Here is a 144,179-nt window from a genome sequence, read left to right on the forward strand (position 1 = left end):
GGTTTTGGGGGTTCAAAAATAGCAAACAATTAAAGTAAGTTTACTGAAAGATGCATAGGAGCCTATTCACAAACGGCACTTTGTAGAATGTAAAGTACACAAAAAGACTGCTCGTATACTACCAAATGCTATTTACAAATGTATGTGTTAGACCTCCGCCATGCCTATCTTTCTGGGCAGAGTTCTCTGCAACATATGCAGATATTTCTGCATACATCGGTCTAGGATTTAGTAGTAAGTATGGGAGGGATGGAGGCAAGAGGCTGGAAAATGGGACTACTTACCCCAAAGTGGGAGGGATTTAGGAAGTGGTAAGGATGGATTAAGGGAATGGCACATAAATACAAAACACTCACCCAAATAGATAAAGCACATTGCTATTAACAAACTACACTTCTAAAGTTACTACAACCCAACAGGTCCAAATCATTTTACAAATGTACCCCATTTCAACCTTAGAGTACATCAAATACTACAAGTGGGCAACCACAGGTACTGCAATGCACACCCTCATAGGAATAATTTTTAGTAAACAAACTTATTTTGACTTGAAAAATATATCCATATTTTAATATTTAAATGTATGTATAATTAACACATGATTATAATATTATAACATTTAGTATGTTTAATTTAAAATGAAAATTAGATGAAACTTTTCTTAAAAAATCAAAAATCATAATTTTTTTATACATAACTTGTATAAAATGGTAACACATATTGGATACTAATGTACAGTTTGCCATACATGGCATTTCAATAATATTTTTTTTTAAAGTTATTTATGAAGTAAATAAATATTTTTTCATAATTAATGCACTGTTAAATTAATGTGCTGTAACATTTTATTTTGTTCTAGCTATAACATACTTAACATGATTTGACATTAATATTGTATATCATTTATTTTATTTTAATAAACGTTTTTAATTTTATCTATATTTTCCCAAAGGGATACCTCCACGATGTTGGTGGAGGTCCCCACCTACATATGAAAAGTTATGAGTGGGAAATTTACACTTGGTAATTCTAATGTAGAAGACTCCATCAGGGGGTGGAAACATATGAGTCTTCAACTTTAGTGAACTTCATTCTCAGAAATGGTGTATAGCAAAACAATGAAAATGTTGTACTAGAAGCAGTGGTTGATTTACACATGAGTAAATATACCTGTGTAAATGTATCTTTGTAAATCAGGCCCAATGATTTTACAATTTGGGCCATATTAATATATGTGTGTTATTATACATTTTATTAAATATTAGTAGATATGTACAACAGATACCTTTTATTTTTGGTGAACTAGATCTCAGATTCATTCATAATAAAATACCCCTGCTGTCGTGTTCCTCAAACTCACCTTCCCTTCAAGATAACTTTATTTTAGCATAAGCCATAAGACTGAGCAATAGATAAATACAATTCTTACACACAGCACAGTGATACTATCAAAATAATCACATTCGGAGACATATCCACATCTACATAGTCAATGTACTATTACATTAAAATTCGCTAAAACAAAAGTCAAACTATAAATGCAGTTATACAACATTAAAAAAATATACACTACATATCAAAAGAGAAAGCCTTAAAATAATTTAGCAGCAGTAACGGCCCTTTTTTTTGCTCACATTAAGCCCCATAAGTTTGCAACTGCACAAATATACAGAGGAAGTGGATCCATACGTAATATTATTAATGCTAAATGACTTGAGATGCCCAGCACCCTGCACACTAGCACGATCCAGAAGGAGCGAGACCTGGTATACGCAGACATGCAAATAGCACATGCGGGATGGCCTTATTTTGTCTTTCGCAAAATGCACAATCCTCACTAGATGCACCATTCCATTCTGGAGTGAACGCCTAAACAGGGAGGTTGCCCACTCTAAACCTATGGTACAGCCTTCTATCAGATGAAACAGTGACCAAAACCCAATACTGCTCCAACGCATATGCAATCTTAACGTTAAAAAATTTGCCAGTCAGCATTGCATCTCCAGCCCTGTGCTCTTCGTACTGTGAGCCCTGTAGTGTTTTTCCAGCACACCCTTTGAAGAAATTCTCACAGTCTGGGGATGAAGGCCCAGGTCACCAAAGCCAATCGCCTTCAATAGCTGCCTTACTGAGGTGAGCCATGGAGCTTTGTTTGCTATATCCAACTTTATTACCTCCACAAGGCTGCTGCATAATGCGCCAGCTCCGGAGTGAAGCAACTCCAATGCCAATTTAAGAGGTAGCTGCAAGTGGACTTTCAGAGTTACTTTTTTATGCCCAGATCCATAAATAAAGGATGCAAAGGGGTGCTAGTTGGAAGTGATACCAGTTCTCTTACAAATTTGTTCTCTGATTTTGCTAGGCCCCTAATGTCACCATAACTCTAGGGCTCTGAGCCATACAAGGCAGCTCATAGAGCTTTAGCTTCATAAATGTTCAGATCAGGCACAGCAGGCCTAGTATGCAAAGCACGTTGTTCTTTTAACATTACACCAGTTCTCTGTCAATGTTCTATGGTCACAACTTGAATATGTTGGCCCCAAGATACGTTTGGTGAGAGTTTAATAATGCACATATATGAAAATGAATCTACCTGCTCCAGTAATTCACTCTCCAGGGATAGCTTTTCCTTAAACGTCTTACAATGGTTAAATGCCATAAATGTAGTTTTCTCTGCATTTATCGCCAGGCCACCCTCCAAACAAATATCCCTAAAGCTGGCTAAAAGTTTTTGCAGATCACTAGGTGTTTTAGAAATTCACACAGTGTCGCCCGCAAACAACAATAATGGTATCTTCCCCTTTGCCAACAATGGGGCATCAGCCTCAACTTTTAAGAGATAGTGTGCCAGTCCATTAGATGTAAAAAAAATAAAGAAGGAGCCAGTACACATCCCTGCCAAACACCCTTTAACACTGGAATATTTTCAGTTAGTTGTCCCTGCTAGCCCCACCATACCTGGGCCAAGTTACTATCATGTAATCCAACCAGTAAACATAATATGTCAAGGGGCATCCTCATTTCCTCCAGGACTGACCATAACCTTTCACAGTAGAACGCGCGCGCTGTAAGTGATAGCTGCACTTCTGTATTCTTAGCTCTTTTAACCTTGACTCACGACGCATGGCTTTTAAGCTTGTCTTTTAAAATAAGCAAAATTGTATGCACTGTGTTTTACTTAGGGCACTGTAACGCTTACATGTACACCTCGAACACCCTGTACCACATACTCCCCGGTCCACCACGTTTTTTTTTACCGATTGTTGTGGAGGGAGGCGCAGCATATTTTGATACTTCCGGGCTTGAGGTGAGGGGAGGCGGATTGTCACTCGCAACCGATCACCTGATCAGCAGCATAAATTGAAATGCCACAGGGTTCGCACAGCAGACGTTTACTGTAAGAGAAAGCTGCATTTCTGTATTCATAGGTCTTTTAACCTCACTCACGATGCATGGCTTTTAAGCTTGTCTTTTAAAATAAACAAAATTGTATGCACTATGTTTTACTTAGGGCACTGTAACGCTTACCTGTACACCTCATACACCCTGTACCGCATACTCCCCGGTCCACCACGTTTTATTTTTTCCGATTGTTGTGGAGGGAGGCGCGGCATATTTTAGATACTTCCGGGCTTGGGGTGAGGGGAGGCGGAGTTTCGCTCGCTACCGATCACCTGATCAGCAGCATACGTTGAAATACCACACGCTTTGCGCAGCGGACGTGCGCAGCAGGTGCCCCGGCGGCGCGCCAAAAATAAGCCCGTCTGCGCCCGTCCGTGCCTGACTGGGCCAAGGGGCCACGACCCCTCCCTCTTTTAGTAAATCCTTGAAGACTTATTCCCGGAAATCATTACTTGACTTGCACCCTAGGTCTAAATTGAAATGTAGATCCATAACTCCGGATAATCAGTCCTCCAACTGTCACTGCTTTGACTTCTCCTTTGCTACCCAAGTCGAGAAGGCATACTCAGATGTTGCTTCTCACCCCCTGAAATTCAATCATCGGCGACATCCTCCCACCAAAACTCAAATAGCTCCGCCAAAAGACATTACTTTCTTCAGCCTTCACTGCAGATCACTTCCCAAACACAAGGAAGATATATATGACCTGCTATCTAACACTCACCCCGACGCCATTTTCCTAATGGAAACATGGCTAAATGACAGTTCAGGCCCGGATGTGGCAATCGCCCTACACCCTAACTATACTATTCTCAGGAAGGACCGTACTAACAAAATTGGAGGAGGAATCGCAATTATTTTTTAAAATACCTGTAAATGGAAGGATCTATCCTACACAGACTGCGAAGCCAGCTTATTCAAACTCTTTCTCACTTCCCAATTCACCTTCTCTGGGATCCTGATTCCTCCCAAAGCTGGTTTCAGAAATTGGAAAAATGTAAACATTGATCAATTTAACCAACATCTTCTTAATAATATCCCTGCCACTCCCCCAAACAAAGTTGCGGAGGCGGACAGTATCCAATCTTGGTTGCTTGCCTCTATGAACGCATGTCTACCTATGTCCAACTAAAGAATGAGTAATCACCGTCCTCTTGCCCCATGGTTCTCGGACAAATTAAAAATATTTAAAACTTCATGCACAGCTCTAGAAAGATGCTGGAGAAAGGAATATGCACCAGAATCTAAACTTGCTTATAAACGGGCAAAAAAGGACTACCATGATCTATGTCAAACTGCTTGTGCGTGGCATGCAAACCACACCATCACCTTCGTGCACAATCATCCTAAAGTCCTATTCAAAGTTGTTAAAGAGCTATCAGGCACAACCTGCCAACCTACACCTCCGGAGCTAAATACAGCCCAGTACGAAAATCTGGCAGAGTACTTTATTGATAAAATTGAAAAAATGTATACTGAGTTTAACAATATGTCTACTAATTCGAATACGCTTTTAAAAACCATAACACCCACTTCGGGCAGTTCCGTCTCCTCTATGACACAGTCCACCACGGCTGCTATTGGGGTGACGCTTGAAAGCTGGCAACCTTTCAACACAGCATCATTTAGTTGCATCCTCTCCGGCCTTAGATCAGGTTCCCCTGAAGATCCACTTCCAATTCCCGTTCTTCAAAAATTGGAACCTCCATTACTTAATGATATCATGGAACTGCTTAACTCATCGCTATGGGAAGCAACAGTACCTGTGGCGTGGAAACACACCATGGTTCTACCCCTGCTGAAAAAAGTGAATTCTGATGCAGCGGAATCTTCTGATTTCCGCCCTATTTCCCTTCTCCCAGCCTTTTCTAAAATCCTGGAGAAACATGTCAATCTGCGGCTGTCTCAGTTTGGTAATTCCCCAAAAATTCTCCATGCTTCTCAATCAGGTTTTAGAACTGGCTACTCTACGAAATCCACACTCTTGGGCGTCACTGAAACCCTCCGCAAGCGCCTGGACATGGGAGACACGATGGCACTCATACTGCTTGATTTGAGTGCTGCTTTCGACACTGTATCTCATACCACCCTTCTACAAACTTTACATTCTTGGGATATTGTTGGAACAGCACTCAAATGGGTGGTTAGATTCCTATTGGATAGGACTTTCCAAGTCTTCCCTCCTTCAGCTAGTTCCAAGGTCCATGCCTCCCCGTATGGAGTACCACAGGGATCCATCCTGAGCCCGCTACTCTTTAACATCTATGTTAGCCCTCTGGCCGCAATTGCTGATGGAAGCAAGGCTAATAATTTTCTCCTATGCAGATGACACCCAGCTTATCTTCTCCTTGTCCTCCAAGGAGACATCTAATGTATCATCGCTCCATGTAGGGCTACAAAAGATAGCTGGCTGGATGCTCTCCAATCGGTTGAAAGTCAACGGTGGAAAATTTGAGGTCCTCATCCTCGGCCAAAATAAAGATCTTTGGGGCCCTCATCATTGGCCGCTTCACATGGGTGATCTTCCCAAACCCTCGCTATCAGTTCGCAACCTAGGAATTATCATAGATGACAAACTTTCTATGAGGCAGCAAGCAGTCAAGATCGCCTCGACCTGCTTTACCATTCTTAAATAGCTGAAAAAAATACTATGGATGCTGCCCTTGACCACACAAAGAACGGTCATCCAGGCCCTAATTGTATCCCGACTGGACTACGGCAACGTACTTTACCTGGGTGCTAACAAAGACGTAGTGCGTAAGATGCAGGTCGTCCAGAAAGGTTACTGTGCCAGTTACCTAGAATGGCACCCATTTCAGGAACCCTTCGTGACCTACACTGGCTCAGAGTAGAAAATCGCACAAAATGTAAAAGCCTTTGCTATATGCAAAGGATTAAATCTGGGACAGAGCCTCAGTACCTCAGGGGCCTGGTCCACCCTTACCTTCCTACTCGCCTCCTTCGCTTCTCGTCCGAGGCTAAGTTCAATGTCCCCGGCTCAAACAAGCTTGCATGGGTGGTAAATCCTTTGCGTGTCTTGCTCCCTTACTGTGGAACTCCCTCCCCCTCCAACTCTGGCACATAACTATCTACTGCAAATTTCGTAGGGATCTTAAAACTTGGCTATTCAACCAATAGAGCAGCTCCTACTTACACGTATGTCCGTTTTGGCGCCGGGAGACCACCGGGTAGCTGTGCGCCCTATAAATTCAAGAAATAAATAATAGTAATAATAGATAGAAAAAACTCTCCGAATAAGTATGCCTTTCATCTTTACTCTCTAATTTTGTCCTTGAGCAAGTCATTTTGCAAAACATATACCAGTGAATAATGTAGTTACATATAGAAATACATTTGGAAAATGTGAGATACACAAAATGTACATCCAATTTTAAAATATCGTGTAATGACGGTCTGCATAGGAAGTTACATATTGTCCATATCTTCAATATTAAATCATTTTACTGCGCTAACACAGCGTCCCACTGACATGCATGACTAATTGGCATCTGGTTAAATTTAAAACAACAGAAAAATAATCCTGTAATCCACGCCAAACTTTCTGCTCAGTTTTGTTACTATGTTTCCATTCACGGTGTTATTTTGGTTTCGTTTTAAGTACATCGGTTAAATCAGTAGGAAAACACTGCATGAATATAAGCCTCCTTAAAAGGTTCAAACAGAGACTGCAAAAAACACAATGCACAGTGAAGGAAAGTGTTGATTAGAGACAAACAATTCCCTCAAACCTTCTTCTTACGGCTCTGAGTTGACTTGAGAAATCCAAAGTCGAGCATCAGGCGAGATAAAAGTGCAATCCCACTCCCATGCTGATATTTCGGGGGGGGGGGGGGGGGGGCGGGGAGGATTTTCTGTCGTTTGGGTACAGGCAGGTGTGGGAATAATTAGACATTGTTTTTTGCTGTGTGAGGTTTAGACATGAGGGTTTAGAGACAGATCACTCGTCTTCACAGGATTGCGTGTGCGGTACCTCTATCACTCATACGTAAGATTTGCTTTCTTTTCGAACATTCTTCTTGTGCTCCTTACTAAACCAGAGGTGCCATAATTATTTAACTTGACATTCTATTGGCATTCCCACATAGATTATATGATTAATAGTTGAATTAAACTTGCTCGCAACTAACAAATATGAGACTACAGACCCCAACATAGTATTTTTCTAGTTCTTAATTTTCTTTGCAAACATTCAGAGATTAATTTTGTCTTCGAGATGTTGGCAAAATACTAGGCCTGGGCGTAGTTTGCGAAGTAGCACTTCGCGAAGCTACGCAAAGTGAAGTTCGCACTACGCGAGCTACGCGTAGCACTTCGCGAACTGCGTAGTACCTTGTTCGCACTGTGCCAGATGTCGTTTTCAATGATTGCACAGTGCCACCCGGCACTGTGCAATCATTGAAAATGGCATCTTGCACAGTGCGAGTGCGAGCTGTAGTTTTCTGCTGCTCGAGTAGATTTTTACTCGAGCTTCAGCTTTCTCAACGCGAACTGGTAGTTTCTCATCACGAGCGGTCGCGAGCATACGCGACCACTCGCAATGAGAAACCTGACCTCCTCGCGTTGGGAATCTCGCCAGGAGGTTTATTTTCCATGCTCGCGATCGCCAACTTGAAGTTGCTGATCGCGAACAAGGAAAAAGTCTCGCCGGGATGTCATTTTGCTTGCTCGCGGTCGCCAACTTGACGTTAAGGACCGCGAGCAAGCAAAAAATGACCGCAGCACTACGCAACACTACGCTACGCGTGTTCGCACTGTGCTACGTGCAGTTCGCGTAGTGCGAAGTAGCGCGAACTTCGCAAACTACGCGAGCGTAGCGTAGTGCTTCGCCCAGGCTTACAAAATAGGCACTGCTAAATTTTGGCACATTCGAGCCTTTCACCGCCCTACAGTAGTCATTAGTATAAATGCATTAGAGCCTAAACTCTTTCTTAAAAAACCTTAACAGGATGAGCAGTGAATAATCGGCACTCTGTGAGGTACTTGAGTCTAAACAGGGGTCTCCAGACTTTTGTGTAATAAGAGCTAATTTTGTTAAACTAAAATCATTGCGGGCTACTAATATTATTAGTGTTGTAACAGTGGCCACATCAGACAAAATTACAATAGCGACCACCATGTCCAAGCTTTCTCGCAGTGATCACCTCAGTGTATCAGGAGGTTTGCCAGCAGTAATGTAAACAAGCACTTGCAATGCAATAGATCTCTTCCATTTACACGAGTTTAAGCTATTGGCATTCTAAATGACAATGCGTTTTCTTTATGTTTTAATAATCAAAACATAAATAAAAGGCATTGTCATTTACAATGCCAATAGCTCAAACTCATGTAAATGCGAGAATTGCATTGCAAATGCAAGGCATCACGGACAACAGGAGGGTGGGCGAGCAAGGGGAGGTGGAGGCACGGACAGCGGGGGGGGGGAAGGTAGAAGGCACAGACAGCGAGGGGACGGAGAAGGCACACACAACAATGTAAACTAGGCGGGACAATGGGAGGGAGGGAATGGTAAAGAAGGCACCAAAGCACACCGTGCCTACAGTAAGAGAAACTGAATACAGAAAATAGTGCTCACGGTCTAAATAACACATACTGTGTAACAACCAAAGTAAAGGGGCCAGTCGCCATGGGAGGGCACAAATGAAGAGGAGACGGTACTAAGGAGGGATTACCAAGCCTATTTTCGAATCAGAAGCCAGCATTTACAACAGACACTGACACAAGCCAATTGCAAATATGAGTGGAGAGTGGGCGGGCTTCTATTTACCTCTCCACCACACAAGGCTTTGTCAATTTGGAATGACTATACTTAGGTAATACATACCAGCACAGTGCCCCTGGCAAAAAAGTAATCATGTTATAAAAAGTCTCCACACATGCTTTATCACTTAAAATCACCTTTGAATATATTTAAAAAATTCAGCCATTTTTCTCCAAACAATAGCTTGTGAGTTCCGAAAATACATTTTGGTCTTGGAATACCCAGTTTTATCATACATATATTAATTTAACCAAGCAAAAAGTTTCAATTTACAAGGCTGGGATGCTCCCAGGCTGTGATGCACCTGGGGGAACTTCTGACAGGTGGTTGGAGAGCTGTCAGTAGTTCACAAGCTACTCGTTGGAGATGCCTGATCTATAATTTACAGACAAAGGGCCTTATTTACATCTCGGCGAATGGAATACTCCATCACAAACATGACAGCTATCCCAACCGCCGGATTCCCATCTCCATTGGATATAACTGGATTGTAATATGGCGGACGGGTTATCCGTCACGTTTGTGATGGAGTATTCCCCTTCACCAATATCTAAGTCAGGTCCAAAATCATTTAATAAATTCATTCATATATGCCATGATCAAGTGTCTGTTGTTTGGAAGTATTCTATATTATATTATTATATGTAATTCATATTTGATATGCACATCCGATTTAAATAAAATCAAAATCTTTAATAATTAAAAAACCTTGTGTTGGCATTATGACAGCTAGTATTTAACTTAAGTCTACCGGGGCAAAATACAAGATATTCGATAAAAACAATATTCAGAAATTAATATTTTCTAAATTGTATATAAAGAGAGAAAATACTTCGAGCTGTGTATTAATACATCTCAAAGACTTGCAACATGCATGATGACCGCCGCTACAAATTATCCACGAATCAGTGCTGCTCCCAAAAATATTTAAATTCTTGCTACAAAAGAAATAATTCCGTTATTGTTAAATCATCTGAATGAGTGAGAAACAAAATTACTCAGGAGGATGAACATAATAGCTGCACTTAAAATCACACGTAGTCAAGAACTCTTGTTTAGCATAAAGTTAGTTAAACATTTTCAGCTCTTTCCTGTCTCGAGATCCATCTTAATTCTGCTTGTCATAGTTTCATCTCTGTATTGCATCCATTTAAATTAGCAGGAGTGTGCTCAATGTCTATGAACTTTAAATCAGACGAGTCATTGCTTCCATGCTTGTCCAAATATTTGCCAACATTGCATTATTTCTTTTATTGCTCCATCTAGGTGTCAAATAGAGAATTGTGCTTTCTACATAGGCAAAACCATATGTCAGTATATCATCATTAAAAGTGGCTCTAATAAGGTACTTTATGCTCATCTGCATGAAAAAAATACCATATTGGCACAATTTGAATTTAACCTAATATACCAAACAGGCTGGCTTGGCGTAACCACCTCTCAAATATTCAGGAGCATATTTATCATTGTTGTTGCACCGTCCTTGTGTCCCGCAAGGGGGTGCAAGAGGGAACCAATAACAAAGTCAGATTTATCAAGCCACGCAAGGCCACCTTGCATGGCCCTTCATGGCTTGATAAATCAAGGGTAATGCAACACAGTGCAAACCGCTGCGTTACTTTGCCCCATGGAGGCGTTCTATGCTTGGAGTGTGGGTGTTCCCACGCACCCAGCCATGGATTTTGGCGCATTCCCAGGTTTACCATTAGTGTCAAACCTGGGAATGCATCAAAATGCTACGCCTCCTCAGGTGAGTTGTAACAAGGAGAAATATCTTTATGTCTCCTCTTTTTTTCCTCTGGGTGCTGCATTCTGCACAAACAATAGAATGAGGGATAGCCCTCAGAGGATTGTTTGTGGGCAGGAAGGCGTCCCTTCCTTCACAAAACAATCCTCCTAACAACACAGGCACCCTTGCACCATAGTGCAAGGTTGCCCGTGTTGGCACTAGGCAGCCAAGAGTGTGTTAGCTCAAGGACAAAAATGCAACATATAGGGGCCGATTCCGATACCGGCTGCAAAACGAACCGACCGACACGGACCTGGACCCAATACCAACCGACACGGACCAGCGCCGTACGACCCGTACAGTACGATGCAACGCGAGTGAATTACAACCGACACGTATGGAATACAAGCCGTACGACCGAGCCGTAGGGAAAATAGTGATCCGGCCAGAAAACCGACGCGAATTTCACCGACCGGCACGAACCCGGAATGAACCCGAACGACCCGTACCCGCGATGTCCGATCCACGCAGTACGATGCAATGCATGTTAAACCAGACCGACTCGCACGGAGACCAAGCCTCATGACCGACACGCACAGAAAACCGGGCACACAAGCAATAGAGACCTTCACAGAAGATAGGCAGCGTGAACGAGGCGGAGAAGCCCGCACGAGACAACAGCAGCGTCCGTTTCCGTCACATGAACGTCTCCTTCATGCCTACAAAACCCAAAGAAAAAAAACAAAAAAAGGACCAACCAAGCAATGACAAAGCCAATAAATACCAAATAAAAAAACATGGGACAAAGACACACCCACAACTCCAAATATATAAAGGACTACAATCACTACCATCATCCCTTGCAAACAGGAGACACAGCCAGTAGCAAACACCATTACACAGCAACCACAGACATACTCACAACTCACACATCACACAACCCACACACCATCAGCACCTCATCCAAAAGCACACACACATACAGCCAGCAACACCAACCCATCCTCACTTGCACCCTCACACACACATCCCTCACCACCACCACCCATCACCATGCCCCCAAAGAAGAATCCAAAGTTCACAGATAGTGAGATAAAAGTGCTGGTAGACGAGATCATCAGAGTAGAGCCACATTTGTTTGGTACATTGGTCCAAAGGACCCCCATGTCACAGAAAACACAGATGTGGGCGAGGATTGTGGACAAGGTGAACGGCCAAGCACCAGCAAGGTGCACAAAGGACGATATCCAGAACAGGTGGTATGACGTGCGCAGGAGGGTCAAGAAACTCATCGAAAAAGATCACGCCCTGAGTCAGTGCACCGGCGGCAGCCCTCCTGCCAAACCAGTCTACTTCAGGACCTGGGCGGAGAAGGTGCGGGACTTCCCACCACCAGAGAGCGTCCATGGCCTAACAGACATCCCAGCGTCTGGTGAGTACACAAACAACATACCCAAGATTGTGTGGCAAGGGGACAGTGAAACCATGCACTGCAAGCAAATCTACAGTAACCAATAGATAATCAGCCCAAGAGGTGTATGCCAGTCAGACAAACACAATACCTGCCATCTCATAGTGACTTGGAACTGTGTCATGACATGCACCAACCTACACACAAATAGAGCAAGCCAGTGGCACAAAGCTAAATAGACACTGCCAGACAGTTTGCCACCACAAACATACTACCTCACAGTGCAGCTGACTGACAGGAAGGAATTGTGGGGATGCAGGTGAAGTTAGAGTATGCAAAAGCATGATGGGGCCTGTAGTCACAGAGAATGCTCCCCCTCCTGATTGGCCCATCAAGACCTCACTGAAACATGCCACATCACAGGGAGTGGAAAATGACTGACAAGATGGCTCCTGCTGTGGGGAGCACAAGGCCCTGCTAGGGGTTGTGTGCAAATCAGAAGCAGGACACCACTGACTGACATCCTGAAAGACAACTTGCACGCCCTACAATGGAAGCATGTTTTATGGTGGGATGTCTGGCCGGCTGGGAAGGAGGACTGACAGCTCTGACCATACTTACCAGCATGTGGAGACACCCCACCCTCCACACAAACTCCACACAACTCATCGGGTAGAATGCATTGACACACACCTCATTGAAATATCAGCAAAAGATACCCCATACTGGGTGCTGCTGTGTGAAGCACAGGGGCTCTCTTTGGACCTGTAGCCAAACAAACACCAGGATTTCACAGTGAGCCATCTTGCCATTGCTGTCACACCCACTCACAGTCAAGAGGAAGGAAGTATGGGCTTGCTGGGAAGGGGGGTGTAGCCAAGAGTATAATGGGAGTCACAGTCACAGACAATCTACACCCACCCACATGGCCCAGCAAGCTCACACTGAGCCATGCTCGCCTCACAGGGAGTGGGAATGGACTGACAAGATGTCTGACACTGGGCTCTGTTGTGGGGAGCACAAGGCCATGCTGGGAAATGGCCAACCACAAACACCAGGACTGCACAGTCAGCCATCTTGCCATTGCTGTCACACCCCCTCACAGGGAAGCAGAGTCAAGAGGAAGGAAGTATGGGCATGCTGGGAAGGGGGGTGTAGCCAAGAATATAATGGGAGTCACAGTCACAGACAATCTACACCCACCCACATGGCCCAGCAAGCTCACACTGAACCATGCTCGCCTCACAGGGAGTGGGAATGGACTGACAAGATGTCTGACACTGGGCTCTGTTGTGGGGAGCACAAGGCCTTGCTGGGAAATGGCCAACAACAATATCAAACTCTGTCCGTGACAAGCTGGGAAAAAGAAGTGTACAGGCAGGCATCTGTTCAAAAAGTAGAAAATGTCATGTTTGTGAACCATCAATGCATGTAGAAACATAACTCACATCGTGTGTCTCTTCCAAACACAGTTGGTGCTGGGCACTCAGCACCAAATGATGAGGATTCCCCGACCCAGACTCTGGCGGACACTGAGCTCTCTGGTCTGACTCTCTCTCTCTGTCCTCTTCAGATGAAGACGATCAACCTGGCACCTCCGGTGTGAGCCATCATGCAGCACCAGCAGCATCAACATCTGCACCCCCTGTACCCATGCCTCCAGCATCTGGACACCGACAGGGCACCCCCGCCAACACGGACAGACCAAGGCCAATGAACACCCACAGCACAGGGACACAGGACCCCCAGGAAGCTACAGCAAACACCACCAGCAACACCACCCAAGGGGTCCCAGTGTCACCTGTGCGTCCCGCCGCCGTTGGTCCAGCCCATGTGGATAGGGGTGGGAGGCAGAGGGCGTGCCTTGCAGAGGGGTCTGGACTGCATGATGACCCCCCAACTGGCACGTATCCTAGATGTGTACCAGGATAGAACCGGAGGATTTGGCCAGGTAGTGGGGATCCTCAAGGACATGCAACACGAGCAGGTCGCCCACCATGCCCGCATGGAGGACAAGTGGAATTCCCTTACTGCGGTGCATCGGGACATACTCCAATGCCTCCGCCAAATCAACACCAACCTGTCCACACCTCCCTGGGTGGTCGCAACACCATCTGCCAGCACCACAGGGAGGGAGGAGGACTCTGGTGGAGAGTCTCCTGCTCCGCAGAGGCCTGCACATGAGGACCCCCCCCGGAAGAAGAGGGGTCATCCGAAGAAGGAAATGTGAGAGGCAGATGTCCCAGCACATCCCCTAGGGACTCTAAACCTGTTCTGGACAATGTTCTTTGTGCGCAACCTGTTCACCTTGTCCAATCACACACAACTCGCCCACATGACATGGAGGGTTCATGTTGGGCCAATGTAGCAGATGACTCTGGACATCTCATCTACCAGCACTTCCAACTCTAATGTGAACTTTGGATTCCAAAAACAATGTACAGCACCCACCATCTTGTGCACTTCCCTCACACATGTTTGAAAATAAACTCACCAGTACACCATACTTGCCTCTGTTGTGATTCCAACTTGTCATGTTCAGGGAGATGTTGATCTGCTACACAACACAGTGCATGCCAAATACTGCAACAATGTGACCAACATAAGGTGAGTCATGGTGATGTGACACATGTGAGGGAGACACACCACTATGGCAACACAACACATACTCACCATGGCCATGTTACGCATCACACACAATGAAGTTGACCTGAAACACATTGGCATGCACAGACACAACACTAACCCCAGTCAGTGGAAACAAGTCCACAAGTGAGGTAAGCAGATGTCACTTAGATGTGGGAAGACAGACAATGCACATAACAAAGCGTAGCACAGGTTCATTACACATCAGCAACACATTTATTCCACAATAGTTGCACGGTAATTCCACTTAACAGTGGACACACACTCACAAAGTGTTGGAGAATTGAAGTCCAGGGATGTGTGGTACATCAGTTGATGGGAATTGACAACTTCCACACTGGTGTTGGCTTCTGGGTGTTGGGGGTCAGTGTTGACCAAACAACAGGCAAATTACCCTGGGAAGGACAGACACAAGACACAGTCAAAAGCAAGGCAGGACAGGAGGGAAATGCAATACACATGAACAAAACATGTCGCAAGAAACCTGCACAAAAACAAGTTAGCAGTACTACCCTATTGTGGAGTACCCACCACCTGAATGGACACATCACTGCACGCATCCAGTCAATTGGCACACAGACACACTCAGACAGCAACAGAGCTGCCACAACACATTCCAGGCTACCTCCATACATTCACATAACAACACTTGAAACTCACATTCAGCTGAAGAATTTGTTGATGAGCTGTGAGCAGACGTCACCCTCATCCTCATCATCACTGTCATCTTGGCTCAGCCCGGGATCCTCCACAGGTGCCGGCGGTTGGTCATCGTCATCGTCATCCTGGATGAGAGGCACCTCTTTCCGCAGTGCCATGTTGTGTGGCATGCAGCATACAAAGATTATTTTGCACACCTTTGCAGGCTCATATGGGAGGGCCCCACCGGTCTTGTCCAGGCAGCGAAAGCGGCTTTTAGGTAGGCCAAATGTCTGCTCAATCACCTTCCTGCTCCGACCATGGGCCTCATTGTAGCGCAGCTCGGCTGGTGTCACAGGGTTCCTGAGGGGTGTCAGCAACCATGGCATGTTGGGGATCCGGAGTCACCTACACACACAAAAATGAACAAGTAGCTGAGTTTTGTAGGAGTGCGGAATACAACATTGACAAACACACACAATGAGAAACAGTCAGTACACACCGACAAGCCAGGCATGCTGAGCTGGCATCTGTGACATCACCGTTGCAATGCGACTACTCCTCATAATGTAGGCATTGTGGGCAGAACCAGGGAACCGTGCACACACAAGTGTGGTAGACATGTCAGCAAGACATACCACCAGAGCATTGATGGAGTGGTAGTGCTTCCTGTTCCGGTATGCCTGCTCATGTGCCTGTGGTGGTATCAGGGCCACATGTTTCCCATCAATAGATCCGATGACGTTCGGCATCCTCCCCAGTTTATAAAAGGCATCCTTTATCTCCGGGAGTTCAGCTGGGCTAGGGAACTTGATCTAAAGGTCTAAGAAATGCAACATCCCCTCCAAGACATTGCGTAGCACCCGACTAAACATCATTTGCGACATACCACCAGCAGTAGCCACAGTGTACTGGAAGGTACCAGTAGCAAAGAAGTGCAGGGCTGCCATCACCTTCACCTCTGGGGTCAGTGCTGTAGGGTATGTCTGGCCAGGTAGCAGATGTGGCGCCAACTGCTCCGCCAACTCCTCAATCAGCGGCCTGGTGAAGCGGTACCGTCTGATGCAGTCGCGTTCCTGCTTGGTTACAAGGTCTGGGAACGGTCGATGGACAGCTGGTGCCCTGCAGTCCAGAGATCCGCAAAGGAAGATTGTCAGTTCATCCACCCATGTGGCCATGACCAGGCTCAATCGCACATGATAGTTCATGATATTACACAATGTACTGAGGTGTGTGCTGTTGTGCATGGACACATATGTCACCTACATGACCACCACCTCACATCTCAATTCCACATGTCCACATGAGTCCCATGTAGTGCAATGGCCAATCATCTGGCTGTGTCGCTGTGGCTGTGTACTGCTGCAACGTTCTAAACACACACCACAGTGACTAGTGAGGCCTGATGTCTCTCAGGCATCACAGATCTTTGCCATGCAGAAACCCAGGGTCCCTGTATTGCCACATCGACACTGGCATGTACATAGCATATCACATACACACCACAAGGCAAACGTAAGTCCCACAGGTAGTGGGCACTGTTGTTCCTGCCGGCCCTACATGTATGTCTCTTAGACACACACACACACCATCAAGGTTGATGCATATACCACATGGATGTGGAGACTACCAATCATTGGGCACATTTGATCAGACACATCTGAGACACAACATGCACACAGACTGTGGGTGCACATCAGTATTGTGGCTACAGGTCTCACTGTGACGTACATGCCATCAGCCCCTGGACTCAGGGTGTATGTGACATGCCCCGAACATGAAACTGTGTCCGTCACTCATGCCCATTACTGTACAATTGTTACAGTGGTAATGTGCACAACACACAAAGGATTCTGCCCCCATGTACACGTGCACAGCCTAGGAGTGACTGCACAAAAGTGCCACCCAACAAACCATATGTGCCCCACCCCCCAAACACCCAGGGAATGCAGCCTTACATGCCATGGGACACTGTGTGGTCAATGCTGTAGTGTGGTCGGTGTGCACAGGTGTCCCTGGCCAGTAAATGTGTGTTGCATCCGTAGAATAGTTTCACCAATGAGGTCCGACGGGGGTGACAATGCGTACGCATTGCACGGTTCATGACCGAGCCATGCGTACGCATTATCATTGAGTGCAATGAGGTACGACTTGGGTGACAATGCGTACGCTTTGTCATTGAATGCTATGAGGTCCGACATGGGTGACAATGCGTACGGATTGCACGGTTGATGACCGAGCTGTGCGTACGCTTTATCCTTGAATGCTATGAGGTCCGACGTGGGTGACAATGCGTACTCATTGCACGGTTCATGACCGAGCCGTGCGTACGCTTTGTCATTGAATGCTATGAGGTCCGACATGGGTGACTATCATGCATACGCGTCAGGCAGGCATGGTCCGAGACCGGCGTACGCCTTGGCCATTGAATCGTATGGAGACGGGTGCATGTGTATTTTCAAAATATGTGTTGTACAGTCAGTTGAACGAGCCGGGCGCACCCATTGGCTCCGGACTGTCATGGAGACGGATGCGGATTCAAAACTTGTACAAGTTGTGCACTGGAAATTCAGTTGGATGCTTACAACAATGTTGCAATTTCAAGTGTTTCATGAAGTGAAGATTTGAACGATGCGGAAGGCGTGTATGAGTCTTACATTTAAATGGATTGGCCAGATTCACTTTAGACACATGGCACAGATTCTGCCTCTGCAGTACAGATATAAGGCTGGCTGGCCCCCAGGGAGTTCACTTGCCTGCACTACATGCTGCTGGACCACATCTCTGCTATCACTGCTGCTGTCTCTGCATCCTCTGGCTCCTGCTATGGCACGTACTCTGGAGAGGGCCCCAGCCTTCACTGAGGAGGAGAACCAGGCCCTGCTGGACGGGCTCCTTCCACAGTACAGCAAGCTCTATGGGAAACCAGGGGAGCAGGTATGTGTGCAGTCCACTGCCTTCCTAATTATGCATGTTGTCTGACTAGCAGGACTAGCAGTGTGTACACCAGTGGCAAGCATTCTCACTGACTACTTACATGACCCAAAGTGTGTAGGTACATGTAATGAACAGGTGTCCTGCTGCTAAAGTGCAATGGTGCAAGCTTAAACTATCCAGGCATTGTTAACATGTCAGACATGCAGGTGATTTTTCCATCCCCATGGTTGCATTACCTGTGTAAATAATTTCCCTTTGTGATGATGACATGTATATCCAAATGTGTGCTGCACAAATCTGGGGCATGTGTGTTCATGTACTGCTCACTTTGTCATCCTCACAGGTTGATGCCCACCAGAAGCAGGATATCTGGCTGACCATCGCCCAGGCTGTTAGTTCAGTGAGGGTCTACAAGCGCCGGATCCGCAACTGCCAGAAGAGGTGGCAGGACCTTCGGGGCTGGACCCGGAGGATATCTAGTCCAGCTGAAGCTGTCACCTCCGCGCAGGAGGGGCGGACACCGGACCCTGACCCCCCACATGCTCCGGATCCTGGCGGTGGTCTTCCCAGACCTGGATAGGCAGCTGAAGGCCACACAGCAGCAGGAAGGGGGTAAGTCCATGCCTAATTTGTGTACTATGTCTGACATGCCAATTGCAGTCTTTTGGCCTGGTCACACTTCCACATTACGTAGGTCTTGTAGTCCAATACTCAGGTCCCTCAATTGTGTGATGCACCCTCCTCATCTGTTCCACAGGTGTGGCCCCTACAGTCTGTTGCTTGTGTCACTGGGGCACTGTGTCCTTGCAGTCAATTATGCTTCATCTACCGGACAGCATCTGTTCCCGTGACTCTGGTGTGTGTTTCATGGGTGGGTCAATTGTTTACCCAATGCCTGAGATCTGACATGTGATCTGTGTGTGCCCTCGAGATGTGTTCTAATGGCTGGTCTGACTCGCCACATGTGGCTGGGGTATTCCAAACAAATAATAGGGTTGAGATACGCGCTACAACCTTAGTTCATAAATGTTGCTTCCAATCTGTTGATCTTTATGTGTGCTCCAGGGGTGGAGTCTTCATCAGACGTCGATATGACCAATTAATGTGAAGCACTTCCCATATGGGTTGTGTCCCCCTTGGGCACTACCGTTATGCAGTGTTTTTATTGATTTATTTCTTGAAATAAACAAGCTTCAATGTCAATTATTTGTATTTTATTCTTCATACATTGTTATTTATCCTTCTTTTGTTTATTAATTCATAGTATAAGGACTATTGTTTATCCAATGCATTTTGGGTTATTCAAAAACACACACAACTAACACTAACCATTTGGAACTCGAAGTAAGCTTCTTTAAACTTATGAGAAAACTACGATTACGGAATTACTTTGAAAATATTCTAACACCACAAATGCAAATTGAACCCGACCAACTAAAGGGACTATCACCTCCAAGCTCATATATGGCACCCATCAGCCATAAAACTCTGGATATGTTTGAAAACTTAGTAAAACAAGATTTAACAAAACTCAATCTTGTAAAAAAAAGCAAAAGAACCAACCTTACACAAAAATAACTTGGCATTATAAAAAGCATCGCCAACAACCCCAATATCATATGCCAAAAGGCGGACAAGGGAGGAGCCCTTGTTATACTTAACATGAGTAAATATGAAACAGAAGTTACCAAACATCTTTCTGATGAAACCATTTACATCAAGATGGATATTAATCCCACTGAAAACTACAAAATCACATTGAAAGCACTTATTAACCAAGCCTTCGAAAAAGTAGTGATTAACGACAGAACCAAAAGGTTCCTTATTAAAGAACATCCGAGAAGCCCTACCATCTACATGGTTTCAAAAATACATAAAGATTTGATAAATCCACCATTTAGACCAATAGTTTCGACCAAAGGAAGCTTGCATGAACCGGTTGGACAATTCATTGACAGATATTTACAACCACTTGTATTTAAAATCCAAACATTTGTGAAGGATACAACGTTTTTTTTAAATAAACTTCATAACCTCAACATCGACAAAGATGAAACATTACTTATGTGCACCATAGATGTAAAAGCACTATATACCTCAATACCTCACAATCTAGGGATAGAAGCTGTTGAGATGGCACCATTACACTCGGAAATAAACTTAGAAATGCAAGTCTTCCTAATGGAATTACTACATTTCATGTTGTTTCAAAGCTATTTCACTTGGAAAAACCAATGGTTTTTACAAACAACCGGCACTTCCATGGGAAATTGCGCCGCACCGGCGTACGCGAACCTGTTCATGGACAAATTCGAACAAGACCATATCCTAAATAAGAATCCATGGCAGAAAAATTGCAAACTGTTCCTGAGGTATATTGGCGACATTTTCATACTATGGAATGGCTCTGAAACCACATTAATTGAAGCCATAAACAACCTGAATCTTATTGACAACAGAATACAATTCACACATGATGTACAAAAACAACAAATCACATTCTTGGATGTACTAATAAAATTGACCAATAATGTCTTTACAACAGACATTTACAGGAAACCAACGGACCGAAACAATACATTACATTATGCAAGTTTCCATCAGGAATCATTAAAACGGCATTTACCTTATTCACAAATGTTACGGGTCAAACGAAGTGTATCTGACCCACAAACATCAACTGTCAGATTAAATGAAATAAAGGAACGCTTTCAACAAAGAGGTTACCCCAAACAAGTGCTTGAAGACGCAGAAAAAAGAAGCTCACAGACAACAACTATTATCAAAAACAACAACCACTAAAGAAAATCGCATCACGATGGTGTCTAAATTTTCCACGGCCAGCTCCATTGTAAAACGGATTATCAAACGCCATTGGTCAATGTTAACAATTGAACCGGATTTCAAAAATCTTTTTAAAGACACACCAATCTTCGCATATACCAGGAATAAGAACTTGGGTGAAATGTTAAAACACAAGATGATTAAAGACACACAAACATATAAAGGAACTATTGCGTGCAAAAATTGTAACAATTGCCACACTATCATTCCTGGAACCAACATAACGCACCCAAGAAAGGGTTATAACATTAAACTCAATGTCACAGCCACATGTGACATAATGAACGTGGTATATCTATTGATATGCCCATGTGGCATAGTCTACGTGGGAAAAACAGAGAGAAAAACAAAAATCAGAATCAATGAACACAAATCAAACATCCGTACAAAGAACATCAAGTCAACAGTGGCTAACCATTTCACAGCAAACAATCACCACATGAGTCAACCTAAATTCTTAATCCTTGAAGTGGTAATACCAAAAGAAGGTCGTGATCACAGAAAACATTTACTTGAACGCGAGAACTACTGGATCAAAAGATTGGACAGCATTCACCCGTTCGGGATGAATGAACGCATTGAACTGTCATGTTATTTATGATTTAATTGATTATTTGTTCTGAAGTATTTTCACATGGTCTAAATATGTTCCAATAGCCATTTCTAAGCAAAAACCCATTACAAAATGGCCACCATGGTTTTACACACCCTGTCCCTTTTTTATTTTTGGATCAATCCACAGTCCTATTTTTATCTTTATCCACACCGCGTCGATCGATACTAACACCACGTGAAACGTTTATATAGCAACCAAAGATTGGTTAAGCGGCACACCAAATGATTGCAACCGGGAGAGGCACGAGCACTGACTTTATCCACACCGCGCTGATATTAACATCATTTGAAACGCTGGTACAGCAACTAAACTACCGGCCAAGCGGTACATCTAACAATCGCAACCAAGAAAGGTACGAGCAATAATATTGTTTTATCTTTCGTTCACCTTGTAATCACTTTAGGCGAAATCTTGTCGCAACACGCTTCACCCCGCTTGTCTCAATTTTTTCTATGGCTACACGAGCACAACCACTTTTTTCGAACTTCATTTACGAATGCCCAAACGAGTCTTTTTCAATAACGATCACAAAAGTCTGTTATTCTCACGTTACTAAACACCTTTAACCACTTGAAATTTTACTTTAAACCTCTAGTTTAAATTCTGTTTTCCCGGCACTATTCACCCCGCTCTAATTCAGTACGACTTTTGCTATACAACCACGAACTTCAGTCACGAATGCTCAAATGCGTTTCTTGTCAATACCGATCACTAACGTTTATCACTGTCACGTCACCAAATACCTTCAATCGGAAAGCTTCACTTTAAACCTGGCATAGAGCTTCACCACTAAAAATGACCACATGGGTTAACGGTTTGAACAATTCAAGCTTTATTTTGCATGCACACATAACGCTAAGACTTAGTTTTAGTTGACACAGAATGAATCACCATTCCTCATGATATTATTTAACCTTTATTCTAGGACTAATCCCTGATGAAGGGTTTTTGAATAACCCGAAATGCATTGGATCAACAATAGTCCTTATACTATGAATTAATAAACAAAAGAAGGATAAATAACAATGTATGAAGAATACAAATAATTGACATTGAAACTTGTTTATTTCAAGAAAGAAATCAATAAAAACACTGCATAACGGTAGTGCCCAAGGGGGACACAACCCATATGGGAAGTATTCCAAACAAACCCATGCAGCAGGGGACTCCAATTTTGGGGCCTCAGGAGTATGTATATCAAGTATGTCACACTTGCTTAGCCACCTGACTACTGTCCAGGGCCAAACACTGTTTCATGGAGACCTGGCCAGTCATGGCTCCTCAAGGGCATTTAGAAACACTCTGTAATCCCACTCCTGTGTATCAAATAACAGGTTGTGCTTAGTGAAATGTGCCCTCAGGTGTCTGCCTCTGTGTCATTAGGGTGTGGCTTGTTATTACGTACAACTGGGGTGTCCATGATTCAGAGGGTCAGCATGACATCTGAGATGTGACTGTGAGAGACAAGACGTGTGTGACATATAGGTGTGTGATCATCTGACAGCGCAAAATGGTATATGAAACTGTGTTCTTCATGCAGCTGGGTTACATGCGTGGCAGACTGTGATGTGTTAATGTACAGGGAGTTGTGTTTGCAGAGACTCATGTGTCTGATTTGCATGATGTGGGGTCTTCTGGGTCCTGTATATGTTGTTTGCAGGGGATGGGCAAGTGCGCCGGTCATCTGCAGAGTTAGCTTTACCCCTGTGACAGGAGACAGTGTGGACTGACTTTCATGGCATCCCAGTGCCATGGCATTTAACTTGCTATGAGTGATCCTGCATTGTGTTCAAGTTTGCACCATGCGCCCCATTGTGCCATTGCCCATCAGGTCATGAGAACATCATAGTGTGTGTTGCTGGCATGTAGCAAGAGATGTGCTGTGTGTATAGTAACATACTCCTACATGTTCACTTGCATGTCCAAATGAGGTGTGGGTGGTGCATTTTGGCACATTGGGGTGTTAGCATCCAACATGCAACAGACATATGTGTGCAAGTCAAGGAGGGATATGTGTGCCATGGTTGATGTTTAGAATGACAATTGGCTTATTCTAAACAGTGTTGGCACTTTGAGCTGTGTTCAGCTGATGATGCCAGGGCTTGCACTGTGATGTGATGAACTCACTGTGGTGTGTGCAGTCGGTGCAGGTGACTGATGTTGTTCCCTTACTTCCTATTCCTATCCAGATACATCCACGGCCACAGGAGGGGACAGCTCCACGGACCAGGAGGAGCAACAGAGCCTGACATGGACAGAAGGAGAGGAGTCGGGGGGACCCAGTGGCACGGAGGGCAAGTGGAGCCACACAGAGGAGTCATCAGCACCATCACCTCCGGCTGAGGGCCACAGCAGCTCTGAGGATGACTCCCTTGTGGAGGCGGGTGTCAGCAGCCACCAAACCCCAGCTAGTGAGGCTGTCCCCGCCACCACCACCCTCCCATTGGCTCTCATCCCAGAGGTCCCTGTAGGCTCCCGTGTTCATGAGCATGTCTCCTTTGTGCCAGGCACCGCACCCCCTGCCCCTGTGTCCCCTGCTGCCCTGAGTGAGGAGTCTGTGGACTTACATATACAGATCCATGTAGGGCAGACGTCGATGCTGAAGGTCCTCCATGCACACACAAGTCTGTTGACACAACTGGTGTCGTTCATGGAGGGCATTTCCTCGGGCATGTCTGCCCAACAGAGGACCAATCAGTCCATGGCCTCCTCCCTGATGGCAGCAGTGTCCCTCCTCCAACAGTCCCGCACCCCTCCTACCCCTGCACCACCCACAATTCCTAGCAGCCTACCTGTCCCAAGCACACAATCACCCAAACCAAGGTCGCGACGTGCACACAAGCAAGCGCAGGGGACTGATACCACACTCACAGGGGCTGGTTTGCAGACACACACACAGTCATCCACAACCACTCCGCACTCCTCCGAGACCTCTCCCTCCCAGCCCCCTTCCCTTGCATCACCTGCAACCCCATCTCCCCAGAAGCTCTTCCTCTGTGACCTTGGCCTCTTCCCCACCGACCCAGCAGATCCTGATTACAAGGGGAAGAGGAAATCCCCACACACAGAGGGGAGTGCCCCTCACACCCAGACACCCTCCCCCAGGCACAGTCAGACTGAGACCCCCACCCGCAAGTCCCCCCGGAGCCAGAAGAGCAAGACCCCCCGGCCACCACGCAGCTCCAAGGCAAAGTCTCTGTCCTCCATCCCCCAGGCCACCACTCCAGAGGTTCCCCAGCCACTCCCTGCCCCAGGTGCCCCACCCACACATACACCATCCCCAAAATGCTAAGGCCATCCCCCCTACCACTTGCTGCTCCACACCTGGTCAGACGGTTAGTGCCACTGATGTGGGGACCGTGTCCCCCCCCGGTCCTGCCGACCTCACCTGACCCCCATTCCGCTCCCATGGATGTAGGCACTGCAGTGGAGTCCACGACCACCCCGTCTGACTTGGGCACTGCAGTGCGGACCCAATACACTCCATCTGACCTGCCCACTGGGGTTGTGCTGGCACCCACCCCATCTGACTTGTGCCCCACAGTTGTGACAGCACCCACCACTTCAGTCAGCTCCACTGCAGTTGCAAGTGTCTCGCCTGCATCCACCACCCCTTCACTGCCTCCTTCTGCTGCGCCCTGATCCTGTCCCTGCGGTGCCTCTCCGAGGGGATGACCCCGGTCCTTAGCAGTGCAGGCAAGCAACGTGTGACAGTTGTCACTCTAGTTCACTCCTTGGCATTTGGACATGGACTGGCCATTGGCCTTTTGTTTGAACGGACGTTTAACTTTTAATTTGCTGAATACAGCTTTTTTCTTTATCCCTGTGAACTTGATTTAGCTGTACATTATGTTGATGATGTTTAACATGCCCTTGCACCTGTAATGCTTGGTTTCCAATGTTAAATACTGATGTGTTGCTGTAAGGTACTCCATTTGGTCCATGAGATATGTATCCTATTCTGGTGGGTATCCATGTCATCCTTTGCAGCTACCTGGGTGTGTCATGATCAATTATTTGTGGACTTCTGTGTGAACATTTCATTTGTATGGTCACATCTCTGGCTTGCACCCATGCACATATGATGTGCTTCCCATTGTCCAATTTGTCAATTCCACAAACTTTGTGCGCATCACCACTGGACCTACAGGTGTTGGCATCATTGGTATAGGAGCAACTGGGTCCTCTGTGCAACTTGCTAGACTTATGTTTTGCGTATGTGCAGATGACTTAGAGTAGACTCACGTACCCAGGCTGTTGTGACCAGAGCCTTCATTGTGTGGTAACTGATGGCTGACTGACCAGGTGTTCTGCAGACATGAGTGGGAGGTGCTGTGAATATGTTTGGCACAGCTGGGCTTCCACAGGAGTTGGGTCCCCTCAAGTAAGTGTGTCGTCCCGTGACATAGTCTGAGCCCATGGTGTGTGTTGCATGAGCATGTGTGTGTGTCCACATCCCTGTTCATACACAGGCAGTGTTCCCTTGATATGTTCCTGTTGTTGATGCTTGCTGAGTGGTACTGGGTTCATCCCACTACTTTTCCATGGGCTACCAGATGTGTGGGTGCATGACACACTACTGTTAATTAGTGTATCATCATTGGGATTTGTCAGTTCTGAGTGGTGATGATGTTGTCAGACACAGATGGGACACAGTGAGGGTTCCCCAAGGCACTTGTTTATTTGCAAAATCATGTAGTTGTCCCTAGGTGGTACCTTTCAGGGATTGACACATTTGTATGTGTGTGTGACTGCGCCCACTTGTCGGGTTCATGGCTGCAATGTTGGCAGGTGTCAGCAAGTGTGCCTTGTGGTTCTCCTTGGCTTCTGCATTGTCCTGGGACTGTGGCAGGTATTCTGAAGGTTTCGTGAGCTTTGACGTCATGGCCATGTACCGCATACTGTGCAGTATGTCTGTCATTCCCCAGGGTTCTAAACTGTCCTTGTGTGATGTGTCTGTGCACCTTAGTTCCTCCCAACATTCCTGTGTTTGTCATGGGTGCATGTGCAATGTCACCTGTCCATGTGGGCTTCACAGATGTACAATGTTGCAGTTCAGGGTGTGTGGTGTTGAGGCTGGACTGATATAAATTTTTGCATGGATGGTCCCCTAGCTCCCGTTTGTCCATGGATGAGGGGCCATGCTGAGTGATTTGTGTTTGTGTATGTGTGATGTACGTTTGTGGAACAGGACACATGTTTGGGTTTCCCAGTTTGTACGACATCTGCCTTTGTCATCACAGTGGAGGTGTCATGCATGCTAGTGTCAGCCCAATGTCTGGTCCCTGGGGGTAGTGCTGTTGTGTGTCAGTCTCTTGCTGTGTTAGTTGGTGTTCATTCCAGCTTGTGTCAGATGTGTCTGTTGTGCTCCCTCTCATCTCACAATGCCTGATTGCCCACTAACGGTGTCCCAATGATGGTTTACTTTTGTATGGCACTGTGTCCAAATCTGTGTCACTGTGGTTCAGCGCCCCTCATGTGTTGTGTAGTTGCCTGGGGATACTGTGACACACACACACACACACACACACACACACACACACACACACACACACATGCTGTGTCAGATGTGCAGTGTGAGGTTACCTGTTTGTGTTTGTGCATCTGCATCAGTGCATTGGCATTGCTATTGTGGGCCTTTGTCTGGATGCTGTTTCCGTGATTTTCCCTGCTGTCCCTGTGAGTCATATCACATCATTGTGCACATTCATCCTGGTTGTTAGGTGCCATTGCTGGCATGGAATGGGAGTTTGTGAGCTGACACCTACAGTCTTCACAGGTTGTTTTGATTGGTGTGTCAATTTTCGAGATGTGTGTATGCTTGGTGATGGTCACTTCTGCTCTTGTGTCATTGTACTCTGTATGCATTGTCAGCCCCCGTGTGTGGTGCTTGTCTGCACATGACCTAGAGTGTGTTAGGTTTTCACAGCACTGTTAGCCTCACCACATCTCTGTGGGAATGGGACACAACCACTAGTTTGCCCCAGAAGTGTTTAATGTGTTGGGAGCAGGGTTCATACATGCTGTTTGTTATTTGCAGCTTTGACCATGATGACACTTACCTTTTGGTCACTGTGATGAGGGGGTGTTTAGACCCTATCACCTCAATGCTCAACATCTGCTGCAGTTTGGAAGCCCACACTTAACTTCTGTTCTACTCAGTGAGAGGGTGTTCTTTTTACATTGCCACATTGCTATGGTAATGCTTGCCTTGTGTAGGGCACACTCATTTGTTGGTCACACATGTGCTGTTAGTTACATTGTATGTTCGAACTCATAATCACTGTTGTGGGCATTTGTCACAGACTACACACTGTTGTCATGATGTTAGGGGGATGTTTTTTGCTGACATACCTAATGTTGGAGTATGATGGATGTGTGGTGCATCACCCATCCTATGAGTGGGGGTGGCAGGGGTGATGGGCAACAGATCCCCTATGAGTGGGGGTGGCAGTAGTGATGGGCAACAGGTCCGCTAGGGGTGGAGGTGGCAGGGGTGATGGGCAACATTAGCCCTATGGCTGGGGGTGGCAGGGGTGATGGGCAACAGGTCCCCTATGAGTGGGGGTGGCAGGGGTTATGGGCAACATTAGCCCTATGGCTGGGGGTGGCAGGGGTGATGGGCAACAGGTCCCCTATGAGTGGTGGTGGCAGTAGTGATGGGCAACAGGTCCCCTAGGGGTGGAGGTGGCAGGGGTGATGGGCAACATAAGCCCTATGAGTGGGGGTGGTAGTGGTGCTGGCCATACAACCCCTATGGTGGCCTGTTGTTAGTAGCCAGGATGTGGATCCCTGTGTGTGTGTACCATTTTGCGGGTACGTGTCGTGTATGTGTTTATGTGGTAGGTGTCTGACTTACCGCCGTCGGTTCCTGATCCGGTCATAGAAGTAGACCTGCTCGATGGGATTCATGATGTGTTTGTGTCGTACATGCTGCTTGTTGCTCCGTCTCATACCCGTTGCAAGCTGGTCCGTCTCGTAGCCGTGGATTGAGTTGTGGCGCGAATCGTAGCTGATATGCTTGTTTTCCGGATGCTGTGACGTCCCGTATGTGGCGACCCGTCCGGCGCAGGAAGTACGCATCGTACTTGTCATGCTGGAAACTGCTATGGATCCTGCTTCCGGGCAACTTGGTTCAGCATTAGGAGTTACTGCTCGGACGGGGAATGGAGCTTGAATCACAGCCTACGTGTCGGTCGTGTTTTTGGAAGGTATGCTCATCGTACTTCCTCTGCAGGACGGACTGGCTACGGGTATGTGTCGGTCACACGGTAAGGCTACGGACAGCTCTCAGAGAGCTGTCCGACCTGGTATCGGAATCGACCCCTAAATGTTAAATACGGTCGATTTCTGCCCTTTCACACAGCACGGCAAGGTGGCCTGCTGTGTTGTGCTGCGTGAAAAAATGACAAATGTGCCTCTTAGTTTCTCAGGGTTAATTGGATATATCATATACAATGTTCTTTTGCTTCTAGAGGTTTTTCTGGCTCTCATCATGTGTTGGTGGGTTATGGGAATTTGAATCATATGCTTTCAATAGGCACCAGCACTGGCATACCCTCTGTCTAAATCTACTGGTCATTTTACACCTAATAATCAATGATATATGTGCATTTATACTTTGCTCCTCTTTTGTTTTGGAGTAATCCATTCAAAATTTTGTGGGTATGAAATGGTTGCATGCAATAACATATTTGTAGTAGTTTTTATTTGCAAAACATTTTTTTCTGACACTATTTGCCTCCACTGTAAGTCACATGTCCAGAAAATCAATTTTAGATTTGCTTATTTGTCTAATAAAAACAAAATTCATCTAAGTTTTCCTCACAAAGCTCACAGATTCTTTTAGAGAGTCACTGGAATAGGAAGTGGAAGTGCAGTCATTGCTTTATATAAAAGTAGTGAATGCCTTCTCTTTGTGATGTTCAGGGTGGTTAGAAAAAGAGCAGAAATAAACACGATTCATTCAAACATCTCACAGTAATAATCAGTGTGTTAGTATATGGAAGGCTGCAATCCTTGTATACAAGCCTGTCTCTAAATTTCCTTAGTACAGCCGAGTTGGGATGTCTTGATCACTTGTAGTATAAAAATCACAGTTTTCCACTGGTGTTGCGAAGCCTGCTCCCTGAAGCCTGGTTAAAGGCATGTCACATAGTGTAATTACTGCTTCCTTCTTCTACTATGTTTCTCTAAAAACAAAAAGTGATTAGTAGAATATAGAAATTTATGACAACATGTTTAATTTTTTTCCACGCAATATGTAATTGCAAGAAAGATAGAATCCATGCATGTGTCTACACAATCTGAGCCACAGCATTTTTTAACCTCATTGTAATATATTTATGAAAAAAACAGTTTTTTTTAAATAGTGTTGTTTATTTGCACTGTATCAATAAGTGAGGTTTAGTGGAAGCATGTTGGAGATGTTCTCATGTCTATCAAAACCCAAGGCTGTTGCTCCCAGCAGCCACAACTATATTGTCTATTCATATATTTTTTTTCAAATTTTACATCAACACATGTAAAATGTTGGTCTGATATAAAGTTGAGGAACTAAGATCATGCAGCAGCTGTAAAAAATAGTATATACAATGATGGTAAATTATCAGTACACTTGTGGATAGAATTCTGAACTTGCTCTGGGCACAAGTCTTATGCTCAGTTATTTCAGTCCATGCTCTCTCGTGCTTTCCAGCTGGCCTGCCTGAGAATGCCCCTGGGTCTCGCCCCACAACTACAAGAACCAATAAATGAGTTTGGTAAGTGAGTTATGGACCAATATTGTGCACAGACCCTCAGAGGGAGGGAGAGGGGCCACCTAACATGGACTTCATCATCCCTGACTTTTAGGTTTGAAGAGACCTCTGTCTCAAGACAGAGTCTCAAAGGCTTACGAGAAACATAATTCAAACTGAGAGGTGGGTTTCAGAGATCTGTATGAGGAGGAAATAGGAATGGGAGCTAGCTCTGGGTAGCAGTTGATAACTAAAATAATCAAGACAACAAGGGTCCCCTTAACTTGTTAAACACTTCCATCTGGTCATTCAGTCTATAAATCACCTCTCGCGGTGATGCTGTGTAAGCCATGGTTGAAGCCCATTCTTCCTTCGACAGCAAGGTGACAGACTTCCACTTGAAGAACCAGAACCTTTTGGACCTGGCGGCGCAGGGTACGCTCTCTGTCTTCGGAGTTCACCTGCTTCACTACACAGAGACACGGGACACTCTGTCGGCGTTAGAAGATTGGATTTATTTAGCTGCAGCTAGTACAGTTATCCTAGAAGTACACAAAGTAGGTTCTCAGGAGACTGCCACTTCACTCTGTGGCGCATCAGATTAAATACTATACAATACATAATTATTAACAAGACACACGCCCCAAGCATAGAAGAAAAGAGCCAATAGGGTAAGTGGAAAACAAAGCGGAACCAGTAAGAAAGGTTCGAAAACAGAAATATCAGATGACTCGAAGAGACCTCTCCTCCAACTGTGTTTGTCATCCCACCCCCGAACTAATTCATTAACAGATTACAACTAACTTGCAGGTGGTGAGATACGTGTGTGTGTATTGGAGGACAGTCATGACACAAGAGAATGCTAGCAGGAGACAGTGAAGGCCAGTCGATAAGATATGATCGGGAAAGAATAGTGTGAGCCTACAGATAGTTGAAACAGGGATTAGGAAAGCCAGACAATGATTAGTGTACTCAGCTAGTCCAAACACCAGCTTCACAAATAAAGGTCGAGGACGTATTTCGACACCAAGCTACGGGAAAAGCAGAATAGACTTCGTTCGCCGTGCTGCCTCAGTGATGGCAACACAAAATGGCAGCGGGTCACAAAATGGCGGGTCGATTCGATCGTGATCGAAAATCGAAGTTCCTCAGACCCTCCTTTTGCCAGAACTCAGGCAAGATAGACTCACGTTAATCTGTGTCCACATCAATAGCCATGAGTTCATCGAGCTGTTGCTGTAACATCATCCCTATGTTTTCTGTTACTTGAGGTTTGGGTTTTGGGATGCACATAGTAGCACAAAGATCACAGATAGCGGGACCACAGTGCATACAAAGGCAACAAGAAAATACAATAGTCAAGATTATTCCAAGGAATGTCAATGCTTTCCAACCCCATTTGGACAGTAGTCCCCAAAACCATTCCGTTAAAGACCAATCTCCTTCGTCCTGATGAATAGACTCGGAGATTATGTGCAACTTGGAGATAGCTTGGTATACTGTCGGAGCGTCATTAGGAATGAAAATACAACAGCTTGACCCGATCAATTTACATACTCCACCACGATCGGCAAGAATAAAGTCTAAGGCAACTCGATTTTGCAAGGTCATAAGATGATCCGCCTGTAGTTCCGCCGTGATATTACTTAAGACTCCTACAGTGATGTCCATTGTAGTCTCTACGACACGGACCAATTGCCTTATATTTCTGCTGTTGGCCATTGGACCCCAGAAGGGAAGACAACCTTTAAGGAAATCTCCTCCTTCTTGTCCCGCGGTGTCTTCTGAGTCAATGATTCCTCGGCTGAGACGGGTTCGGTGATAATTCGCAGAAGCAGTGTAAGTAGGAGGAAGAAGGAAAGCTATGAAGCAGGTACCAGAGAAACCCGTTGGTAACCAAGTATAAGCTCTATCATAGCAAATGAAATAGGTGCCTTGAGATGGTACTAGAGGAGGCGAGTTCTGAGAGGAATAAATGTACGTGTAGGAGCAGTTACTTTTTAGTGCAGTGTCAGAAGAGCGATCGTTTATTTTTAAACAGAAGTTACCTTGATGCGGTATAGTCCAGATTGGTGAGGATTTTTCCTTTCCCATTTTATTATTAAGACTCGACATATATTGGGTGACGTTCCAATTGGTGTATGTTTTCCTTTCGTCGATGGAAATCTTGCTGTTCTCCATGATTTTAGCCATAACTACCATACCCTTAATCAAGGAACTATGACTAAAATCCGGATAATTCATTTGTGAAGCAACGGACCGTCTAAATTTGCTTTGATAGGCATTGGAGAAAATGACAAAGAATGCCCAAGCAGAACCCTCATAAGAAAAAGGAAGAACTAGATATGGTATTCCTTTCTCGGTAGTATGTGGCATAAGACCACATACCCAACAATCAGTTGTGTTAACCACTAATTGATGCTGGTGTAATAGTTGGACAAAGGAATTGTTGTAATACTCGGTTCTTCTGACAAGTTCATGTGAAGGAAAAGTATGAAAGAGGTGTGGAGAGATAGTAGAAAAAGGCAAAGAGGAAGAAGGGGAGGTGTTTCTTGGCTGCAACACATAAACTATCCAACCAATAATCGCCAAAGCAATACATAATGATATAAAAACACATAGAGTTATACTATAACGACTGTACATTATTTTACATGATGCTTTCTTCATTTCATTTCTTCTCTCTTTATTACTTGGTGTAGTTTCCATTTTCACTAGTGGATGCTCATGGCAATCTTCCTCAATCACTGAAGTCACGATGCTCTACCGTCCTATGACACTGAGGATCCTGCAGACCTATTGTCACTACTCACGTCGTGACCTAGACTCCTACCGTGACCCTGCAACCTAAACAGAACACTACACAAGGGAAGAAAGTTTTAATTGTTCTTTTGTCTGGGCCTGAGGTGATAACGTTCCTTCCCTAGAACACTCTGGTCTCGAAACAATGTTCTTGGTTCAGTCGTATTCAAGCAGCGATGCAATGGGATTGCTTCTTGTAAAATGTCGTCGTCCTCTTTCTCAGACAATGTCCCATTCAGGTGTGCATCGCAAAAGGGTACAAATCGTGGAACTGTTTCGCCTTCACAGTCACCAACCCCTCTACGAACCCACTGATCAAAAGGCAAAGGCAAAGGTACTTTCTTGCAATGCACACCGTGAATCCAATTTTTCTTTCCTTCAACTTTAACTGCTGTCCTTGTCATTAGTAGGACCATTCGGGGCTCCCGCCATCTGGGTTCCAAATTCTTTTTCTTCTGAAAGTTTCGGGTGCAGACCCAGTCACCTGGTCGGATGGAATGACCTGGGTCTGTGGAAGCCTCCGGCAAAGCACTCTGAACCTGTTGATGAAGGACATGCAATTTAGTTGTAAGGTCATACAGATAGTCAATCAACATTGGATAGGGCAAGTCTGAAAACTTTTTAGGACGAGGTATTCCCCATACGTTGGCCGGACGGCCAAACACCACTTCGTAAGGGCTAAGTCCCAGACGAGAGTGTACTGCAGTTCTGGTGGATAGCAGAGCTAACGGTAAAGCATCAGGCCAATTAAGTCCTGTACTTGCTTGAATCTTTGCTAATTTCAACTTCAAGGTTCTATTGTAACATTCTACTAAACCCGCTGACTGTGGATGATTTGCCGCATGGAACTTTTGCTTGATTCCAAGACCTGCACAAACTTTCTGTATGACTTGGCCAACAAATTCGCTCCCATTGTCACTCCAGACAATGCGCGGTAAACCAAACCTGGGAAAGAACTCTTTTAGAAGGATTTTAGCTGTGGATAAAGCTGTGTTATCTTTCAAAGGGTATGCTTCTATCCACCTCGAAAAGGCACATACTACAACCAGAATATATTTGAGGTTGTTGCATCGATCCATGTGAATGTAGTCGATTTGCAACACTTCAAATGGGTATGTCGGAGGAGCGAAGTGACCTGCTGGAGTGGGGGTTCACGTTCCTGGATTGTACATCAGACAAACAATACAATGCTTTACTACGTTGTCTGCACATTTTGGGATGTTCTCGTTTTGCCATACTGGGGCCAAAAGTTTACAAATGCCTTTTGCACTTAAGTGAGCTGGACCATGAGCCATAGTAACCACTGGGAGTACATAAGCATCTGGTAACAACCAACGTTGATGTTCGGATAATTCTACCCAACAACCCATCTCATCTAACATTCCCGTACTTTCTCTCCACTTGCTCAACTCTCTTTCTGAAGCCTCTTTCTGAATCGCTTTCACGCTTTCCACTGTATTCTCACACATTCCTCTCTCTCTGACCCAATTCGCAGGACCTGTCATATACATTCGACTCGTTGAATCTCTCGCTGTTTTCTTTGCTGTTTCATCAGCAAATGCATTTCCCCGTCCAACATCATCCGTAATCTTCGTGTGTGCACTACACTTTACTATCCCTATTTGGATGGGTAAAGCAAGTGACTTAAGGAGATCAGTCACTAACTGGCCATGTTGTATCTTAGTGCCATGTGAAGTTAGGAAACCCCTCTCTCTCCAGAGATGCCCAAAATTGAACGCGACACCAAAGTCATACTGACTGTCAGTGTACACGTTCACTCTTTTCCCTTTTGATAATACACAATCTCTCGTCAGTGCTATCAACTCTGCTGCTTGCGCTGAATTGTGTCTAATGCGTGCAGTTTCCACAATCGTATGTAAGGTAGTTGCAGCATAAGCTGAAACCGTATCTCCATTAGGCATCTTGAAACAAGAACCATCTACCCATAGAATCCCATCCGGATTCTCTAACGGTGTGTCTCTCAGGTCAATTCTTCCTTTTGTCTCTTCCTCAGTACAGAAGAAACAATCATGCTGATCCTCAACACTCTCCTCATTTGGAAGGGGCAACAAAGTAGCTGGATTCAAGGTATTACATCGTTTGATGTGTATGTGACTAGCCAAAAGCGTCAGCTGGTAACCAGTTAAACGTGCACTCGTAAGATGCTGTGTCTTCGTTCTATTTAGCAAAGTATCCACTGCATGTGGCACCATGACAATGAGAGTGTTATCTAACACCATCCCAGCAGACTGTCGGATAGAAATTGCTGCGGCTGCTGTGGCTTTGAGACAACTGGGCAATGCTTTAGCTACGGGATCTAATGTAGCTGAAAAATAGGCACATGGCCGCTGTCTATCTCCAAATTGCTGTGTCAAGACTGATAATGCACAACCTTCTTTCTCGTGAACATACAGCGTAAAAGGCTTAGTGTAATCTGGGGTACCCAGTACAGGAGCAGAACACAGAGCAGTGCGTAAATCAGTGAAACTCCTTTGGCACTCATCAGTCCAAGGAAGGGGCTGTGGCGTATCTTTTAAAGTGAGTGCCAACAAAGGTTTGGCAATCAAAGAGAAGTTAGGGATCCACTGTCTACAATAAGAAGTGATACCCAGAAAGGCACGTACTTCCCTTTGTGTAGATGGTACAGACATTCGTGCAATCGCCTGAATTCGTTCTGGTGTCAATCGTCGTCCCTCCTTTGATAGGAGATGACCCAAGTAGGTAACCTCTCGACAAACATATTGCAGTTTGGAGGGTGAAACTTTGTGATTCATCTTAAACAAGTGACGTAACAGTGCAACAGTGACATCTTTGCAGATATCTTCTGAATCAGCGGCGACTAACAAGTTGTCCATGTATTGGATAAGAGCAGTACCAGACGGCAAGTGAAAAGTATCCAAATGACATTTTAAAGCTTGGCTGTAAATGGAGGGACTTTCACAGTACCCTTGGGGTGCGCGCTTAAACCGGAAGCTTCGGCCTCCAAGGGAGAAACCAAAAATGTCCCTACTCTCTTCTGCAATGGGGATACTGAAGAAGGCATTCTTTAGATCGGTAACAGAAAACCAAGTCGCTGTGGAAGGTATCATAGTCAACAAGGCAGTGATATCTGGAACAACAGGAAATTGTGGAATCACAATTTTGTTTACTTCTCGCAGATCAATCACAAACCGGTACACAGGAGGCTGAGAAGGATCAGTACGTTTAAGAACAGGAAGAATAGGACTATTGCATGTATTACCTCTCATTTCTTCAACCACACCCTTCCGAATTAAGTCATGAATGATTTCCAAAAGCGCTTTTTCACCTTCAGCAGAGATTCTATATTTTGGGATACGTGGTAATTCAACATTGGGCTTGAGAGTGACAACATAAGGCGGTATCTCAAGACAACCCACATCGTTCGGACCCGTGGCCCAAAGTGCTGTTGGAAGAGAAAGCAACTCAGGAGGAAACTGATCTTTAGACAGATACATTGGGGAGATCAACTTCTGACCTAGAGTAAGATGTACGCCTGAAGGAGAACAATATATTGTAGCATGCATTCTTTTCAATAGGTCTAGACCCAACAGATTCTCACCACAACCATTCGTCAACAGAAGTGGAGCTTCCAAATCATAAGGACCAACTGAAATAGACAAAGGACAAGAAACCGGATTGCGAACAGGGGCGCCAGAAAATCCTACAGAAACATTTGTTAAGCCAGACAAAGGTACCCCAGGGAGTTTAGAATGAATAATAGAACTTCTCATTGCTCCAGTATCTAGAAGAAATGGCTCTGATACACCCATTGTAGTGACGTTGACATAAGGACCATTTTGATCTACTGGGATTGGCACAGCTCCCTTACTTTGTCCATGGCTGTCCTAGTTAGCATGAAGACTCTCATTCTCGCCTTCAACATAATGGTCTTCATTATAATACTGAGTAGATCTCACATTCTGCTGATCAAAGTAGTTCATGGAATTCGGAGAAGGAAGGGCACGCTGTTCCTGAGTTAACATACCTCGACCTCTACCTCTGTTTGCTGACTGGAGGCCAGCACGACCTCGTGGAGAAGATGACGCTCCATTGCGCTGAAATAAAACCGCACAACTACTCTTAAAATGACCTTCCTCTCTACAGTAGGCACATTGATTAGGACCTAACAAAGGTCACGGAATGTATGGCTTAGGTTTCTGATATAATCTCTGAAACTGCGGTGGCTGCTGAGTCTGAGGCTGAACATAATGTGGAGGATAGGCTTGCTGCAAGAGAACCTTCGTTTTTAAATCTTTCGTCTTTTTCTCTTGCTTTTCTTTTTCTTCTTTATCCCTATTCTCGTAATATTGTGCAGTAGCCAATATCTGGACAGAAGAAGAAACAGCCCAAGAACTTTCTGAGTCTTTTAATTTGTGTGACAGCTCGGGAAGCAAATTGAATACAAATTTGTCCACGAATAATCGCTGTCCACCCTCGGTAGCCATGTCCTGACCACTGTGATCGATAAATGTCTCCTCGAAACGAGTAAAGAAATCAGAGACACTTTCATCTTTCTTTTGTTTGCATGCTGCTAGCTTATCCCAATTCACTCTTAATGCAGGCATCATAGTTTTCATTAACGTGATGATTCTACCAGGAAGCTCTGAGATCAAAGCGTCAGGCTTTGCTCCACCCACTTGATCTCTATCTGTATCAGCTATAACATTCCAAGTAGCACCTAGTTCCTGTGCGTGATCCTCTCTTACGAATCTTAGCCCATATTGTCTGTGGGACGACATTACCCATTAGCATATCAATATCTGCTAAATTCATAATACAAGCATCGATTGTCTGCGATAATTCTTTGTAATAACCTGCAGGGTTCTTTTGAGGATCTGGTAGAGTCTGCTTAAGGGCCAAAACTTCAGATCTCTTCCATGGCACATGTACCCATATACGTTGAAAATGAGCAGGAATAGCTGGATTAGCACCTACAGACGCAACTTCCTCCTTCCATACTGGAGGAACCTCTCTCATAGGGTAATTTTTCGACGTCAGTTTAACCGACGGATCAGAATCAAGAAAAATCTGAGAGAACAATAAGGTTCTATAAGAGATGAGTGTCCTTACAGCTTCCTCGACTTTAGAACCTACAATAAGCCCTTTTTCAAAATCGGCTTGAACATCTAACAAATCTTGTGAGATCGGACTCAAACTCACATCTTCCCATTCTTTAATGAGAATATCGCACATTACATTAAAAACATACCTTTGCGTAGGCGCATTCCATTGCAGAAAGGTAGGCATAATATCAGACACACTATATTGTGGACCCTTTTTGATCCATCTTCGTGCAAGAGAATCTAGCTTCTCTCGTTCCTCAAAATCTGGAAACTGGCTGTGAGATTGTCCTCGAGCAAAATCCGGAGACACATTAAAAGCTCCAAAGAAAGGAGATAGAATACTAGTGACAGAATCTGTAAGACGCTTACGCACAGACGGTAAATTAGACATTAGAACTGGAGACAGAGTATTAGGAGAACTAACAGGAGAAGAACTAGAAATTACAGGAGGAGCAGAAGGCAAAGGAGAGCTAAGATCAGGAGATGAAGGCAAAGAATTTGAGACTAATGGTAAAACCGGCAAGGGTGGTAATACTGGAGGAGGCAAATGCTGAAGAGCCGGAACCGGCGGAGGTACTACCAGCAGCTGAGCAGGCTGTAACAGCTGTGGTACATTGGCATTTTGCGCATAGGGCGGAGGCAACCTCAATAAATGGGACATTAGGGGATCTTCTTCTATATCTTTCTTATTAACAGAAGGAGAAACAGGCAACACCGGATAGCATTTATCTATCGCCATACGATGTTGTCTTTCTGAAATTTCAGTCACTTTGTAGAAAATAGGCCTCAGCTAGGCCTACCAGTGCAAGGAGTTCGCCCTTCCCTGCACAGAGTCCTCAGACTATAAGAAAGAAGTTGGCACAGAAACTGAAATAGAAAATACAGAGTTTAATAAACCTCATGAGGTGGAACCACATTCACCCAGCACCCTGTGGTGCTGAATGAAGGTAGCACACAGAGTAGAAGAACCATGGGTCTTTTATACCCACACAGGGGCTCAGAAAAAGGGCGGTACAAGCATACATGAGAAGAGTTACATACATAGATGGTCATACAGAAATGCACAGTCGACAGTAAAGGAGGAGCTAGCAGTTGCTGACTCTGGTAGAAACAACCTGATAGTTACAGACTAAAAACAGATGCATGGACAGTTAGATATTCCTGCGCATGTGCAGGGTAGCAGAGTCTAAGTATAACCAGTCCTTTAAACAGAGCACAAGGGTAAACAAAATGGCTGCCAGAAATACAAAATGGATTCCACAAAATGTACAAGATAGCCTCTAAATACCAGATGGATTCTGCTAACGATCATTTAATCGCAGCCAATTTACGACAACATTGTCAATTTCATCATTTTTGAACTGTTGGGCAGCCTGTATAATTGTCATACCCTGTGCTTTCCTATCTCGTTTTGCTTGTTTAATTTCTTTCTGTTTGGCTTCCTTACGCCAAAGGTGGAAAGAGTCAAACATTGCCGGCCGGGCTTTTCTTTTGAACAGAACTGCTTCCAAATTATCTAGCACATCAGGGTCAAAACTACCGTTTTCTGGCCATTTGAGAACACCATCTTTCTTCGTGTATTGAGTCCATGTCTCGTTAAAGACAATGGGGCCGATACCATGTTTCGAATAGAGCTCACATGTGGGAGTTCCAACCGAAGGAATCGGACAAGAGTCCTCAAGTCGGGAGTCCCTATTACAACCAAGACAACAAATTCTTCCAAACTTAGTCAGACCAGGCATTTCACAATATCTCTGGACTGTTCACAAACTTCAAGGGAGTAAAACTCAGTTTACGCAGCACAAATGCACTTACCCTCGGCTTTAGTCTTTGCAATGACTAAATCTAAGACACCTATGGACATCAAACAAAGAACCAAAAATTGTGGGCGCGACCCACAAAAATACTTAACCTAACTAAGGACGTCTTCTTCCACCAACAGAGGCCCGTCTATCGTCTCGCTTTACCATACATCACCAAAGGAATGGGCCAAAGCAGGGCTGCAGTCAGGGCAGCGGTCGCCAGTAGCCGTCAGGAAGGAGTAACCATGCTGCAAAAGACCTTGGGACCACTTTCGACATACACGGGTCACTTAGTGTGGCTCGCGAACCCTCCGGAATTTTCTTGCGAGGTTCCTCACGACCTTCGAGCAGAACCGGTACCACTGGAGCCGCCCCACGTTGGGTGCCAATTGAAGAACCAGAACCTTTTGGACCTGGCGGCGCAGGGTACGCCCTCTGTCTTCGGAGTTCACCTGCTTCGCTACACAGAGACACGGGACACTCTGTCGGCGTTAGAAGATTGGATTTATTTAGCTGCAGCTAGTACAGTTATCCTAGAAGTACACAAAGTAGGTTCTCAGGAGACTGCCACTTCACTCTGTGGCGCATCAGATTAAATACTATACAATACATAATTATTAACAAGACACACGCCCCAAGCATAGAAGAAAAGAGCCAACAGGGTAAGTGGAAAACAAAGTGGAACCAGTAAGAAAGGTTCGAAAATAGAAATATCAGATGACTCGAAGAGACCTCTCCTCCAACTGTGTTTGTCATCCCACCCCCGAACTAATTCATTAACAGATTACAACTAACTTGCAGGTGGTGAGATACGTTTGTGTGTATTGGAGGACAGTCATGACACAAGAGAATGCTAGCAGGAGACAGTGAAGGCCAGTCGATAAGATATGATCGGGAAAGAATAGTGTGAGCCTACAGATAGTTGAAACAGGGATTAGGAAAGCCAGACAAGTTTTAGTGTACTCGGCTAGTCCAAACACCAGCTTCACAAATAAAGGTCGAGGACGTATTTCGACACCAAGCTACGGGAAAAGCAGAATAGGCTTCGTTCGCCGTGCTGCCTGAGTGATGGCAACACAAAATGGCGGTGGGTCACAAAATGGCGGGTCGATTCGATCGTGATCGAAAATCGAAGTTCCTCACACTGCCTCAAGATGCAGATTGTAGCTGGTGTCAGAGAGGTGTCCAACCAGTGTTTTTGGTGCAAGGAAATTGCTACTACATTGTGCATTGCATATAGGAGTGCTAGGTCCAGGTAAGGTTGGATTTGTAAGTCCTTTGCATTCTAAAAGTTATCTCACACTGCTAACCTTAAAGGGTGACCAGTGCCGGTCACAAAGGTTCTTAAAGTGGCAACATTTCAGATGTGATTCCCTCAAGCTCTTGCCACGGGGAAAAAGGAGTTCTTCCCAGTCTGTTTCCATCAGGGGGTGTTGAAAAATGTGGTTTGCAGTAGCTGTACAGGTGGCTCAATGTGGGTTTAGAGTATGCATGGTCGATGAGAGTATTGTTAAGGCCTGTGATAATCTTCTTAAAGTCGGCCCATTTGAATAAATGCCAATGGAGTGTGGAGTTACCTCGGTCCTGGGGGTTGCCACCTAGCATTATAGCTTTTAATTGTTGATAAAGCAGGTATTCTCCATTTGGCTCCATTTTGCATTGTGTCAATCTGGGGCCAAATAGTGAACAAACTCTCTTTGTTTGAGGGTCTGTGGCCCATTTCCCAGATCTAGGAGTATTGGATTGTCACGTGCTGTGAGGGTTGTGGTCTTTTTATACAGCACTGAGACATTGTAGGAGCTTCTTGCATATTTTTCTTAAGGAGCAGTCAATCATGGGTTTCAAGAGTAGATTGGAAGTATAACCGAACTGGGAGAGATTCATTGCCATTTGGTACATCTCGCGACTACCAAGACAGGAAGACAAAATCCTTCAGAGATGGTGTTCGCTTATAGCTTACATTGGAGCTGCTCCCTGCCAGATGTAGTGTCTGATCTGAGAGTCTATAGTGCTTAGTTTTGACAAGTGATTGAATCCCGGCAGTATGCTGAAAACATAACACTAAGGGCCACAACCATCTTGATGTTTTTAACCCTTCCCCATAGTGAGAGCTGTAGTTGTTGCCGAGCCATGAAAACTCTCTGCATTTGGTCCATGAGAGAGTCAACGTTCTTGGATACCATACAGTTTGGGTCAAACTGAATTGAGATGCAGTGATATTTCATTTGTGTCAGCATCCAACGGAGCTGGGAGCCCGAGAGGCTATGCACTGTTGTTTGGTCAGGGGGACGGCCTTGCTTTTGTACTAGTTGATGAGGTAGCTGCTGAAGATCGAGAAATGGTCAACGACCTCTATTACAGCTGGGACAGAAACAGCTGGAGAAGAGAGAGTTAGTATCAATTGTGTAGAGCATTAGCTTCAGTTGCCCTGCTGGCATGGGTATTCCTTCCACTTCTAGTGACTTGCGAATGGGTATTATCAAGGGTTGCTAGAACTAAGATGAAGAATAGGGGGGAGAGCAGGCACCTTTGTCTAATCCCTCTGCCGATGTTCAGGGGAGGCGTTCTGAAGCTGTTGCTGCTGACCCGTGCTGTTGGTGTACGGTAGAACCATCAGAGCAATCTGAGAAATGTATGTCCAATACCCTGACAGCCTAGTCTCGTAAACATAGCCCCATTCCACCTTTTCAAAAGCTTTCTTGACAGTGAGGGAGAGGGCAATCCATTCAGTGTTGTCATTTCTACTATACCAAAAAAAGATGAAGCCACGTACATCGATGATTGTGCAACAACCATCCTGTGACAAATCCCACTTTATTGGTGGGGTGTATTTTTTTGCCAATTAGCTTGAATTGTAGTAAAATCTTCATATTTGAATTGATAAGAAAGGTTCATCAGGATTTCCTAGTAGTGAACCAAGACATGAGTTTCTAAAATTCTATGGGGAATCCATCCATTCCTGTCACCTTGCCTGTTGGCATCACTTTAATGGCTTCAGCGACTTTACCATTCATTATTTCTCTATCAAGATCAGCTTGACTGTCAGGGGTGTTGCAGGGAGGTCTCTGAAAAAAACATTATTTTCATTGTGCATGTCTGGGGCTTCTGCAGTGTATAGGGCACAGTAGTACTGTGCAAATTCTGCAACAATGGCTGTTGGAAGGGTAGCTTGAGTGCCATCTCATGAGATGCATATGGCAGCAATTGTGGATTATGCTACCCGTTGCTTCAGTTGGAAGGCGAGTAAACTGCTTGCCTTGTCCCCTCATTCAAAGTGGTGGCTCCCAAGATTCTGAGGGGCTTTTATGGTAGCTGTCATAAGCAGGGAGTTAAGTTTGTATTTTTTGATTGTGAGTAAGCTGAGATTTGTTCATGTGGAGGCTCACCAGTATGAGCAGGTCATAGTCCAAATCTCTTCTTCTAAGCCAAGCCTACATTGCTGGGTTTAAGTCTGTGCTGTCATTGGATACCTGATCATCAGGTCTCTTATTTACGCTTTAACCACCCTCCACAAGACTTGCCAGGCGGAAACCGAGCCCTCATTGCGATCTACATAGTTCTGTAGGTAACCCACCAGTTTTCACTTGCTTTTAGAAAGTTTATACCTGTGAGTATCCATTCTCCAGATTCTGTCATAGGGTAATTGAAGGTGGCAGTCTTATTCCAGAGAGGTTGGGCATGGTCTGAAACACACCGCAAACCTATTGCGCAGGAAACGAACTTCAACAAAAGAGAGGTGCTGAGAAAAAGTAATCAATGCAAGATTCTAAATTTTGCGAGCATGAGCCAAAAAGTGTATTCCCTGTCGACTGGGTGAGTAAGTCTCCAGGTATCAATAAATCTGTGATCAGTCCGTAGATCGTGTAAGTCACCTTGCTCAGAGCTGTGGTGTGAATCTGGTCATCCAGATAGATACAGAACAGAATTGGGGGCAAGGTTCCGGTCCCTGCGTAACAGGAGCGGGTGAGTTTCCATCTCAGCCAGGATTCTAGAGAAGAAAACCCACCAAGTATGTTTGGGAGTTGGAACGTAGGTTGTGCAAACACATATCTACTTAGGGGATCAATTCAGGTCTTTTGAATTTTACCCACAAAGAGTTTGGGAAGAAGAATAGCCTTTCCTTCCTAGCAGCAACAATAATACGGAACGGTCCTTGTAGATCATGTTACGTGCCAATTGTAGAAACTGATGGGCCTGTACATGGAGCAGCCCTTCTTGTATTGGATCGCAGTATCCAAGAGGGTCACCCTGCACATGGCGATGTATAAGCTCAGTAGTCCAAGTACACCCTTTACCATCCAAGGTAACCCTCTTATATCTGGCTGGCAAGGCAGATGTTACGCCTCAATTTATAGCATCTCTATTGTCAGCTGAATCCACATGTGTGTCTGTTTGTAGGTACATTTATGTGATATAGGTGATGTAGGGGGGTGTCTTACCACACAGGGATTAATGCAGTAGCACCATTAACCCTCTCGCTGCCCGGTCTTGGTGCTCTGGTAACTTAAAGCCTCCTCTTGTTTAACAGGAGATGGGCAAGTGAATACAGTTCCTTGGCAGCAACCACTGCAGTGGTGCTTGGCCATTGGGAGCTGGGCATATGCATGGGGCAGCTTGCTGCAGGAATATGGGGCAGCACACTGGCACCCACCCGCCCGCTGCCACTCACCATTGGGCATCACGTAGTCCTTTAGGCAAGGTCCTTGTGCAGCTTAAAGACAAGGTGGGCAGATAGGTCACACTTCAGCTGTGGTGGTTGCTAGAATGCTGCTCGGAGAGAAGTCATGGCTGGTACTGTCCCTACACACTCATGTGTGATGGGGGAGTGGTTTGCTTTAAGAAACTGAGACAGCAGCATCACCCACAGTACATAGCCCCAACCCCATGTTTGGTGGTGCTTGTCGATGAGGCCTCACCTCATGCATCAGCCAGCATCCACTGGAGCACTCTGTAGGCCGCACTCAAAGAAAAGTGAGATGTGTTGTATTTCTTATCCTGGAGGCCTCCATGTCTTAGTGATTCTTGGTTACTGGGCACCTGGGACTCTGGTGTGGAACCATCAGTTATCTGGAACCACCATTCTGGATATAATGAGGAGTTTTGGTGAGTTTCAAGGAAAGCCCCAGCGGAGCACATTACAGGGCCTCTATATTCCGCCTGGCGGAAGCTCCGCCCCACTCACTGCTTTTTGTTGGGCTTAATTTCGCAGGCTCCTTGCATGCAGTGAATATAAAAGAGCAAAACTCCAAGAGTTGAAGTGGCTTAGGGGAAGGGTATTTGTGTGGCCATGTATTATAAAGAATAAAACACCCTTTGGTGTACAGTACAAGGTTATTGCAAGTCACCTCAGCATTTCATGACCTTATGAAGGAACTCAGCCTTTGGACTCGTTCCTCTACATGTTCATGGAAACTAGACTTAACACCCAGTATGAAAGATAAAATGAATCCTATACATTGGCAGATACTGACATAGGAAAAGTGTTTGCTGGAGTAGCATGTAGCACAGAAAAGATTTTGGAACGATTTGTAACAGATGAATTCTGGGCTCGGTTTTACAAAGTGGTGCAGAAGTTGTATAAAAGTTAGTGGTACCCAATCGTAATATTTGACAAGTTTCTTAAAAGGAATTAGGATAGGCAGTCTGGTATCAGCGCTCCCATTTCATAACAACGTGTAGACCCTAGTAATGACAGTATAGAGGGGTATGGATTACAGTTGGTCAGGAGGAGTGTAAGCTTTCTATGTACAAAGTTTAAATTACTTTTTTTGTGGCTGAAAATTCTTTGATTATTCCATGGCTTCTAACTATTAGAATTAACTTTAGGTCCATGTTTGTGTATAATGCTAATTGGCTGAATTTCACTAGAATGCATTTAAGGGCTTGGCTTTAAAAGGAATGCTGATGTTGCTGACTTGCTGATAGAAAGAAGTCCTGATAATTGTTGATAAGTAAGTTGTTGGTGTTAAAGAAACAAAGTTGAGTCTATGGTTCAAGAAATGATGAATTTAGCTGGGTTGGAGTAAATCTCAAATTGAAACTAAAGACATCTAAACAGTTTTGAGAATGAGCAGAGGTTGGTAATTGATTGGGGAAGAATTGTCAACACTTCTGGATCGGGACTACTGCTACCAGCATCCCTAGGGCCCTTGGAGGTGGCGTCTTTCAACTGCAATCACCTGCCCAGCGCTATAAAGTGCTTCATCATTTCCTGTGGTACGGGAAGAATCGGCAACACGTCTGGATAGGGACTATTGCTACCAGCATCCATAGGTTCCCTGGAGGCAGCCCCTCTCAACTACCATCACCCGCAACGCGCTATAAAGTGCTTCATCATGTCCCGCAGCATGGGAAGAAACGGCAGCACTTCTGGATAGGAACTACTGCTACCAGCATTTCTAGGGCCCCTGGAGGTGACCCCTCTCAACCATCATCCCCTGGCCAATGCTATAAAGCGCTTCATGTCACGCGGTGTGGGGCGAACATAGGTCATGCCCAGGAGATACTGGGAACAAGGGTGGGTCCGTCCTATACCCATCAGTGCCAGGGAGTGCTGGGGTGGGCCACACCTCTTTGCTCTGAGGCCAAACTCTGACACTTTGGGGTAAGACCCACTTGTATTAACTAACTACACACTTTTAATCTAGTTGCCACCTGAATGGTTATCCCCTTGGATGTGATTGTTATGTAGGTAACTATGCTCTTGGCATGGACCATTGATAGATTCTTTTGATGTTCTAGAGTCTTGGGTCCGTGCCGTGTTGTTCTACACAACGGAAGTGCTCAAACAACTAAATGATTCTATGTGCTATAAACGCATTTCAAAGGACCCCACCTTTGAACTTCAAGGTCATCTGTTCGACATCCTTAAAAAAGGCTTTGACCAGGGATTTCTAGGCCCCAAAGAGTACAACTACTTACAAAACAAACATCCCAGAACTCCAGTTTTTTACATTCTACCTAAAGTGCATAAGAATGGGAGGCCGATAGTCTCGGGATGTGACTCGCTAAATGAGCCAATTTCAAAGTATGTGGACTATTTCCTGAAACCATTCATGTCGGATGTGCCTTCTTACCTCCAAGACACCACGGATTTTATTAACAAACTAGAGGAAGTCTTTTTTGAAACTGACAAAGATTTAATGGTGACATTGGACGTCAGTTCGTTGTACACCCAGATCCCACAAGATGATGCTCTGGCGGTCCTATCGCACTTTTTGGACAGAAGACCCAGACCAGTGAGGGTACTGTGGTGATGTCATGGCATTAGGTATGTGGAACTCTGTTAGGTCATTTAGAGTGTTGGTAGATTCTGTGATTGAGTGTTCTTTATACTGTCAGTTGGATTCCTGGTCTGGAGACTCAAGGGACGGCTCTCTCTGTCCGTGAATAAATCTACAAATCAATCCTTGTGTACAAGTCATCATTTCATTTGGCGACGAGGATGGGATTTCGCTACACAAGCTTTCATCATACAACAAGGTGCCGATTTTGACTTTCTTGTACTTGAATACAGCGTGCCCGGATCCCGTGAGTGTGAACTTCTACTCTGAGTAAGTTCGTTTTCCATTAATTTTGTTTTCACGACTCGCTTTCGTTGTTCCAGACTAATTGGCTTTAGGATGGAATGGAAGCGGAACTCTTGAACGAGTGAAGGCAAAGAGAGAGCCGTGCCCTTTCAACTCTATTACGAGTCTGAACACCTTTATAACTGCATTGAAAGTTCTTGCTGCGAAATGTGAGTTTGACAATTTTACTTCACAGTTGATAAGGGATCAACTTGTGGCTAGATGTTACTGTAAAAAAGTCCAACAGAAATTACTTACTTGCAAGGATCCCACTTTAGATGAAGCGGTAGATATCGCTAAAAGCATCGAAAGATCAATGGATGATGCAAAACATCTTGAGTCCGCATTATCGAATTCAACTATTTCTGGAGCAATCAACTCTAAGTCTTCATCTCTTGGTTCATCTTCTGGTTCTCCATGGAATGCTCCAAGAAGACCCATTACATTTAGAGGTGGAAGAGGTTTTACACCCAATAGGGCTGGAAGAATGTTTACATCCAGTAGACAAAACAATTATAACATAAACTGTTATAGATGTGGGTCATCCATGCATGTGTCATCTTTCAAGAATTGTCCTGCACTCAACCGTCAGTGTACCAAATGTGGGAAAATGGGACATTTTGCAAATGTTTGCATGGGAGGTAGAAGAGGCAATGTGAGGTGTGTAGTCAATGATTCTGAAGGTATATCTAATGACTTTGATGGTCAATTCAGTGACGAAGTCACTAATCAGGAATATCTTGTGGTTGTTAAAAATTGTACGAACAACTCCGTTACAGAGATTGATGTTCCAGATCCAGAGGTTGATGTCATCATTGACAGCAATCACATTCAACTCCTTGTTGATACTGGTGCTCGCATCACCATTGTGTCGCAAGACAAATATCTTGTGTATTGGTCTAACAAGAATCTATTACCTCCCGATATATTTACTGTTGCCTTTGAGGGTAGTAAAATTGACCTTCTGGGTTATTTTTGGGCAAGTATTAGTGTTTTTGACTCAACTATCAATGGTAAAGTGTATGTAGCCAAGCGAGGTATCAATGTCCTTGGTCTTTTACATCAAGCAGAATTTAGTCTTACCATTAAACCTGGTCTACCTAATCCAGTTTTTATTGACAAACAAAGTCACTCTAATCTTAGTACTAGTATTGGCTCTACTGTTGTCCCTCAGTTAAGTACTCCTTGGGAAAAGAAATATGCAAAGATTTTTGAGGATCGGTTAGGTAAAATTACAAATTTCCAACATTCTATCAAAGTTAAGGATGGTTCATTACCAATTAAACATAAACTTCGCAATGTTCCTTTAAGCATTAGAAATGATCTCTCAAAACATTTGCAGTCTTTGTGTGAGCAAGGCATAATAGAGAAGGTTGAGTCTACACTTTGGCTTTCTCCCATAGTTTTGGCTAAAAAGAGATCTGGGGATCTGAGGATGTGTGTTGACTTGAGGAGTATCAACGAAGCTATTTGGGTTGATAGTTTTCCTCTTCCGCGTATAGAAGATCTTATCGCCAAAGTAGGAAATTCTTCTTGGTTCACCAAACTTGATCTTAAAGCTGCTTACCACCAAGTTGAATTGCATCCTCAGTCCCGACATCTGACAGCGTTTGTTACTCCTGATGGGGTTTTTCAATTTTGTCGCCTCCCTTTTGGTCTTGCTTCAGCTGCAGCAATATTTCAGAGACTAATGACAGAAATGTTTAGTAATGAACGAAATGTTGTGGTTTTTCAGGATGATATTCTTATTTTTTCGGAAAATGAAGTTGAACATGATGCTGTGATTGATAGAGTGTTCAGTATTCTGTCGAATAGAGGTGTCACTTTACAAAAGAGTAAATGCATTTTCAAAGTAAGAGAAATTGAGTACTTAGGACATGTCATCTCGGAGCAAGGAATCAGACCCAGACCAGGCCTTGTTAAGAGTATAATTGAGGCTCCTTCTCCTCAAAACAAAGAACAATTAATGTCATTTCTAGGCCTTTGTGAGTTCTATTCCAAATTTATGAAAGACTTTGCTAAAACTACGGAGTGCTTCAGGGCTTTACTTAAGAAAGGTGCAGATTATGTATGGTCTGAAGAATGCCAGAAAGGTTTTCAGACCATTAAAAATCATATTGTCAAAGCCCCTGCTTTGCAGCCATTCAAAGAAGGAAATCAAACTGTCATCACGGTTGATGCCTCTGATTATGGTTTAGGAGCGATTCTATCACAGTATGATTGTGGGAAAGAGTATACAGTTGGTTTTGCTTCCAGGACTCTTCGTCCGGTTGAACGGAAGTACTCGGTGATTGAAAAAGAGCTTTTAGCCTGTGTGTGGAGTGTGGAAAAATTTAAGCAATATGTTTGGGGTAGATCTTTTATTTTAAAAACTGACCATAGACCCCTCGTAGATATTCTTTCCGGTAAAAATATCAAGCGCACCACTGCACGCATAGCACGTCTGTCAACAAAACTTATTGAATACACTTTTAGTGTAGAGTACATCCCTGGTGGGAAAAATTGTAGGGCTGACTGTCTGTCGAGACTTCCTATTTCAGATCTGGATGAACAAGATTGGGAAAGTGAAGTTGAGGAGTGTTTTGTAGCTCTTATTAGTCAAGAGAATTTATCATTCGCAGAGGAAGATTGGATTATGCAAATTGACAAAGATCCGGTTTTAAAAGAGGTTGCATCTCTAATAAGAAAAGGATGGCCGAAAGAGAAGTGTTTATCACCTGAACTTCAAATGTTCTGGAAGGTCAGCAGTGAACTTTCCGTAGAAAGTGGTAAAATAATTAGGGGTGATAAACTTATTCCTCCCAGTATTTATCGTGAGAAAATTGTTTTGGCCGCGCATTCTGGTCATCTTGGGTCAACTATCACTAAAAGAAAAGTCAGGAATGATTTTTGGTGGCCCAGAATGGATATTCAAATAGATACTTTGGTCAGAAATTGTTCACGTTGCAATACCAGTGATAAAGTATTAGTACTTGAAGGTACTGTTGAGTCACCTGTTGTTCCTCCAAGTAGAGCATGGCAAAAGATTGGAATGGACTTTCTTGGTCCGTTTCATGTTCTTTCTTCTACTTCAAAGTATTTTTTGGTTATTATTGACCATCTCTCCAGATGGGTTGAAGTTGAGCCCATCTCTGCACCAAATTCTAAAAGTGTTATCAATTGTTTGAACAAAATTTTTGCTAGAGAAGGCTGTCCTGAAGAAATTCTAACGGACAATGGGGTGCAATTTGTATCACATGAAATGACCACTTTCTTAAATTCATGTGGCATAAAACATACTAGAACTCCCTTATATCATCCACAGAGTAATGGTAAGACAGAAAGATTTAACAGAGTTGTAGTAGAATGTGTACAAGCAGCGTTCAGATCTAGGTCTTGTGTTTTTCAAGCTGTTAGAGATCTTGTGTGGTCGTATCGCACATCACCTCATGTCACTACGAATTTCTCGCCGTTTGAACTTATGCGAGGAAGAAAAGCACCTAGCCAGGTATATCCTTTCTGGATGGTCAAATCTTATCATCAGGGTTGTGATTTGAAATGTTTATGGGAATCTGCATGGAAAACTTCGTGTGAGGCTTCATCTAGATTCTGTCATACTTCAAGTAAAAAAGAGCCACATAGATTGTCAATTGGAGATTGGGTTAGAGTTAAAAATCCAGTTTCAGTAAGGAAAGGATTCACTAAATTTCTAGAGCCACAACAAATTATAGAGGTACGTAAGAATGCTGTGAAATTGTCAAATGGTAATTGGTGGAGTACTTCTCGCATAGCGAGAGATCCATCTTTTTCTTCCTACAGTAGCAAATGCAATCAAAATGTTTCAGGAGGGGATGGTGTTAGGAGAAGCACTAGAATTTGTTCTAGACCTCGTAATTTGCAGGATTATGTATAATTGTTAGTATCTATTTTTTTGTGTTGCTCACTGAAGAAAAAGTTGTTTTATTTAAGGGGGGAAGTGTGGTGATGTCATGGCATTAGGTATGTGGAACTCTGTTAGGTCATTTAGAGTGTTGGTAGATTCTGTGATTGAGTGTTCTTTATACTGTCAGTTGGATTCCTGGTCTGGAGACTCAAGGGACGGCTCTCTCTGTCCGTGAATAAATCTACAAATCAATCCTTGTGTACAAGTCATCATTTCAGGTACCCACTGAATTAATTGTTGATTTGGCTAGTTTCGCCCTTAAAAAAAACTTTTTACTCATTTGTCAGCGATTTTTTCTTCCAGACAAAAGGTGTAGCAATGGGTTGTCCATTTGCTCCAGAATTGGCAGTATTATACATGTCAATGTATGAAGAAAAATTCATTTACAATAATAACCCGTTCAAGCATTTTATAACAACCTGGCTGCGGTTCATTGATGATATCTTCATGAAATGGACTGGAAATCATGACCAATTGCTGCAGTTTTTTGATTGGCTCAATCAGAGATCTCCAGATATTAAGTTTAGCATGCATTCCTCTTCGGTAAAGATGCCATTCCTAGACGTAGAAGTCTTCCCAACTGAAGGACGCCTAGTGACTACACTATATACCAAACCAACAGATAGGAACAAGGCTCTTTTATTTTCAAGTAATCACCCTAGAAGTTTAAAAGAAAACTTACCATACGGACAGTTTTTAAGAATACGACGGAATTGCTTTTTTAAGGATGATTACAATATTCATGCTAATAATCTTGTGGAAAAACTACGGGATCGAGGTTACCCAAAAAAATTGGTAAAAACAGCTATGAAGAGAGCTTGGTGTACCCCCAGGGAAACACTGCTGATCAAAAAAGAGAAATCTTCTACAGGACGCCAAGTATTTGTGACTACCTTTTGTCCTAACTCTAACCAACTAAAAAAAGTGATCCACCAGAACTGGCATCTTATTCAAAACTTGGATCCAACTTTTGAGACTTCCCCCTTGTTTGCCTTTAAGAGAGAAAGATATGTGGCCAACCATATAGTCAGGGCAACTTCTAAAAAAGATATGGAACCCACATTAAGACAACTGATGGGCTTAACATCCATAAAAGGACACCACAAATGTGGGACTTGCTCGTGCTGTGACCAAACGATCGGAGGTTCTTTGTTCTCCCATAAAGGGATCCATTGGAAACATGACACTTTTTCGAATTGCAAGACTAAATATGTGATTTATGGAATAATCTGTCCCTGTTCGATGTTATACATCGGAAAAACCAATCAGGAGGTCCGATAGAGAATAACGCAACATAAGTTCCGGATCAGGAAAAATGTCGAGACTGCACCACTTGTCAATCATTGGCGCAAAATGATGCATTTGGAAACAGACCTCCGCTGGACTGTCATCTCTAAAGTGGAATGCGATCCTCGAGGAGGCGACATGGAGCTAAAGCTCTCACAACGGGAAGCAATATTAATTGTGAAATTCGACACTGCAATTACTGGACTTAACGAATTATCAGAAATTTACAGACTGTAAGGTCGGCACTCATCCGACCGCAATCTTTTCCACACTTGTAACAGGAACAGTTTACATGGGGAAGTTCTACTTTATCAAATATTTCTCTAATTTTCTCCAGTAGAATTTCTTAAACATCTTTAACGCATGGTCAATCAACTAATATGGTCCGCGTATTTCAGATTCACTCTTTTGCAGCAGTCCGAACCGTTCCACTTGAGCTAGATTGTCCCTCCTGGACTACTAAACTACATTTCCCAGAATTCCGGCTCTTACCCAGGATCCCATTTAGACCCAATACGGAAGTGCTGGTCTACAAGCACTCGACTATTGCTTTGTGGGAAGATACGTGTTTACCGCTACAAATTAGGTAATTGAAATTCGGACGAGACACTGGTCCGCTTTCTTCTTCCTTTTTCTCTGGTAGGTCTATATCCATGCGACTATGTTTTGACTGACGTCACAGTGTTTGTTTCTAGATTCGTTGGCCCTGGCAATAAATCCTCCAGGGAGCCGAGAGACCCCGGTTCTGAACGGGCTTAGTTAAAGCATCCGCAAGGTATGTCCTTTCTCTCCTCCTCGGTAACTTTTGATTGTAATCAGGGTCGCTTTCTTCCTTTAAACTTAAACTTAAGATTTCCTTCGTTCTTTCTTACAGCGCGGAGCGCCCCGCTCTTACCTAACTACGCGTGATGACTTGAATGGTCTAAGACAGTTTTCCCCATTTGTCCAACCCGGAATTTATTTACCAGTAAGTGAACGAATACTAAGTTATTCCTTGACGGCTCTTTCACTTTCCGTCCACCATAGTGACTGAATTCTTTCTTCACTTCTTTTTTGTTTTAGTTTGACTCACCTTTGAACACTGAAAGGGCATTCATAAGTGTGCTGCCACTTCGGTAAAATTTGTTATATCTAGGCGGCGGGTAACGCTGTTGCACTCTCAGGCATTGTAGATTTATCTCTAGTTTCAATTCTCCTTTCTCCTTTCTCCTTTACTTTTTAGTGTTGTGGTCCTGAGGAGAACCCCACCAGCCAAACAAAACAGGGTTCGAAACGCGTAGACCTTTTTTCCGTTGTTATTCCAAACATTGGTGTAATTAGTTCGTTTTGGTGCATCCTTAGAATTATCGGGCCCGATTCACAGAACTAACTTAAGACAAAATCCTAAACTTACTACCATTTTGGTATTCACAGAAGGCACTTACTCATTTTGGTATTCACAGAAGGCACTTACTCATTTCGGTATTCACAGAAGTTAGTAGTCCTAAGTTTAGGACTCCTAAATGCCTTCTGTGAATACCGAAAGTCTTAAAATCAGGATTTTTCGCAGTTTAGTAGTAGTATAGTTAGGACTCCTAACTTTAGGACTCCTAAATGCCTTCTGTGAATACCGAAATTCTTAAAATTAGGATTTTTCTCAATTTAGTAGTCCTAAGTTTAGGACTCCTAACTTTAGGACTCCTAAATGCCTTCTGTGACTACCGAAAGTCTTAAAATTAGGATTTTTCGCAGTTTAGTAGTAGTATAGTTAGGACTCCTAACTTTAGGACTCCTAAATGCCTTCTGTGAATACCGAAATTCTTAAAATTAGGATTTTTCTCAATTTAGTAGTCCTAAGTCTAAACTTAGGACTACTAAATTGAGAAAAATCCTAATTTTAAGACTTTCGGTATTCACAGAAGGCATTTAGGAGTCCTAAAGTTAGGAATCCTAACTATACTACTACTAAACTGAGAAAAATCCTAATTTTAAGACTTTCGGTATTCACAGAAGGCATTTAGGAGTCCTAAAGTTAGGACTCCTAACTTCTGTGAATACCGAAATGAGTAAGTGCCTTCTGTGAATACCAAAATGAGTAAGTGCCTTCTGTGAATACCAAAATGGTAGTAAGTTTAGGATTTTGTCTTAAGTTAGTTCTGTGAATCGGGCCCATCTTGTTTATTCTACCAAATGATTGTTTAATGAATAGGTTATATGCACATCTAAACGGTCCTGATTAACAGTTTACCTTGTTTGGAGAGTCCTTTGGTTTTTTCAAATTGATGTCACCTGTAACCAAAGGCATATTGTGTGGAACGAGTGTGTGTCTTGATGAATGAGGAGTGGTGTTTGAATGTGTCTATGAATTAGTGTATCTGCCACATTGGCAGTTTAGTTATTGTGCTCAATTGTGTGTCATAAGTGTTTTTTTGTAAAAAAGTTCTTTTATGTGGTGCTTAATTGGTCGTCTAATTGAAAAAAAAAATTCATACAAGATTCATTTGAACAACAAAAAAGATATGGCTTGAATAAATACTATTAATTAGTACAGACGTGGTTGTTTGACTTTTCTTCTGCGGCCTATTGATTTTGTGAAATAGTGATCAGCATTGGTATTCTCTTTATTTTCTCGTGTTGTTCTTAGGGGCAGTTGGTGGTTGGACTGAATGGAGCTGAATGTTCACTGGTGGTGCTGTATTATATGAATAAATACTACTGGTTTCTACCTATCTGGACTACTATCGTACATAACAATCTTGGCATGTGCACCTTTGTGGATTTTTTTTTTTTATCTTCCTATTTTTATTTTTCCTCTTACTCTTGACTTCAGGAAGATATTCATGGGAAACTGTTTCCTACCGATTTGGACATCTACTCTGGAATTTTCAACATTGCTTCTGTTTTTTTCTTACTATTGGATTTCATGGTTTTTGCGGACTTGCATTTTTCAAACTGCATGGTTGTTCTTTGATCTCACCGTTACTGCTGGGATTCTTTCGTCCACAGAATTCCGCATTACGGTATCCTTCTACAGAACATTCCATCTCCTAAGAGTTCTACGAGTTGCGAGTGACTTCATCCTTCGAACTCCAACGTACATAAGGATACTGGCAACTTTGCTTCTACGTTCTTCTAACACGGATATGGGGACCCCTGCCCCTATGTTCTTCTCTATGGTTAAGGGCACTTCCTACTTCACGTTGCGTTGCGTGTAACGCAATCACATACGTTACATGCCGTCATTTTTTAAGCTGCTTTTTTCTGCTTAGCAACCACCGCAATTATTTTCAGAGGTTTCACGCGGCAATTTCCTCTGTTACTTCATTGCTCCATTTTCTACATGATATTAAACTTTCATCATTACTACCGGTGAGCCTACTTTTGCAGTTTGTGATTCTTTTATTATATTATTTTCTTTCTTTTTGTTGTGTGTCTTTGTGACAGAACCTATAAAGAGAAACTTTTTATTCTTCCATCTAATTTTTAATTGATTATTGTAAGACTTTTTTTTTCTGAAATGTCGACGACACATAATTACAGTTTTTCTCCTCCTCAATGTTTCTGACCCGCTGGTGGTACTCCCTGCATGCAATGGCCAAAATGGAAGGCATATTTTCTCAACTATTTTGAGACTTTGGATGTCAAAGGTAAAATGTCTCCGGCAGAAAATAAACACATTTTCTTACATTCGGTTGGGCCTGAAGGTCTCAGAGCTTACAACCAGATGACTAAAGTTGGTGGTGGCAGTGATCAAAATGTTTTTTCTGCTGCTATTAATGATTTTGATCATTATTTTTCTCCCAAGGTATGCATTGGCATTCTTTGATACAAATTCTTTCAGAGAAAGCAAAATACAGATGAGTCAGTGGATAATTACATCTCTGCTTTAAGGACACTTTCTCTTGATTGCCTTTTCTGGGGTTACAAGAAGATTTAATTAGAGACCAAGTTGTCATGCATGTAAAAGACACTTCTATTCAAGACAGGTTGTGGGTGAATGGTGATTCCAAATTAGAAGATATCTTAGCTGTGGTAAGGAAAGCAGGAATGTCTTGTAGAAGTGCAAAAGAGGTTAAGGTAGACAATAACAGCAAATCTAACAGTGTTGTAGCAAAAGTGGAAAGTACAAGAACTAAAGCTAATTTAAAAAAACAAATTCCTACAAAGGAATGTTCTAAAACACTTGAAAAAAATAAGTTTAGTTGTTATAGGTGCGACAGCAGTTCACATTTAGCAAATTACAAAGGTTGTCAAGCCATCAAACAGAGATGTTCCGTTTGTGGTGTAATAGGACATGTGGCTAAAGCGTGCAGGAAACGCAAAAATAAGAAAGTAAAATGTATGGAGGAAGGTGAGTCGGGTGAGAGTGATTCTGACACTAAAGATGGGGATTTTGAAAGGTCTTACATGTTAAATATTTGAGAAGATCCTTCTATAATTTTTAACATAGATAATAATGCTGTTCAAAAGAAACCGATATGTGACATGATGATTGGTGGGATGGAGATACAAATATACGCTGATTCTGGTTCTCCCTACTCCATAATAAATGAAAATGTATGGAAATCCAAATTCTTAGACAAACTTGGACCTAAGTTAGATCCTTGTGACATTAATCCTCAAGGATATTCAGGGGAGAGAATTGATATTATCTGTTTTAGAGTACTTGTCTTTAAATTTAAAGACCGCCAAATTGTACGTATCCAAACATGGACCTTCTGTTCTAGGATGGTTTGAACAAGGTAAACTGAACATCATCCTTAATCCCAATATTCCTGACCCTGTTATGGTTATTGGGGAACCTAATGAGTGTAGTAGCAAAATGTTGAATAGGTTTCCTGAAGTATTCAAGGATAATATTGGAGAGTTAATCAATTTCAAACACAAGATTGTTTTAAAGGACAATGCTTGTCCCAAAATTTACAAAGCAAGAAATATTCCCATTACAGTAAGAAATGAGGTAGAAAAAGAGCTTAAACTTGCGGAAAGTAACATTATAGAAAGAATTGAATCTTCTGAATGGGTGTCTCCCACCGTCGTGGCCAGACGAGCTAATGGGAATATCAGATTATGTATTGATCTGCGCCATTTTAGCAGCAACATCGTAGTCGATCAATTCCCTTTACCTCTTATTACTGAAACGTTGGCTTTGGTTGGTAAAGCTAAAGTTGTTTCTTGCATAGATTTATCAGCTGAGCGTCACCAAATTATTTACATGAAAGTTGTAAGAAATACACAGCTTTTATCACACCATTTGGATGTTTTCAATTCAAGAGAATGGCTTTCGGCCTTACCTCAGGTGCGGCTGTCTTTCAGCCCACCATGCACAATATTTTTGGTGATTGTAAAAATGCAGTGTGTTTTCAGGATGATATTCTTGTCTTTGGCAACAACAAATCTATGCATGACCAAGCACTAGAGGTAGTCCTCAACAGGCAATCTGCAAATGGTTTAACCGTCAAGCATTCTAAATGTAAATTTGGTGTTAATTCTGTAACGTATCTCGGCCATGTGCTTTGTGAAAATGGTATTAAACCCAAACCTGATCTTGTGGAGGCTATTCAACTGGCACCGTCCCCAAATTCTAAAGATGATATCAGGTCATTTGTGGGTTTAACAGAGTTTTATTCCAAATATATACGCAATGTTTCATGTAGAGTGTTTAACATCAATACAATTATTGAAAAACAAAAGTAAATTTGTATTGGATGCTGAATGTGAAAAATAATTTGTTGATGTCAAGTCAGCTATTGGAAATGCTGCTGCACTTAATAGCTTCGATCCACAGCTTTCTTGCATCATTACTACTGATGCTAGTTCGAAAGGATTGGGAGCTGTTCTTGTACAAAAAATGGAAAATGGTGGTGAAGCCATAATTGCTTAATTATGGGCCCTATTGGTCCTTTGAGCAAATATATTGTGGCAGCCATTGACATATTCTCTAAGTGGCCTGTCATAAAAATAGTGGATAAGGTAAATACTGATGCGGTTTCTAGATGAAGTTCTTATCTAATAAGGCGAAGGAATATTTTCAAAAGACTGGTGTTATACATTGTACTACATCTCTTTATAACCCTAGTGGGAATGGGATTATTGAGAAATTCAATAGAGTATTCAAAGGCACCATACACATGGTGGGTGTTGAAGATGGCAAATGGGAGATTCAGGTGGTAAAAACCGTGTGGAAGTATAGAACTACTCCTAATATGACTGATTGTGCTCCTTTTGACATTATGAGAGGCAGATTATCGAGGATGAAAATTGTTGAGACTGCACCACTTGTCAATCATTGGCGCAAAATGATGCATTTGGAAAAAGAACTCCGCTGGACTGTCATCTCTAAAGTGGAACGCGATCCTCGAGGAGGCGACATGGAGCTAAAGCTCTCACAACGGGAAGCAATGTTAATTGTGAAATTCGACACTGAAATTACTGGACTTAACGAATTATCAGAAATGTAACGACTGTAAGGTCGGCAGTCATCCAGCCGCAATCTTTTCCACACTTGTAACAGGAACAGTTTACATAGGGAAGTTCTACTTTATCAAATATTTCTCTAATTTTCTCCAGTAGAATTTCTTAAACATCTTTAGCGCATGGTCAATCAACTAATATGGTCCGCGTATTTCAGATTCACTCTTTTGCAGCAGTCCGAACCGTTCCACTTGAGCTAGATTGTCCCTCCTGGACTACTAAACTACATTTCCCAGAATTCCGGCTCTTACCCAGGATCCCATTTAGACCCAATACGGAAGTGCTGGTCTACAAGCACTCGACTATTGCTTTGTGGGAAGATACGTGTTTACCGCTACGAATAAGGTAATTGAATTTCGGACGAGACACCGGTCCGCTTTCTACTTCCTTTTTCTCTGGTAGGTCTATATCCATGCGACTATGTTTTGACTGACGTTACATTGTTTGTTTCTAGATTCGTTGGCCCTGGCAATAAATCCTCCAGGAAGCTGAGCGACCCTTGGTTCTGAACGGGCTTAGTTAAAGCATCCGCAAGGTATGCCCTTTCTCTCCTCCTCGGTAACTTTTGATTGTAATCAGGGTCGCTTTTTTTCCTTTAAACTTAAACTTAAGATTTCCTTCGTTCTTTCTTACAGCGCGGAGCGCCCCGCTCCCACCTAACTACGTGTGATGACTTGAATGGTCTAAGACAGTTTTCCCCATTTGTCCAACCCGGAATTTATTTACCAGTAAGTGAACGAATACTAAATTATTCCTTGACGGCTCTTTCACTTTCCGTCCACCATAGTGACTGAATTCTTTCTTCACTTCTTTTTTGTTTTAGTTTGACTCACCTTTGAACACTGAAAGGGCATTCATAAGTGTGCTGCCACTTCGGTAAGATTTGTTATATCGAGGCGGCGTGTAACGCTGTTGCACTCTCAGGCATTGTAGATTTATCTCTAGTTTCAATTCTCCTTTCTCCTTTAGTTTTTAGTGTTGTGGTCCTGAGGAGAACCCCACCAGCCAAACAAAACGGCGTTCGAAACGCGTAGACCTTTTTTCCGTTGTTATTCCAAACATTGGTGTAATTAGTTCGTTTTGGTGCATCCTTAGAATTAACTTGTTTATTCTACCAAATGATTGTTTAATGAATAGGTTATATGCACACCTAAACGGTCCTGATTAACAGTTTACCTTGTTTGGAGAGTCCTTTGGTTTTTTCAAATTGATGTCACCTGTAACCAAAGGCATATTGTGTGGAACGAGTGTGTGTCTTGATGAATGAGGAGTGGTGTTTGAATGTGTCTATGAATTAGTGTATCTGCCACATTGGCAGTTTAGTTATTGTGCTCAATTGTGTGTCATAAGTGTTTTTTTGTAAAAAAGTTCTTTTATGTGGTGCTTAATTGGTCGTCTAATTGAAAAAACAAAATTTCATACAAGATTCGTTTGAACAACAAAATAGATATGGCTTGAATAAATACTAATAATTAGTACAGACGTGGTTGTTTGACTTTTCTTCTGCGGCCTATTGATTTTGTGAAATAGTGATCAGCATTGGCATTCTCTTTATTTTCTCGTGTTGTTCTTAGGGGCAGTTGGTGGTTGGACTGAATGGAGCTGAATGTTCACTGGTGGTGCTGTATTATATGAATAAATACTACTGGTTTCTACCTATCTGGACTACTATCGTACATAACAATCTTGGCATGTGCACCTTTGTGGATTTATTTTTTTTATCTTCCTATTTTTATTTTTCCTCTTACTCTTGACTTCAGGAAGATATTCATGGGAAACTGTTTCCTACCGATTTGGACATCTACTCTGGAATTTTCAACATTGCTTCTGTTTTTTTCTTACTATTGGATTTCATGGTTTTTGCGGACTTGCATTTTTCAAACTGCATGGTTGTTCTTTGATCTCACCGTTACTGCTGGGATTCTTTCGTCCACAGAATTCCGCATTACGGTATCCTTCTACAGAACATTCCATCTCCTAAGAGTTCTACGGGTTGCGAGTGACTTCATCCTCCGAACTCCAACGTACCCAAGGATACTGACAACTTTGCTTCTACGTTCTTCTTTCTAACACGGATATGGGGACTCCTGCCCCTATGTTCTTCTCTATGGTTACGGGCACTACCTACGTTGCGTTGCATATAACGCAATCACGTACGTTACATGCCGTCATTTTGAAGCTGCTTTTTTCTGCTTAGAAACCGCCGCAATTATTTTCAGAGGTTTCACACGGCGATTTCCTCTGTTACTTCATCGCTCCATTTTCTACATGATATTAAACTTTCATCATTACTACCGGTGAGCCTACTTTTGCAGTTTGTGATTCTTTTATTATATTATTTTCTTTCTTTTTGTTGTGTGTCTTTGTGACAGAACCTATAAAGAGAAACTTTTTATACTTCCATCTAATTTTTAATTGACTATTGTAAGACTTTTTTTTTTCTGAAATGTCGACGACACATAATTACAGTTTTTCTCCTCCTCAATGTTTCTGGCCCGCTGGTGGTACTCCCTGCATGCAATGGCCAAAATGGAAGGCATATTTTCTCAACTATTTTGAGACTTTGGATGTCAAAGGTAAAATGTCTCCGGCAGAAAATAAACACATTTTCTTACATTCGGTTGGGCCTGAAGGTCTCAGAGCTTACAACCAGATGACTAAAGTTGGTGGTGGCAGTGATCAAAATGTTTTTTCTGCTGCTATTAATGATTTTGATCACTATTTTTCTCCCAAGGTATGCATTGGCATTCTTTGATACAAATTTTTTCAGAGAAAGCAAAATACAGATGAGTCAGTGGATAATTACATCTTGCTTTAAGGACACTTTCTCTTGATTGCCATTTTGGGGGTTACAAGAAGATTTAATTAGAGACCAAGTTGTCATGCATGTAAAAGACACTTCTATTCAAGACAGGTTGTGGGTGAATGGTGATTCCAAATTAGAAGATATCTTAGCTGTGGTAAGGAAAGCAGGAATGTCTTGTAGAAGTGCAAAAGAGGTTAAGGTAGACGATAACAGCAAATCTAACAGTGTTGTAGCAAAAGTGGAAAGTACAAGAACTAAAGCTAATTTAAAAAAACAAATTTCTACAAAGGAAAATTCTAAAACACTTGAAAAAAATAAGTTTAGTTGCTATAGGTGCGACAGCAGTTCACATTTAGCAAATTACAAAGGTTGTCCAGCCATCAAACAAAGATGTTTTGTTTGTGGTGTAATAGGACATGTGGCTAAAGCGTGCAGGAAACGCAAAAATAAGAAAGTAAAATGTATGGAGGAAGGTGAGTCGGGTGAGAGTGATTCTGACACTAAAGATGGGGATTTTGAAAGGTCTTACATGTTAAATATTTGAAAAGATCCTTCTATAATTTTGAACATAGATAATAATGCTGTTCAAAAGAAACCGATATGTGACATGATGATTGGTGGGATGGAGATACAAATATACGCTGATTCTGGTTCTCCCTACTCCATAATAAATGAAAATGTATGGAAATCCAAATTCTTAGACAAACTTGGACCTAAGTTAGATCCTTGTGACATTAATCCTCAAGGATATTCAGGGGAGAGAATTGATATTATCTGTTTTAGAGTACTTGTCTTTAAATTTAAAGACCGTGAATGTACAGCCAAATTGTACATATCCAAACATGGACCTTCTGTTCTAGGATGGTTTGAACGAGGTAAACTAAACATCATCCTTAATCCCAATATTCCTGACCCTGTTATGGTTATTGGGGAACCTAATGAGTGTAGTAGCAAAATGTTGAATAGGTTTCCTGAAGTATTCAAGGATAATATTGGAGAGTTAATCAATTTCAAACACAAGATTGTTTTAAAGGACAATGCTTGTCCCAAAATTTACAAAGCAAGAAATATTCCCAATACAGTAAGAAATGAGGTAGAAAAAGAGCTTAAACTTGCGGAAAGTAACATTATAGAAAGAATTGAATCTTCTGAATGGGTGTCTCCCATCGTCGTGGCCAGACAAGCTAATGGGAATATCAGATTATGTATTGATCTGCGCCATTTTAGCAGCAACATCGTGGTCGATCAATTCCCTTTACCTCTTATTACTGAAACGTTCGCTTTGGTTGGTAAAGCTAAAGTTGTTTCTTGTATAGATTTATCAGCTGAGTATCACCAAATTATTTACATGAAAGTTGTAAGAAATACACAGCTTTTATCACACCATTTGGATGTTTTCAATTCAAGAGAATGGCTTTCGGCCTTACCTCAGGTGCGGCTGTCTTTCAGCCCATCATGAACAATATTTTTGGTGATTGTGAAAATGCAGTGTGTTTTCAGGATGATATTCTTGTCTTTGGCAACAACAAATCTATGCATGACCAAGCACTAGAGGTAGTCGTCAACAGGCAATCTGCAAATGGTTTAACTGTCAAGCATTCTAAATGTAAATTTGGTGTTAATTCTGTAACGTATCTCGGCCATGTGCTTTGTGAAGATGGTATTAAACCCAAACCTGATCTTGTGGAGGCTATTCAACTGGCACCGTCCCCAAATTCTAAAGATGATATCAGGTCATTTGTGGGTTTAACAGAGTTTTATTCCAAATATATACGCAATGTTTCATGTAGAGTGTTTAACATCAGACAATTATTGAAAAACAAAAGTAAATTTGTATTGGATGCTGAATGTGAAAAATAATTTGTTGATGTCAAGTCAGCTATTGGAAATGCTGCTGCACTTAATAGCTTCGATCCACAGCTTTCTTGCATCATTACTACTGATGCTAGTTCAAAAGGATTGGGAGCTGTTCTTGTACAAAAAATGGAAAATGGTGGTGAAGCCATAATTGCTTATGCCTCAAGGGCTTTATCTCCAACTGAGGAGAAATATTCCACAATTGAAAGGGAAACTTTAGCCGTTGTGTGGGCCCTAGAACATTTCAGAGTGTTTGTTTGGGGAAAGGAGTGTGAAATTAGAAGTGACCATAACCCTTTGGTACGTTTACTCACTACCGATGGTATGATTAAAGCTTCAGCAAGATTAGCACGTATGTCTATGAGATTGCAGGATTTTATTTATAGAATTGTTTACGTCCAGGCAAAGACAATGTTCCCGCGGATTTCTTATCTAGACTTCCTTTACCTCTCAAAGAGTGTGTTCAGAATTCATGGGATGATTTTCAAATTGCTTTAGTGCATGATGATGGTGCTTTGCCCATTAAAAGTGAGAATTGGTGCACTGAGTATTTGAAAGATTAGATTTTACAAGAAGTTCAGAAATACATTATTAAAGGTTGGCCTATCAAGAAAAATCTTACTCCTGAACTTAGGAATTTATTGGGAGGTAAGAAATGAATTATCTTTTACTGAGTGTACTGTTTGGAGAATTGATAAAGCTGTACATCCTGCTGGCGTAAGACTAATCATTGTCAAACATGGTCATGAGGGTCATATTGGCATTGTCAGGACTAAGCAATCAGTAAAAAAAATGTTTTGGTGGCCAGGTTTAGATATCTTTGTTGAAAGCATTGTTAGAGATTGTGTTAATTGTGCCAACTCAGATAAGTCTTTGAAGACCTTAAAACCTAATACGGGGAAACATTGTGTTCCCAATGGTCCTTGTGAAACTATTGCTATGGACATTATGGGCCCTATTGGTCCTTTGAGCAAATATATTGTGGCAGCCATTGACATATTCTCTAAGTGGCCTGTCATAAAATTAGTGGATAAGGTAAATACTGATGCGGTCTTGCTGTTTCTAGATAAAGTTCTTATCTAATAAGGCAAAGGAATATTTTCAAAAGACTGGTGTTATATATTGTACTACATCTCTTTATAACCCTAGTGGGAATGGGATTATTGAAAGATTCAATAGAGTATTCAAAGGCACCATACACATGGTGGGTGTTGAAGATGACAAATGGGAGATTCAGGTGGTAAAAACCGTGTGGAAGTATAGAACTACTCTTAATATGATTGATTGTGCTCCTTTTGACATTATGAGAGGCAGATTATCCAGGATGAAAATTAACCCACCTTGGTTAATTTCTTCTAATAAATGTCACGTTGATTTTGATAAGGTCAAGAAAAGAATTGAGGGAACACACATTGTCAACAAAAACAAGTTTGATTTAAAAGAAGAGGTTCGATGATAGACCCCATTGTGCAAGTGGGTATGCTGGTAAAAGTTAAGAAACCTTGGAAAGTATCTAAATGTGAAAGTCAGTTTATGGGTCCTTTTGTTGTGAAAGAAGTTTTAAAAAATGCAGTCAGACTTTCTAATGGTAAAGTTTAGAACTTAAACAGAATTGCTGTGCTCAAAGGTAACAGTAAATTATATGAAGAAGTACACGTTACAAATAAGCAGGATTTTGACATTGAGGACATTTCCAAGAAAAGAACCATTGATGTCAGCAACAATGGAAATTACAGTAATCTCACTAATAAGTGTTCTAATACTGCTGATGTTTCTTTGCGTATTGCTTCTAACCATTTTGATGTTTGTCATGAAAATGAAAGTATTTCTGAAACTAAGCGTTTAAGCATAAAACCTGTATGGTTATGGCATTTTGTAACTCGTATTAGGAATAAGTTTAATTCATAAATATTTTTTTTTTGTATTGTTTTTTTTCTTCTCTCGTTTAAGGGGGGAAGATGTGTTATGTTGGTAACTATGCAGTTGACACGGACCCTTGATAGGTTTTGTTGATGTTCTAGAGTCTTGGGTCCGTGCCGTGTTGTTCTTAGGGGCAGTTGGAGGTTGGACTGAACGGAGCTGGATGTTCACTGGTGGTGCTGTATTATATGAATAAATACTACTGGTTTCTACCTATCTGGACTACTATCGTACATATAGGTGATCTGTCTACGATTTGGCTCAATTTACAATGGTGTGTGCTAGTTTGATTCGCTATCCTGTGAGAGTTAACAAATGCTGTGGAATTGAATTGGATATATACTACCTGTCTATGGTCATGGGGAAAAGGCAGTGTTCTGGTAAACTGGCTGGCAACACTATGGGAAAAAAGCTTTAGATTGTCCTTCTCATACCAATACCCCTCACAATATTGAAAGTCTCATCCAAGAGGTAGCGCATATTTTACAACCTGATGTGCCCTGTAACTCTGGAGCACAACCAAAAAGCCACAAGTCACTCCATTATTTAAGAAATGAGCCGGTAAATCGAAGTTCTTGATATCCCTGACTGTTATCCCTCAAGTAATGGAGAGAGAAGTACATACTGAAGGTAGTTCTCAACTGTGGATTTTACCCAAACCTGCAATACTCTTAGAACCAGTGGATGTATGTTCCAATTGCTTTTCTCCTTTGGTGCCTTGTGATTCACCTACCAAAGTCGAAGGTGAGCCTGTCAACTATGCCCATCAGTCTCCAGGACAGGAGTGTTCTAGTGCCCAAATAAGAGAACTCTGGCAGTTATTAATGTTCTATGGGCAGAAGTAATGGCCCTGAGGGTAAGTTCAATCCTTATCTAAAGTTCAGTATTCTGGGCCTTCACTGTTAAGTCGAGACGAGGGTTTCAAGCACACTCATAATTGGGGGGGCTACTTCCTACTCAGACCTTCCATCTAATTTGTTGTCCCTAAGAGGCTGTAGTGTGGCTAAAGATGGTCCTTTCCTTAAACCTGGGGTACCTGCTCAGATATTTCTATTGTTGCTGTCTGTGGGTAAGGGGCAAGGACCTAGTAGTTTTGCTCCAGATAAACATATAATCATGAAAATTATGTTTCTGAGGGAAGAACAAGTGGTTCTTAACTCAACGCAGCATACTTATGCCCACCCATATCCTTTTTTGATCACCAGTATGGCACAGAAACCTGTTCCTCCTACTGAGGCACGTCCACCTATTGACCCATCGAAAAATTATAATCTTAGTGTTTATTCTAATATTAGGACAATCTGTATGGCTAGCGTTCCTAACTTACATTAGTCTATTAAGGAAGAGGAGGCTTCCTTGATTATTAAGGAACTAAGATCTGGAATAGAAACCTGAAAAACGTAGGCTCTAACCCTAAAGCATCAATTAACTCAAACCCTCTATGTCCCCCGGACGACCTAAACGATGTGCAGGGGCTGACCAATCACTACTTTCACTCCATGAACAACTTTCTTGATAACATAGCCCCGCTTCAACTGAAAAGAGCTTCCACAAAAGACTCAAAACCTTGGTACGATGGGAGGCTAAATGAAGACAGACGCTCTCTCAGATTAATTGAACGGTGTTGGAGAGCCGCACCCTCAGCTGACCACCTCAAGCTTCTAAGACTCTCCAGAAACTCCTATTTCAGAAAAATCTGAAAATCTAAAACCGACTTCTTCAGGACTCAACTAGACCAAGACAAGAACCGCCCCAAAACGCTATTTGATCTTATAAAAATCCAAATCAAGAGCATACCCAGTCTCCAGAACGCCATCCCTCTTAATCTACCTAATTGTGAAGAATTTGCCTCCTTCTTCGCTTCTAAAACAGAATCCATAAAATCAGATCTACTCAAGGACCTATTATCCATCTCAGAGATGGATACGAACTCATCTGTGCCCCTGGCTGGTGCACAAACTAACATCCTCCCAAAATTCAAACTCAGAAACAACGCAACTTGGTTCCACTTCAACACTTACGGTAAAGACTCCATATTAAAGACGCTAACCTCTCTGAAACCCTCCAATCATTTCACAGACCCGCTCCCGGCTAATTACTTAAAAAGACTTAATTCCCCTGTTATTACCTCTCTGGACCAAGATCATAAATACGTCCCTCCTTCAAGGATTAATTCCAGACATCCTGAAAACAGGTCAGGTGTCGCCTATCCTAAAGAAAACCCTCGGACCTAAATAACTATCATCCGATTTCTAACATACCTATGCTAGCCAAACTCCTAGAAAAATGTGTTAACTTGCAGCTAAACAGTCACATTGATCAATTCAACCTGCTTAACCAATTTCAATCAGGCTTCCGAGCAGGTCACAGTACCGAATCAGCCATGAAACATGTAATTGACGACGCTCTAAAAATCCTGGACCAAAACGAAGCTTGCTTACTTATCCTACTTGACCTATCGTCAGCATTTGACACCGTCAAACACGACAACCTGCTTGAACTCCTGAAACACAGAATGGGAATGTCTGGTACTGTATTTAACTGGTTTGCCTCCTTCCTTTAAAACAGATCCCAAAGATTCAAGGTCAACCAATCCCTGTCCAACAACATGCCAGTCACAGCGGGGGTTCCACAAGGCTCCTCCCTCTCACGGACCCTTTTCAACCTTTTTATGGAACCTCTTACCGATCTTATCAGCCTTGCCAAGATTCACTTCCATATGTATGCAGACGACACCCAAATCTACATCAAGATCCACTCACTTGATGACATCAAATCACTCAACTCAACTCTGCAAAAAACCCAAATATGGCTGGCCGAAATCCATTTGAAACTGAACTCCCTCAAAACTTAATCTCTCCCCCTAACAAAACTCCCACTATCCTGGATTGGCTGAAGCACTTAACAGCCTCTCATCGTCGACTCAGCGAAATCGCTAGGGATAACGCTTGACAGCAACTTAAAGATGCAGAAGCATATCAGCGCTCCTGCAAAAAGCGCCAACTTCCACCTGAAGACCCTTCGGAAACTGAAACCCTTTTTGCCAGCCTTCGATTTCAAACAAGCAGTTCAAGCCCTAGTAATACCTAGAATGGAATATGGGGCGGTAACCTTATGCGGCCTCCCAAGGTCATTGACAGCCGCACTAAGAACCACTATCAACTCAGCTGCGAGACTTATCACGGGTTCATAGAAAAACTCTCACAAATCCCCTGACCTGAGAGCCCTCAACTGGCTACCATTTGAAGTTAGAATTCATCTTAAAATAGCTTGTATGATGCACAAGGCCCTACACCACAATTCCCCGCACTACCTAGCTCAGAAACTGGAGCTCTCTGCGGGCAGGAGTGCCAAGAAAAAAACCTATATCCGTTCATTCTCTGGTATGGCTCCTAAGATCTGGAACGCTTTGCCCACTGTATCAAGAACAAACCCATCCTCTGCCTCCTTCAAAAAAGTAGTGAAAGCGATCCTCATGGCTAAATTCATGTAAATCTGGCCTTTTGCTAGCTTTACTGTATATTATAACTATCTATGTCTTTGTGCTCAATAGCTGTTTTTTATCTTTCACGATAGCTGATGTGTACATGTATAAGCTATGTATAGCTGTTTCACCTATATCTTTGTTTGCTACATCTTGTTTTCTACAATTGACTTGTAAAGCGCTCTGATACTCGCAAGGGTCTTGTTCGCGCTATATAAAACTAACCCTGGGCGTAGCTACGCAAATTGCACTTCGCACTACGCGAGCTACGCGTAGCACTTCATGAACTGCGTAGTAACATGTTCGCACTGTGCAAGATGTCGTTTTCAATGATTGCACAGTGCGGACAAGCAACCGGCACTGTGCAATCATTGAAAACGGCATCTTGCACAGTGCGAGCTGTAGTTTTCTGCTGCTCGAGTAGATTTTTACTCGAGCGGCAGCTTCCTCAACGGGGACTGGTAGTTTCTCATCGCGAGCGGTCGCGATCATGCGCGACCACTCGCAATGAGAAACCTGACCACCTCGCATAGAGAAACTCGCCGCGAGGTTTATTTTCCACGCTCGTGATCGCCAACTTGATGTTGCTGATCGCGAACGAGGAAAAAGTCTCGCCGGGATGTCATTTTGCTTGCTCGCGGTCGCCAACTTGTCGTTGAGGACCGCGAGCAAGCAAAAAATGACCGCTGCACTACGCAACACTTCGCAAACTACGCGAGCGTAGTGCTTTGCCCAGGCTTATATAAAACCCTCAAAATAAAAAAAATAAGGTGACTCACTTAATTAGGGATGTGCGGAAATGTTATATTGTGATACATTCAGACATAGTTAGGGTCATTTGATTGTCCCTTACTGATACTTTGTGTAGGAAAGTAGGATCTGCTTCTTATGGTTATCCCCACTTTTTGCTTGATGTTACACTGTTTTTCACAGGTCTGACTGGGATCCTGATATTCAGGACCCCAGTCTATCTGCTTCCTCCTTTAAATTGTTATACATGTAGGTTGGCACACTCCAGATTGGATACTGGGGTACCCTTATAAGTCCCTAGTTTATGGTACCCATGTACCCAGGGCATAGGCACCCCAGAGGCCTCCCATGAGCTGAAGCATGTATTATACCACCCATGAGAGGCCATTCAAAATGGAACTACAGTTATGCTACTGCAACCTGTGTAAGCTGGTTCTTGCACCACTTACTTTAGATATAGGTTCATTATAGCTATAGGTCACTACACTTAAACCTTAATGGTCACCCCTATAGCAGGCCTTAACAATCCTGAAGGCAGGCTGCTGGGTTTTACATGAGAGGGTGCCCCTGCTTGAGCGGAGCCCATCTGCAGCCTTTGGAGACCATTTTCCCGGGTTGTCTGTGACTCACCCAGACATATAGGTAGAGGTGGATTATAACCTCGCAGTAAATGCTATATCGGAAACGGCTGCATAGAAACATGTTGTGTTTGGTATCAAACACCTTGGAATCATACCTACACAATGGTATCCGGTGTGGGAGGTATGATTCCACCCTTCTGAAGTGAGCTTCGTGGGGTCCCTGGTCTATCCTGTGCCAGCCTTCTCGACCCAGTCAGCACAAAATGAATGCTGCCGACCAGAGACAAATTTCTGCCCTCCTGCAAACACGACAACCTGCTTGAACTCCTGAAACACAGAATGGGAATGTCTGGTACTGTATTTAACTGGTTTGCCTCCTTCCTTTAAAACAGATCCCAAAGATTCTAGGTCAACCAATCCCTGTCCAACAACATGCCAGTCACAGCGGGGGTTCCACAAGGCTCCTCCCTCTCACGGACCCTTTTCAACCTTTTTATGGAACCTCTTACCGATCTTATCAGCCTCGCCAAGATTCACTTCCGTATGTATGCAGACGACACCCAAATCTACATCAAGATCCACTCACTTGATGACATCACATCACTCAACTCAACTCTGCAAAAAACCCAAACATGGCTGGCCGAAATCCATTTGAAACTGAACTCCCTCAAAACTTAATCTCTCCCCCTAACAAAACTCCCACTATCCTGGATTGGCTGAAGCACTTAACAGCCTCTCATCGTCGACTCAGCGAAATCGCTAGGGATAACGCTTGACAGCAACTTAAAGATGCAGAAGCATATCAGCGCTCCTGCAAAAAGCGCCAACTTCCACCTGAAGACCCTTCGGAAACTGAAACCCTTTTTGCCAGCCTTCGATTTCAAACAAGCAGTTCAAGCCCTAGTAATACCTAGAATGGAATATGGGGCGGTAACCTTATGCGGCCTCCCAAGGTCATTGACAGCCGCACTAAGAACCACTATCAACTCAGCTGCGAGACTTATCACGGGTTCATAGAGAAACTCTCACAAATCCCCTGACCTGAGAGCTCTCAACTGGCTACCATTTGAAGCTAGAATTCATCTTAAAATAGCTTGTATGATGCACAAGGCCCTACACCACAATTCCCCGCACTACCTAGCTCAGAAACTGGAGCTCTCTGCGGGCAGGAGTGCCAAGAAAAAAACCTATATCCGTTCATTCTCTGGTATGGCTCCTAAGATCTGGAACGCTTTGCCCACTGTATCAAGAACAAACCCATCCTCTGCCTCCTTCAAAAAAGTAGTGAAAGCGATCCTCATGGCTAAATTCACGTAAATCTGGCCTTTTGCTAGCTTTACTGTATATTATAACTATCTATGTCTTTGTGCTCAATAGCTGTTTTTTATCTTTCACGATAGCTGATGTGTACATGTATAAGCTATGTATAGCTGTTTCACCTATATCTTTGTTTGCTACATCTTGTTTTCTACATTTGACTTGTAAAGCGCTCTGATACTCGCAAGGGTCTTGTTCGCGCTATATAAAACTAACCCTGGGCGTAGCTACGCAAAGTGCACTTCACACTACGCGAGCAACGCGTAGCACTTCGTGAACTGCGTAGTAACATGTTCGCACTGTGCAAGATGTCGTTTTCAATGATTGCACAGTGCGGACAAGCAACCGGCACTGTGCAATCATTGAATACGGCATCTTGCACAGTGCGAGCTGTAGTTTTCTGCTGCTCGAGTAGATTTTTACTCGAGCGGCAGCTTTCTCAACGCGGACTGGTAGTTTCTCATCGCGAGCGGTCGCGAGCATGCGCGACCACTCGCAATGAGAAACCTGACCTCCTCGCATAGAGAAACTCGCCGCGAGGTTTATTTTCCACGCTCGTGATCGCCAACTTGATGTTGCTGATCGCGAACGAGGAAAAAGTCTCGCCGGGATGTCATTTTGCTTGCTCGCGGTCGCCAACTTGTCGTTAAGGACCGCGAGCAAGCAAAAAATGACCGCTGCACTACGCAACACTTCGCAAACTACGCGAGCGTAGTGCTTTGCCCAGGCTTATATAAAACCCTCAAAATAAAAAAAATAAGGTGACTCACTTAATTAGGGATGTGCGGAAATGTTATATTGTGATACATTCAGACATAGTTAGGGTCATTTGATTGTCCCTTACTGATACTTTGTGTAGGAAAGTAGGATCTGCTTCTTATGGTTATCCCCACTTTTTGCTTGATGTTACACTGTTTTTCACAGGTCTGACTGGGATCCTGATATTCAGGACCCCGGTCTATCTGCTTCCTCCTTTAAATTGTTATACATGTACGTTGGCACACTCCAGATTGGATACTGGGGTACCCTTATAAGTCCCTAGTTTATGGTACCCATGTAACCAGGGCATAGGCACCCCAGAGGCCTCCCATGAGCTGAAGCATGTATTATACCACCCATGAGAGGCCATTCAAAATGGAACTACAGTTATGCTACTGCAACCTGTGTAAGCTGGTTCTTGCACCACTTACTTTAGATATAGGTTCACTATAGCTATAGGTCACTACACTTAAACCTTAAAAGTCACCCCTATAGCAGGCCTTAACAATCCTGAAGGCAGGCTGCTGGGTTTTACATGAGAGGGTGCCCCTGCTTGAGCGGAGCCCATCTGCAGCCTTTGGAGACCATTTTCCCGGGTTGTCTGTGACTCACCCAGACATATAGGTAGAGGTGGATTATAACCTCGCAGTAAATGCTATATCGGAAACGGCTGCATAGAAACATGTTGTGTTTGGTATCAAACACCTTGGAATCATACCTACACAACGGTATCCGGTGTGGGAGGTATGATTCCACCCTTCTGAAGTGAGCTTCGTGGGGTCCCTGGTCTATCCGGTGCCAGCCTTCTTGACCCAGTCAGCACAAAATGAATGCTGCCGACCAGAGACAAATTTCTGCCCTCCTGCTGCTGAGCCAAGCTCGAGCAGAGGAAGGCAGCACAATAGGCATCCTGTCACAGGGAGGTGTGACCACCTCCCAGACAGGATTTAGTGTATTGGGGCTGGGTGGGTGCACTCGGAGAGTGCCTGAAAGTCTGCACCTGGGGCACATTTGGTGTCCCTGTGCATAGCCCAGCTCAAACCAGTTCTGGGAACTGTTGGCTCCCGCTCTGGTGCAAAACTGGACAAAGGACATGGGTGTAACCACCCCTCTGTCCTGATCTTACCCTAGGGGTGTCCTGGGAATCTGTCCAACCCTCTCCCATGGGTGTAAAAAGGCTTACCTGACTGTAGCTCTTTAGATTATACGTAGACTAGATTCTACAAAAAGAAACCACTGACCTTCGACCGACTGGACACTCTGGACTTCGCTGGACTTCAACTGGGCGATACGTTGTCTCCCTCTCTGTCTAAAGCTTTGTCTGTGCCCTTGCTCCATACCGGCTCTGTGCAGGACCTGTGGTGCACTAAGGACAACCAAAGAATCTCCCTTGGGGTGAAGGAGTCACTCCCCTGCATTCGCTGGCACCTCAACGCAACTGACCGGTCTGCTGTTCCTGAGCTCCTGCAGACTCTGAAGCCTCCAGCAGCACAGGAGGTGGGTTTCGAAGGTCACTGAGGTAGATCTGCTCCCTCAGCAAGGTTGAGGCCAGTATCTCTTGTGGGGACTGCATAACCCAACCCATGTGCACTTCGTCTATTTGCAAGTGCATATGCTTGTTGGCAATTCCCGAGTTTGTGCATTAGACCCTTTGTAGTCCTGACCCTGAGCAGTATTTCCACCAAAGAACTCCGGCCTCACACCGAGTGCTCCGTGGGGTAGTACTTTGTGATCTTGCTTGAGGTTCCCTCGCGACTCCTGGTCATTGAGCCTGTGGGTCCTCCTGAGGGTCATCTTGAATTCTGTTGAGCTTTCCAGGTTGCTCCATATAAACCCCGACTCCCCATCACTTGGTGAGCCTCCTGGACATTGCTGGTCCGTACCATAACCTGCTTGACCTTGCTGCATGGGTTGCTTTTGTCAAGGCTTGTTGGTGCTCCCGCCGGACACCGACCCCTCGGCAGTCGACATCCTTCGTGGGACAGCTCCCATTTGGCTCCTGGTTGTCGTCAACGTCTCCTGGTCCTCGTGGCTGCAGAGTCATGCATCCCTCCTTCGCACCTGAAGCACCCGACATCGGTGGGCATTTATCTCCCGAGCCCCTGGTCACCCTGAAGTGACCCAGACTCTGTCCCCACTGCTTTCAGGTTCCTTTCTTCAAAAATCCATCCTTGAATTCCACCGGACCCTTTTTACCTTCACGGCAGCAGCACTTTTTCAAAGCCTTCCATAGAGAACGACAGCGGTTTCCGACGTCACTTCAACCCTATACACCCGGTTCCTCTGGGATAGGTAACTCTGGTACTTTGTTATGCACGGGTGGGGTGGCTCTCCAAACCCTTAAGTTCTGAAGGGTTTCCTCGTAGTCCTCCTAGAAGGGTCCTTAAACTGTAACATTGCAACCGCAACTTCCCCATAGAATTGTACGTAGCCTACAGTCGTGTTAGCACACTGCACCTGTCCTCCGTGGGGTCCCTATCTACTCACTCTGGGTGGTTCCTTGGAGTCCCAACAATTCAACGGGCTCCAGACCTTTTCTTGACCTGAGTCGTGGCTGTTGTACTACTATTTTAATATATGGTTTGGTCTCCCCCTGGAGCCCACTGTGTATTGTGCTACTTACCACTGTTCTATGATATCGTATTGTGTGCTTTGTGTTCTATCCTAGGGTAGAGGATACTAACAAATGTTATATTAATAAATACGTATTTCTATATAACTACTGTGTAGTTTTGTTTTCATTTAATTAATTCAGGAGGTGATATTCTGGTAAAACAAGATGCTTTACATTCCTTCAAGATTAAGCCTGAAGGCTGCTCCCCACAGCTACCAGTAGGATAGCTTTCTAAAGGTTATCTTTGACCTCATACATCATAAGTTTCGTTTGGACTGGTGCAAGGTGCCAACTTTAATTAGTGGACAGCATATACCAGGCCAACTTCTCACACTTTGGATTGTATTAAGTTGGAGCTTTATCATGATTCAATCGGGAATGGTTTATGGACCCTACAGTCAAGATCTTTCATCGCACAAAGTCACAGATTCAGTTTAAAAATTGAATTCCTTCCGTAGAGAGAGTGGAGTCAACCATTATTCTCTCTCCTCTTGCATGTGCGGATTGACTGAATAGTCCAGACACTGCCCTTAGGTTTAATAGTCCTAGCCAAAAGTAATATTCTTTCCAGGCCCATAGTGGCAGTCTCTGTTCTGGTTTAGACTCCTCACAGGAAGGTCCAGAGGGTCTACTTAGTCCCCTTGGTGCAGGAGTGCCTGAAAGCTCTCCCAGAGATTGTATGTGTCCCAGACCTAGTCCTCGGCCCAGTGAAACATTCCATTTCCCCATGCTTAAGCATGTTCCACCAAAAAATACTTTTATTATGGTCTCTTGGAATATTGCGGGGCTGTGAATTAAGCTTCCTCAAGAGCACTGGCGGGTAATTTATAGAGACGGCTGATATAATCATGCTTAACGAGACCTGAGAGATTGATCATTCCCATAGGCAGGGATTTAACACATTTTATGTGCCAACTTGCAAGTCCAAATCAGGTAGAGTCTCTGGTGGTTTATCCACCTCAGTAAGGATTTTTCGGTAGTATCATTCGGTAGTATCAAGTTACCCAACAACCTGTTGATTCCTCTGACCTGCTTGGCCTTCACATCTCCTTCCAGAATATCACAAAATGTTTATTTTTTATAAGTGGAGTAGAAGTGCTCCTAAAACAGCAGGTTCCCATGTCCTACACTTCTTGCACAATTTAATTACTACTAAGGTGCAGGAGGATGCAGTTGTGCCTGGGGATTTTAATGTGTGTTTCGAACCATCTGCACTCCAACATGAAATGATAAGAGAGAAAGATCAATATTGAGGTATCACTGGGTCCAAGTTTAACGACTCTTCCAAAGGCAGCATTGCAAATGTAGTATCTTTGTTTATATTGCCACCTGAGGACCTGTAATGGTAGAACCAAATCAGATGAAGATAGGTGCCTCACTTTTAAAAGTAACATCTATCAGACCTATATCGATTACTTCCTTGTGGATCTCTGATCCTGAGAACATATTGTTGAAATGGAAGTTCCATTCCATTCCAGTACATTTATACAGCGCACGGCTATCACCAACGGTGGTGTCCTGTTGCTACAAACAGTGGATCAACAGATAGGAAAAGAGGGTGGAGGGGGACAAGCTAAGGAAGGTCAAACAGCCAGGTTTTCAGCGCCTTCCTGAACTTAAGTTCAGACTCAGCCTTGCGGAGATGGTCAGACATGGAGTTCCATAGGGAAGCGTTTTTCACCGTAAAGGCTCGCCTGTCAATCCTGGTTTTTACAAAGCGAGGAATCAGTAGCAGTTCCTGGTGATTTGATCTCAAGACCCTGGTCTGGTGATATTTCTGGAGTCTCTGCTTTAGGTATCAAGGGCCCCTGTCATTTGAATCTCGGTAGGCCAGAGACAGTGCTTTGAACTCCATCCTCCTTTTGACTGGAAGTCAGTGAAGGCTATGCAGATGGGGGAGATATGGTGGCGGAGTGGCACCTTTCTAATGGGCCTTGCAACGGCGTTCTGGATAATCTGCAATTTCCTAATCAAGTAGACTGGAAGACCCAGGTACTAGCTGTTAGCATAGTCCAGCTGAGACGTGATGAGAGCATGGACCACCGTTTCACAACAGTCCATAGGCAGAAGATTAATCAATGTGCGTAAGGCTTTTAGGTTCCAGAAGCAGGATGCGGAAACTTGACCAGTCTGGGCCTTGCCAGAGAGGCTAGAATCAAATTTGAAACATAGATTTGTAACTGAGGAGACAGGAGTGGGTGGGGTGTTTAACTCCGCCGACCACCAGAGATCGGACCGTGGAGGGGAAGGTTGATTAAAAATATTACCTCCGTTTGTCAGTGTTTAATTTCAAGCAACTGTCTGTCATTCAGGAGGAAATATTGCGTAAACATCGCTTAAAACTATCAAATGCGACCTCTGCGTGATCATCGAAAGAGAACACCAGCTTAGTGTCATCAGCGTATGAGACTACTCTCACCCCACATTGCTCGACTAATGATGCTAGGGGTGTAAGATAAACATTAAAAAGAGTAGGGCTCAACGCCGATCCCTGGGGAACTCCACACACAAGAGGACTGGAGGTGGAAACATGAGGGCGGAGAAAAACTTGCTGTGACCGGGCATTAAGAAAACAGCGGAACCAGGCTAGAGTAGTTCCCATCACTCCTAGCAATGCCAATCTCTCCAACAGAGTCTGGTGTGAGACCGTGTCAAAAGCTGCGGACAAGTCCAGCAGCACAAGCATAGCACAGTTACCCTGGTGTAAAGATTCATGGATAGTTTCCGCCACTTCCAGCAAGGCAGTTTCTGTACTGTAGCTCGACCTAAAACCAGATTGGGAGTTATGGAGATGGTTATTAGCCTCCAGGAAGTCAGATAACTGCCTCTGAGCTTCCTTCTCTAGGGTTTTTGCGGGTGCTGGCAGGAGAGAGATCAGCCTAAAGTTCTTAAGTACCGCTGGGTCCACGTCCTCTTTCTTAAGGATTGGCATGATGTAAGCCTTTTTCCAGATCGAAGGATAACTGCCCATTGTCAAAGAAGCATTCCAGATCAAGTTTAAATAGGGGTTAAGCAGAGGAGCCAGCAGCTTGAAAAATGGAGCTGGGCAGGGGTCAAGGGGCAACTCTGTTCAAGTCTAAAAGGGAAGATTCAAGGCAGAAAGGGCGAAAAGCAGCGCAAACACTGGAGTGGGCCTGTGACGACGGTGTTGTGATATGAGACTCCCTTACAGTGAAGGATGAATAAATCTCCTGGACCTTCTCCTGAAAGAAAGTTGATAGATTCTCACATAGCATGGCCGAGGGAGCAAAGGAGCTCTTCATAGCAAGTGGTTTCATAAAGCCTTGCACAATCTTAAAGACTTCCTTGGAGGAGTTATCAGAAGCCTTGATTTGGTTGGCAACTAAGGGTGGGCGGAATTTGCAAAAGTGCCTTTCACAAAATATCGCAAAACGGCAAAAAATCTCCGCGATCACGCGAAATTTCACGTGATCGCGGAGATTTTTGTGTGCTGATTAATGCGTTTCTGAATTTGACCTTCAACTCGGGCACCTGCTTTATTCCTATCTGTAAGACTTACAGATATAAATAAATTAAGCAGGTGCCCGAGTTGAAGGTCAAATACAAGTGCTTCCTGTTGGGGTTTCATTTTTGTGACAGGAGCACCGTGCCAGAATGAATCCTGCCCTGCATATTTACCCAAGAAGATGCCACCGTTTTATGCAATACCTCTACTCAACTGGAGTACTTTCTACTGGCTAATCAGTAAGTGCTACCTCGTTGGGTAAATGTATAGTGCTTTTCCTACACTACAGCTGCGTAAAGGGCCAGAAGAGTTGTCTACAGCGACCATGTGTGTCTGTAATGTAACGTTGCCACTGCCCCGATGGGCGCCGGGGTCCCTCGAGTGAGCTGTCCATCATAGTGGGGGTAGGGCGGGAAGACGATGAACACCGCTGGGGTGGGGGGTGTGGGGCCAAACAGGAGAGCTTCCATGCAGTTCACATGCCTCTTGTTTATAAAGGGCCAGAGACGGATCAGAGCAGCAGATGAGGAGACAGAACCTCCTGGTGTCAGGAACTACACGGGGATTGCACTCGAGAAACTCATGGATGCACAGAGCTCCATCAAGGATTCTACTGGCTAATCAGTAAGTGCTACCTCGTTAGGTAAATGTATAGTGCTTTTCCTACACTACAGCTGTGTAAAGGGCCAGAAGAGTTGTCTACAGCAACCATGTGTGTCTGTAACGTTGCCACAGTGCCGACAGGCGCCGGGGTCCCTCAAGTGAGCTGTCCATCATAGTGGGGGAAAGGGAGGGAAGACGATGCACACCGCTGGGGTGGGGGTGTGGGGTCAAATGGGAGGGGCTTCCATGCAGTTCACATGCCTCTTGTTTATAAAAGGCCAGAGATGGATCAGAGCAGCAGATGAGGAGACAGAACCTCCTGGTGTCAGGAACTACACGGGAATTGCGCTCGAGAAACTCATGGATGCACAGAGCTCCATCAAGGATGACAGCAAGTAGTAGATATGGGGAGAAAGCACACCTGCCTAGGTGACAATTTCCGTTCCTTCGCGGTTCGCGGAAGTTTCGACATTTTCGTGTTCGGCGGGGATTGCGAAAATGTCGAATTTTCACAATTTCCGCAAGCGGAACGGAAATTGTCGCCCACACTTATTGGCAACATAGCTTCTAATGGTAAAACGTTTGAGACCGTGGAATTATTTTAGTGCTGCTATGTAGACGAGCATAGCCTCTGAATTATAAGTTTTCCGCCAAGCACGCTCTAGCTTTTTACATGATGTTCAAAGGTTATTTATTTGTTTGATTAATTAAAATCTTACAAAAAATTACTAAAAATATCATCAAATATAAAAGATTAAAAGAACATATATGATTGATATCATAATTTATACTAGCTAAAATACAGTACACAGTAAATTTTAAAATACAATAGATAAGGAATTCAAATGATACTCCTCTAATTTTTTTCCAGCAGCACACCAACATTTTACAAATGCAGAATTCATGGATATATCATCAGAGCTTAGACATACTATCAAATCTTGCCTACATGTCCTTACTCCACAATCATTAAATAGTCTCTTAGGTGTAATTTTCCTTTCATTTTCTAATTCAGAGCAAAGACAGTATAATGTTCTCTTGTCCGGATTTACATAATCTACATTGAGTATCCTCTTCTGATTTCTTCCATGGAGGTAAATGACATAGACCCGGCAGTAAGCCAAATCGTGCTTTAATAAAGATATGTTTGTTTTTCTGTGACCATGATGTTTCGAAATATTCTTGGACCTTTTTTTTCATAAATCCATTTATTATTGGCCACACATGTTTTCTTTTTACAAATATATCTTTATCTTTTATCAGCGATAGATGATTAGTAATTGTATTTTCCCAAATCGGTATTACGCCAAATCCTCTATCGCTACATTTATATAAGTCCAGGCCTGCATTTTCCTATTATCTTTTACTTCATGCCATAGTAATTGAGACATTTGATTTTCTTGATCCTTGTTTATTCGATTCCACACTTTAAGAACTTGCCCTTTCCTTGCATATAACTGGTTGTTTAACCCAAATTCCATCCTCACTTACGCTTGTAAGGCGTTATTAGGAAGGCAGAATAGGGTTTTATACGTTTTTGCAACCGCATTATTAATGATCTCCTCATCTTTCCCATTTAGTACCTCACTACCATATGTCAGAGTAGGTAACAATTTTGCTGAAATAACCTTAAAGAAAGGACAATGAGACAAGTCACTCATTGCTTTCTGTACAATCCTAAATGCTGCTACCAAAGTATTTGCTTTTCTGGTGATATCCTTTTTTTGCAGGAGGAAATTTCCATTATCATTAAATATAACACCAAGCTGTTTGTAGGATTCAACTTGTTCTAATTGAGTTTCTTCCAATGACCATTTATATTTATGTTTAAGTCTTGTATTTTTTGTAACTTCCATTACTTTGGTCGTTTATTACCATATCATTTCTTTTGCATTTGTTGATATACGATCGATTAACCTTTGCAACCCAACTTCAGTTTGACTTAAAAGTATAACATTGTCTGCATACAACAAATTGGATATTTGCTTATCAGCTAACCTAGGCGGATGTGCGTTGACTTCATTCCGTGCGGTTGAGAGATCTGCTAAGAACAAATTAAAAAGCAGGGGAGCCAGGACGCACCCTTGTTTTAATCCTCCAGTCGTAGTTATTTCTTTTGTTATCGTCCGACCATCTCCAATCCTCACCCTGGTCCAAGTATCAGTATGCAAAAGTTGAATCAATTTTAATAATGAGACTGCAATTTCTTACTCTTTTAGTTTTTTCAAAAGCCGAATTAAATTTGACGAAACAAAAATACAAGGGCTGTTTTGCTAAAATTGCCTTATCCCTTAATACCGATAGGATTAGTATGTTTGTAGAAGTTCCTAGACCTTTGAAGACTCCTGTTGATTTGGGGGCAGTATCTGCTTATCCTTTACCCAATCTATTAAGCTTGATAATAAAATACTCACGAACAATTTTGCATCAGTATCTTGAAGGGTTATCAAACGATAGTTCTCCGGCAATTGCCAATTTCCTTTCTTAAAAATAGGAGATATTAATGACCCTCTCCAGGATTTTGGAATCAACCCAGTCTGTACAACTTTGTTAAAAACCTCTGTTAGATATGCCGACCAAAAGTCCAGTTCTTCTTTATGGAAAGCAAACGGGATACCATTGGGGCCTGGTGCCCCGTCTTTTTGTTTCTTTATTAGTTTGGCAACTTGAGATTTTGTTATATAGATTTCAATATCACATTCCAAGTCAGTTTTGACCATCCTTATCTGTTTGCCATCGTGAATATTTGCTTTAGCAACTGGGTTTAAGAGTTTTATAAGAAATGTATACCATTCATCTTCGGTTAAGACGGATGCTACCACAGATTTGTTAGGTCTTACTAAACCATTAATCATTTTCCAAAACTCCCTTGAGTTTGCTTGATTAGTAGCATAGAAGATTTTTGTCCACAAGTCCTGCCTTGCTTTGTTTTTTTCGTTCCAGATTAGTTTCCTCAAATTATGGTTTATATTTTTTAATTTTATTTGTATATCTTCATTATTTGGGACCTTAGTTAGCTGTTTCCTGAGTCTGTTACGGGTCCGTCTAATTTTCCTGACCGTATATGATAGGTTGATATTAATTTCCTTTTTTTCCATTTGAGTCACTTGTTTTTTCTCTACGCTAGAATTGGAATCATATGGTTTAACTATTTTCTGTATGAAGTTTTCCCATTGCTCAGTTGCAGACCTCATGGTTTTATCTTTAAAACATTCTTTAACCAGTTCTTGTGCCTTTTCCTTTATTTCTTCCATATTATTTGATTTCCATATAAGTTTTCTATAATTGATGGTACACGTCTGACCTTGCATTGTCGACTACATTTGATGTTTCAAACATGACAATTTTATATTAATTATTTGTTGACTATGGTCGCTATCAGACACCTTCCTTAAATGGTAGGAAATGACGTTGTTAAAGATATTTAGTGATACCATTGTATAGTCAATTCGTGATTTAGAATTATGTGACTGAAATGTCCAAGCCGGTGGTATATCCAACGCAAACCTTCCATTTAATATTCTTAGTCCAAATGCTTCCACATACATCAAAAAGTTTCTCCCCATTAAACTTTGTTTAGAGTTTATTGAGGGATCCAATATTGGTTCAGTAATTGCCCATTGTTGGTTTTCAGACTGTATAAAATCATCCCGTAAGAAGGGTATTAGTAGATTTAAATTAAAATCACCCGTTAGGATAAAATCTGCAAAAGTTTCTTCCATTATTTGCTACAATAAAAAAACTAGTAAGAGCAGTACACGTATCCTTCCTTGAACTCTGTTTTGGTGGAATATATATATTGATTAGTATTAGAGCTTTTGATTTTTTTTGTTCACTTGTTGTATATCGCAACTTTACCGCTTGAAAATTAGAATTATTCGTAGCTAACTGCTCATGTTCAACTTTCATGTTAATAGATAAGAAGATTGCTAGCCCTCACAGGGAGGACCAAATTTATGATGTTTAATTGCAGGTTCAAAGTATCCTTTATATCCTTGTAGCATAAAAATGGTCCATTGCCCACGTTTTCTGTAATAATATAATTTGAAAGGAATTTGACAATGTATCTATTTGGGCATTATTTATCTTTTTACATAACCCGTTTATGTTCCATGAGAATATCCCTATTGTTAGAGTGTCCGTATTCAGTTCTTTTCTTTTATCTTGAAATGGATTCTGTGATTGTTCTTCATTACCATGTAATGCTATCAAAATCCATTTTTCATTTATTCCATTTACTTTTTTGACTTTTATTTCATTAGCGGACTTTTCATCATCGCAGTCTGTTTTTCCAAGGGAATTTTTTAATATAGAAAGGACTGGGTGGAATTGGATAAACCTTTGGGGCTGGTTGACTAATTATTATCCCCCAACTATGAAAGGTTTCTAGTTCCTGCATAATTTGTTCCTCTATAGAAGCAGTAGCTACAGTTAACAGAGTTATTGGATGTATACCTTCAGGATTTTGTAAGAAACCAACACATTCAATATCTTCAGTTGACACTTTTTCTGACGATGGAACTGATTTCAACAACCGAAAGATATTTCCTCTATTCAAAATATCGTGATTGCCACGTGAATCGTGTAATTGGTGTAAAAATAAATTGGGCAGTCCTTTTAGGAAGAGATACTTCTCTCTTTCTATCCTCTCAATCTTGATGTTCCTTATATGTAACTTGTTTATCTTGACCACTTCTTACAATAACTAGGTGGTCCCATTTTGGTTTATGCCTCGTATCCTCTTTTAGTTCTAACATTTCTTTCAATATTATAGAATTATTCTTAGTTTCCTCTAGCCATTGATTTTGTGCGATTAGCTAATCTTTTTGTTGTGTCAAATTCCAACCTAATCTTGGTGCAGTGATTTGGTATCCTTGAATTGTCTTCTGAACCACTGGACCAATATACCTTTGTTCCTCCTTATGGCTACATAACAGAGGTTTAGGTTTAAGGGGGTTAAGGGCCTCTTTACTTGGTTCACATTTTTAATCAAGTTGCTTTGAATATCACAAATAGATTCCTTTTTTATTACATAGCCGTTTCTCTGAAGCCTATATTTCTCTTCTCTTTCTAGCACTTTCTTTCCCTCCAGTTCTGGTACACGAAGCAATCGGTCGGTATTATCCGATAATATAGTTGTGTTTGTCGGGAGAGGTTTTTTGTCAGTAGGATGTTTTCCAGGCTTTATTAATATATCATAATACTTTTCATTTTCATGCAATATGTTTGCAGACTAACTCCCAGGTAAGTCGCTATCTTGTTTTACTATTAATATTTTCCTTTGTTTTTTTCCTTCATTTATCATATCAGTAGGTGTTTCCAGTTCAGAATGTATTTTTGCTGCAATTTCCTTTTTCGCCTTATTTCTTGCTTTGCGTCGTTTTTTTCTTTGTCTTTTTGTTATTTCAAAGGCTATTAAATCTTTGGAGGGTGGCAGTCTCTACATGATTTTCGTGGACCTGAAATTGGCCTTTGATCTAGTCTGCAGAGAAAAACTATGGGCTATCCTATATGATTTAGGGGCGCCTCCGTACTTATGTGAGATTCTGAAAAGATTGCATGCAAACAACTATGCCCAAATTAGATTTGGAAAGAATGGAGAACTCACTGATCGCATACCCATAGAGAGAGGTGTGAGACAGGGGTGTGTCCCATCCCCTACCCTTTTTTGTCTCTTTATAAATGGCCTAGTGGGAGCTTTGGCAGCCGGAGGGGATTTAGACGCTACAAAACTAGCGGGCCGCAAGGTATCTACCTTGATTTTTTGTTTAAATCTGTTTTTATTAATTTTGTAACCATAGTTGCAAACTTACAGCACACTGGCATATGCATTCCGTAGTCGGAACTCTTAGTGTCAATAGCATTATACATCGCACATGCCAGGAACGTGGTCATATAACAGCTCCTCGACTGTAGCTCTATCCAATTCCTCAGGACCCCTGTCACAGTTCAAACTTTAAACAGTACGATGCACAACCCACCATTCCTCTGCATTAGGCCATCGAAGTTTCTCAACCAGATCCGCAACTATTTCCAACAAATGGTAATAGAACAACAACCCCATGGAAAACCTCAACCACCTCGAACCCAGACCAGCTCCGTTGGACATAGCCCTGCGCAAGGTATCTACCTTGATGTTCGCAGGCGACACCCTCCTGCTGTCAAAATCACCAATGGGTATTCAAAGGGCGCTGGATATTTTTTTCCTATTCTGCAAGAACAGGGGCCTGGAAATAAATACCCAGAAACCAAAATATATGGTGTTCAATGCAGGCCACTCAAAGCGTCCCAATCCACAACTAGCCGGGTAATCTCTGTTTGTGACTATTTGGGCCTAATCCTCAACAAGAATATGGAGTGGGGTGATCAAATCAGGAAGGTTTGTCTCAAGTTGACGCAAACGTCAGGGGGCCTCGCGAAACAGCAGAGGAAGTGCGTATGTAAGATGCTGGGGCCGGTGCTGGAAATCTATAAGGCGCAAGTTAGAGAAGCTGCCTTGTACGGAAACGAATTATGGGGCCATAGGCCAACGAACAACTTGCAAGGATTGAAAACTCTTTCCTTAGACAGCTGGTGGGTCTTCCTAATAGCACCCCTTTAACTCTGCTCCTAATGGACCTGGGCGTGAGCCCAATGGCACAGGAGGTAGCGCTCAGACCCCTACTTTACTGGCGCTGTCTATGGAGTACCCCAGAGTTATCCACGTATAAGGAGGAAATGAGGGAGGTGGCCAATCTCAGGGGGGCTAGCAAAATTTCCTGGCTCACCTACATTAAGAACTCCTTTGTAGCCATTGGAATGGGAGATTTATGGAATAGCCCGGAAGAAAGCTCTCTGGTTACACCAAGAAAAGTCCTGATAAAGCATTTTATGGATCACCATCTCAATTTACTCCAGAGGGGCCTCAGGACAGGCACACTTACTACATCCTTTCTAGATGTCAAATTCCTATACCTCCTAGAACCTAACATCGATGACATACAGCCCCATTCTAGCCAAAAAACTCTACATGCAGTTCAGGCATGGCGTACTCCCCTTACATGCTGTCACCTATAAGTGGGGGGGTAGTCAGACGAAAGCTTGTCCGTCTTGCAAAAACTGTACGGAGACCGACTTGCATGTGTTGTTTTTCTGCCCTACCTACAAGGCTATAAGGGCTCGTTGGCTAAGACAGCTTTGCAGGAACCTTGGAACTTCCCATTGCCTACAGGCCTATAGAATCCTGAAATCCGACACTGGCATGCAAATTGTTTATTCTGTCTCCCGTTATTTGTTCTCAATGTGGTGTGCTCGTTGTGCAGTTCTAAAGAAAGTATAAGTTTAAGCTCCTTTGCACTTTCTAAAGACCCTGGACACCTCATTTTATTTAGTTTGACCTTTTAATACATTTGACTTTGTATTTTATGATTGAGATACTTAATGCCTACCAAGCTATTTAATATTTTATCTTTTTAACTTTTTAGATGTTTTTATATTTATGAGTATACAAACATTTTTATATTGATAAATTGTAATGAATTTGTAAATGTTTTATATGTGCTTTCAAGATCTTGTAAGGCCGAAATAAAGCTTCTTTTGACTTGACTTGACTTGAATCTTTGTTATCCTCTCCTTCTTTATTCAGCTGGACTGGGAAATCAAGCAGTATTTATTTTCCTGTTAACTTATTTATCCATTGTTTTGTGCTCTGCGCTATTAACGAGCTTAATTTACTCTGGACACCACAATCTATTTTTTCACCAAGTTGCACCACCTTTCCCTGTTCTGCAAAAACAGATGTATTTTTGTCTGTATGACATATCTCCTCTTTTTTCTCTTCGTGTTTTTTGCGCATGATGTCGTTAACATCTTCTAATAAGGTATTCACAACATCCGGAATAGTTACCAATTTATTTATAATGGGTGCATTCAAAGTAAGTTGAGGCTGCTTCATTTTGGGCTTTGATTATTAAATTGTTTAACTCAGCTAATTTATGATCAATTCCAGTGACTGCATTTGCCATCACTCCAAGTATTTCAATTTGAGTATCCATTTTGTTAGACTGATATGTCAGTGCTTGAAGAGTTAGTGCTGAAGTTTGATCAAATATATCCCATATAGATCCCAAGTCCTGATTATTTATATTTTTAATGTTTTGGTCAATGTGTATTTCCCTGCTACAAATGGCAATTTTAGTGTCAGCCTAAACAAATTTCTTGGTTTTCTGATGGGTTTTTCGAATTAACCATATTATTGTTTTTAACGCTATATTTGGTTTTAAATACAGATTGATCGTTGCTTCCTACATTTTTTCCTTTATGACTGATGTTTTTAACTGATAAGGAGTAGCACGTTCTTGCCTAATATAACTCATTTCCATATTTATATCTCCACTCGTTCCCTTTGGCATCATCGTCCCCAGCGAGGAGTTATTTTTACCTGTAATTTGATATTGCTTTCCTTGTACGAGTTCCGCTACATTATTTACATTGTCGTCTTGGTCTAATGACTTTCTATATAATGTATAGTCATTAGTTCATTCCTTTTTTTTCCTTATTTCAACCTTAACTTCTAACGGTAACGGTAACGGAGCCCCTGCATACATTATACTCATAATCATATCGTCTCGTGACAATTCTTTTGTTGATATTTCCATCACATTCATATCCATATCTCTTTTTTCCATTTGAGTGAGCAATACTGTGTTTAGTGGCTCCAAGTCCGCTCTTTGTTCAGTTATCTGTCCCTCTAGATCCTTTGTTTGCGGGTTGTTAGCCTGGTCCCACACCCACTCTAAACCATCTATTTGTATATTTCCTTCCAAGTTGTTGATTGGCTTAATCGGAGTTTGTAACTGTTTTGTTTCTACTTCTAATTGCATTGACATCAGTGCTCCTGTTGGATCTCTCATAAAATAAAATTTATGAGGTATTTTAGAAGATTTTTCAAACATCCATGCGATTGGTGAAATTAGAGTTTGATTTGCACCCTTTGTCTTTGGTTTAGCTTTTTTAATCACTTTTGGTGCTTGAGTTTTCCATGCTCGTCTTGTGGGGGGGCCCAAAGTCCTTTCTTTCCCTGAGCGCACTCCCAATATCTGCCTAGTTTGTTCTTATTTGAAGTCAGTTATTTCTTAGAACTTTGTACTACTAGTAGATTATGAATGTACACGTGTATGTCACAATATAAATGATCCTAGGATAGCCCAATAGGAATGATACTGGAATAATCTTGGAGTTAGTGCTGGGTATTGAACAGACTCTGCACCATCAGCCTCCTCCAACCTCCACTATTGCTTTTCAATTTTCAGAGCAGTACAAGCAGCGGGTTAATTAGGTCCATAATTGCACATCTCTATCACGATTCTACCATGGTTCTGCCACCCACCTCGCCCCACTACCCCCGAGCCACACAGCAAGCGGCCGCAAAGGCAAGGGGGGAAGAGCAAAATTGTTCAACTTTTTATTTTCCTCAGTAGTATGGCAAATGACTGTTACTCGCTGTTTAATTGGCACACACCTGCTTTGTTGATTCTGTTCTGATCATTCAGACTTCGCTCCACTCCTCACCTTTAATCACCTGGGTCCATTCCTCCGCTGCTCGACTCACAACTCATGCTCCCACTTGCAGCAGACTGCAAACTGCAAATCCCGGACTGGATTGTTGGTGAAGGAAGACCAGCAACTTAACCCCCACTGTGGCTGCTTTCCGCTGCCACCGCCACTGCCACCACCAGATCCGCGTTCAGCTCCACACTCTCTTTCGTTGTGCACAGAATCACAGGCATACGGTTTGTACGGTTTGTGCATGATTGATTGGTTGATTGATGTAGTTATCACGCTGAACCGAAGGCCCCCCTCTCATTTTAGCCCCCTCGGTTGTCGGTTCTCGTTCAGGGCTCGGGCTTAATGCTTGAGTGGCGGCTCACCGACTCGCTGCACTCCGTGCCCCATACTGGCCCGCCCCGTAACTCTCCAGCCCACCTTGGCCCACTCCGTAGCTCTGTCACTCCGCACTGACTCTGACTCTGCTGACTCTGCGCTTGCTCCGCTCCGTTCGAAAGTCACTCAGGTGTGAAGGCTTAGACAAGCTTTTTACATGAGCTTTTCTCCAAACGGAGTTCTGTAGTAAACCAAGCAGACAGCTCATTTATTCCTGGCCAATTTCATAATTTTGTTCGGAGCAATAGTATCAATGGCGGAGGTGAACCAGCAATTAAAGGTAGATGCGTCGTTACTGGGATCACCCATCAGCCGAGAGGGGGGTGTATTATGATGAACAGAACACATGGACTCAAGAGAGACCATCCTACAGTTTCTCCTCTCTTCATACAAATGCCTAAAATTATTGTTCCAGAGAATGCTGGACAAACTTAAAGGAGCTAACCGATGGTCAGACCAGGTAAGTGGCACGGGGACTTCTACTTTCAATGTTGGATCATTTGAGAAAATAAGATCCATTGTGTGGCAAGCCAAATGTGTGGGCCGTATACCCTTTGATTTAGATTTAATCCCCTGAGAGTGTCTGCCAGATGTGATGCCAAGGGACAGTTGTCATTGGTCATATGGACATTAAAGTCACCAAGGACAGTAGAGTTGTCATGCTTCAGTGAAATATCAGCATTAATGTTGCAAAGCTCCAGCAGGTGAGCAGACACTGAGTCTGGGGGTCTATAGACCAAAATACCCGCAATGGAGAACACACAGGAAGTTTTAATGCAGAAAGTCATCGCCTCAAACAGCCCCAAGTTCTCAATTCTCTTGCAGAAGTCCACCTCCAACCTATTATCAGCCCGGTTAACCGTGGAAATCTTAAAACCCTCAAAGATTGCCAGTAGTATGTCAGGGTTGGAGTTCTCTCTTAATGAAGTTTCGGTCAGGAACATAAGATCCCAAGAGTCTGACTCAAGAGTTAACCAGATATCGTCCGCATGTTTGTGGAGAGACCTGCAGCTCTGATTTTGGATTTAATAACTTTAGTGCCAGCTGCCAAGGCATTTTCCAGCAGCGTCCCCTCCACGTTTCTTTATGCTGGCCCCTCTAAGAAGAGGGAGTATAGCCTACAATGTAGCTCCTGGTCGTACCTCTCTGCACAAAAATCAAAGCAGGTAGGATTGGGGCAACTCACAGTAATTAGCTCACCTAGTTGCTCCCTAGCGCAGGTAATTCTGGTGCAGAGTCTGGGGGGGGCTGCGAGGCTGGTGCTGGCTGCGATCTGGATGGGCGCAGACGGGCTTTCCCTGCAGTGCGCCCTCTGCGCTTGTTTGCTGCGCGTCTGCATCGCAGTATTAATTGAATAGGGGAAAATAGGTCAAGCGGTAAACTAGACCGCTAACCAAATTGGTGCCTAAGTACAAGAGTGATAACTTCCCCCTGCTCCTTACCTTCAGTGGGAATGCTGATTTGGTAAACAGAAACCAACAATCATCTTGTGGCGATCTATTGGTCAGCCATAACTGGAGGAGGGTTAAGGGGCAGAGCGTAGTGACCAACGAAGAAGCGCATGCACACTTGTATCAGGGTTTGATTCCTATTTTGTTCATTACGTCCAAAGCAGAGATGGCCCCTGTCAAGATTTTGGAAGCCCACACCAGATGATTAAAAGAAAGTAAGTTAATTTTTTTCACTAAACCTTCATCATGTAGGAAATCGCCCCAGATGGCAAACCCACATGGTACAATAGGGACTGCAGGGCAGCCAAGAGTCATTTCCTTAGTGCTCTTAGAGGAAGGCTCCCCCATGATATTCATATCTTGACAGCAATTCTGTTTGGAGTAACATCGTGACCGCAATTCGTTCAGGGAACCACCAAATTTCTGGCGTCTAATATCACATGGTGCCAAGACAAACAAGATGAAGCCTCTCATTCTCCCACAAGACTGGGGGAACCATTTCAAATCTTTCAATAGTAGTTGCCCATCCCATCCATGCCCTTTAAACCCGGACCAGCCTGGCCATATATTAGCCACTGCATCTTGTCTGATTTCTGCTAAATCTGATTATCCTAAAGCTGAAGGGTTCTTTACTGTGCAGAAGTCAGTTTGGCCATTCGTTTGCAGGAGTCCGGAAAGCCCCAGGGTTAGGTGGACCTTTTACTTCAGAACTGGCCATTTGGGTCCTGTACCTTACTTGTGTTGTTAACGTTATTATGGTGGGCACAGATATACCCACTACATGGAAAGAGATTATAACGATATTCAAGAAAGGCCCAAAGTCTGATCCATCGAATTACCAGCCAATCAGTCTCATTGATTCAAGCCAAAAAATGTTTTGCAAGCCCCTACTTGATTGACTACTCACTTGGATCAATGAAAATGTGATTTTGACTGCTTAAGGCCAGATTTCACCCCCAAACCAGTACAGTCAAGCAGGTATTAAGGTTTCATCTATTAAGGTGGAAAGAATTTGACCGAAAAAGGGGTAGTCTGTATGTCGCTTTTGTCGACCCTAAGGCGGCATTTGATGTGGTTCCTAGAGATAAGTTAGGATGCACACTGGGAGATCTAGGGCATCCTGATCCTCTTCTAGACATAAATATTCCGCTCCATTGTGATAGCTTTCCACAAGTTCAGTTGGAAACAAATGGGCAAACTACTGATCCCATTAAGGTGGACATAGGAGTTAGGCCAGGATGTATACTTGCCCCCACTTTGTTTTTTGTTGTTTTTCAATTGTTCTATTGATTACCTTCTGGACTGTGTCAACTATTCCCCGGTTGTCAGGGGAATTATAATAATGTTGCTTGCAGATGATTTGTTCTTAGTATTCAAAACCCCCAAAGGCCTAGAGACCCTTTTCAACCAAGTTTAGTTCATTTTGTTTGGACTATGGCCTGGCAATCAATACAAAGTTCATGGATATCTACCCACATAGAGGTTTTAGAGGGGTACTAACATTAAATGGGGAGGTTCTAGAAAAAGTGCTAGATTTTGATCATCTTGGCATTCACTTATCCAGCACCCATTCATGGATTAGCCAAGTATCAAAGAGTAGACTCATATTAGAGAGTCCACTATTCTAAAATTTGTGAACAAGACTTTGTTGCATCCAATCTCTCTCCTTTTGAGGTTTGGAGGGCTAAAGTGGTAGGTGCAGTTTATGGTGCAGAATTATGGGGCCACGTTAATATTAAAGTTCTGGAGGTTGCAGAGATTACATTCTTGAGAGCGGCGCTTAAACTTCCCCAAAGCTCTCCATTAGTTTTTAAACAAGATCTAGGTATTCGGTCAATAGTCCCATTACTCACTTGAAATCTATCTTATATTGGTTGTGAGTGCTTTTCGACCCCTGAATTGGCAGATTATAGGGTGGGCGGAAATTATGTTTCAGTTAGGTCCCAGTGAGGAGAGTTGTTACCATGGTTGCGTTATGTTAAACAGACCTTATTTTCCATGCATTTACATGAGTAATGGCTAGACCCAGACGCTATTACATCATTTGCAATAGGAACATTTAAGTTTACTTACTGGGAGCTTGAGGAGCTAAAATTTTCCAAGCAGTTAGGTATCGGATAGATGATTGAACATTTTCTGCTTCAAGGGGTCACCCATTGAAGGGAAAAGAACAGTTCTCTCTACTCAGTTCTACGTTACTAATAATGACTGGTAGATCTGACATCTTTAGCATGGCATTCCCCCAAACTTGTTTCCCTCACTCCCTTGCTTTTTTGAACTTGTTTTTGTTGGCCTTAGTACTCTGGGCCTTATTTAGATATTGGTGGTTGAAATACTCCGTCACAAACATGACGGATATCCCGTCTGCCGTATTACGATCTCCATAGGATATAATGAGATTGTAATATGGTGAACGGGATATCTGTCACATTTGTGATGGAGTATTCCCCTCCGTGAAGATCTAAATAAGACCCTCTGTGCCCTTTACCTCTTCTAACTAATTGTAAAGTGTTTCCTTAAAACATGGTAAAATTGGCCTTTATCTAATTCCACAAGTAATTTGATTATCAGTCCCTAGTAAATGATACTACATGTATGAAGGGCCTATAAATGATATGCTGCCAAAGGGCTTCAGCACACATTGTGCCACCCACTAAAGTGGCTCTGTAAAATATCCCAGGCTTGCCACTGCAGTCTGTAGTGCAGAATTAAATTGCCATTTCAACCTGACAAAATACTCATTTTGCCATGCCTAAACCTTCCTTTTTAATACTTATAAGTCAGCTCTAAAGTAGACCCTAAGGGATCATAGGGCAGGGTGTATGGTATTTAAAAAGTAGTACATGTGTGTTCAAGCTTTACATGTTCTGGCAGTGAACAAAACCTAATGCAGTTGTTTCCTGCTGTACAGCTATCGCTCCCAATAGATTCACACTGGGTTACCTTATTACACTGAATAAGTGCTAATTTTAGATTGGTAACAGATAGATAAATGCTGTTTACACTCAAATAAATTGTAATTTAAAATCCTCTTTAATGGTAAAGTAGGATTTTAAGTTGCTATTCTGAGAACTGCACTTTTAGAAAGCTGGCCTTTTTCTGCCTAAAGCAGCTGTGTCTTTCTGCCAGTATCCTGGGTCACATGACTGTTAATGGCTTCTCTGTTGTGCGTATTCCTTTCAGACATCGAGACAAAAGAGGCCTAGTTATGAGTGGAGAGGATATTCCTGACAGAATTGCTGGGTAGGAGTTGTGCCCTGCCCTGACTACACTTCAAAGAGCCCTGCCTGCAGCCCGCAAAAAGGATCTGGCAGTGAAGTTGCTGATGCAATTCTCTCTAGCATAATTACTTGTAATTACAAAAAAATTACTTGTAATTATGCATAACTATATGAGAAGTGCAATCCATCATTTAGCGCAAATTTCTTTGCGAAATGCACCCTTGCATGGGCCAGAGGATACATTTTGCACTAAGCAGATAGCACTAAATGCTACAGGACACAAACAGCACTAGCCAGCTTGCTCTCTCTTAGATAATTTTTACTTGGCTCCTGCTATTGGAAACTGGCATAATCACCTAATTTCAGTGATTTTGCCTCACAAGACTAATGAATAATAACTGAAATTATTCTAGCATAATTAAAATGTCACCCAGGTCTTGAAGGAAACTGACATCAGGCCTTCCTTTGCCTTTTGTCATCTTAGACAGTTTCTAAAGAGAACCAGGGGAAAAAGCAAAACTAGCAAGAATCGTGTTTTACGGCAGTTCAGGGTATTCCCACTCACAAAGGCTGGCACCAGGTATAATAGTGGTGTTATATTCCATATAGGTACTATAATAGCCTTGGTAAACTTGTTACCCTTCACCTGTATTCTCTCACTACATTACACTTGTCACGGTTTACATGGACTTACCTTTTACCTAGATATTACACTGCATTCAGAACGCAGGTTTTCCCTAGTTCGAAATCTCATACATTATGCATGAGGGTTCTTGGAAGCACAGCAGGACTATCATTTCCTGTATAAAATCTATGTGCAAAGTTCAGACCCGACGTCATCCTTAGGCCAACACAGTAACACAGCAAGGTAGAACACCCGGGGAGATCTATGGGTATTTATACATCACATCTTGCTAAGATAGCTAGAGGAGATCGACACACTGACCATAGACGCTGAGGTTCCTGCATGCAGACGCTCCAGCTCACAGTGGTATAACATCCCTCGTGGGGTGTCCAGCTCGAGACCAGGACGAGGTCCCACAGTCTCACTTAAGGTAATGGGGTTCAATAGATCCTAGAGGAATTATTGGCCTAACACCTACACCGAGGCTAGGTACACTTAGGTGCAGCTAGATAGGGAAGCATCATAGGAGTCCGCATATTTTATCATGTGTTTTATATATCTGAATGTATTCATGATTTTAGTAAGATGGTAGAACTCTACCATCGTTTTACTTTAGTAGCACTGTTAATCATTTATATGTTATACTGTCTAACGGTTGTTGCAGCATATCTATTTTACACCAGGATAATAACTGTTCAATAAATGATTATTGAAAATGCCCTGCTTGTTTTATTCTATGTACCTCTCTGAGACAAACTAAGTAAGCATGAGTGACTGAGCAAAAGGTAGTACATTGTTTCCATGGTCCTGAGGGATCAGGGTTGTCATGTTCTGAGGTTGCCAGAAACTATCTTTGGTAAGAGGAGATTTTAGTGGCACTGTGAGCTACCTGATACAGAAAGGCTAACATAACTGTGGGGGTGATCAGAGTTTGTCTGACACAAATCATACAGTGTATGTTGTCTAAATGAGCAGATCCTGTATATTTTCTATAGGAACTACACGACATGGTGCTGCAAACGTTGGTTGGGTACTTATTTAACAGCAGAATCTGAGTAGTTTAGTTGTGCTATTCTCAGAAATCCCTATTCACAATACACTAGAGACGTCTGGAGTGGGTAGGCTAAATTCCGCCACAGCTGAGTAGGCAAACATCCTATTTATTGGCAGATGGTTAATCAAGCCTGAAGGACACAGTGTTCCTAAAATTGTGTAAAAGCACCTTATCGTAGTTTCCTTGGAAAATACTTCTTCCTCTAAACAATGACTGAAGACGCGGATAATGCAGGAGAGGTTGTGCATAATTTACACTTCTCAGATGAAGAAGAAAATGCAGATAGGAATAGGGTGACCTATTCATAGGACACCCCCGCACCGCACGGCCACCAGCTGTCGCGTGTGCCCTCCGCCTGCCTGCCGCTGCTCTCTGCCTTCCTGAGCCCTCCCGCCTTCGGGCCATGCCCCCCCACCGCCGCTCGTTGCTTCCCGCTTCCCTGCCATTCTGTCGCTGCGTCTGGTATTGTACTGTATTTTTGTTTAGTTCTTGCTCTCCTGTGCTAGTTTTGTTGCCCCCCCCTGTGCTGTTGTCTCCTGCGCCCACCCGCCCCGATCCCCGCTTCCCGCCGCCGGGAGTGTGGACACGCCCCCTTCCTCCCCGCTCCCGCCTCCCAGCTGCTCCTCCCTCCCTGCACTTGGCCATAAATGGCGACCGTGCAGCGCAGGTGAGTGTGACCTATTCATAGGACACCCCCGCGCCGCACGGCCACCAGCTGTCACGTGTGCCCTCCGCCTGCCTGCTGCTGCTCTCTGCCTTCCTGAGCCCTCCCGCCTTCGGGCCACGCCCCCCCGCCGCCGCTCGTTGCTTCCCGCTTCCCTGCCATTCTGTCGCTGCGTCTGGTATTTTACTGTATTTTTGTTTAGTTCTTGCTCTCCTGTGCTAGTTTTGTTGCCCCCCCCTGTGCTGTTGTCCCCTGCGCCCACCCGCCCCGATCCCCGCTTCCCGCTTCCCGCCGCCGGGAGTGTGGACACGCCCCCTTCCTCCCCGCTCCCGCCTCCCAGCTGCTCCTCCCTCCCTGCACTTCGCCATAAATGGCGACCGTGCGGTCGCGCAGCGGGCGCCGATTGTGCGCTGAAGGTGCGCCAAAGGTAAGCCCGTCTGCGCCCGTCCGTGCCTGGCCCGCGCCCAGCACCTGAACCCCTGGCCCCCGAGGACCCCAGCCCACCCGCCAGACGTACAACGCCGCCACCCTCAACGCACTCAACACCGGCCGAACCCCGGGATGCCACCAAGCCACCCCGAGACGCACCCACGGACCCTTCAGCTGCCTCGCCCGCAAGTTCACCTGCATCTGGACCTGCCCCGCACCAGCACCCGCCAAGCCGAACACCAGCAGCAACCACCTCAAGTGCATCCTGCTCAACACCCGATCCGTCCACAGACACGCCATCGAACTCTGGAACCTCCTCGACACCACATCTCCAGACGTTGCCTTCCTCACGGAAACCTGGATGAACGACTCCTCAGCGCCCGACATCGCCATCGCCATCCCAGAGGGATACAAGATCACCCGTAGAGACCGCGACAACCAGACTGGAGGAGGCATCGCCATCGCCCACAAGAACACCATCCGCATCACGACCAACACCGACGACACCCTGACTACCGCCGAACACCTACACTTCCAGATCCACACCGACCCCAAGACCACCCTCAGAGGCACCCTGATCTACCGACCCCCGGGACCACGCACAACATTCAGCGAAGACATCGCCGACTTCAACAGCCCGCACGCCCTCCCCTCCGCTGACTACATCCTCCTCGGGGACCTCAAATTCCACCTGGAGAACAACAACGACCGCAACACCACCACCCTGCTCGATAACCTCGCCAACCTCGGACTCAAGCAGCTGGTGTCCACCCCCACCCACCTCGCCGGACACACACTCGACGCTGTCTTCTCTTCCAGCAAAGACATCGCCTTCAGCCACGCCACTGGACTCCACTGGACGGACCACAGCTGCGTCCACTTCACCTTCAGAAGAACCACGATCCACCACCACCAGCAACAGGAGGCTCGAAGAAGCTGGAACAAGATCACAGCCGACCAGCTCGCCGCTTCCCTGAGACAGCACCCCCCAGCCAGCTCAGAGAACCCCAGCCAGGCCGCCGACAACCTCACGAAGTGGATCAGCATCTGCGCGGATGAACTCGCCCCACTGAGGACCCCGCCCAACAGACCCGGCAGCAAGAAGGCCCCATGGTTCACTGACAAACTCAAGAGCTCCAAGAAGAACTGCCGAGCCCTCGAGAAAGCCTGGAGAAGGGAGCCAACACCGGACAACATGACCACCCTCAAGCTCGCCACCCGGAAGCACCATCAACTGATCCACGCCACCAAGAAAACAGAATTCAAGGACCGGCTGGACAACAACGCACACAACTGCAAGGAACTCTTCAACATCGTGAAAGAGCTCTCCAACCCCAACGCCGGAACCAACGACATCACCCCATCGCAAGACCTCTGCAACTCCCTCGCCTCCTTCCACAACAAGATCGCTGACATACACAACAGCTTCATCCCACAAACAACGCCCCCCACGACCGCACCAACGCCCCCCACCACCACCCTCAGCGCCTGGACCCCGATCAACACAGAAGACACCATCCACACGATGAACTCTATCCACTCCGGATCTCCGACCGACCCCTGCCCTCACCACGTATTCAACAAGGCCGACGCTGTCATCGCACCCCACCTGCGAGACATCATCAACACCTCCTTCGACACCGCCACCTTCCCTGAGAGCTGGAAGCAAGCCGAACTCAGCGCTCTACTAAAGAAACCAACAGCGGACCCCACCGAACTCAAGAATTACCGCCCCATCTCGCTCCTCCCGTTTCCAGCCAAAGTCATCGAGAAGACCGTCAACAAGCAGCTGGCCGCCTTCCTCGAGACGAATGGATCCCTCGACCCTTCACAGTCTGGCTTCCGAGCCAACCACAGCACCGAGACCGCCCTCATCGCTGCCACCGATGACATCCGAGCCCTGCTGGACAACAGAGAAACAGCGGCCCTCATCCTCCTAGACCTCTCCGCGGCATTCGACACTGTCTGCCACCGCACCCTAGTGCAGCGCCTCAGCAACGTCGGAATCCAGGAGAAGGCACTGGAATGGATCATCTCCTTCCTCGACGGAAGGACACAGAGAGTCCGCCTACCACCGTACAAGTCAGAGGCCACCGAAGTCATCTGCGGTGTCCCCCAAGGATCCTCACTCAGCCCCACCCTCTTCAATGTCTACATGAGCCCCCTTGCAGCCATCGCACGCCAACACAACCTCAACATCATCTCCTACGCCGACGGCACCCAGCTGATCCTCTCCCTGACCAACGACCCCGCCGCCGCCAGAGCCAACCTCCACGAAGGGATGAAAGACGTAGCCGAGTGGATGAAGACCAGCCGCCTGAAACTGAACTCAGACAAGACGGAAGTCCTCATCCTGCGCTCCTCGCCCTCCGCCTGGGACGACTCCTGGTGGCCCCCCGCCCTGGGCACCGCACCCAAACCGACAGACCACGCACGAAACCTGGGCTTCATCCTGGACTCCTCCCTCTCCATGACCAGACAAGTCAACGCCGTCTCCTCGTCCTGTTTCAACATCCTGCGCATGCTACGGAAGATCTTCCGGTGGATCCCCACCGAGACCAGGAAGACGGTCACCCAGGCCCTTGTCACCAGCCGACTGGACTACGGCAACGCCCTCTACGCCGGAACCACCGCCAAGCTCCAGAAGAGACTCCAGCGGATACAGAACGCCTCAGCCAGACTCATCCTCGACATCCCCCGAAGCAGCCACATCTCCGGACATCTGAGAGACCTGCACTGGCTCCCCGTCAACAAGAGAATCACCTTCCGTCTCCTCACCCACGCACACAAAGCCCTACACGACCAAGGCCCGAGCTACCTCAACAACCGCCTCAACTTCTACGCTCCCAAACGCCATCTCCGATCAGCCAGCCACGCCCTCGCCGCCGTCCCCCGCATCCGAAGAGCGACAACAGGAGGAAGGTCCTTCTCCTACCTGGCCGCCAAGTCCTGGAACTCCCTCCCGACCGACCTGCGCCTGACCCAAGACCACCTCTCCTTCAGGAAGAAGCTCAAGACCTGGCTGTTCGAGCAGTAGCGGCAACCCCCCCCCCACCCCCCACCCCCCCCTAGCGCCTTGAGACCCTCCGGGTGAGTAGTGCGCTTTATAAATGGCTTGATTGATTGATGCAATTCTGATTGCAGAGAATTTTAGAAATACAATCACCCTGATACTGCTTGCACATGGTGTAACAGCCAGGGGTGGCATAGTAACTTTCGTGATTGAGGCACATGAATCATACAGAACAGAGGTATTTTATTCATGGGTTACATTCCCAGCAGCAAATGCAAGAACAAAAACATTTCACTTCTACACAGAAGGTGATGCACCAGCGGAATATTGTCCATAGAGGTTCCGCTTGCGTACCAGGAACACTTATTCTGGGTTAAAAGCACCCTACCCCACATAAGAAGAAGAGTAAGACTCGGTCCGCTGGGAAAAGAAGGAGCGACATGGCCAATATTGTCAACGTTTGAAACTATGCCAGGACCAGACTTACTCATATTTCACAAAGAATTAATAAAGCTTTACAGAAACATGACGCAATACGTCATAAGGACATTTACAGTCCAGCCAGCAATGGCAACAACAAATACAGCTCAAATTCAAAATACAACAACTAAAATTACAGCACAAACGTTACATGCAGTAATGGGTAAAATGCCCAAAAAACGTGAACAAATGCCATTCCGGATAGCTCAGAAAATCACACAGCTAGAAGCAGTATTCCCAAATACTGGCCCTTATGAAAAACACAGAATGCTAACAATCTGCTTGCCCATGGGGATCACACCACAACTAGAGGACTGTACCTCATGGGGTACATTTTTCACTGCCATATATACCAGAACTCATGGTATCCCATCATTAGCTGTAGTACCAGACATATTAAGACAATTACAAAATGAGTACGGAGCAGAGCCTGCTCTAAACATAGGGATGAAGTTACTAGTTAACTATGCCCAGGTATCAGCGATAATGCTGGCAAATATTAAAGGGGAGCAGCATCAGTGGCCATCCGCCAACGCCTAAGGGATTTCAGTCCTTTAAAACAGGAGCAGGAACTACCAAAAATAATTGAAACTGCGTGTGCCGAATTAGGCGGGGACAGTTTGGGTGGAAAAGCGTTAAAACCACAACTTGTGGGGAGCTCCAAGAAGGAGACTTTCAAGCAGACACCTACTTCTTCTAAAAAGAAGTGGGACAATAACAAAAAACAACATGTTAAATAAAACAGATCTCAGTCCTGAGGTACGTCTCCTCCACAGGAGCCTTCCGAAAGGAAGCATAACCTTAGGAATAGGGATAACATTAGTAAACCTGACAGATATCAGGATACTGATCCACGTTCCTCTCATTCCTTTCAGTTTGTACAAAAAACTTTGAGAGGGAAGGATGGTCAGACAGACCAGAAGAGTGTACAAAGTCCAGAGACAAGCAGAACGCTCAAGAATATACTTCCAAAAAAGAAGATAAAACCAAACCAAAACCACAGTTAAAAAAAAGAAGGTTGCAGGTCTAAAAATCAGACATTCCCAGAATTCTGAGGACTCGACTACTGAATGGGGAATGGGCTCTGACGATGCTAGACAGTGCGGCAGAAGTAACAATAGCTCACCAGAACCTGATGGAATTTCTGGTGACAGCGAACTTGAATGATTATATCACGATGGAAACACCTGATACCAGGGTAAGTGTCCCACATAAATTGTATGAAATAACGCTCCAGATGGAGGGGGACAAATGTATGACAGTTACAGGTCTCTTTTGGGAGAACCTGATGTTTGGCTATGATATTTTGTTAGCTGAACAAGAATGGCCGCCAGCATTCATCATGGATTGCCCTAGGGGAGAAACAGTAATTTTACCTGCATTTTCTGACCACGTTCCAAAACACTTAAAATGTACATATGTGCGGGAGTGGACGATAGCCCAGGTGCCAGCATTATACCAGAACCATGTTGGATGGGATGAGGATTCACCCCACCACATTATTCCACTAAAAAACACTCCAACTGCACCAGGCAGCATCCTATAAAGCAAGAAGCTAAAAAACAGGTCAGGGAGATCTTAGATCAACTTGAATAGAAGGGGTGATTGAAATTTGCACCTCTTAAAACCAGAAAATTCATATCGTTTAGTTTTAGATTATAGACATTTACACACTGGCACTAAGACGTTTGCCGTTCAAAATGCACACAGTGCTGCATTGATGAATAACATTGTGCGGAAAAAATGCAAAACAATAGATATCTCAAATGGATTCTTTTGCCAAAATATAGCGCTTGAGAGCAGATACTTGACAGCATTCTCAGTGCTAGGGTCCCTGCAGCAATTTTGTTGACTCCCCCCAGGGGTATAAGAACAGCCCGGGGTTGTTTTCAGCCAAAGTAACTGAATTACTTCAGAACCTGGATGAAGAAGCATTGTCCTATGTGGATGATATTTATCTAATGGACGATGACCTGGAGGAACACTTGAACAGAGTGAATACCATAATTTTGAGATTCACCTCTGAGGGTTACAAATTCAACTTTAAAAACTCGAAGATTGCCCACCTTAATGTCCTTTTTCTAGGATACGAGCTATCGAGTGAAGGAAAAAGCCTGCCAGCTAACTTTTTAGAAAAGTGTGCACTACTTCAACCTCCAAAATCATTAAAAAACTTACACTCAATCTTAGGATTCTTGAATTTTGGCAGAACACACATTTTGGATTATGCAGAAAGAGTAAAACCTTTCTACGATTTAATAAAACCTGACTTTTCAGTAAGACAATGGACACAGGAACACACAGATACACTTCATTCCGTACAAATTGTCATGATAGCTTCCAAACACTTGCAGACACGCATAAACATACACAACCTGGTGATCCGAATAGTTGTGGGTCAATCAGGGTACACCTATCTAAGATATAATGAAGGTGAAACAGTACCAATAGCATATAAATCTCACTTGGGCACAAATGCTGAGATGTGTTTATCATCTACTGAAAAAATTCTAACAGCAGTACAGACTGCTGTAGTCAGAGAAAGAGCCCTTGCTCAAGGGAAACATATAATAGTCGTGACCCCAGTTCCAGCTTTAGAGGCTGCAACAAAGGCAAGCGTTCCCAACGCTAAAGCCTTACATCCAAGATGGATTCAATGGGCTAATTCTCTCACTGCAACAGATGTAGAATACAGGTATGACCCAAATCTAAAAATACAAGCATTTCTGGAATACGAACAAGAATATCCTCTACCAAATGAAATAATGCCTCTAGGTTAGGCCTGGGCTAAATTTCCGTTCCGCTCGCGGAAATTGCGATTATTTGACATTTTCGCGTTCCGCGGAGAGCGCGAATGTCAAAATTTCCGCATTCCGCAGCTTAGCGATAATTTGTTTCTTGCTCGCGCTGTAAATTAATACATTCTCGCGCGCGCGCGATTGCCCTACCTGAATCCCCGCGTTCGCCGACAAGTTTACCCGATCCGGTCGCGTTCTCCACGAGATGTTGGATTGTTGGTAGCCATTTGCGCTGTCTCGCGACAGTTCGCGCCCGCAGTAACGTCATGCGTCGCGCGATCACGTCTTTCTTCTCGCGATCATGCACCGCGAGAAGAGTGAAAACAAGATGGCCGCGCCCGTGAGCAAGCGCATGGGTAAGTTGGCGAGCCGCGACCACGCAGACAATACGCGAACGGGCGGGAAAAAAACTTCCGCATCTTCGCAATATTTCCGCGTGTTTGCGGAGATTTGTGACATTTTCGCGATAATTTGCGAAAGCCGCTTTCGCAAATTTCGCCCACCCCTACTCTAGATCAGTATGAATACATTATTTACACTGATGGTTCAGCGCAACCGGCCATAGGGAGTAAACAGCAATATAGCGCTGTGTGTGCTATCGTTAAAGGACGGATGCAGGATCGGAAATTTCATACAAATTGCACAAAAACACAGTCTTTTGGAGACTGTACGGCGCAGCTGGCAGAACTAAAGGCACTAATACTGGCACTGGCAAATACGGATCGAGAATTCCCCACACTGATTGTGTGTGATTGTTTTTACTGTGTACAGTCATACAATGAATATCTACATAACTGGAAACAGAATTGGTTTAAAGATGCAAAAGGTGGCACAATTAAGCACAAAATGCTTTGGGAACAGGTAGTGGAGTTGAAAGACGAACTACCAAGGGCTCAAGTGATACACACACTGAGTCATCAACTTGATGGCGTTCATGTTGAAGGCAATTCATTGCCCGATGAGGCCGCAAAGGGGGCTGTACGCTCAGCTTTCGTAGCCACAATAACTCGTTCAAAAACAAGCATAGACAATGAAATAATGGTTGCGATTATTTCCACACACAAAAACAGCTCAGCAGTATTAAAGAAATTTACACTCAAGTACTCCTACAAGTTAGATACAAACAATGTTCCATTTGCTCAGATTCCTGGAGTGGGGGATAGAGTAATAGCAAATATGGATCGAAGGTTAGGATTAATTCTAGCATCGCAGTAGGGTGTAGGGTCTGCACACGCAGGAGTTTCTTCTATGGTTTCTCTATTACCGTGCCATGCCCTTCGCTTCTCAAATTTCCTCCTCTCTCCCAAAACGGGATGGAGTGAATCGATGAGACAAATTTGTCCTAAGAAATTAAGGAGCAGCTATATGCCCTTATAAAAAGTAGAATAGGGAAATTCTCTTTACTACTCATACCAGGGGGTACACAGTCTCGCCCTGAAGAAAGTCCAGAACCCTTTATGGGGCTTACACGGACTGAAACATGTTGGCTATCGGGTCTTAGGACCATAATATCCCTATTGACCCTATCCTTATATTTTATTATTACCCCCGGCAGATCCAAGAATAAAGGGACACTGGGACCTGTTGGTGGGCTTTTAATCTTTATCCCCTGGCCAGAAACCAGGGCCAGGACCAGAGCTCCCTGAAAGATGGTTGAGCCCACCCTGACTTCTAGGCGTCAGCGTGTCCCGATGATTAAGCATGACACCACTAGGGTGTGTGAGGGAATATAAAACAAAAGGATTTGCCTCCTTTCCCACTCAGTAGTGGTGTTTCTGTAGCGGCTTCATGTAGGGATCTCCACGCAATCAGAGCTTAGGGATTGTTCAAATAGATCCAACCACTTATTAGTGATTCGGTTATTGGGGAGTACTCTTTTGGTAAAGCGGTAGATAGGTTTGCCACCTGGATCAGTCAAGGGGTCGGTTCCGCTTCTCAACTCCTTTCAAATAGGCAATTGAGACTTATTCCATCTCAACCTTGGTACTCTGGCGCTCTTAGAGAGCTTAAACTGGGATGTAAAAAACTTGAACAACATTGGCGTTGGGAGTATTGTCCTCCGGCCAAAACAGATCTTCGCAAAGCCCAGAAAGAGTACTATGCAGCCATTAGGGTGGCGAAAAGTAGTTTTTATGTGGAACAGACTGCCAAAGCTAATAACAATAGCAAGGAGATTTTCTCCATTGTCAGAAGTTTTCTGGCACCCTGCGCCCAACAAGCGGCCCTTCCCGCTTCATCGCAATGGTGTGAGGAACTGTCTTCTTTTTTTATTGAAAAGATACAGACCATTGAAGATAGTTTGGGGACGGGCTCCCTGGGTGCCAAGGGATCCCTTCCCTCTGCCCCTTTTAACTCCTACCCCAGTGACCTCTCCATTACGCGGTTCTTGCCCATAGTTGGGTAGGATATATTGGCCATCCTCAAATCACTTAAGTCGGGTTCCCCGACAGACCCCTGTCCAGCTAGAGTTCTGGCTGAAGTCGCTGAGGTGGTCTACCCAGAAGTATCCACGATTATCAATTTATCTCTACAGACTGCTATGGTACCTTCGAATTGGAAGCAGGCAAAGCTTTTGCCACTTTTAAAAAAACCTTCTTTAGATCCGATGAAACTTGCTAGTTATCACCCCATCTCTGTCCTTCCGGCACTGACTAAGGTTTGTGAAAAGGTGGTTTTTCGACAGCTTGAGGCTTATGTTGAAGCATCCGGTGCTCTTCACCCGGCACAATCCAGTTTTAGGGCGTCATATAGCACCGAGACCGCACTGGTGGAAATGGCGGAGGCGATTAGGGAATGCCTGGATGCGGGTGGCAGGGCGGCTTTGATTTTGCTTGACCTCTCTGCCGCCTTCGATACGGTGCCCCATCTACTACTTCTCACTCGACTCTCAGACATTGGTATCGTTGGCCCTGCCTGGGATTGGATGAAATCCTTTCTGGAAGAACGCACTCAGCAGGTCTGGATGCCACCTTTTTCTTCGGATGCCAGGAAAATGTCTACTGGAGTCCCATAGGGTTCTACCTTGATTCCTTTGCTCTTTAATATCTATCTGACACCTCTGATTTTTCTGGCAGAGGAGCTGGGGGCAAAAAAAATAGCTTATGCCGATGACACCAAGCTCCTATTTACCTGGAAGGACTTTTTGACGAAAACTGCTCAGAATTGCCCAACTGAAGTGCAATGAGGACAAGTCGGAGGTCGTTCTGTATGGCTAGTTTCCATCCGCCTTCAGAGAAACTTTGTGGCCACCAGACTTTCCTCGACCCAATTCAGAGGGCATTCCAGCAAAGAATTTGGGGGTCTGGTTTGGAGAAGACCTTCGGTTTTTGGTGCAAATTAAGAAACTTACCGGAGTTTGCTTTGGTACTCTTAAATCATTAAGAAGGTTCTTCCCCATGCTTCCAAGGCCAGCCAAAGAAATGGTTGCCCGTGCTCTCATTCTTTCCCGCATTGATTATGCCAATGCTTTGCACATTGGCATCCCTGGTTATCTGTTAAAAAAACTTCAGACTATACAGAATGCCGCGGCTAGACTTCTGATTAACATCTCTGGAAGATCTAGCATAAGACAGCATTTACGAGATCTGCACTGCCTTCCCGTGGCCCAGAGTGTGCAATTTAAAGCTCTCACTTTGACCCACAGAGCCCTGCACGGTCTTGGGCCAATGTACATTAGGAAGCGTTTTGCTTTCTATGTCCCCAGTAGATCTTTGTGCTCAGTCACCCAACGACGGATGATGATCCCCCGATTCTGCAGGATGCGGCTGGGGTGTCAGTCCATCTCTGTTAAAGCAGCTACAGCATGGAAATCCCTTCCGGTGGAACTACGGCATATTCAGGATTTCAGACTTTTTAAAAAACAACTTAAAACCTTCCTTTTTAACCAGATGACTTAAACATTTTGCTCCACTAGGCTTTGGTAACTGTGCGCGCCAGGACACTCTTGAGTATTTGAGCGCGGTATAAAACCCATTATAACATAACATAACATAACATAACATAACATAACATAACATAACATAACATAACATAACATATTGAAACAACGCTACTGGTGGCCAGGACTAAGAAGGCAGACTAAAGACTACTTCTTGAAATACGACATCTGCCAGCAGATGAAAGGTTCCACCGTAACATGTCCAGTGCAGACGCCATTACTAATATCAGACAAACCACTAGCGTGTGTTTATTTGGACCACTGTGGCCCCTTGGCCCCTTTTAATCTGATGGGGTTTACAAGTATATCATGGTTCAAGTGGATTCCTGCTCTAGGTTCCTATTGGTGTGGCCCCAATGCTCGACTAATGCTCAAACTGTTATAAAAGATTTGCGAGAATTTATAGGGACATACACAATCTGCATACTTCATTCTGACCATGGCCCTGCATTTAGCTCTAGGGCTTACAAGGATGCTATGGGAAGTCTGGGTGTAGCATTGCGGTACTCCTCTCCATACCATCCTGAGGGAAATTTGGTTGTGGAGAGGAAAATACGGGACTTAAAGCACTATCTAACAGCTAGAGTATTAGGCTCAGGTGGCAATTGGGTAAAACACCTGTATGGAGTCCAAAGGGTGGTAAATAATCAGCCAAGAAGCTCTCTAGGGGGGCTCACTCCTTCTGAGGTCCTATTTGGGATGAGAATGTGGGTATCTGATCTTGATTGTGAAGGCACAGTGGCGGATAAAAAACCGTTTGACATCCATAAACTTTTGGCTGTTTTACAGGACCTGAATGAAACCAGGGCACAACAGAGTAATGTCAATCTAAAGAAGAACACCACTTGGGAAGTAAAAAGTGTCATGACAAGACCTGTCTGGATCCCTAAAGTCGGGGATCTGGTCAGAGAGAAAATAGCGGACAAAAAATCTTTTGCCCATCATACAGAAAGCCTGTACCTGTTCTGGCAGTTGAAGAAACAAGAACTGTACTACTGCCACCTCTTGCTGGTAAAAAGGAGAAAAGATTAATCTCAATTGACTTAATCAAATCACACTATGTGGCCGATATTGAATAGTAGGCCGCGTGGACTCCGAAGTAACAGACACCCTCTCTCACAATTATACAAGAAGTTCAAACAGAAAGACTCATCACTTTTGAAGGGTCACCTACACGGAATGAAGAACTAAGCAACAATGCAATGGAACTCGTTCCTCTTGAACCTGAAGTTCAAAATGAGAACTCAGCTGAAAGACAAATTTCAATTCAACCAAACACGGATATCTATGTCAACATGCCCCAACAAGAGCAAGCTACAATTTTCACAAAACCTGGGGAACTTCCGAAAATTGATCGAACTGCATCTGGCTATTTCATTGACTTTGACACCTTCTCATTAGATCTAAGCGAAACTGAAACAAAGACAGCCCAAAAGACTAGGCTACAGCGATTTAAAGATTTCCTGATCTTCCTTAAAAAAACTTACCTGATATCACCTTGGGTGGAACTCTCGCTATCTACAGGAACACTTTTCTTTCTTTTCTGGATAGGCTTAGTAATTGTTTTTAGTAGGCTTATTAATGGAACTTATCTCCGAGAAAGCTCTGCGGCACGAAAAGTGAATATGATCCTGAAACTGAACCTATCATCACATCGTGAAAGAAGAGACCTGTCATCAGTGAACATTACAGCAGTCCTTTTACCCGATGGTATAGTATGGGACAAGGTTGATTTTGATATATCTGGTCCGACTGAACTTTTAAAAATACCACATATATTTAAAATATCATAGTGCGATATCATTACCTCAAGTACTTTTTCCGATGATGGAGATTATGAAACTGTAAATAATATGTTGTCCAATTGAGAGAAATCTGCTGCCTTTTCATAAATCTGCTAACCCAAGAAATGTTTTCACATATCACCAATGGGAACATTGCCCAACACTGCCAAAAAGCAGTTCAAAGACATTTGTACAAAAATGTCCATATTTTTCAGGGTTTAACACGTCAGACCCAGCCTCATTTTACTATAAGGTTGCACATATAACAGAACAGAAAAATATGTTGATAATCACCTAACAGAATTATTCTGCTTCCTTTATTGCCTAGTTGTCAGAAAAAGGGTTGGACCTATGGAAAGACACAATAGACTTAAAATCAGTTTGGGGTACTAGAGACTGGCGAGTCCAGGGAAGAGAGGCACTATTTAGAGCATGTCTGATTCCGCAACAAATAATGTTCTTGAATGAAACAGTGCAACAAACAATTTGTCTTGGGTTAGCCAGGAATAAAGATCTGAATAAACCTCGGTTGCCAGCACCATCACACACTGAGGAGAATGTAACATCACAAAAAGTGGTTACAGTAGATCACATCTTGCAAAGCAACAGAACAGAACCTGATTGGAAGGAATGGTTGGTTTGGCCTGAAGACACCAATAACTGTCAGGAAAGATTCTTGGGTAAAACTAAAGGATTCAGTATTAATGGAACAGATCCATGTTATGTGCAAAGACAACAATCAGGGGTAGTGACATCATACATTGTTGGGAAGTTATGCCTCAATTGGCTACAAACTTCAACACTCACACAGGTGAAACAACACTTATCCTTACTTACAGGGGATGTGGACCTGCGGGATATTTTATTAGGTCCTAGGAAACCACGTCAGAAACGTTTCTTATATGCTATCTATAATGAAATATGGAAAATATCTCAACAAGAGGTCATGAAAAGATTATGAGAAATCAATCGAATAAATCTAGAAAAAGCTCTACCAGTGGTCAATAATTGGGTTAACAACCTTAATATCCAGGATATATTCACAGGGCAACATTGTATCTTCTGCTATCGATGTACTAGAGCAAGGCTGTCCATACACAGGCAATCGCAATTACGTTCTATTATGCTGTTAAGCTGGACGCTGCAATCTTTGCGTGCAGGCTATGTGCCATGGCATTTTATAAACAGCACATCTCTGTTTTCCTCGTACAATCTGACAGAGAAACAGCTAGAAATGGCACAGAGGGGAGCGAAGTATACAATGCTGACAGTTGAAAAACTTGACAGATTAACATTTAGAGTGACAGAATCATGGTCCACAGAATGGTTAATTCATGGCCACAGAACTATCCTGGCCACAACTTTTCAATTCCTTTATTGCCTAGAACAAATGCAGGCATACAGATATGAGGAAATGGGTAAGGAATTCATCAAGGAATCTTGGAAATTTCTGTACAGATTTCGATGCCGTAGTGGGGAAAAAGAAGTGTTTCTTAGTGGTACTAACTGCGAGAATACATTGAGTGGATCACTTATATGCCAGGATATTATGCTTCATGGGGCCTGTAATGGTTCAGTAGCAAACTTGTCCTTTCCCTTAGAAGGGGCCCCAGCTGCTGTGATCACTCCAGTATTCAAACTACTTTCAAATTGGAGTTACTTGATGCTGAACGATCAGGATTGCTGTGGGATTCTTCTGGTCATCGCATATCTAGTGACTGTAAGTTCCAGGGTACTTGCTGTATGCAAGTATTGTTTCCCCCAACACATACAGTCAGGGAGATGCCGCTGTGGCCTTCGTTAAATATTTAATTAATACAGTTTGATACTTTCAGTAGGATGAAAGCCATGCTTACACAATAATCCGTGCCCTTAACCTCTGCTCGGGAGACTTTTGATCTCCAAGTAGCAAGGTCTTCAACAGAGATACAGGCACTTATATGTACAAACTGCCCTTTCCATGTTGCAGAAATGGTAAATCGTATCTTTAACATGTCTGATATGACGGGCATTGTCCACCTATTTAAGAACATAGGTTCTGGACTGTTAAGCACCTTTCAGACGGTCCTCGGAGTTATTCCAAACTTTATACACGCCGTATTAGGAATCATTTTTGGAGGACTGCCGCTGGTCCTGTTTCTAATAGCAAGTATCCTGATTGTTGTGTTTTTGCTATGCAGTGGACGTCCCAGTCACCAAGAGGATGGAAACAGTACTCCTGGATAGAAAATACAGTGATCGCCTGGTACAACTTCTAGGCACACCTCGCCTAAGGGAACTAAGTGCTTCTTGGTTCTTGTCGTTTAGACCAGTCTGGATGGACTGCATCTTACCTGACCTCTGATGCCTGTTTTGAGGAGAAGAATGCGTGTTGGATGTCTGTTTGACACTCCCATCATGTGCGCGACCAGACGTTGAAGCTTTACTGGACCCAATAATGACCCATGTTTTGCAGTGTCCCCAGCGTATTCCCATGTTGATGGCGGCATTCCTAGAGCCACCACAGGTAGCATCTGCTACCGTTGGTATGGACACCGGCTCCTCCTCTGACACCCAGGCCTTGGATGGTGCACAGGCTGCACAAGCTGCCCCAGCACCAGCTGTGGACAGTACGGAAGATCATATGTGCTGAATAGACATAATATGCGAGGTGTTACAGGGACAGCCAACTGCAGAAGCAAGCAATGAGAATGTTGCGTCTACCAGCCAGGACACATAAACATTTGGCTCATTGTGTACTGGGAAGAAATTCGGTTTTTGAAAACAAAACAGAAAACTGAAACTCTATATCAAAATTGACATTCATTTTAAGCATATATGGCTTTCAAAATGCTTGTAGTAGATTGAACTATACCTACGGACATATAAGAGCAATAGCCTCTCTGCCAATTTCTAAATGCTTTCCTTTTTAACAAGATTTTTTTTTAAATGGTTTTTAACCCCTTCAGTGCCACGCCCTTTCCCCCTCCTGTGCCGGGCGTTGCATTAGCGGGCGGGGTTCATGACGAGATAGTCTCGTCATGGGCACAGCGCAACCGTGCTCCATGACGAGACCATCTCGTCATGGGCACAGAAGGGGTTAAACGAATGTTTTTAACATAATAACAAACTAATGTTTTTGTGTATTTGCGTACAACATCTAGAACACCTATTTGTATGTGTAGAATTTAAAACTGTTGTCCATTCGGAAGAGGAGTGAGTGTTATATTCCTTATAGGTACTATAATATAATCCTCGGTAAACTTGTTACCCTTCACCTATATTATCTCCCTACATTACACTTATCACGGTTTACAGGGACTGACCTTTTATCTAGATATTACACTGTATTCAGAACATGGGTTTTCCCTAGTTTGAAATCTTATACATTATGCATGAGGGTTCTTGAAGCACAGCAGGACTACTATCTTCTGTACAAAATCTATGTACAAAGTTCAGGCCTGACGTCATCCTTAGGCCGACACAGTAACACAGCAAGGTAGGACATCTGGGGAGACCTATGGGTATATATACACATCACATCTTGCTAAGAGAGCTATAGGAGACTGAGACTTCCCGTTCGACACACTGACCAGAGACGCTGAGGTTCCTGCATGCAGACATTCCAGCTCGCAGTGGTCTAACATCCCTCGTGGGGTGTCCAGCTCGAGACCAGGATGGGGTCCCACAGTCTCACTTAAGGTAATGGGGTTGACTAGATCCTAGTGGAATTCTTTGCTTAACACCTACACCCGTGCTAGGTACGCTTAGGTACATCTAGATAGGGAGGCATTGTAGGAGTATGCATATTTTATCATGTGTTCTATATACTTGAATATAGTCATGATTTTAGTAAGATGGTAGAGCTCTACCATCCTTTTACTTTTGTGGTAATGTTAATCATTTATATCTTATACTGTCTAACGGTTGTTGCAGCACATCTATTTTACACCAGAATAACAACTGTTCAATAAATGATTTTTGAAAACGCCCAGCTTGTTTTATTTGGTGTACCTCTCTGAGACAAACTAAGTAAGCACGAGTGACTGAGCGAAAGGTAGTATATTGTTTCCACGGTCCTGAGGGATCAGGGTTGTCATGTTCTGGGGTTGCCAGAAACTATCCTCTCCTTGGTAAGAGGAGATTATAGTGGCACTGTGAGCTAGCTGAAACAGAAAGGCTAACATACCCGGTGGGGGTGATCAGAGTTCATCTGACACCAATCCTACAATGTATGTTGTCTAAACGCACAGATCCTGTATATTTTCTATAGGAACTAAATGACAATGGCACCTTCAGAACCTCTCAAAACCAGCCTCCCCATAATTGACCCCAAGGGTCAGTTGGCTGACCCTCGATTTGAGCTACAAGGTCACAACAAGCCTGCAGAGGGTGGCCCTGAAACTACCCAGCACCAAGTTGGCCTGCCTTAGCCATGCTGCTTGCCTCTGATAAACTGCGTTCTGATCCTCAAGAGGAGTCCCCAGGTTCTGGACCCTTGGCTGGCATGAGAGTGTAATGCCCCTGATAGAAAGATGAAGATACAGAGGTTTTTGGCTCCGTTTGACCACAAAGCAAACTCTTTGCACTGAGAAATACCGACCGAGATCACCACGAATACAAATATCAAATGGGACCTGCTCTTTGTGGAGACTGCGATAGCCAGCATCAACTGTCATTACGAATCTCCATAGATGACCTGCTCTTTGCGGTACGGCTAGCAACCGTTTGCAATGCCCGACTTGCTTCTCTCGCTGATTACAAAAAACAGTGGTCCTCAAATAATTTAAATAGGAATGAGAATAAATATAGTCCAGAATCGGTACTATATACAGGATGTCCAGCCGGACAACCAATTTAATTCTTCAATGAAACAAGACAGAAATACAACAACTAATTATTTGTGGGACACAGTCCTGAATCCGTTAAGAACAAATGACATTTACACAACATACATAGACATTTCAGGCAAGACAAGAGAGCTTATTTACATTATCCAATGTTTAAGCTTTTTCAAAACAGCAATTGCACTTTTTTACGCAATGGATTGATGTGCATGCTGTTTAAACTAAGGTCGACGACGTTTCGATCCTGTTAAGAAGATGCGAGGATCATCATCAGGACAGTGATGTGTACAAGCCTGATTATGAAAAGAAATTGCCTGTGGGAGAAACAAGAGGTGATGTAAGGAAAAGAATAAGCGGTGAATGGGAGAAGGGGAGAGAGGAGAAAGTTAGAGCTATAATATGGCAACAACGTTAAGGTTCAATAGTGGTGCCACAATACACATGCTAGTGTAGGTGCATGCGTATGTTTGCGGTGAGGGTGAGTCAGAGCGAAGCTAAGGGAAAATGAACAGCAAGTGAGGCGGGTGAATTATGTGTTCAGACACGGAGGAAGGTAAACGATGAGTGAGGAACGGGGCAAGGCAGGCATACGATAGTGCCTATGGAATGAGTATAAAACCGGAAGAGTAACGAACAAATCGGAGCGCGTGGTGTGAGGAACGGAGAATATCAGGCATTAATTGGTGCCTACGGATTAATAATTAATTGAGTGCTAGAAATGAGCCTCAGTAGTAACGTGGGGCCAGCTTACCATAGTAAGGAGACCAAATGCACGGCGTGTGCAAGGCCTGGGAGGAGAGCCCGCGCTTAGCGTCAGGGATGAGGTCCGGCGTTAATCTCGGAATTACGGGTAGAGACGTGAAAATACTGGGGGAATAAAAGAACCACGTTAGGCAAGAATGCCGTGAGTAAAGTTGAAAAAACCGGGCAGTGAGGGAAGTGAGGTACCTGGAATGAAAGGAACCGGGAATGAGGGACAATTGTTGACAATCCAACCAAGTCAGTGGCTCCGGTATGTTAATCCGTGACAATACACTAAAAGAGAAGGAAGCTGTGGGTTAAAAAATGAACCATCTATGGGGGGAGCAGTGACGGATGGTGAGACGAGCGCTTACGGTAACACAACCTGGTCCTCTGATGAGGTTAACCGAGTGACGAGGTAACAAGGAGAGCGTGCAGGTATACATGCTGTGTAAGCGTGTGGGGCACTAGACCGTGTGAACGAGCTGCCATGTTGGAAGAGTCACAATGGAGATGGAAAAGGGACTATAGAGTGAAAATGCAAACAGCGATTACGAGAGAACACGCATTCTTCTGTGAGAGAGACAGATTCTTTCTCAAAATTGCACAATTGTTAAGGGACTTGAAGGACAGCTTAACACAGTACTTTGAACAATGAATTTCGAATATTTAGAAACTGGCAACAGAAGGCGAGCAATGTGAAGAAATACTTATAAGCAATGATTAGTACAGAGTAAAGTAAAACGATCTTTTTCAGAGACATTAGGAGAACGTTGCAAATGGGCATATGGTGGTGAAAAAACCGGGGGTATTAACCATGAGCTGGAAAGTGGAGGGTCATGGCCATGTAACAAAATTTAATTATGTAAAACAGGAATTTTCAGGAATTAACAACACAGAGACGAAGTGCAAAAACCTGTAAAGAAATTTAAAAAAAAATTTGGTGAAAGCAATTCCAGTCACTTCAAATGAGGTTGGTCCAGTCCTCATTGCGATTCAGGCCTCAGTTCTTCTTTGTTCAGAATTTTCGCAATGTCACCTCTCCATGGGGGTTGCTTGATGGTTTTGATAACTGTCCACTTGATGTCGTCCTCTGTGTGACCCCTTTCTGAAAAATGTTCAACAAGGGGGGCGTTGAGGGTTTTGCAACGTACTCTGCTTCTGTGCTGGCCAATGCGTAATTTCACTTTTTGTGTGGTTTGACCAATGTAAACTTTGTTGCATGGACAGGAAATTAGATAAATAACATTGCTGGTGTTACAATTGGAGAAGGAAGTCAAGATAATAGAGACATTGTTGAATACAAAATTTTTTCCTTCCATAGTTGTACTACATACATTGCAATTGCCACATTTTACATGGCCAGTGAGGGGCGCAAGGCCCCAGTGAGCATCCAGGGTTGTCATGGGGCGAGGAGAGGGTAGGGCAGCCCTTACTAAATGGTCATCAAGGTTACGGTTCTTCCGGAAGGCAAACAAAGGTCGCTCTATTGGGAGGTTGCCAGCATTTAACACTGGCCAGTGTTGCAAGATAGATTTGCGAATTTGATTTGAAGCAGGTGAGAAGGTAGTAACGCAAACTATAGGATTGGTGTTAGTTTTGGTTCTAGGGGAAAAAAGAACCTCCCTAGGGCAATACCATGCTCGTTTTTGTGCATTTCGTACTAGTCTCTTTGGGTAACCACGGGCTCTAAGTTTTTTAGTGAGAGTGGATGTTTCGAAGAAATAATCTTCTTTGGAGAAGCAGTTGCGTCTGATACGCAGAAATTGGGAGTATGGTAGCGAGTCTCTTAAAGCTCGAGGGTGGTGACTCTCACTGTGCAATTGTGCAATTTTGAGAAAGAATCTGTCTCTCTCACAGAAGAATGCGTGTTCTCTCGTAATCGCTGTTTGCATTTTCACTCTATAGTCCCTTTTCCATCTCCATTGTGACTCTTCCAACATGGCAGCTCGTTCACACGGTCTAGTGCCCCACACGCTTACACAGCATGTATACCTGCACGCTCTCCTTGTTACCTCGTCACTCGGTTAACCTCATCAGAGGACCAGGTTGTGTTACCGTAAGCGCTCGTCTCACCATCCGTCACTGCTCCCCCCATAGATGGTTCATTTTTTAACCCACAGCTTCCTTCTCTTTTAGTGCATTGTCACGGATTAACATACCGGAGCCACTGACTTGGTTGGATTGTCAACAATTGTCCCTCATTCCCGCTCCGATTTGTTCGTTACTCTTCCGGTTTTATACACATTCCATAGGCACTATCGTATGCCTGCCTTGCCCCGTTCCTCACTCATCGTTTACCTTCCTCCGTGTCTGAACACATAATTCACCCGCCTCACTTGCTGTTCATTTTCCCTTAGCTTCGCTCTGACTCACCCTCACCGCAAACATACGCATGCACCTACACTAGCATGTGTATTGTGGCACCACTATTGAACCTTAACGTTGCTGCCATATTATAGCTCTAACTTTCTCCTCTCTCCCCTTCTCCCATTCACCGCTTATTCTTTTCCTTACATCACCTCTTGTTTCTCCCACAGGCAATTTCTTTTCATAATCAGGCTTGTACACATCACTGTCCTGATGATGATCCTCGCATCTTCTTAACAGGATCGAAACGTCGTCGACCTTAGTTTAAACAGCATGCACATCAATCCATTGCGTAAAAAAGTGCAATTGCTGTTTTGAAAAAGCTTAAACATTGGATAATATAAATAAGCTCTCTTGTCTTGCCTGAAATGTCTATGTATGTTGTGTAAATGTCATTTGTTCTTAACGGATTCAGGACTGTGTCCCACAAATAATTAGTTGTTGTATTTCTGTCTTGTTTCATTGAAGAATTAAATTGGTTGTCCGGCTGGACATCCTGTATATAGTTCCGATTCTGGACTATATTTATTCTCATTCCTATTTAAATTATTTGAGGACCACTGTTTTTTGTAATCAACTACTACCCAAGGTCCTCGATTACCTTTTGGGTTCCCTTGTCTTTTTTTTAATTTGCTTCTCTCGCCAGCAACAACCTCCTCACTAATGCAAACTACAACTCCTTGCATGGACTTATGAAAGAAACTCTTCAGCAGGATGAACCTAGACTGTGACGCCATTAGCAGACATCATCAAACAGAGCCCACAACATCAACATCATCTCCTACACTGACCACACCCAGCTCATCATCTTACTCTCAGCGAACCCCCACCTCGATGAAAGCCAGCTTCTACAATTGCATGAGGAGCATTTCAGCCTGGATGAAGGACAACTGCCTGAAGCTCAACACGGACAAGACTGAAGTGCGGATTGGGAGCAGACATACCGCTCTCTGGAACAACTCCTGTTGCCATCTGAACTCGGCTCTGCATCCACTCCGAAAGACTGTGCCCGCAACCTAGGCATCATCCTGGGCACCGGACTCTCCACAAAACCAAAGAGCAATGCAGTCTCCTCAGCCTGCTTCCTCACACTCCGCCTGCTCTGAAGAATTTTCAAATAGCTACCCATCAACACCAGGAAAACAGTGACACAGGCCCTCATCACCAGCTGGCTCAATTTCGGCAATGCACTCTAGGTAGGCACCATGAATTAACCCATGAGAGACTCCAGCTGATCCAGAACACAGCAGCCAGACTGATCCTCAACCTGCCCAAAAGTATCTACATCACTCAGCACCTGAGAGGCCCTCATCCAGAAGAGATGCCAATTCATGCTCCTCACCCATGCTTACAAAGCCCTGCATGACCAAGGACCGGCATACATTAACCATCACCTGAACTTCCACCCACCACCCAGAAACCACTGCTCTGCCTACCTTGCACTTGCCCAGTCACCACACATCTGTCGATGTCACACTGGAGGACGTTGTTTGTCCCACCTTGCCACCAAATCCGGGATCGCTTCTCCCTTCACATACGAACTGCCCCATCTCTGACTCAAGACCTGGCTCTTCGACGGGTGATAAGCTACACTTTACAACTACTGATTGATTGTATCCAACATGTGCTCCATTATGGTCTGCCTCAACTTTTGACTTCTTCCTGGTCCAGTAGGGATAGATAACTGTGAGTGGCTGTAAAGAAGTCCATAAGACGCTTTGTAGGCTTGAAGTAGATTTATTTAGGAGTACACATAAAAGACCACCAGCTCAGGCAGCAGCTAACATCCAACTCCTCAGGTCCAGCTCCAGAACAGAACAATCTGTTGTCAAGCAATGACACACGGAATGTGGGGACACAGCCCAGCAACAGGGATTGAAAGGAAGGGCAAAAAGGATGTGGAAGAAAGAGGGAAGAGAGGGAAATAAAGAAGACCACAACACATCTCCCTCCTATACAATTGAACAAGAAAATATTGCAAAGATACCAATAGCAAAAATACAACTGTAGTAAGAACAGAATAATGCAGACAAGAATTAGAACATTTCATAATCTTGATGCCATGTTGGTCTGAATCTCAACCTCTGGGAACTCCCCGGAACAGACACATCAGAAGCAGGATTATTTATTACACGCAGTGCCAGAACTATCACCCAGCCCAGAGTGCCCTGACACTCTTGAAGAATCAAGACCCCATTCACATCCACAAACATTGGAACCAGGTTGTCATTTGACTAACCTGGACATACTCCATACCTCACCAGAATCCAACACAACAACATTCTTCCTGACTTCTTTAATGATAAAGGACCCCATAAACCGTGAATGGCCTTTCTTCAAAAGACCATGATTCCTGATCAACACCACATCCCCAGCATGCCAGCACTTGAGGAGAGAGGAATTCTTTAGGTCAAACCTGCTCTTGAATTTTTCTTGGTGAAGTCTCCGTCTAGAAGCAACCTGCTCATCCATTTCTACATCATTCACATTCAACCTTAACCAGGCAGGACTCAACTTGTCATGAGGTTTCCTGCCTCTCAGAACTGAAAAAGGAGAGACCAAAGTCAAACAATTGGGGGTAATGCGGTGAGCCCACCATGTTTCTCTGAGCAATTTTTTAAGGGAAGACCTATTCTGCAAAGCCCTCTAAGCACAACAAAGCCGTCTTGCAGTGAGTGATAAATAATTCTTTTAGAAATATGCTCATCTCATGTGAGACAAATTGAACTCCGTCATCGGTGAGGAGGTGCTTGGGAATACTTTCTCTGGAGAACTCCTCGGAGAGGAATTCAATAACAGTTGACAGCAGGCACACATTTAGTGACCACACACTTGGAGGTGTAGTCTACCAACAACAACACAAAATGCTCATCATGAGCAAACAATTCAAAAGGTCCAGCAATGTCCAAACCCAATTTGCACCAGGGAACCTCCACAGGTGAGAGTGGTGCAGTACAAGTCTTTTTGCTCCTATCGCTGTTGGCACATTCCCAACAGTTTTTGACAACTTCCTCAATTTGTCGATTCATGGTCGGCAAACAGTACCACTCACAAACCCTGGCTTTGTCAAATGTCCCTCATGAGCTAAGTAGATAAGCTTGCACCTAAGATCACGAGGAGGTATCGATTATTTTGTGTATCCCAGTCCATTTGCAGTTCTGATCATCCACAAGCAAGTAGCGGAGAGATTCGTAGGGAAGACAGCTGCTTTTTCAAGCTAAGCTTTCTAGCACTTAGATGGGGAACACCCATTGGTAGCACTAAAGCAAAAAGACAGATCTCCAAGAACGAAGGGCTGAAGAAATCAAGAGACTGGACCGAGGATTGCTGCCAAGGATTGCAGGAGCCTCGATAAGATCAGAGGAGGAATGTCGCCATCAAGCCGGAGAGCGTGACAGGAATACAAGAAGCTGCTGACGAGGAATTGCATGAGCCGCGAAGAAGTCGGAGGAGGAACGTCGAGATCCAGCCGAAGGACAGGAAGCGCACAGTCCGCGTTTCCGTGTATGCCAGCCGCCAGATCGCCAGTTGCAGTGAGCTGAGAGGAGGCGGGTGTTCTGCTGCGGCTCCGACGGCTCCGGTGGCTTCAAGGGTCCCGAGTGAGGCGTGCCGAACCCTCCAACGAACCTCGAAGAGCTACCCGAAGAGCTACCGCATCCTGTAGCCTCCCACTCCTGCGGCGCCGACGGAGGTTTTTCGCTCTCCCATTGCCTTCAGGGAGTGAGCGGGAGGCGTCCAGGCACACAGCCGAGGGAGCAAGGGAGCGAGTGAACGAGTGCCCAGACCGGGTCAGGGGGAAGCATACTCGAAGTCCCTGAGCGGCACCTGTTTTTCACCCCCTGCATTTGCAATTGCATTCAAGCGGTCATAGCCCCGAGTGCAACGCAGCGGCGGCCGGAGCCGCGAAAATCTTTCTCTTACGCGGCAGCAGCCACAAGTGCAAAACAATTTGTCATTCAGTTTCCCTGTTTTGGTCCTGCCAGGTCCCGCGTGGAGTGGTAGATTGGTGGTAGGCCAGGGGCTTAACGGTGAGGAGTGGAGCGAAGAGAGAGCAGAAGTGAGCAGAGCTAACAAAACAGCTAACAAACAGGTGTGTGCAGATCAATAACGATTAACAGACATTGCTACTACATTGCTACTACTGCTACTACTACTCCTGAGAAAAAATTAAAGGCTGAACAATTACTGCTCCTCCTCCACTCCTTGCCCTCTTACCCCCTTGCTCCGTTATCACCGCCGAAGCGGTTCAGTGGTCCCTTGTTCTCTGAATTTTGAGACCGAGACCACTACCGAGCGCAGCTTGCGGTGGGGCTCTGGGGGTTACGAGGACGGGTGGGTGGCAGAACCGTGGTAGAGCCGTGGTAGAGCTGTGGAATAAAGGTTTTAATTAAGGATTAATCAAGGATTTAATTAACTTGCTGCCTGTTCGGCTCAGGGTTGGAAATTTGCCCGTGTATTGAAACGTGTATTGAAACGCCACAGTGGAGCTTGAAGAACGGCGACGGTACTGAGGTTGCTTACAACCCAGCATTAATCCCAGATTATTGCATCATCTCCATTGGGCTATACGGGGATTATATCCTATAGTGTGACGTTCAATTGTATTCTAGTATAAAACAATAATTGACTTCAAATACGACTAAGCTAGCCAAATATTGGGAATGCGCTCAGGGAAAGAAAGGACCTGGGCTCCCCTACAAGACGAGCACGGAAAACTCAAGCACCAAAAGTGGTAAAAAAAGCTAAAGCTCAGACAAAGGGTGCTAATCAAACTCTAATTTCACCAATAGCACGGATGTTTGAAAAATCAACAAAAATTCCTCACAAATTTGATTTTATGAGAGATCCAACAGGAGCACTGATGTCAATGAAACTAGAAGTAGAAACAAACAAGTTACAAACTCCGATTATGCCATTTAACAACTTGAAAGGAAATATACAAACAGCTGGTCTAGAGCGGGAGCTGGGTAGCAACCCGCAAATTAAGGATCTAGAGGGACAAATAATTGATTAAAGAACAGATTTGGACCTATTAAACCCAATATTGCTTATTCAAAAGGAAAAAAGAGACATTGAGATAAATGTGATGGAAATACCAACGGAATGGATGTTACAGGATGATATGGTTATGAGTATAACATCTGCAGGGGCTCCTTTACCTTTAGAAGTTAAGGTTGTAATAAGGAAAAAAATGGAAACAACTAATGACTCTAAAACTCATATAAAACAACTTGACTGCGACGAAAGTGTAATGAATATGGCAGAATTCACACAAGGAAACCAATTTAAAATCACTGGTAATATTAACTCCACATTGGAGACAATGATGTCAATAAGAACGAGTAGAGATACAAACATGGAATTGACTCATAAAGAGCATGAAGGCGATACTTCCAATCAGTTAAAAACATCGGTTAACAACGAAAAAACTTTAGAAACCGTTGAACAAACTGTATTTAAAACCAACTATAGCGACAACAACATCAATATGGATAATTTGAAAAAAACGCCAGAAAACCAAGAAACTTATAAGGCTGATACTAAAAGTCCCACTTGTAACAGGGAAACTCACTTTGAAAAAAAAGTTAAAGAAATAGATAATCAGAACTTATATGGGATATATTTTACAAAACTTCAGCACTAACTCTTGAAGCACTGACATACCAGTCAAACAAAATGGACACTCAAATTGAAATTCTTGGGGTAATGGCAAATGCTGTCGCTGGAATAGATCACAAATTAGCTGAGTTAAACAGTTTAATAATGAAAGCCCAAAATGAAGCAGCCATAACTTACTTTGATTGTACATGTGCACCTATAATAAATAAACTGGTAACTATTCCAGATGTTGTGAACACCATACTAGAAGACGTTAAAGAGATTGTGCACAAAAAAGCAAGAAGAGGAAACGTGTAATACAGTCAAAAAGACATCTGTTTTGGCTGAAAAAGGAAAGGTGGTGCAACCTAGTGACATAATAGATTCCGATGTCCAGATTAAACTTAACTCGGTGAAACCGCAGAGCACAAAGCACGAGAAAAATAAGTTAACAGGAAAAGAAATATTGCTTGATTTCCTGGCCCAGCTGAATAAAGGAGGAGAGGTTAAGGAAGATACGATAGCCTTTGAAACAACAAAAAGACAAAGAAAAAAACTACGTAAGGCAAGAAATAAGGTGAAAAAGGAAAATATAGTAACAACACATTCCCAATTGGAAACAGCTACTGATATGATAAATGAAGGGAAAAAAACAAAAGAAAGTACCAATAGTAAAACAAGAAAGTGACCTACCTGGGGATCAGTCTGTAAAAATATTGCATGAGAACGAAAAATATTATGATATATTTACAAAAACTGGGAAACATCCTACTGACCAAAAACCTCTCCCGACAATCTCAACTACATATAATACCGGCCGAATGCCTATCGCATTAGAACTGGAGGGTAATATACCGTTAGTAAGAGAAGAGAAAAATAGGTTGCAAGGAAATGGCTGTGTAATAAAAAAGGAGTCTATTGAAGATATCCAAAGTGATCAAATTAAAAATACGGACCAAGTAAAGAGGCCCTTAACTCCCCTTAAACTTAAACCTCCGCTATGAAACCATAACAAGGAACAAATGTATATTGGTATGGTTGTTCAGAGGTCAATTCAAGGTGATTATACTACTGCACCAGGATTAGGCCGGAATTTGACACAACAAATGGATTATCGAACCGTACAATATTTAAATCAATGGATTGAGGAACCTAAGACAAAAGCTACAATATCAAATGAAAAGTTAGAACAAAAAGAGGAAGTGCGGAATAAACCAGAATGGGATCAGCTAGTTATTGTAAAAAGTGGTCAGGATAAACAAGTTATATATAAGGGACAGCAAGACGGTGAGGAAAAAAAGAGAGAAGAACTGTTTCCAAAAAGGACTGTACAAATAATTCTTAAACCGATATGATTCACGTGGCAATCATGATATTCTGAACAGAGGAAATATCCTTCGCCTGTTGAAATCATTTCCATCATTAAAAAAGGTGACAACTGAAGATATCGAATGTAAGTAAGTAAGTAAGTAATTTTTATTAGCATAGTTACTTAAAACCATTGCTGTACAAAGTTGATTAAGAACAGGTATGATAAAAATACAAAAATGACAATTCTAAATAAAACAGAATATAATTTGCACGCTTCATGTTAGTAAGGTAATTTCTTCTTTCTTTATTCCCCTCATGAGTTCGTATGGTCAATAATGTCAGTCGACAAGCAGTGTTGAGTCAGTGATACAAGGACCATTATAAGATAATTTTTGGCATCTTTCTTTTCACTGCCTTCATAAATTTTACAAAGCTGCAGTTCATGCGAGGATCGTGGGAAGAAAAGCAAGCCAGAATTGCCTTTCTACGTGTACGAATCCCTTGCTGGTTGAAGTGATGTTTCAACAGGAGTTTTCGTTCGTCACGTAGTTTCTCACAGGAGCAGATCAGGTGCAGCATATCCTCTTGCCCTGATCCACATAGCCGACAGAGTGGCTCGATTTTTTTTTTGATCCAGGTTGGAAGATTTTGAATGCAGGGGAGCAGGCCTAACCTGTACTTTAAAAAGCTCATTTTGGTGGATTTAGGATATCCCTCGCCAAAATAGTGCTGTGGTACCTTCTTTAAATACGAATTTAGGATCATCCATCCATGCGTTCTTTTGGAAAGGGCGGCCTTGTCGTGAGTCCATGAAAGCTGTTTGATCGATTTTTTGACCAGTTTTTTGAAAGTTGTATGATTTGATGGGGTATCCCAAAGCTGCTCTAAACCAGTATTCTTCAGGCTGTCCCGTAGGAACTTGGCTGCCGCCGAGGACGGGTGTTGGGCTAACTCCTTCCACAAGTATTCATTTAATGATCCTTGTGTCGATTTCCTCACTTTATCCCAGGCTATCATGTAGGCTCCCTGCCTTGCTAGGATCTGTTGGTCAATGCCAAATTCAAGCCTAATTTGAGCTGGTGAGGTTTGCTTGGGCAAGCTGAAGATGATCCTGTAGGCAGCTGTTATGGTGTTATCAAGGGTCTTGGCGTCTCTTCCTCTAAGCACCTCACTCCCGTAGGTAATTGTTGGGAGAAGTTTAGCGCGGATTACTTGCGTCAAGGGCAGGAGAGACGGGCCAGAAAGTTTGTTGTTTAAAGATTTTAGAGAAATTGCCAAAGAAATCCCTTTCCCTCGAATACTTGTTTTTTGGACTGAAAACTGCCCTCCGTTATCAGTTTTCACTCCTAGATATTTGTATGTTGGCGTGTCTCCGATTCTTGTTTTATCCCAATACCATGATGTTGATTTATTTCTTTTCTTGCTGATGGTCATTGACTTGGTTTTCTCCAGATTTATTGTGAGATCGTTTTTGCTTGAATAGCATTGTGTTGCGTTCAGGAGGTGCTGAAGTCCCACCTTGGTGTGGCTTATAAGGACGATGTCGTCAGCATAAAGTAGGCAAGGTAGTTGTAGTCCTCCTAGTTTGGGGGCGTGGGAGTTGCAACCATTTAAAATAGGGACAAGGTCACTTAGGAACAGATTGAAAAGGGTGGGGGCCAGGACGCAGCCTTGTTTCAGGCCCTTGTTGGTCGGTATGCGCCTGGACAGGACGGAGCCATCCCCTACCTTTATCTGTATCCAGGTCTCTGTGTGGAGATTAATCAACAGGTTCAAAAGGGGTCTAGGTATCCCCCAATCATTTAGTTTAGACCATAGAAGGTTCCGGTTTATGTTGTCAAAAGCAGCCTTGTAATCAATGAAGCAGAAGTGTATGGGCATTTTGTTGGATTCTGCCTTATCTATTAGCAAGCCCATGCTCAAGATGTTCGTCGTTGTCCCTACTGCTTTGGCAAAACCAGTCTGGTTTGTTGGGATTAAGGATCTCTCTGTTGCCCAAGCCGTCAGCTCTTCTAGTAGGATGCCTGCAAAATATTTTGCCTCAATGTCAATTAGGGCCACCAGTCGATAGTTTTGGGGGGAAGCCTTATCTCCTGCCTTGTGAATTGGGGAGATAATAGAGCCCTTCCAGGAGCTTGGCAAGATGTTATTGTGACTTATCTCCAAAAAAAGTGGTTCGAGGGCTGTTGCCCAGCCTGCCACATCTTGTTTGTAGAGGATTGGCGGAATACCGTTCGGCCCTGGTGCTCCCTCTCTTCTTCCCTTCTTTATTAAATGCTGAATCGTGTTTTGTAAGTTCGGCAGATTCTCTCTATCATTTTGAGGCTGCCCTTCTGTATAATTTGTGCTGTCCCTCATTAGTGGTTTTTGCGTGACAAGCTCATGGTCCTGGTTGTGACCCGCAGCCTGTTGAAAGTGGTTGCCAAGATAGTTTGCCCATTTGTCCTCTGAGATGTTAGATGAGACCCCATGGTGCATAGGTCTTATGAATGTGTTGATTGATTTCCAGAACCTTGCCCCATCGTTCCGTTTGATATCAGAGTGTAGTCTCGCCCATAGGTTGTCTTCAGCGGATTTGTTTGCCTCCCATTTTGATTTTTTCAGTGTTAATTTTAATTTCCGTAGTTGATCACGCTTTACTAGGTTCGTAGAATACTGCTGAAGTTCTCTCATTGTACGATAGATTGAGGTTTTTATGCCTCTGATTTTTCTTTTATGTTCTCGGGAGAATTTGCACGATCTTCCATTGCTTAATTGTGGTTGTATTTTAGGTCTTGTGGCGTACATTGACATGGTATCAGTAAAATGTTCCCAGTTTGTGATTTTGCTGTATCCAGTATAACTACCAAAATGCTGTATTGCTCTTTCCCCTAAAGCTCCGTCTATTACTGCTGAATACTTGATTTTTTTGAAATTGACAGTATGGGTTGACTCTTTTGGTTCTTTTGAAAGTTCGAAGTTGGGTTTTGCAATTATAAAGATGGTTTCTTGGGGGCAATGATCGCTGTCTCCGCTGCGACCTATCTTATATGATTTTAAAAATTGAAATAAAGGAAGTGAAATGAAGGTATAGTCTAAAATACTGCTTGCTCTTGTTGAATGAAAAGTTGCAGCTGGGGGATTGTCTCCGGATGTCCTTCCATTTAAGGCCCTGATGTTGAAATGGACCAGATCTTCCAGAATCTTATTACCTAGCTTTGTTTGCTTGGAGATCTGTGAAAACGCTTGTGGAGGGATGTCCCAATTTGCATTTTGAATTTGTAGGTCAACTTCTTGCGTAGCGCCCATGAGGTTGAGATTGAAGTCCCCAGTGAGAATAACATTTGTTGTGGGTCTTTCCCTCATGCAAGACTCCATGAAGCTGCAAAGATTTTTAGCTTCTTTTCTTTTCTTTCTCGGGTGAATGTAGACATTGATTAAAGTAATATCATTTTCGGTGGGGCCTGTTATAAGTTGTGGCAAGTGAATGTTTACCGCCAGCAATGCTGTGAGGGTTGGACCAACTTCTTTTGCTGTCAAAATGCTTGTGGCTGCTATGTAAGTTACTAGACCGCCTTGAAGGTGCCCATATTTGGCTGTCCTTTTTGCAGCGGTGAAAAAGCGTAAGTAGCCGTGTAGATGCGGGGGGTCAGCAAGCCATGTCTCTTGGAATGCCACGACGTCGAAGTTCCTGATATATGTCATAAACTCTGAGTCTGATATTTTGGCGGCCAAGCCATTGATATTCCATGAACATGTTCTTAATGAGTCGGGTGCGGCATCCCTTAACTTGGGCCCGGTTTGTCATTCGTTGTTATTTAAGGTTCTGGCTATCCATCTTGGGTCAAGCAGTCCCGATGATTGTGGGTGTTCGTCTACTATGCGACGGGCGCTCTCGTTGTATTGATCAACCTTTTCACCTTCTGGCCCTGCCGCGCCTCTCAGGACCGAGTTTCTGAGGCTATTAGTAGTAGTTGATTCTGCCTTTTTTTCCACCGGGGCAAGAATTTCAGGGTATCTAGGCTTTACGTATGGTTCTATTGTGATTCCCCAGTTTTTGAAGGTTTCTGCCTCAGCGTATATTTTTTGTGAGGTTGCCAAGGTTGTCCAAGTTGCTTTTGTTTTTTCTCTTCCTGTGTGCTCATCGACTACAAATTCAATGGATACCAGGTCTGAGCTTTTTACTTCTGCCAGAGAGGTGACATGAGATAGCAGTCGCAGGATGTTGCCCCTATTCAGTATGTCATGTCTTCCTTGCGAGTTGTAGTTCGGATTGAACCAAACAACGCCAGTTGTGTGACCTTGTTCGCTTGTCTGCTCGCTCTCTGTTTTTGGTTGGCTGGATCGCATGTCCTCTACTAGTCTTATTGCAGTTGTTTTCATTTGGCAAGGGTTAGATGCAGTGATTCTTAGCTCTCGACCAGGTATTTGGCTTCGTACCAGAGCCTGAGCGATTCTTTGTTCATTTGACTGTCCACCCTCCTTTTTGAGGGGGCTGAGACGCTTGTCCTCTACTAAGCGTTTTGCGTTTGTATTCGCCTGAATTGCGTTGGGCGCGGTTACTCTTAAGTCACGACTGATTATATACTTGGTCAGTACTGGATGCCCGGCTGAGTGGCGCGTTTCGCCTGGCCTGGAGATGTTACATGCTGAATCCATTGGCCCTATAGTAGATGTTGTTTCTTCTTCTCTCTTCGTGGGCGATGCTCCTTGGGTTTTTTTCAATGGATTACTTGCTGATTGCCTTATATCTATCTCTGCCTTTTCTGATCCCTGATTGCTCCCAGGATGTTCTTGGTTTTTTGTTTGCTGTAAGTTGGGATCGTGCTGTCCGCCACTTTTTTGTGCTTGATTCACACTAGATTCACAGAGAGTATTGCGAGCTACACCGGATCGGAGATGTGAATTTTGTGTACCTATTTCGAGCTCTTTTTGAATGCGAATCCCGGGTGGTTCCATGGTTTTTGTTTTGGGGTTAATGTGCCTCCCCGTCTTAATAGGGGTTTTTGCCTTAGTGGGAGTCTCAGATGTGCTAAAGGCTTCATCACTTTCCGGTGGGCACAAGGCATGCTCAGATTGAGCTGCGCCTTGTTCCATGGTTGGAACATTCCCAAAGAGGTGCATAAAGCCTTTACGTTGAGAAGCAATTTTTTGTTTCCTGCCTTTGCGTTTTTTTGCTCGTCTTTGTTTGGCGTTCGTTATTGGGCTTTCTTTTTCTTCCTCGGGGTTTGCAGAGAGTGGCATTTCTGTTGTTCCGGGTGCACAGATCCCTGTGTTTATTGCTCTTGGATTGCAAATGCCTTGTCTGTTGCTCACCGGCGTTTCATTAATCCTTGAGTTGTTTGTGTCGGCCACAGTGGAGCTGTTACGAGGGTTGCATTGTCTGTACTTGGATGGCTTTCTAAGCTGTGTGCACAGATTGCTCAAAATCGTCGGTAAGGTTGCCAATTTGTCGATAATTGGGCTGCATCCGCACCCTTCTATTGTATTCCCAGATCCTTGATTCGGCTGAGCCAAATTGTTTTGAAGAAGCGTGTTTAGCGTGCCCAATTTCCCGTCAATGGCAACCACAAATACAGCCAGTGTGTCAAGTAGCGTCAGTTGAGTGTCCATTTTATCCGATTGATAATTGAGGGCTTCTACTAAGAGTTGTATAGTATTAAGCAGACTGCACCAGGCATTTTCATGCTTTGGAATTTCTTCATGAGTGTCAGAAGTTGTGGGGCTTTTTTGACCCATCTTTGGTGCCTCCTCGTCCGTCACTGGATGTTCATATGAAATATCGCTTATTGTGATAGGCGTATTCAGCGTTTTGATGATTGACTTGCTTTTGCCTTTGTCTTGCGTATATGCAGCTAGAAGATCTTCCCATTCTTCCTTTCCCAGGAATGAGGATAATTCGGTTGCCTCCAGTGGCGAGGTTGATAACCTATCTGTGCGGGCCATGTTCTTGCCAGGCCTCAACATGCTTTCATGGTCCATTACTTGTTCAATTTGAGTTAGGTTTTGGTTTCTCAGAATTGGATCATTTATTTCCCAGCACTCTTTTTTTGTATTTTCATTTGGGTAGTTGTAGTTGCTGGGATGCTTTATAAGTTCTTTGTTTTTTGCTATACTATTCATAGAACCGTTGGCTTCGTCTCCTGTGCCAACTGTATTGCCAACTGTATTGCCCTCGCAAGAGGTTTCATTGAGATGGGTGCAAGGGACTGTGAAGCTTTTGTAAAGAATATCTGTTGGACAATCTTTTTTGTTGTTGTTCTCTGCCCTATGCACTTGGATCAGATTTGCTTCTAAGAGGATTTTTGTTCCTGACAGAGGCCCTTTGGTTATCCTGCCCCTTGTAGTGCAGCTTTCGTCACGCTGAGGGGTTGATGTCACTTGTAATAGCCCCCGAACCGTATGGCAGGGGCTTCCGTTGCTTCCGTTGCTGTTATTGACTGGTTGCAGGCCAAAGCACTGCACAGGCTGAGTAGGCTGAGATGGTTCGATGGGTTGCTGTAAGCCTAAAGATTCATTGGTGTTTGAGAGAAGTGTGTCCGCCGCATTTTTTAAGAAATGAAACTTTGTGTAGATTTTCGGTTGGATATCGAATGTGTAGGTTGCTTCCAAAATCATGAAGGTAGACATCTAATAGCCTTACTAACTGTAGCCACTGCTTCTATAGCGGAGCGAATTATACAGGAAACAGAAATCTTTCTGAGTTGGGGGATAATAATTAGTCAACCAGCCACTAAGGTTTACCCAACTCTGCTCATATAAGAACATAGTCAAATAAAAAAGGGAAAAAAATAATTCAGTCTTCTCTATATTAAAAAATCCCCATGGAAAAACTGATCACGATGAAGTAAAGGCTTCTAATAAAATAAATATAGAAAAAGTAAAAGCAATAAACGAAAAATTGATTTTGACAGCATTACATGGTAATGAAGAACAATGATGGATTCAAATTAAAACAAAATAATTGACTATGGACAGTACAACAAATAGGATGTGCTCATGGAATATAAATGGAATATGTAAAAAGGTAAATAATGCCCAAATAGATATTTTATCAAATTCCTTTCAAATTATTGTATTACAGAAAACATGGACAACGGTCCCTTTTATGTTGCATGGATACAAAGGATATTTTGAGCCGGCAATTATTTACAAAAATGTGGTCATCACTGTGGTGGGCTAGCAGTATTCTTATCTAACTTCCAAATGGTAAAGTTGAGATATACATCGAGCGAACAAGAAAAATCAAAAGTTCTAATGCTGATTAATACATATATTCCACCAAAGCAGAGTTCAAGGAAGGACATGTGTGCTGCTCTTACTAGTTTCTTATTGGAGCAAATGATGGATGAACCTTTTGCAGATTGCATACTAACGGGTGATTTTAACTTAAATCTACTAATACCTTTCCTACGAGACAAATTTATACAGTCTCAAAACCATCAATGGTCAATTCCTGAGCAGATGTTGGATCCGTTAATAAACGTCAAACAAAGTTCAATGGGAAGAAACTTTGTGATGGATATGGAAGCTTTTGGAGTTAGAATACTAAATGGAAGATTTGCATTGGATACACCACCGGCAGGGTCCTTTCACTCACATAACTCCAAGTCACAAATTGATTACACGTTGGTATCATTAAATATATTTAACAACTTCATTTCATATTATTTAAGGAAGGTGCCTGACAGCGACCATAGCCAGCAAATAACCAACATAAAGTTGTAATGTTTGAAACATCAGATGTATTTGACAATGCAAGGTCAGACGGGTACCATCAATTATAGAAAACTTATATGGAAATCACATAATACGGACGAAAATAAGGAAAATGTACAAGACCTGGTCAAGGAATGTTTTAGAGACAAAACCATGAGGTCCGCAATTGTGCAATGAGAAAAATTTGTACAGAAAATAGTTAAACCGTAAGATCCCACGAGCGTAAAGAAAAAACAAGTGACAAAAAAGAAAAAGAGGGAAAATAATATCAACCTATCATATACGGTTAGGAAAACTAGACGATCCCGTAATAACCTCAGGAAACATTTAACTAAGTTTCCAAACAATGAAGATATACTAATAAAATTAAAAAATATAAATCATAATTTGAAGAAACTGATCTGGAACGAAAAAAACAAAGCCAGGCAGGACCTGTGGACAAAAATGTTCTACGCTAGCAATCAAGTAAACTCAAGGGAGTTTTGGAAAATAATTAACAGTTTAGTAAGACCTGATAAATCTGTGGTAACTTCTGTCCTAACAGAAGAAGAATGGTTTACATTCCTCATAAAATATTTAAACCCAGTTGCGAAATCAAAATATCAGGATGGAAAACAAATAGGGATTGTAAAAACAGCCCCAGAAAGTGATATTGAAATTTACATAACAAAAACTCAAGTTTCCAAATTAATAAAGAAACAAAAAGATGGTGCACGAGGTCCTAATGTCATCCCGTTTGCGCTCTATAAAGAAGAACCGGACTTTTGGTCATCATATCTAACGGACGTTTTTAATGAAGTTGTACAGAGTGGGTTGACTCCAAAATCCTGGAGAGGGTCATTAATATCTCCTATTTTTAAGAAAGGAAATTGGCAATTGCCGGAGAATTATCGTCTGATAACCCTGCAAGATACTGATGCTAAATTATTTGCAGGGATTTTACTGTCTAGCTTAACAGATTGGGTAAAGGATAAGCAGATAATGCCCTGAATCAAACAGGATTTAAAAAAAGACTAGGAACTTCTACAAATATATTATTCCTATCGGTATTAATGGATAAGGCAATTTTAGCAAAACAGCCCTTATATCTTTGTTTTGTCGATTTTAGATCAGCTTTCGATTGTGTGAATAGACACCGTTTGTGGAAAAAACTATAAGAGCAAGAAATTCCAGACTGGTTAATAAAGTTGATTCAACTTTTTCATACTGATACTTGGATCAGGGTGAGGATTGCAGATGGTCGGACGCTAACAAAAGAAATACCTACGACTGGAGGATTAAAGCAAGGGTGCGTTTTGGCCCCATTGCTTTTTAATTTGTTTTTAGCAGATATTTCAACTATGCTGAATGAAGTAAATGCACATCCACCTAGGTTAGCTAACAAGCAGATCTCCAATTTTTTGTATGCAGACGACGCTATTCTATTAAGTCAAACTAAAGTTGGGCTGCAGCGGTTAATCAATCGAATATCAACATATGCAAAAGAAAATGATATGGTAATAAACGAAGTAAAGACCAAAGTAATGGTAATTACAAAGAGCACAAGATTTAAATATAAATATAAATGGCAACTGGAAGAAACTAAATTAGAGCAAGTTGAATCTTACAAATATCTTGGAGTTATATTTAATGACGATGGAAATTTCCTCCCACAAAAAAAGGATATTTATAGAAAAGCAAATGCTTTAGTAGTAGCATTTAGGATCCTACAGAAATCAACAAGTGACTTGTCTTATCGTCCCTTTTTAAAGGTGATCTCAGCAAAATTGCTGCCTAAGCTGACATACGGTAGTGAAGCACTAAATGGGAAAGATGCGTCGGTCATTAATAATGCGGTTGCAAGAACTTACAAAACCCTCTTTTGCTTGCTTAATAATGCTTCACGAGCACAAGTTAGGCTGGAATTTGGGTTAAACAACCAGTTATATGTGCGGAATGGACAAGCTCTTAAAGTGTGGAACAGAATAAAAAATGATCGAGAAAATCAAATGTCCCAGCTACTATGGCATGAGGTAAAGGACAATAGGAAACTGCAGCCCTGGATTTATTCAAATGTAACGATAGAAGAATTTGGTGTTATGCCTATCTGGGAAACTACAGTTACTCAGGAAAGTTTTAAAAGAACAGTCAACAAACTAACATCATCTATCACTGATTAAAGATAAAGATTTATTTGTGAAAAGAAAACATGCATGGCCGATAATAAATGGATTTATGGAAAAAAAGGTCCAAGAATACTTAGAAACATCGTGGTCATTAAATAACAAACAGATCTTTATTAAAGCAAGATTTGATTTACTGCCGGGTTTATGTCATTTACCACCATGGAAGAAGTCAGAGGAAGATACGCAATGTGGGCTATGCAAATCCGGACAAGAGAATATTAAACATTTACTGTGTCTTTGCCCTGAATTAGAAAATGAAAGGAAAATGATACTCAAGAGACTATTTAACGATCGCGGAGTACGGACATGTAGGCAAGCATTGATAGTATGCCTGAGCTCTGATGATATATCTATTAATTCACAATTTGTAACATTTTTATTGAGAGCAGAAAAAAACTAGAGGAGTTTTTTTGTAATCCTTAATTAGTGTATTTTAAAATATATTGTGTATTGTATTTATTAAGTATAAGTATAAGTTAGTATTTTTAAGATATGGTATTAATTACATATGTTCTTTTAATCTTTGACATTTGAATATATTCTCGTATCTTTTTGTAAGATTTTAATTAATCAAACAAATAAAAATGAACTGAACGAGGAGGTATCACTCGATTACCCCTCAACAGCTTCTCATCAAAAACACACAACTCATCCTTGACATTAATGAAGCATTTTAAGGATTCAGGTACATCCTTGTCTGGCCAACCCTTAATTGAAAACTCCCTGACCATTTCTAAATCACTGTCACCATGAGAAGCAAGGGATCACTCATCGGAATTAACAGCAGACTCATTCACCCATGCCACAAGAGAATTTTCCATTTCCACACAAGATTGATCCAAAGACAGTCTGCAATGGCATTCTTCGGTCCAGGCACATACTCAACCACAAAATTAAACTCAGACAACCTCTCCATCTAACATTTGATTCTGGGAGAGATATTATCAACTTCTCTGTATGTGAAAATGTGTCACAGGGGTCGATGGTCAGTCCTGACAACCACAGGTAAACCCCAAAGATAAAACTTGAAATGGAGAATAGCCCAGAAGACTGCCAACACCTCATGCTCAATCACTGAGTAGCACTCCTCAGCACCCGTGAGGGAGCGTGAGGCGAAAGCAACAATCCTAGACTCACCATCCACAACCTGCAACAAGACTGCCCCTAAACCGAGCATGCTGGCATCTGTGGACAGTATAGTTTTCTTGCAAGCTTCAAAATGCCCCAACGTAGGCATGCGACTAATTACACTCTTAATGGAGTTAAAAGCAGAGGGGCAATCATCAGACCATGAAAATTGAGCTCCTTTCTTGAGCAGCAACCTGAGAGGAGACGAAACACAAGCAAAATTAGGACCAAACTTAGAGCAAAATTCTGATCGAACTCGATCCTTGTTGACAGGTACAGGGGCTTACATAATGCTTTCAGCAAGGTCCAATTTAGGACTAATCCTGTCCCCAGAGTTAGTATGTCCTAATTAGTTTACAGAAGACACACGGAATTTACACTTTTCCTTTTTGATAACCAGACCTGCATCTTGGAGTCGTTGTAAAACCTTCCACAGTTCTTTATCATGTTCCTGTTGGTCCTTCCCATATACATCTCATCTTGGAAAATGAGGACCCTGGGCAACACTTCTAGGACTTTATTCATGACCCTCTGGAAGCAGGCTGCGGCAGATGCCATGCCAAAGAGCATGCAAATGAATCTGAAGGCCCCCAGAGGCGTTATGCGAATCCTTTTGCCCCCATCTTTGGGTGCCAAAATGATGCGGCCAACCACTCTGAGCAATCAATTTCTTCAATGACACCCGCAGCTAACAATCTCTTGAGCTACTGATCTAAAGGTTCCATCAACATGTAGGGAACTTTTCTCACTTTGCTGACAAATCCTTGGGCGTTCTGTTTCAGAATAATTTTATGCTCAAAATTTTGAGTAAACCCAAACCGTAACTGAAAACCTCATCAGATAATGAACCAGAGGACAAAAGTAACACTTTCTCAGGTGAGTTGGGAATCAAAGAGATCCCCATATCTCTCTGGTGTCTCCACCCAAGAAGATTATCTCCCCTTTTCGCCACATACACCTTCCCAACCGTCTCTTTATCCTTGAACTGGATTTTGTTAACCACATACCCCAAAACATCAATCCTGACACCACCATAACCTACTGGGGTGATGTCAGGAGGAGACAGTTCAACTTTCTCAAGACCAAAAACAGTGTCCCAATTGGCATCACCAATCATGGTGTAAGGTGAACCCGAATCAGCAAAGACAGAAAATCGTTCCCACCAATTAACACCTTACACTCAGGCATGTCCAGTTTATCACCATCCACAAATCTGTCTTCTTTAACACTGAAGATAAACTTTTTCTCCTGCTCAATACAACATACAGTCTGATCCTACTACTACGACACACATGCGCGCAATGACCCCTCTTTCCACATTAATTGCAAGTGACAAATCTTGCAAAACAATTGAGGCTGTTAGGCAAGTGACTCTCACTCCCACACCTAAAGCATTTAAAACCATTCCTGTTGTTCCTGAACCCGGACTGTTTGGAATCAGAAAACGTGTACCTGGAACTAGTCTGTTCTGAATCAGAAGGCTTCTTATCCTTCCCATTATGATTCCCCTTGGATGCCACTTTGAGATCATCTTTCTTGAAATCATCTTTCTTAACCTCATGAATAGCTTTATCATCCACAGAACTAACTCTGCTTTTCTCAACTCTCATTTCGCGCACCCACATATTAGTATGTTCCATGCTTTCTACAATAGACAAAGTTTCTTTGAGATCTGGATTCTTAGCAAGGAGCTTCTGTTGGACCTTTACATCATTGGTGCACCTAGCAATCTGATCCCCAACAAGAGAATCAGTGAATTGCTCAAACTCACTGGTACGAGCCAACGTCTTCAAAGTAGCCACATAGCTACCAATATTCGCTTGCTTACCCTGGACTCTAGAAAAAAACTTGTGAGGCTCCAAAACCACGCAAATTTTAGACCCAAAATGTTTTTCAAGCATCATGACAGACATGTCGTAAACATTGTCAGGCTCACCCTCTCCACGCCCCAAAACAATCTCATCCAAACTGTCGTAAACATGCCTGCCCTCAACTCCCAAGTTATGTATTGCGTAGCTTGCTTCCTCAAAGCTGAAAATGTTTCCCCCCCAATGGCTAACAAATAAGAGTCAAATAAAGGCTTCCATCTCTTCCAAGGCAAGATGGGATCACCTACATCTGAAAGAAATGTGGTGGTTGAGACATGCTTGAAGAAGCCATTTTGAGAAAACACAACAGTTTTACTAGTTAAATACTGTGATATATATATATGATGCGCCAAATGTAAATGTCAGAAATAAGGACCACCAACTTGTGCAAGTAACTGTAATACAAAAGTAAAAACACAATAGTTAGAACTGTAATAATAGATCCAAAGAAAAACTGTAAGATTAAAATTGTGTGCACATCACCAAACACACACTAATGTGTGGAAAGTCTTCTGAGACCGATGTGTGCATCACTGTGCACATAGATGCAACTAATGCCAAGTAAAGTGAGTACATCACTGACACGCTGCAGAATGAGACACGCTGTAGAATGCGATTCTTCTCAAGACATAATGGTCAACCTTAAGTATGAAGAAAAGTGTGTGTATCACTGACACGCTACAGAAACAAAATGTGCTTGACCCACGGTGTGCGCAGTGCGCATGCTCAATATTTACAGAAAGTGTCTGCGACACCGCTCTTGCTCCTTGAGTGAATATTTCCTCAAAATGCATATGCTCCGGGCTGAAAGAAGGTGTGTGCATCACCACGCATGCTCTTGAAATGGCCAATCAGCGACCAAACCTTGGGCACTCCTCGGTTGCGGAAAACAGTTCGAGGATCAAGGCCACAGATCGCAACAGCTCACAGATGGCTCCGGAGAAGTCCAGCGAAGAGGAAAACACTCGCGGGCACAACACACATAGACAGGTTGCCTAGGAGACAGGCTCAACACAAAGAGACCGCCAGATGAGGAGGGACGTCATCGGGCATTCCTTGGTTGCTAGGAGAGAGCGAGAAACAGAAGACTCTCTTGGGATTAATTCAAATCAGCGTTTAGCGGAGTATATTCAAACACCTACAGTCAACATTAAGGTAAATCTGAAAATTCACATATACATTACTCTATGAACCCAAAAAAACAACTGTAATACACACAAGGATAGGGAACTCAAAAATCCATATTACAGAACATTCATTGATTAGTATATATTTGCAGTTAAAAAAGAAATCAATCTGAGAATCAACGAATAAAAACCTTGAGAGACAAATGAAGTGCGAAACAATCAAAACTTCAAAAAACGGTTGCTCCAAAAATAATCTCTTAATAGTAATTTCATCAGTCCATCATATCGTAGTGCTATTGGACATGAGGAGGTTCCTTGAATGCAACCATATATCAAAAGAAGCGTTGACGCGTTTTGGTGGCGATAAATTATTAGAACACCACCTTCATCAGGACTTAAAGATATTTGTCTCTCTTATGGACGATATGCAATTCATGAACTCTAATCAAAAAATATATAAATACAAACAATGTGAGTGACTAAAACAATGTATTGTATACAAAGTTCAATTATAACTAAAACAAACATTTTATATAAAAAAAGCAATATTTTAAAACAACAGTCAGTTATGTTACAAAAATATATTCAATTTAATTTAAAACATAGGTCCTCATTTTACAATCTAAACAGTTCATTCTCCCTATGTGTACACAATTGTTTTTAGGGTTCACACTCTCAAATTATTCATGCCACACTCACATGCACACAGCAGATGGAATATTTCCATGGGGGGTTCGCCCCTCAGTGGTTCGTTTATATGGGTAAAACCCTCATGCTATTGTAATGGGCTACTCAAAAACGTATTTATAATAATTGGGCCAATGAGAAGAATCATTGTTATAGTCCCTATTTAACATTCCAAAATGTCACTCTTCTAAGAGTTTTATTACAGGCTAATGGTGATTATTTATTATTAAAAAAAACACCTATTAATGATCACAACGACTGGGCTGGATTATTAAGCCATGTTGGTGTCCTTTGTAGACACAAGGGTGATGCCTATAATGGAAACCAGAATTTAAATGAAACTTATCAGGATATATTCTTTTTGGGTTGTTTGGTTTATTCTAAATGGAGTACATACCGTTTTTATAATGTGCGTTTTTTTTATAAATATGTCAAGATTCATCTACGGTCCTTCCAGGTATGTTGGAATCCCACCGTGATTATTTTTTTCAATATTGTAGCGTAATATGCATTGGAATCTTCCTAATGGGTGAACAGAGAGATGGTGAGAATAAACTTCACGTTCTGTTTATCTTATATAGTGCGATATGGGATAAGAATACCATAAATAGTTATTATGCCATTTGTGTACTCACTCACCTTGTTCGTGTTGTAATCATATTCAAATGTAGATCGTGACCTGATAGGTTGTACTGATCCTGTATATCACAACTACCATATGGGTGTCTGGAAGTATACACCTAAGGGGACAATATAACATAGTGCTTTAATCCTCGCAAGTTCTGATTTTACTCTACTTAGTTTACAATCAGGTTCCCATATTTTCACACAATGAGGTCCTGGTGCATTGTAGGGCTTTAGATTGAGAAACTACATATTACCCCGCTCTAGTTGCATATGTCTTGTACATTATGGCTAATGGATCCATTTGTACCCAGGATATCTGATTAACTATGTTACATGCACTGTCCCATTTTATCAGCAATGCCTCATGTTCACAGCACACCTGAATAGATGCTACATGATAGACGTGTCTAGATTCCCTAATAAAACCGTAAACTATATCACCCACAGATTACAGCCAAACCCTTCTCTAATTTCATATGCCTTATACCTTGTATCTAATGGAACCATTTGTACCCAGAAGGTCCGATAAGATATGTTAATCACACTGTTCCATTATATCAGCAATGCCTCGTTTTACCAACAAACATGAGTAGATGCTGAATAATGAATGCATCTCGATTCCCTGATTCCGTTAAAAAACTATATCGCCCACATAATCCCAATGAGATAAACGCTAGGGAAAAACGCCGTCATCCCCCGCCAATCTAATACTTTTTAGGGCATGTTAATCTAATCGCGAGTGTTACCTTCTTCTGTCGTTGAATCGCGTACGGCCGTCACCGCCCGTTCTGTCTACTGCTTCAAATTCGATAGCAAACGGGCTCTGTTTGACCCTGCCTTTTAAGTAGTCGCTGGGATTTCGTACACCTGTTGTTATGTGTCATGAGTGCCCGACCCCCTTTGAATTCTCAAGATTTAAAGCGGCCCATTGTTATTTAAAAAAATTGTGGGTCTCACCAAAAGGAGTGAGCAACAGGGCCCAGCGAAGCCAGGCCAGGTAAGAGATGTCACAAGGCCTTTACTCGAAGCAGAGAGCTGCCGTTACAGTAGGCCTTGAATTTGAAAAGCACAACTGCAAAGCCATGAAGCAACACACTGAGGGCAAAACCATCCACAAGGCGTGATAAGAACTCAGTAAAATAAATCAATCCAACTCTAAACAGTACCTGAATCTCCGTAGACCAAGGAGATTTCAAATTAACATCAATTTAGCGCTGCAGCAGAGAAATGGGTTCGATGAGGAAGCTGGTGGCCAAAGAATTCCTGTCCCCACGCAGGTACAACTTGTCGTCAGTGTAAAGAAGTCCATAAGATGCTTTGTAGCCTTCAAGTAGATTTATTCAGGATTACACATAAAAGACCACCACCTCAAGCAGCAGCTAACATCCAACTCCTCAGCTCCAGCTCCAGAACAGAACATTCTGTTGTCAGGCAATGACACACGGAATGCGGAGACACAGCCCAGCAACAGGGATGGAAAGGAAAAAAGGGCAAAAAGGATGTGGAAGAAAGAGGGACGAGAGGGAAAGAAACAAGACCACAACAGTGGAACTATATGCTTTTTGGCGGTATGTTCACCTACAACTATAAAAACTCATCTACAGTGCTAGAGATTGGATTTTTGATGTGTTAGTGTCTATTTTTCTTATGTGGTACGGGACTTTTCTCGTGTAGTGTTTTCACACTATTACTTTTTGAGTGCTGCATAAATACTTACACATTGGCTCTAAGTTAAGCTTGACTGCTTTTGTGCCAAGTTACCAGAGTATTATACGCACGTTTAATTAGTGACTTTTGTGGTTCACCCTAACAGGAATTGTGTGTACTATTTGAGTGGGGCTTCCAACCCTCTCAACTAGTAGCCCAATTTCTTGTAGTGGTCAACAGTAAGCATTCTATAATGTCCTTTGTTTTAGGATGTCAGGAGGGACATTGAGACAAATTGTGACCGCTTTCACCGGGTATCCTCTTTAAGTACAAGCCGTGTTGGAGAGCGTTAGCAAAGCTAACATTTCAAATTGCAACAGTAATGCTGGCATTTGATTGTTTAGTAATATATATTTTTTAAATGACACAAACACACGGGATACAGCAAATAAAAATAATTTCACAATACTCCTTTGATTGTACCGGATTGGTTGGCCATATATCGCAGTATACATAGGACACATTGCTGTAAATCCACTTGCTGCCATAATGACAGTTACACCTTTTCATTTTTTCAGCAACTTTCAGAACCATTAGATGACACAGACATATGTAACAGTCTACATAATTACTGTAATGCAGTGTTTGGTTTCATTAAATGGCTAAATGCCTCTCATTTAGAATTTATCTGCATATGGCCAGAGCCATGATCCCACTTACACATCAGCTTTTAGCAACTAACCTGGTGACCCAGCAAAGAGATTCGCGCCAGCACCTGGGAGACTGCATTATGAGCTAACCTGTGTCCCCGTGCCTGGCGCGCACGTGCTAATCCCTCACTGACAGCGGTGGCTCAGCAGCCCTTCTGTTCCTCTGCAGCGCTTCACAACATCCATGGGAAAGAGCATCATTAGTGTCAGCTGCAACAAGCCATCTGTTTGCTTTTCACATGCAGTGGTTACGGGGCCACCGGCTAGAGGAGGCTGCTTAAGTGAATATTTTAGCTGAATATAATCTGTCAATCTCAAAAGTGGCTACTAGGGCTGGCATCGTATTCATCCACGTTGTTGTGTGCCACGGCATTCCTGCTTGTCCCCACATCCAGACCTTTTCTGCCAATTTCCACTCATTCCCTTGCAAGTTCCGCACATACTCTGCTTTTTTGAGCTCACATTGAATGAGATGTGCATTGTTGACTACAAGATGACAATGCGGTTCTAGAGATCTGAAAGGATGCATCAATTGAATCCATTTTATTAGAAGAATCCAGTTATCGTATTGTACAAACGGTGTTTAGTGTGTAATTGTTTACAGCTGAGGCCACATGACCACTTCTGTAATATGGAATGAGCAGGCACGAAGCAGTTGTTCACACTTTTACATGAGTCTTTGAATGCAAAAATGAGGGTATTTCTATGTCTCGGTGCATATTTCTTTAGGGCACACACATCTCCCCATTTAGATTCAGCCCACCCAGTATGGTCTGTCCCTGCCATACCAGCATGACGCTATCTGGCTGCCTCTCTAAGGCGAACCAGGGATTTCCCAACTCTTATTAATGCAGCATGTGCTTGTGTAGCAGACTGCAAAGCTGTTTTTGGGCCAGGCCTATCAGACAGTGCAAGCTGTCTGTTTGCAAAAGACCTATTGTGGGCTTGCCTAGAATGAACAGGGACTTAGAGCCCGCCTTAGTTTAGCATTGATTCATTTTACTGTCACTATTATTTGCGTGCTTCTTATTTGTTTGAGTTCGTTGTCTCAGCTTGTCCATCTTGTATTTATCCCTCCCCTGAAGAATAGCCTCTTTACCATCTCCCTGCCATTGTCCCACTTCTATCTACCTTTTTGTTTAATCACTCCATGGGATTGCATGAGTTTTCCTTCTCTCTCTACCTCGTGTACTTCTTCCTCGTGAATAACAACACCTGCACTCCCTGTTGTTATGTCCTTTGTATTGCAAGTTCTCTTTCTTGTGCTTCTGCCCCCACAAAACCTTCTGCCATCTCCATGCTCTGTATTGCTTGTTGCTCTCATTTGTGTGCAACTTTTCCATTCCACCTATCCACTCCTCATTAGTAAACAGCCTTTACAACAAAGCCGGAACCCTGCATGCCTTTACCACGCAGTCTTTACCCCGCATGCCACACTACCACGCAAGTTTTTACAACGAATATGACTTTTCCACGCATTCCATTACAACGAATTTCGTTGTAAAGGCATGAATAGTAGAGGCATATTTGTTGTTAAAGTTTTAAGTATTAAGTGTTTTTTACATATATATATATATATATATATGTACATATTACATATGCAACATATACGTATATATATATATATATATATATATATATATATATATGAAACAGTCTCGTCTCACCAAGTTTCTCAACAACAAACGAGAGTGGACCCAAGTTGAGTGCTGGTTTTCTTATTTTATTTCCTTAGTATGTCGCCATGACGCGTTTCGACAGCTCCCTGCCTTGATCACATGACAGCATTACTTCGTGTGTTCAATCCATTTAAAGTGACAGTGTCCAATCAAACAATTCATAGACATAAAAGACATAATTTGCATGATATTTACGCATGGATGCTCAAACAAATGATGTGGCTAACAATCGTACAATGTAAATATATAAATACAAATAATACTAAGTTAGCAACACATTTTTTTACAAAAACATAATCGGAATTTAATAGTTTGCATAAATGCTTGGTTCCTGAATTATGTATTGCCAGTCCCATAATGTTGAATCTTTTTTTCTTTTTTTCATAATAGTTTGCTTAAATGCAATGAAGGGCTGGTGTAGCCTAATGCTTATTATGTTGAATGGACCACTTATTCAAGTGCCTAAAATGTGAGAAAATTCATAAAATCTAAAAAAATCCCCATATTACAAACAGCTATATTTTACCCTAATTTTTCTAATATTTTAAAGTGCCCGTGCCTTATTTACTAAAAATATTGTCACATTACCTTCACCTCATCATATGCTGATTATATATCTTATGCACCATTCCATTTTTAGGAGGTAATAAAGGGTATTTGACGTACCAGTGTATAGACAGGGTTCAAGAAAAAGGAGGAGTTTATGGATATATTTCAGAGTAATTGATTCCCACCATTGTACTTTAAAATTAATATAAATATGTATATAAATATTAAATACATAAAATGTTAATAAATACAATT

Source organism: Triturus cristatus, chromosome 4_1 (genome assembly GCF_964204655.1).
Source record: "Triturus cristatus chromosome 4_1, aTriCri1.1, whole genome shotgun sequence".
NCBI classification, from domain to species: domain Eukaryota; kingdom Metazoa; phylum Chordata; class Amphibia; order Caudata; family Salamandridae; genus Triturus; species Triturus cristatus.